Source organism: Staurois parvus, unplaced genomic scaffold (genome assembly GCF_062004578.1).
Source record: "Staurois parvus isolate SC_StPar_1 unplaced genomic scaffold, SC_StPar_1.0 ptg000056l, whole genome shotgun sequence".
NCBI lineage: Eukaryota > Metazoa > Chordata > Amphibia > Anura > Ranidae > Staurois > Staurois parvus.
In genome coordinates, this window is record NW_028317852.1 from 4127473 (window position 1) to 4271651 (window position 144179).

Genomic DNA, 144179 nt, shown 5'->3' on the forward strand with positions numbered 1-144179 from the left:
AAAAAGAAAACTAATGTAGACACCACATCTAAGGATTAATAACCAATACATTAAATTGTAGTTTTTGGTTTTAATATCACTTTAACTGAGGGAGTAAAAAGGTCTGCCTAAAAATGTGAGCACTGTTATTGGGAGCCAGTTCCATTTGTTCCCAATCGTTAGTACAGGCAGACAGCTCTCTTTGACGGCTCAGTGTTGGGAGCAGAACAGAAACCTCTGTTGGCCATAGACACATATCTGCTGTATGTAGGCATTAAAGCTCACCCTATTTTCTGCAGCACATTGCGTTACGTGGCTGGAAAGAGGTCAAGATACGCACTAACCTTTCTACCTTCCACATCTGCTAAATCCATAGGTCCCAACTACCCTTCCTTTTGTGGGACAGTCAGTCTTTTCAGATGAAATCACTCTGTCCCTCTTTCCTCCTCAGTTGTCTGTCTTTTGGGTATAAATTTTGTTAACAATGTATTATTTAAATATCAAAACTATTCTACTATGCCAAACCTTTCATCCATGCTCTAAATTCTTACATTTGTTTTTTTTCAACAAACAATGATAAAGGAGAATTAGTGGTGAAAAGGGCTTGTGGGTTTACCAAATCATTTTCTGGGAATTCATTCTTTATGGTCTGTGTCAAGGATATCAAATAATTGGAGAAAGTGCAGAGAAGGGCACCCAAACTGATAAGAGGCATAGAGGAGATCAGCTATGAGGAAAGATTAGAGGAACTGAATTTATTCTCTCTTGAGAAGAGGAGATTAAGGGGGAATATGATCAACTTGTATAAATAAAAGGGGTCCATATAGTGAACTTGGTGTAGAGTTATACACTTTAACCACTTGACCTCCAGAGGATTTACCACCCTTAATGACCAGGCCTGTTTTTGCTACTCGGCGCTGCACTAATTCAACTGATAATTGCGCGGTCATGTAATGCTGCTTCCAAACGAAATTTACGTCCTTTTTTTTTACACAATTTGAGCTTTCTTTTGGTGGTATTTGATCACCTGTGCGCTTTTTATTTTTCACGCTATAAACAAAAAAAGACCAAAAATTTTGAAGGAAAACAATATTTTTTACTTTCAGCTATAAAAAATATATAGTAAACTCAAAGTTAGTTATAAATTTAGGCCAAAATGTATTCTGCTACATGTTTTTAGTAAAAAAAATCCCAATAAGTGTATATTGATTGCTTTGTGTGAAAGTTATAGCGTCTACAAACTATGGTATAGATACTGCAATTTACGCCATTTGTTTGCTTTACAGCGCTGCACTAGTTTAACAGACAATTGCGCGGTCATGCAATACGGTACATAAATGAAATTTACATCCTTTTTTTTCCCACAAATTGAGCTTTCTTTCGGAGGTATTTGATCACCTGTGCGTTTTTTATTTTTTGCGCTATAAAAAAAAAGGCTGACAATTTTGAGGAAAAAAAAACAATATTTTGGACTTTTTGCTATAAAACATGTCCAGTAAAAAAAAAATTTAAAAATCAAATTTAGTCATAAATTTCTGCCGAAATGCATTCTGCGACATGTCTTTGCTACAAAAAACCCCAATACGTGTAAATGAATTGGTTTACATGAAAGTTATAGCATTTACAAATGGCGGGAAAGATACTGGGATTTTAAATTTTTTTTTATACTAATAATGGCGGCGATCAGCGATTTATGGCAGCGATCAGTGACTTATGGCGGCGATCAGCGACTTATGGTGGGACTGCGGCGGACATTCTGACACTGGGGGGGAACTGACTTGGTGTCACTGACATCCCCAGTGACACCAATACAGTGATCAGTCCAAAAAAAAACACTCACACTGTACTAATGGCACTGGGGAGGAAGGGGTTAACTTTAATCGGGTTAGCCGTTAATCGCCGGGACATAGCCGGTAACGACCGGCTGTGACCCGGCGACTGACATCCGCAGCCGTGATCGGCGGGACAGGTAGGGCGAATCAAAATCGAAATTTAATTCAAAAACAAATTTGAAATGTAAACATATTGCTGACTATTGCTGATTTCCTTCAAAGACTGTGGGCAGGGCCGATGCTTCCACTAGGCAAACTAGGCAGCTGCCTAGGGTGCACTGCCACCTAGGGGCACCTGAGCGCAGCACAGACCAGCACTCTTTCTGTGTGATTATTGTGACTAAACATTTTACTGACTACTGCTAATTTTCTTCAAAGACTGTGGGGGTTTGTTTTACTAAACCTGAAGAGTGCAAAATTTGGTGCATAGAAACCAATCAGCTTCCAGGTTTTATTGCCAAAGCTTCATTGAACAGGCTGAAGTTAGAAACTTATTGGCTACCATGCACTGCTGCACCAGATTTTGAGTGCACCAGTTTTAGTAAATCAACCCCAAGAATTTTGAAGGGTATTCAAATATTGATTTAGATTTTTCTTCTGTTTGTTCACTTTGCATTTTTTTTAAATTAATTTAAAAAAACATAAAATAAACAAGTACATAGAGACATCAAAATGATGAAGTCAGATATTGCTTTTATAACTTAGAACACATCACACATTCTGAATAAACCTTATTAATAATGCAAAGAAGATTAACATATCAAAAATCAAACAGGTAATTTTTCTGATGAATGAATGATTTAGCATCATTTTTGTCCAGATCATCATATATGCCTTTTAACCTAGGCCCCTTAATTTTTTTTATGTTACTTTCAATCTTGTTTTCTGCAACCATGGCTTGCTGGAAAGAAAATTGCTCAATTTCCCCATCAACACAGGCAGTGTTTCTAGGGGAATCCCTTCTGTCTAGGGGGGGTTGTCATCACATCCTGTTACAGCTTAGCTATAGCCGCTGGTAATAATCAAATGAAAAATCTGACATGCTGGTTGTACCCAAGTCGATCTATCCCCTCCAACCTTATTCTGGCAGAAGTGGATGGTGTGCACAAGTGAAAGCATAACATGCTTTTAATGATTATCCAATCAGATAAAATGAGTGCTGGATAAACATATAAAAAGGAGCAGCTAGCATGAAAAGGTAAAAACCTCAAACCCTCTCATTAATAATAAAATATAACTCATGCAGCGCTAAAAGTATGATAAAACACATAAAATCGTAAATTATAAATTATATGATACCAACATAACAAAATTAAAAATTATGAAAGTGACCAAGTTCAATGACCTTATTTGTTATAGTGACATAAATAGAGAATAATATAAGATGACAAGCTATAATATCCACAAAGGTTTAAAAATATGAAAGTGACCAAGTTCAATGACCTTCTCTATTATAGTGACATAAATAGATGACAAGATATAATATCTGCAAAAATGTAAGGTGCCAGAAATCAATACACGCACTATGGCGTATGGTGAAGTGCAAATATACGCACTATAAACATATGGTGAAGTATAGATGTGATAAGAACGTTCCCAATTGGCGTTTCCAGGTGCATATATGATTAGTCTCTGATTAGTGTAGATCCGTGATGGTGAAAGATAAAATAAATGGCCGTAGATTGCACTCACCAGAGAGCGCAAATGAATGCGCATTTGAGTATTAAGGACCAACTCCTGGTCATCAGCATCAGGTTACTTAAAACTTAAAATTCCGTATATGTGTTATTATCATTAAGGATCTCGTATACTTGGGATAGATAATCCTTCTTGTCGAGGATAACTACCCCACCCCCTTTATCAGCGGGGCAGATTACTAGCTCTTTCTCTTTCAGGAGATTATTAGTAATTGTCTCTACTTGTCTAGAGTTGTGGTGATTTACATTTTTTACTCTCAATCCCTTTAAATCTTTAATCACCATGTTTTTAAAAATATTGATGTGAGAATGGGCAGGAGGGTTGAAGACCGAGGCATTCCATAGGTTAGAGGTTTTTACACTCAATGCTCCTTGATTAGTTACTTCCCGAATGACGGGATTATTAATAAAATGTCTTTTTAAGGATAATCGCCGAGTAAATTTATGAATATCGATAAATGTATCGAATTTATAAAATTTTGCTGTTGGGGCATATTTTAAGCCTTTATTGAGAAGTGAAAGTTCTTCTTTGGTCAGGGGTTGTTTACTAAGGTTAAATATGCCATCTTTGTTTATGTTCTTCTCCTTTTGTCCGTTGCACCGCTTTCCTCGTCTTCCTCTGGTCTTAAATTTCTTTTTAATATTGGGCCTCTCCCTAAAAAACGGTTATGGTGTTGTCTTGAATGGTATTGGGGTCCATTTTGATAATCGCCATTAGTCCGTTCCGGATGTTTATGGGTATAGAGGTTATTCTAATTTGAGTAATAGGACTTGTTATACTGAGGGTCAACTCTACTTCTAGGTGGACCTCATCATAATTGTTATGCATGTGTGTCTTAAAGTGTTACTAAACCCAGGACCCTGCATTCACTATATCTGGTCTCCCACAGTACACATAACATGGAAATGCAATTATTTTAGTAAATATAAACTGATAAATACCTTTTCGTATCAGCACTTAGAGTAGTCTTGAGACTTCTATCAGTGTCCAGCTGAGTTAAAGCTAGTTAATGCTTGTAGGAGGCGTTTTCATCCTCCTCTAACTGTCCTATGAGGCTGCAGGACCCCTGTCCCTCTGTCTGGACAGCACCAATTGGCCCTGTGCTGATCACATGCACTCTCCCAAAGAAAAAAAAACTTTTAAGCAATAGACACTAAACTGAGCATGTGCAGAGTGACTTCTAGAGCTCTTTACTATCAGCAGATGGATTGGGGACAGTATAAGAAGGGGAGGATCAGAAAATACAGGATCAAGCAGCCTCTTTACACAATATGGAGGATTAACCCATTAGGTTCCACAATGAGTACAACAATTATGCTTTACTGCATAAACAGATTGATTTTACTGTTGTAGGTTTAGTAACACTTTAAGGTATACAAAAAGATAGTATCTTTCATCATGTGAGCTTCATGTTAGTAATAGACTAGTAATTCAATTTTTGCACAGTGCATAAAGTTGCTGTTATAATTTCCAGTAGTCTTATTTAGTGGTAAATTTCATAAATTCATAAATAGCATCAAGGTATTTGAGGTCCAGCATATGTTGATACTCTTGTATTTCTACAATTTATATATGTGATAATAATGATAGCTTACCTATAATTTCAAGTAATATATTCTGTGAGGCCCATAATGGAGGCTTTCATGTTGTGAAAACTTCTTTTCTATCTGATAAAATCACAAATATATAAACAAGTAGTACCTAACTTAATTTAGGATATTCAATTTGAATTCAAATTAATTCGATGTTTTCAAATTCTTCAAAAAATTTTACTCTATTCGAAAATGATTAAATGAAATGAAACTAAAAACATTACAAAAACAAATCCTCTGAATTTAATGAATACGAATTTATGAATACAAAATTTTCGAATCCATCTGAAACAAAACAAAACTCATTTTTTTCGTTCTGCACATGTCTAATCAATACAGTGCCAATAGTGCATACAAATAAATATAAATCTGTACATGTAAGAAATACTTAATTTACTTCTAAAGTGGCAAAAAAGTGCATATAAAATCCAAGTTCTCCATCGTATTTAACCTATCAATAGATCCATAAATATTAGGGACTTTATATCTCATGTGTGCATGAAGTGAAGTGCATATTGATACTGTAAACACACTGCGCTGAGTGTATCTCAATGTTCACGCACAAATATGTCCACTGTGGTCACTGTATGTGTGTGCAGAATTTAAAATAGACCCTGTCACCAACTGAAAAAGTATTTGAAATTCTTACTTGCAGTGTTTTTCCTTCCCATAGATTATTATTGTTATTTTTTTTTTTTGGCTTGAAATGTGCCTTTGAATTTGATAGAAAAATTGACTACTCCAGAAGAGTAATTTCTCTAGCATTCCCCCTCCCTCCTTGCACATCAAATCTTATGGGAAGATTTTGTTGGAAAAGGCACATGCTGCTTTTTTGCTCCAACAATATGGTGTACGGCTTTTTTAAACTGCTGTTTTGCCAGATGCACAAGCACTTCATGAACAGAAATCAAAATTAGCATTATTTCAATGTTCAACCTACATAGCAAACAAGTGTATGCTGTGGCCATCAGACAATGTGAATCTCATGCATTAGTTAGGCATGTTCAGGTTTTATATTCAGAAAAAGAATTCCAGTCATTCAATAGCCACCATCTCAGCATATATTTAGAACAAGGAAATGGGTAGTTCTCAGAGTAGCATTCAGGCATGCACTACATAGAGTGTAGAGTTCTGAATGAGCTTATTCTCTTGAATAGATTGCATTTGGTGGTGGTACTGACCACCAAACTCAGTATGGGATATACACTATTGCCAAAGTATTTGTGACACCCCTCCAAATCATTGGATTCAGGTGTTCCAATCACCTCCATGGCCACAGGTGTATAAAATCAAGCACCTAGGCATGCAGACTGGTTCTACAAACATTTGTGAAAGAATGAGTCGCTGTCAGGAGCTCAGTGAATCCAAGCATGGTACTGTGATAGGTTGCCACCTGTGCAATACGTTCATCCACAAAATTTCCTTGCTACTAAATATTCCACGGTCAACTGTTAATGGTATTATAACAAAGTGGAAGCAACTGGGAACAACAGCCACTAAGCCACAAAGTGGTAGGCCATGTAAAATGACAGTGGGGGGTCAGTGCATGCTGAAGCGCACAGTGCGCAGAAGTTGCCAACTGTCTGCAGAGTTAATAGCTAAAGACCTCCAAATTTTGTGTGGCCTTCAGATTAGCACAACGACAGTGCATAGAGAGCTTCATGGAATGGGTTTCCATGGCCGAGCAGCTGCATTCAAGTCTTGCATCACCAAGTGCAATGCAAAGCGTCATATGCAGTGGTGTAAAGCATGCCGTCACTGGACCCTAGAGTAGTGGAGATGTGTTCTCTGGAGTGATGAATCACACTTCTCTATCTGACAATCTGATGGACGTGTCTGCCTTTGGTGGTTGCCAGGAGAACGTTACTTGCCTGACTGCATTCTGCCAAAAGTAAAGTTTAGTAGAGGGGAGATTATGGTGTGGGGTTGTTTTTCAGGGGTTGGGCTTGGCCCCTTAGTTCCAGTGAAGGGAACTCTTAAGGTGTCAGCTTACCGAGACATTTTGGACAATTTCATGCTCCCAACTTTGTGGGAACAGTTTGGGGATGGCCCCTTCCTGTTGCAACATGATTGCGCACCAGAGCACAAAGCATGGCCCAAAAAGACATGAATGAGCGAGTTTGGGGTGGAGGAACTTGACTGGCCTGCATAGAGTTCTGACTTCAATCCCATAGAATACCTTTGGGATAAATTAGAGTGGAGACTGCGAGCCAGGCCTTCTCGTCCAACATCAGTGCCTGACCTCACAAATGAGTTTCTGGAAGAATGGTCAAACATTCCCATAGACACACTCCTAAACCTTGTGGACAGTCTTCCCAGAAGAGTTGAAGCTGTTATAGATGCAAAGGGTGGGCCAACTCAACATTGAACCCTTCGGACTAAAACTGGAATGCCATTAAAGTTCATGTGCGTGTAAAGGCATGCGTCCCAATACTTTTGGCAATACAGTGTAATTTACATTAACATGGGGAGGGAGAGATAGTACAGATGGAAAGTTCACGTTACTTTTACGGCTCTTGCGCACAGGTGGCTGAGCCCATTCAGTGTAATTGCAGTTGAATCTCCTCTGTCCAGGCAGCCCAGGGGTTGTGCTCAGCCCGTCACTGACTTGAATAGTTTTACACTCTGTACTCTGTACTATGATTTGATAGCACCACTGTATAGAGAAATACAGCAGCATACAGCAATTCATGTCAATAACTGGCTGTACACTGCACCTAGGCTGCAATTACAGTGAATAGGCTCAGGCAGTTGGTGCGCAAGAGCCCTGGTCTATTTCTAGAGTATGAGAAACAGAGAGTTGTATTATGACAACAGCAATGTTTATGGTTAAGATAATGCAAGCAGAGGGAGGGATGAAGGGATACAGGGAAGGATGGAGGGAGGGAGGGAGTGATGGTTGAATGGATGGATGGAGGGGAGGGACACAGGGATTGATGATTGGATGGAGGGAGGGATAGTTGGATGGATGGATGGATGGAGCGAGGGATGGATGGATGGATGGAAAGAACACACAGACATCCTGTCCTCTGGAACTACTCTTCTAACTTTCTGTATCCCATACTGTAGAAACAAGCCTGCCCTCTCCATGCTGGCAGAAGCTGTTTCTTTCCTTTTAGATCAAGTGTAGGAAAACAACTCCCATCACTGCAGGCTGGAGAATCTGTCTGCCTGTTGTAGTCCATCCCCCATTGTGTTCTCTCAACTCTTCTCCTCTCCCTCTCCCATCCAGCTGAGTGCACCTCCTCCTGTTACAGCTTAGCTTAGTCAAATCAGGCGGGCTGGGGAAGGGGCGGGTACAGTGCTTTCTCATTGACTGAGGAGGCAGAAGAGAGGCTGAATATCAATCCGCCTCTGAAACCAGCCTGCCAGGCCTAACTAAAGGTTATCGGCTTATGCAGCAGGTGCAGCTGTATCCCTCCACAGGAAAAAAAAAGAGTCCCCAGTCTTCTGACATCAATAGAGGATTTGCAGGTACAATAAAATAAAACGAAAAAAAATTGTGACATATTCAAGTAGTGGCATCTAAATTTTGGGGGTGCTATGAAGGTGCTTAAAGAACTTTTTGGGGGTGATTAGGCACCCCAAGCACCCAGCTGGCACCACCCCTGGTTGTGTCCTAGCTAAACAAGAAAACTGAAAGCTATACCCTGGCTGAACAAGGAAGTAAGTATTTTTGCCCTGGTTAAAATAAAATGTTTATTGGAGGAACATCATAAAACATCATCCTTCTCTCCAGTAATAAAAAGTTAAAATCAAGACCTTTGTGGGCTCTCAAATGGTCAATCAATGATTCTCTATCTATAGATTGAACTCCTGAGCTGGCTCAGGGCGAATTCTCACATAGTTTGGTGACAGGTGTTTTACGGCATTGTAAAACATTCGTCACCACAAGGACTGCCAGAAAACATTTTTTGTGTCCCATCCACACTGCAACGTTTCTGTAAAATAAATGAATAAAAGGGAGCTGTGTGTAATGTGCTGAATCATGCACCACACTGCCCCCTACCGCAGTTGGGAATGGACAGCTGCCGGAAAGGTAAAGCCCTCCGGTAGCTGTCTGTTTTTGTGTGAATTCACCCTAAGTCTCTGGCAATCTATATTCAAGATTCCAGCAACATCATTTTCCTTCCAGGTTATCAGCTTTGCCACTACCTCCATGAAGTTTCACTTCTATTACTAAAAATAAGAAAAATTAATAATAGCGCCTATGGTCAAAATTATATAACTTACTAATAGTGTACCAGCTGCAAAAAATCACCATATATAAAGTGTACCAATAAATAAATAATTTGCGCTAGTAAATGTGTATAAATATATAAATATATATAAAGAAATCATCAAATCATAAGTCCAGAAAAAAATATATATATGCCAATACCACAAAAAAAATATATATAAAAAAACTTTTAAGTGCAAAAAACTTTTGTGCAAAAAAAGTGTCTAAATATGAAAAATTTCACCAAAAAACCTTGATAATATAATGGCAGATCATCCATAAATATATCTTCAGAAACGGAAACTCTGCAACACACCGATCCTCATCGATCGAAATAACAGGATGAAAAACTTTGTAGTTAATCGAAAATCCACTTCTCCAATAGATAAAGGACCACCTTCAAACTTATCCATGGGGGGAAATGCCAAGCACTCGAGAGAAACAGAAAGACTTCATGGTGCAATATTATAAAAACCAATTCCTTTATTAGGTACTCATTGCACTTACTCAAGAGGTGTCCCAGCCGACACCAGCATCAACAGCATAACAGCAATCACATAAACGAGCCTGGCCACTCAGCACATGCGCAGTAGCTGGCAGCCAAAAACGTAATGACGTCACATCAATCAAGCTCCGCCCTACGCGTTTCGTCATCGACGTCCTCACGGAGTGGATGAGCATCCGCTCCGTGAGGACGTCGATGACGAAACGCGTAGGGCGGAGCTTGATTGATGTGACGTCATTACGTTTTTGGCTGCCAGCTACTGCGCATGTGCTGAGTAGCCAGGCTCGTTTATGTGATTGCTGTTATGCTGTTGATGCTGGTGTCGGCTGGGACACCTCTTGAGTAAGTGCAATGAGTACCTAATAAAGGAATTGGTTTTTATAATATTGCACCATGAAGTCTTTCTGTTTCTCTCGAGTGCTTGGCATTTCCCCCCATGGATAAGTTTGAAGGTGGTCCTTTATCTATTGGAGAAGTGGATTTTCGATTAACTACAAAGTTTTTCATCCTGTTATTTCGATCGATGAGGATCGGTGTGTTGCAGAGTTTCCGTTTCTGAAGATATATTTATGGATGATCTGCCATTATATTATCAAGGTTTTTTGGTGAAATTTTTCATATTTAGACACTTTTTTTGCACAAAAGTTTTTTGCACTTAAAAGTTTTTTTATATATATTTTTTTTGTGGTATTGGCATATATATATTTTTTTCTGGACTTATGATTTGATGATTTCTTTATATATATTTATATATTTATACACATTTACTAGCGCAAATTATTTATTTATTGGTTCACTTCTATTACTGCTATCTTTGCTGTCAAATGAAAAGTCTGATAAATATATAGAAAGTGGAATAAAATTGGAATTAAAGGCCTACAAAAATGCTCTAAGCTGCTTAATACATGATTTATTGAAAATACCAAAACAAGAAAAACTTTTAGGTATATAGATTTGGCTATTTTTTCAGTTCTGTGGCAGTTAACACAATGTACTTTATTTACTCATAGATACTCAGCAAGTACAATGGGGGGAGGATCTTCTAAATCTACACGTAAGTACCAAAAGTGGATCTAAGCCCAATCACTAGATTCTCATATAACCTAAACATATTAATACAACATCAAAATAGTTTTTCAATGCTTTTAAATCTTCATCTTACAGTAAAAAATAACTTTTGATCTAGCAATGAGGGTTTTCGGTTAGGAATTTCCTGTTATGGAGTGACAACTGATGTGTCCCAGTTGTACAACCTAAGTTGTCAATCTGTGAATTTAAGAGGCTACTAGGGATGTGTGAACCAGGCAAGAAAAAAGACAAAGGTAGTTGGGATCTGGTATGGAGGTGTTCTATCTAGTTGAGGTCATGACTCTGTTCACGCCATTCAAGTTCCTCCACCCCAAACTCACTCATCCTTGTCTTTATGGACCTTGCTTTGTGCACTGGTGCGCAGCCATGTTGGGACAGGAAGGGGGTGTAAGGGCAGGTGTCCCAATACTTTTGGTAATGTAGTATATATGTGGAGTCCAGGAAATTGACTTTATTCCTGGCATATATCTGTTCCTGTGTTTGTGCTAGGAGCATGCTCGATCACACATTCCCAGCCCTGAGACCAAGCTGTCAGTGATGATCGGTAACCAAAAGAACTGATTGGCTATCACAGTGATCATTCACTCTACAGCTTATCACTGTGTTGTGAAGAGGAAAAGGTACATTGTAGCTTTTCCTCCTCACTAAAGAAGTCTGTACAAAACAAAGGTCTGTTGGAAAAAAAATTTAAATTAACTAGGTTAGGACTTGATCTAGTTTACTGAGTGTTAAAGTCAGTGTAAGCGTTAGTGGCAGTCTAAGTGTGTGTTGGTGTCAGTGCCAGTTAGTGGCAGTGTTGGAGTCAATTAGTGGCAGTTTTGGGATCACTGTGTTTTAGGAGATATTTAGTGTTAGTGTGAGTATTAGTGTCAGTGTCATTGTGTTTAGGTAGGACAAACTCCCCCCCCCCCCCAAAAGACCAAAATGCATACTATTGATTCTTGGCCCAACTATAGGCATGAAGATAAATAATGCACACATATGTGGTATCGCCATGATTGTCAGAAGTAGGAAAATATATTTAGCAGGCTTTTTTGGTGGGTGGGTCAAGGAAATAGCAGAAAAAAAAGAGCTAAAGTTTTTTGGGCCAGTTTTCCTTTTTATAATAAAGCACAATCAGGAGATATCCATTAACATTTACCATGTAATGAAAGCCAAATCTGTGCTGAAAAAGCAAGCTATAATTCAATTGGATACACAAAGTAGTTGCAGTGATATGTACAGTTACACTGACACATACCAAAATCGGGTTCGGGTGTTAAGGTTTGCTTCTATGCGTTTACTTTTTTTTGGGGGACAAGTAACAAGCAATGTACTCCATTTGCATTCTCTAAAGGGGGGGGGGTGGAAGATTTCTACTTTCCAAAAAGGGGTCATTTTGGGGGTACTTGAACTGTCCAAGCATTTTAGGACCTCAGGAAATTAGATAGGCTGTCAGTACTTCAGGATTGATCAATTTTCATATACACTCACTGGCCTCTTTATTAGGTACACCAGTTCAATTGCTTGGTAACACAAATTCATAATCAGCCAATCACATGGCAGCAACTCGATGCATTTAGTCATCTAGACATGGTGAAGATGACTTGCTGAAGCTCAAACCAAGCTTAAGAATGGGGAAGAAAGGGGATTTAAGTGACTTTGAATGTGGCATGGTTGTTGGTGCCGGGCGAGCTGGTCTGAGTATTTCAAAAACTGCTGATCTAATTGGATTTTCACGCACAACCTCTCTGGGGTTTACAGAGAATGGTCCGAAAAAGAGAAAATATCCAGAGAGTGGCAGTTGTGTGGATGAAAATGCCTTTTTGATGTCAGAGGTCAGAGGAGAATGGGCAGACTGGTTTGAGATGACAGAAAGGAAACAGTAACTCAAATAATCACTCGTTACAACCAAGGTATGCAGAATACCATCTCTGAATGCACCTTGATCCTTAAAGCAGATGGGCTACAGCAGCAGAAGACCACACTGGTGCCACTCCTGTCAGCTAAGAACAGGAAACAGAAGCTACAATTCGCACAGGCTCACCAAAATTGGACAATAGAAGATTGGAAAAAGGTTGCCTGGTCTGATGAGTCTCGATTTCAGCTGTGACAATCAGATGGTAGGGTCAGAATTTGGCGTAGATAACATGAAAGCATGGATCCATCCTGCCTCGTATCAACAGTTCAGGTTGGTGGTGATGGTATAATAATGTGGGGGATATTTTCTTGGCACACTTTGGGTCCCTTAGCAATTGACCATCGTTTAAATGCCACAGTCTACCTGAGTATTGTTGCTGACCATGTCAATCCATTTATGGCTACTTTCAGCAGGATAATGCACCATGTCACAAAGCTCAAATCATCTTAAACTGGTTTCTTGAACATGACAATGACTTCACTGTACTCCAATGGCCTCTACAGTCACCAGACCTCAATCCAATAGAGATGGTATGTGGTGGAACACGAAATAAGAGGCATGGGGAATTTTTTCCCACATTTCTTTGCAAAATTTAAAAAAAAATTTTTCCAAAAAATTGTAATTTTAACAACTAATTTATCACATATGGCATATGCATACTTGCAATTGCACCCCCAAACACATTCTGCTACTACTCCCAAGTAAGGGGTTACCACATGTGTGTGATTTTTTTTTTCACAGCCTAGCCACATAGAGGGGCCAAAAATCCAAGAAGCACCTTTGGGCTTTCAAGGAGCATACATTATGCATACATTTTGCATCTAATTTCCTGACTACCTATCACACTTTTAAAGGGCCCTGGACCGCCATTACAGTGGAAACACCCACAAAATTACCACATTTTGGAAAGCCAACACCCCGATTTATAGTTATAGTAAAGTTGTTAATGTATAGGATATTTCTAACACACAGCATGGACATTCACCCCAAAATACATTCTGCTACTCTCCTGAGTAGCAGAGTAGTTTATTAACTTTTTTTCTTACATACACAGTTGATCCTTTTAGATATAGACTTTGTGCTCTTATGTCAAGTTGGCTTACTTATTATGCATTATTACTGATGACTCTATGCTATTTTTATTTATATATTCATATGTACATACAGTACAGTATACATTTATTTAATATACACAAGATGTGCAGCATTGATTGCTTACAGCCCATGTCTTTTTTACTTAAAGAGTATCTTTTTTTAATGTTCTGGAAAAAGTAGGAAATGGTAAAAAACCCAATGGTGTTTTTTTTGTTTTTGTTTTGTTTTGCTGTAGCAGAGACATAGCAGGAATTATGAGAAGGTTTCTCCAGAGCAAGGGAATTTTAACACAACAGGTTTACCAACTGTAACATTTCCTATTTCTTATATGTGGTGGCTGCAATAGTTTTTCATTTATTTCAGGTTTTTTCACTTTTTTTAATCTGTTAATCCTGCCAGTAATACATTTCTACTGCTAGGGCAAGAAGCTCACTCACTATTCTGTGTATATTAAGGAACAGTATTGTCTTTTTCTGTAATTTTGTGTACAAATAGAGTGACAACTGATATTGCGACTTAGGCCACCCATCACATTTAACCTTTATTTTACTCAAGTCCTAAAACTTAACATAACTACTGAAATGTACCCTTAACACTTAACTTCCCCTCTGATAACACTGTTCAACAGGTAAAAAGTTTTGGGCATAAAATTAGCTAATCTTACATAATTTTGGGGTGCTGAAAACGAAAATGACCCTAAAAAATGTTGATTGGCTCTAGTTTCCATGATATATTCACCCATCTAATGACGTAAGCCATTCAAAATTATGATGCAACTTCAGCTGCATATTGCGCAATTGATACTGGTGACCAATAGAAAATTGCATGTATACTGAGATGATGCAATATTAGCCTTTAATTGCATCACTTCACTGCATAAAAGCTGCAGTATCTGTAGCTAATTGTAGTTCGACAGCGTCTTTACATTTCGTTTTATGCTTATATAGGCTACTCAGTAATGCCTCGAACTTGTGTGAATAAAGCAGATAATTTCTGCTATATCTGCGGTGAAATAACTTTTATCTCACAAAAAAGGAGGATAACAGGAATGATTAAGAAAGCCTACAACTTGTATTTTGGCTGCAAGATAGGAGACCAGGACAAGAGCTGGGCACCACATATATGCTGCAATTCTTGTGGGATGGCACTGGAGCAATGGTTGAATGGAAAAAAGGCATCTATGCCTTTCGCTGTGCCAATGATTTGGAGAGAGCCAACAGATCATGTTAGTAATTGTTACTTTTGTATGGTGCCTCCAATTGTAAAAGGGCTAAATAAGAAGAAAAAGTTATCTGTGCACTATCCAAATATTCCATCGGCAATACGTCCAGTTCCTCATGGAGAGGGGCTACCAATTCCTAAAGCACCAGAATCCTTCGTGGTCGAGTCAAGTGAGGAAGAACCTGAAGCGTGTAGTCACGTGCAGTTGTAAGAGATAGCCCTTTCCTTGAATACAAGAGAAAAGCCAAGAGAAGCAAAACCGACACAAACTGAAGACAAAACTAGTGAGAATCCTAAGTATTAAAATGATTCAACTTAGCTTATGGCTATAATTTTTCTTGGTAATCCTATGCAATATATTATGCCATTTAGGCTTTGTTATGTAGTCAATATCACTTGCTTTATATTTGTGGAAAGACATCTATCTATATAATTATTGTGCATTATGTAGTCATTACGCCTATAGTAGAAAACTTTCCGTTTACAGAAAAACTAGAGCCAATTGACAAATTTCATTGTTATATTTGAACTCAGAATGTGAAATTCATTAAGAAATGGATCCTTTTGTTTCCAAAACTGGCAAAAAATAAAAATTTGTTGAACAGTGTAATTTACAGTTAACCCACATTTTACTTTAATTCTTAACCATAACTATGACTTGCATCCTAAAACCAAAAGCTGGCCATACATGGTGTGAAATTTCATTAGTAGGTGGCCCTTGAAAAAATGGAAGGAGGTGCGCATAAACTCGTTATCCTGACGGCAGCTTTATCCAATCTGATACAACTGTTGTTGGAGTATTTTGACAGGTGGCAGAGCTAGATAAAGTGATCTATTTCAGAGGGGCTGAAAATCTATATGTTTATGGCCAGCTTTGCATCTAAAAGTACAAGCAGATATTAAAACACCAATAAACGCAGGTATGAATTTATTTTTTAAAAAACATTAAATATATGTTAAATGCAAATAGAAAAAATACCTGAATTTGACTTAATGCAGTCTTTTGTAATCCTTAGAGGGGGCAGCACTTAAGGCAAATCAGTTGTCCTATATTAACTGAAACATTCTGACAAAACTAGAAAGAAGATAGATGACCTCATTGGTCTGTTTCTACTCCTCCACTATCCAATCACAGACTGGGGTGGAGACGTAACTGTGTGTCGTAACGTAATGTGTCACGTAACTACAATACAAAACAAAAAGTCAGATCACCAGCCTGGCTGTGATGTGTGGCAGAGCTGTGTAAATCCCAGGACTATACATAACAAATGTCACAATTTAGCCTACAGTTTTCTTGTCTGCAATTCTTACCCCCTTGCTGCAGTACTTCTCCTAGACCTGTATCCCATTCACATGTGATGTTTGGCATCTGTGCTCACCTATGGGCACTGCCTGCTATTCTGTGGGTTTATATTACTTGTCCCTTCCATAACTTCCTGGTCTGCCTCAAAATTTGCCTGTAGCCCATGTTGTCTGAGCAACTTCCCAGTTCTCTGAGCTTCCAGTTGCCTAGTATTACATGTATTCAATATTTGACTTCCTGTGTACTGACTACCGTGTACCATCTTTGCTTGGCTGCCACCACCCCTGACCTTGGCTTATTTCCTGGATTTTCTGCTGTCTCATGCCATTTGTACTCTGCACACTTGAGTGGTCTCTGCATCCACAGATGGGAATACCTGGGGGCTGTGACCTGGTTCCTGCAAGTCCATCCCCACCACCAGGGGCCCTGGTGAAGAAGCCGACTCCACGCCCTGGGGAACCCTGATTTAGCGATCCACAAGGGCTATCACAGACACCTAAAACAATGATAATGAACTTTAAACATTTTTTGTGACATCACTTATTCCTCCCTAGCGTTATCAAAGAAATTGGTATACATAAATAATCAAACTAATAAACAATTATGTATATCAAATGCTTTTTACAATGTGCTCAGATTAGTGAAATTAATAATGCAGATCAATTGTGCTTACTTCAATTAACTATTTAATTCATACAAAACTCTGTGCAAAAGTCCATGTATATAGCCACACAGTCACAAAGTATCCAGTGCTCCAATCTCTTGACAATTTTGCTCCCAACTTTTTCCACAAAAATATTCTTCCAAAGCTTATCAGTGATAGTCTGTGCAGTAAACGTCTCTGTACTCCCCCACCTAGCCACACAGTTTACTCACCAGAGCCTTTGGCCCTATTGCAATTGGGTCTTACATTACTTTCATGCTGTTTAAAATCTCTTTCTCAAGGCAGTTCAAATCCATATGGCCATAAAATGAAAAAAATCTCAGATAGCACAGCTATTGAAAAACTTTAAAATCAATCAGTTTGCATGTACATTAGATTGTGCCAAACTTCGCATTGAGGAATTACAGCATATACATGTATGAAGCATCCGCTCCAACAGTGTTATCTACCAGCCAGGAGCAGACCCTCTGTGTGATATCACGTCACATATCCCAGCTATGTCATACGCATTTCCTCAGTAAGACGTCGTCCGAGAACCGTAGATCAAAAATGATCGATAAATTGTCACCACGGCCGATCAACTTGCCAACAAAAAATTAATTGAAAGCATACTCAATCGACGTAATAGAGAGTCTGTAAGTTACAATTCTTATTCAATTTTATTAGCGAATAATCATATTGATATATGTGTGGCCACTTTGACACCTCCAAGTATTTATTACCTCTCACAGAGATAACAGTATTGCCCAGATCTGCTCTAAATGTATGGAACAATCTTTGTTCAGGCAAAAACCCAGAGTCACCATCTACTTCTTGGACTGAGATGCCAACTCAGAGTAATAATGTTTACTAATGTACATCTGTGTATTACTCCCCTGGTATCTTGGAGGCCAAATATTATTAGGTAGGATTTCAAGATTCTTAAGGGTCATCAAAATCCTCAAAATCTTTTTTGGAGGAAAGCCTGAGAAACAATTCCCATCTGAGCATGGTTTGCCACCCCCAAGCCCCCCCTCACAATGTTGAAAGACATGTGGCCTGGTATGGTTACAGGAAGGAGAGGGCATTAACACTCACTGCCCTCCCTTTCCTGGCAACCCAGGCTGCATACCTCAATTACGGTCTGTTTTGTAATTATTCTTATTATTATCACTTTTAAGCACTACACCATACTGTTCCATAATAGCACATTAGACGTTTAGGCATCCCAGAAACGTGTTATCTAAAGGATTTGTGTAGTTCCAATGTTTCCCTTTAAGCCACATGATAAGACTCTTCTGCTATACAGTATTTATTTATTTTTTAATTTTATGTATTGGCATATGTGCCCCATTGTAGTGCTCAGCTACTGTCAGGAAAGGCCTGCCCATAGTGCAGGTGATGTTCCGCGGCGCACAAATATGTGCATGCGCAGAGTCCTTACTAGCCAAACAGATGTGTAGGCGCGCACACGTGCGTGTACGCATGCGCACTCGTGCATACGGGCGCGCGCCTGTCACTAATGCTGGCGCCAAAAGGGCTATTTAAACTGGCTTCAGTAGTTGTCCCATTGCCGTATGGCCTTTTCCCTTCTCGTGTTCCCTGATTCCTGTGATTGTTTCCTGATACCGAACCAGCCTATTCCTGATCTCTGCTTGATTGTTTCCTGCCATGACCTCTGGCTTGTCTTGGATTATTCTTCTGCCTCCTCTCCTGTCTGATTGATCTTCCGTTGCTGACCTAGCCTGTGACTTGACTACTCTTCCTCCTGCCGCTGTAAGCCTGATCTGCCTGACCGATACCGAACCCAGCATCGCAGCTCTCGAGTATCCATCTATCCAGCAGGGCTACATCAGAACCCTGCTCCCTGCCTACAACTCATCAGCTGTTACTGGACTGATCACAGGCACTCATACCCCACCGTGCCCCTGCGACCGCTGTCTCACCATCAGCAGTCCTTGAGCCAGAGTTATACAGGAGGCCTGCCTCTTCACGTCATGCTCACTATCCAGGTACATGACAGTACCATACAGCCATGTCTGAGCCTGCAAGAGGACCTTCGCTTCTGGATGAAATATGTCAACACCTGACAACACTGATCCAAGCAGTAAAAACTCTGCAGGAAGGATATGTGCACCTGGAGGAACGCATGCAGACCCTGGCTACACCTGCTCCTGTGTCTGCGTCTCCCTCTGTCCCAGCCACAACCGGGGCTTCCACGGAATCGCTCGCTAATGCTGTTGGCATGATACCACCTAGTGAACACCGTGTACCCCCTCCTGACTGGTTCACTGGAGACCGAAGCAAGTTTAGAGCATTGTCAACTTTACTTCAACCTCCAGCCGAGAACTTTCTCCACAGAAACTGTTAAAGTGGGGTTCATTATCTCTCTGCTTCAAGGTGAACCACAAGCTTGGGCCCATCGTCTGCTAGAAAGTCATCACTCACATTTGATCACTATGTCCACCTTCTTTGACTCGATGGCCCAGCTGTATGATGACCCACAGCGGACCGCCACAGCAGAAGCAGCATTACATGCACTCCAACAGGGTCGCCGAGCGGCCGAGGACTATGTCACAGACTTTAGACATTGGAGTGCAGACACTAATTGGAATGACGCTGCCCTGCGTCATCAGTTCCATTTGGGTCTTGCTGAAGGCCTCAAAGATGAACTTGCCCGAGTTGGCATACCAAATTCTCTGGGGGACTTAATCACCTTATCCATTCAAATTGATCGCCGCCTACGAGAACGCAGTTTAGAGAGGTCCATCCAAGTTCCTAGGCCTACATGGGTGCTACCCAAGATTCCGGTTCAGCCTGGTCCTCTATCTAGAAATTTGGATCCTGAGACATCAGGCGCACCCGAACCCATGCAGCTTGGTCTGATTCGTCCATCACTAACTCCTGAGGAAAGCCAACTCCTCCGAGTACACAACCTCTGTCTGTACTGTGGAGAAACTGGCCATTATGTGCGTTCCTGCCAAGCTAAGCTGCGTAAGTGCATCTCCTTTTCTTCAGCTAATCACTCATCATTACCCACCAGCTCAACTCACACGGCTGTTCCTATTTCCTTCCAGCTTCTCGGAAGAATCGTATCAGTGACCGCAATTATTAATTTTGGGGCTTGTAGCTGCTTCATTGATTTATTCTTTGCAGCCCAGCAACACATTCCTCTGCAGCTCAAGGAACAGGGGCTTAATATATTTCTAGCTGACGGGTCTTGCATCAAATCCGGACTGGTAAATAAAGAGACCCCGCCACTTCTGACTACCATAACCACTCACCATCAGGAACTATTACGCCTAGACGCAATTGCTTCTCCCTTGTTTCCTGTCATTCTGGGCCTACCATGGCTACAGGCTCACAACCCACAGATTGACTGGAAGACCGAGAAAATTCAATTTTCATCCCCATACTGCAAGAAATATTGCCTACCCATAGCACCTCCACCCGACTCCATGTTACTTTGCATGGACTCTGATACCGACTTTGCCCAAGTAATCCCACAAGCCTACCATGGATACTTGGATGTCTTCAGCAAACGAGGAGCAGATACCCTTCCTCCTCACCGACCCTACGATTGCCCGATCGATCTACTTCCAGAATCCAAAATTTCCTTTGGGCGCATTTTTCCCTTATCTGAATGGGAATTAGGGGTATTGCAGGAATACATTTAGGAAAACCTTCAAAAAGGATTCATTCACCCCTCTACATCTCCGGCAGGGGTGGGAATATTCTTTGTGGAAAAGAAAGACCAATCCTTATGGCCTTGTGTGGATTACCGGGAATTAAATTAAATTACGGTAAAAATTCCCTTGGTTCCTGAGCTTTTTCAAAGACTGAAGTCTGCAGTGATTTTCACAAAACTAGACTTAAGAGGAGCCTATAACTTGGTCCGTATCCAGGAAGGGGACGAATGGAAGACTGCTTTTCGTACCCAATTTGGCCACTTCGAATATTTGGTCATGCCATTTGGATTATGCAATGCACCTGCTACCTTCCAACACTTCATCAATGACATTTTCTGAGATTACCTTGATATCTTTGTTCTAGTCTATCTGGATGACATCTTAATATTTTCCACATCCTTGAAGATCCATGAGGACATGTTAAAAATGTCTTAGGACGACTTCGTCAGCACGGATTATACGCCAAGGCCAAAAAATGCAATTTCGAGCAAGAAAGTATTCCATTTCTCAGACTGATCATTTCCACAGCTGGAATCAAAATGGATCCACAGAAAGTCTCAGCAATCCTGGACTGGCCAGTTCCCTCAGATAAAAAAGGTATCCAACGGTTTGTAGGCTTCGCCAACTTTTACCGAAAATTTATCAAGAACTTCTCGGCCCTCATCTCACTCATTACCCAGCTCACTAAACTAGGGGTCCGTTTCTGCTGGACCTCTAAAGCACAGGCCGCCTTCGAAACCCTGAAGGAACTATTCACAGCTGCCCCTATTTTGAGCCATCCATACTCCACATTGCCTTATATCCTAGAGGTAGACGCATCAGAAAATGCAGTTGGGGCAGTTCTTTCCCAACAGAAAGGACTCGAAGAATGAATGCATCCAGTAGCATTCTTTTCACGGAAAATCTCTTCGGCTGAAAGGAACTACGGGACCGGGAACTTCTGGCAATTAAAGTAGCCCTGGAAGAGTGGAGACACTTGCTAGGAGTCACACACCCCATTCTAATTTACACTGACCACAAGAATCTTGAGTATCTAAGGACTGCTAAATGCCTTAAACCACGTCAGGCCCGATGGGCACTTTTTTTTTCAAGATTTACTTTCCACATTACTTATAAGCCTGGGTCCAAGAACACCAAACCCGATGCACTTTCACGCATGTTCGAGGATCCAAAAGATACCCCAATGCCAGACACCATTTTGCCAGCAGGGAACTTTCTACAGACCAGCCTTTTATCCCAACTACAACAGGCATCGGCAGGAGCATCCAGCCCACCCGGAGTTGCAGTACAAAGTAAGAATTGGCTTCTATGGATAGGAGAACAAATTTTGGTACCTGAAGAAATGCAGACCCTTGTCCTTGGGTATTGCCATGACCACCCATTAACGGGTCACTTCGGGGTCTCCAAAACAGTAGAGTTAGCGTAACGCACATTCTGGTGGTCAGATATGGTAAAAGACTGTAAAGCCTATGTAAGGGTGTGCACCATCTATACCTGAAATAAAAGCACCTGAAATAAAGCCTGGGGGTTGCTCAGACCTCTGCCTGTACCTGGAGCCAATTGGGCATCCGGAGGCTGCCCATAGGGAGGGGGCAATGTCAGGAAAGGCCTGCCCATAGTGCAGGTGAAGTTCCACGGCGCACAAATATGCGCATGCACAGAGTCCTTACTAGCCAAACAGATGTGTAGGCGCGCACATGTGCGTGCACGCATGCGCACTCGTGCATACTGGCGCACACCTGTCACTAATGCTGACGCCAAAAGGGCTACTTAAACTGGCTTCAGTAGTTGTCCCATTGCCGTATGGTCGTTTCCCTGCTCGTGTTCCCTGATTCCTGTGATTGTCTCCTGATCCTGATTATTCTTCTGCCTCCTCTCCTGTCTGTCTGATTTTGTGGCCTGTGACCTGACTACTCTTTCTCCTGCCGCTGTAAGCCTGATCTGCCTGACCATAACCGAACCCAGCTCGTCTGACCCTGCATCCTCAGCACGCAGCCCTCGAGTATCCATCCATCCAGCATGGTTACATCAGAACCCTACTCCCTGCCTACAACTCATCAGCTGTTACTGGACTGATCACAGGCACTCATACCCCACTGTGCCCCTGCGACCGCTGTCTCACCATTAGCGGTCCTTGAGCCAGAGTTGTACGGGAGGCCTGCTTCTTCACGTCAGGCTCACTATCCAGGTACGTGACAACTACTCATGTCCTTATTTTAAGCAATAGCTTGCATATTAGCCGTTTATAATTGAATAGGGTTTAGTGGTGGTTTTGGGTTCACATTCAGTAAACTCAGCTCCGACAAAACTGACCAGTATTGCACATTCCTGGTGAGAACTGACTAAGAAGGGAACTCTCCTCATTTCGGTAAGGGTAACTCTTGCTTTCTGCTGCATCTCCAAGACATCAACTAAAGTGTGATCTCCCCAACAGTGGGTTTACCCCTTCGCTACTCTATTTCAAAACTAAAAAAAGGTTTTGGCTATACAATTTAACCCCTTGAAATCCACGCTAACTTTTTGTATACCTGATATCAGAAAATATCACATGACAGAAACATCCGTCAAAAACAAGCCTGGCCAGATTGTCAGGGCTAAAAGTTACATATGCACTATTTCATTCTTTGCTTCTTGAAGAACATACTTTCAGTTTGCAGAACTCTCTGGAAGCTAGTTTTTGTTTGTGGTTTACTGTTTATTAAACTTTATGGTTTGCTAATACAATTTACTTCACATTTTACGGTTTCACATCCTGTCTATAACAGAATCCTTTGGAAACCAGAAAGTGTCTATACTGGGAAAAATTCCAAGTATGATGAAACAGTAGTATGTGTTACAGTAGTATGTGTACAGTAATAGTCACAACCTATAAAATTCTCAAACTAAAAAAATGAATGTGTTATTTATGCAACTAAACTTTAGTGTAGGTATTTAATTAACTAATAAATGCTAGTACGGTAATTTAAAAAAATGCTACTATTTATTTCTCATATTTTGCTTTGGCATGCTTCATTAGATTTTGTCTGAGGCAGATATACTGTATATACAATATGTAAATTCCTTTATAAAAACAAATAATGTACTGAAATGTTCTTGTATGCCACTTTTGAAAGTATGTACACCATCTTTTTAGTGCAATTTTTCATGTGGATTGCATAGGTTACTGGCATACTAAAAAATGGTTAACTAGTCTATAACATTTTTAAAGAAAAGTTCTCTATATTGAGGAAAAAGTGCAGTATTTTTACATACCCATTGAAAAAGAATAAATTTACCATACTTAGACGACGAGGGAGAGACTATATTACAAGTCATTATGTTTGACCTCATCAGAGTGCCATGCCAACCATGCAGGGCATTCACTTCTTAAAAATGGGATGTATATAAATAAAGTACAGCAAAATGCCTCAATTGATTGGACTCAGGAGAAATTGCAAAATTCCAGGTGGACAAACCTACTGAAATAAATTAAATGTAAAAAAAAAATCTAACCAAAAACAGAGGCAAATACAGCTATTCGACCCATTAGAAATAGTCTTTGTTGTGTGTGTGTGTGTATATATAGTTTGCAAACCCGTGGAGAATTGGTAATACAGTATATACCATTTTTAAAGCAAACATGAGTGAGCAGGCAAAACACATTTTATTTTCTTTCTTGGGGATTCATATTCAACTGTATGTCATAACAGAATGTCTCAGTGAACAAATGAAATGACCCCTGTTCAAAAGTCTGCATACCCTTAGTTCTTAATACTGTGTATTGATCTCCCCAGAGTGAGTCGATGATACTAAGGTCAAGAGACTGTGATGGCTACTCTAGAACCTTCACCTTTTTCTGCTGTAAGCATTGGAAGGTCAACTTAGCCTTGTGCTTAGGGTAATTGTTGTGCTGGAAAGTTCAAAAGTGTCCCATGCGCAGTTTTCGTGCAGAAGAATGAAGATTGTCTACCAGTATTTTCTGATAACATGCCACATTCATCTTGCCATCAATTTGTACAAGATTCTTCATGACTATAGAGCTCACACCCCCCCAAAACATCAGTGAGCTACTTCACAGTGGGAATGGTATTCTTGTCACTATAGACCTTGTTGACCCCTCTGCAAACATAGTGCTTATGGCTGTGCCCATTAAGCTCTATTTTGGTCCCATCACTCCAGGTTACAGTGTGCCAGAAGCTGTAAGGCGAGTCAGGGTGTTGTCAGGGATATTGTAACCGGGTGTTTTTGTGGCACTGGTACAGTAAAGGATTCTTTCTGGCAACTCGACTGTCCAGCTCACATTTTGTTCAAGTATCGCCGTATTGTGCTCCTTTAAACAACCACATAGTCTTTTTTTCCAAAGCAGCCTGCGTTTCTCCTGAGGTTACCTGTGGGTTTTTCTTTGTATCCCGAATAATTCTCCTGGCATTTGTGGCTGCAATTGCTCTCGGTCTACCTCACCTTGGCTTGGTGTCAAGAAATTCTTAATAAGTGATTGAATAGTACTGACCGTCATATTCAAGGCTTTGGATATCTTTTTATATTCTTTTCCATCACTATAAAGTTCCATTACCTTGTTATGCAGGTCTTTTGACAGTTATTTTCTGCTCCCCATGGCTCAGTATCTAGCCTGCTCAGTACATGCACTTGAAAGATAACAAACTCACTATTTATACACAGACACTAATTGCAATCTTTAATTTTCATTTTAACCTGTGTGTGTCACCTTGTGTGTCTGTACCAAGGCCACATATTCCAGTGTATGTAAACATTTGATCATGGTCATTTAGGTGATTTCTGTTATCATTATGATTTTAAAGGGATCCAAACAACTATGTGATAATACATGGCTTCATATGATCACTATCCTTAAATAAAAGACATTTTTTGGCATGATCAGTCATATTTTCAATATCAATGCCAAAATTTCAAGATTTCTGCCAGTGTATGCAAATCTGAACACAACTGTATATACAGTATATTTATACATCTGCTAATGTATTAAAATCTCAAAAAATTACTTTTATAGCTATCTAGATATTGCAATGTTGTGGAATTCTTTTGAATTTAATATGAGAAGCTATTTTACTTTTTATAGAATCAAGCACCACGACAACTGTCACTTACACAACCATTCGAACTACAGCAATTGGATCTGATCCCACTGAAAGCCTTCTGGGAAACTGCAGGTACATGTAGCAGTGAAAAACCTGCACAAACAGGTTAATTTAATATAGCAAATGCAGAAGAAATACATTGTCAGTAATAAACGAAACTCTGTGTATGGGGTATGATTGCTTCTAAAGTTCTCTCCAGTCCATATAGTGTTTCAGCTCTTCTCCTAAAGACTTGGAGCATTACCAAAGCCAGGCAAAGCTCATTTGTCATAAATCTAGGTCTGCTGTATGCTATTGTTGGATTTTCTTCATCCACTCTGGAGAAGCATGAGTATTTAGAAGCAGAGTCCTTATAATCTGTGTGATCTGGACAAGATTTCTAACAAGTGATAGTGCCTCCACTAAATTGGGGCTTGTGGATAACAAGTGAAATCCCAACTGAGAAATGTATTGTCCACATAGACAGTAATCCACACAGCATTGTATATGAAAGTCCATTTATTGAAGAAATAACGTTCAGTAAAAAATCCAACATAAAGCATCTTCCAAACAGGAACATTAAAGCATTAACAGTCTTTTTTGCATGTCTCAGTGAGGGGAGGCTGCAACACTTACAGTCTGAGCTCTCTCTCTGCCAGAAATCTACATACCTCTCTTTTTCCACAAGTCCTCGCTCTGATTACGTCATCCTCAGAGCCCAGAGAGCATAGCAGCCATATTGGAAAAGGGCAAAACAAACACTGCATAACAGAAGTATACACTGGAAAATGGGCAAAGAAATTATCACATCACTACATTTACTTGGCCTAAAACAAGAAAATGTGATTAATTTACATGAAAACATGCATTTCTTTTGCAGGTGTGTAGTGGTGTCATCAATTTTTAATAAAAAAAAATTAGTTGAAAAGTTACAAACTACCATGCATTTTGGTGTGGCTTGTTTAAATTTGCAGTTACTTTGCATAGGGCAGCCCATTAAAATGAATGGGCTGCCCTAAATGCAATGTACATAGATGCCACACCTGCATTCCTCCTGCATAGGTTTGAATGGAGCCTAAAACCTTGTACACACAATGAGAATATTGAATGAATGATTGTCCATTTTTATTTTTCCACGCTAGTCTCATATCAAAAATAGTGAGGCTACTAAAATTAAGAAAATTCTCGTACGATATAATACAATTTTGGAAGTGATGTAATGTATTGTAATGTATTCTTTCATTTTCTAGCATGTACAGTCTTGGTGACCTGGACGAATACTGTCCTGATTAAATGAAAATCATTCTTTCTAATTGTCCCTAATTTCACATGAACTGTCGTGATCAGCTCTTGAAAGCTGTGTACTAATGATAAAATTATCTGACGATAGCTCTGAAAGTGGTAATTTTCATCCGTTTTTTTCAACATGTGTACTACGATTGTGAAGCATAATTTCTTCTCTACTTTTTACATCATTCCCCCCTACAGTGTACCTCGAAATACTATTCCTTTACATCTCCCTGTTGCTATAATAGCACATCTAATGAAAAGTCCTAATTTTTTTCTCTTCTTTCAAGCTTTCAAGCACTGCTTAATGAATTAATTTCAAAAGAAAAAAATCTATTGATCTGTTTAGTATCTGTCTACCATCCTGGTCTAGTGTCTAGTGTCTAATCATCTAATCTGCTTTCTTACTGACAGTTGTCTGATAAAACTCCTTCCATCTGGGTTCCATTTCCTCACTATTGTGCAGAAATAGAATTAATCTTCTGACTCCTAAATGTGCTCTTTTATTCCTACGTATTGATATGTCTGCTGTCTTTGACATTGCTGAGCCATCCCTTATCCAAGTGCTATCATGGTACACATCTCATTAGTCTGATGATACTAAACCACAAAGTAGGTGGCCAAACTATTTTTCTTTCATTGCTCCTTAGAGGGTTGGGTTTCAAGAAAGTCTTTTCTGAGACATCCTTTGTTTTTTCTTTATATACTTCTTCCCTTGGTTGCATAACCAGTGAAAATAAATCTCCCTTGTATTGAATAATACTATTGAAAGTCTTTCTGACATGTCTCTAATGTCTTCTATATACAAGTGGCGCTGTGGACAAAATAGAAAATTACATACAGTTGTGTTCAAAATAATAGCAGTCAGACATCACTAACCTGATCAATCACTGTTTTTGGTAGAAATTATATTTCTACATGGCAAATAATTTACTAGCAGCTGTAGAAGAGTAATAGAAATCCAACAGACCCAACAGTCATGACATGCATGCTGCTGATTCTGTGTAATTGAATCACTAATTGAAAGGGGCATGTTCAAAATAATAGCAGTGTGGAGTTCTATTAGTGAGGTCATTCATTCTTTGAAAAACAGGTGGCAATTATTGCCCTTATTTAAGGAAGGAAGGCAGCAAATATTGTACATGCTGGTTACAGTGCATTTCTTTCTGAAATTCTGAGGAAAATGGGTCGTTCCAGACATTGTTCAGAAGAACAGCGTACCTTGATTAAAAAGTTGATTGGAGAGGGGAAAACAGCTAAAATGATCGCAATTGCTTTGGCAAAAAAATGGCAAGGACTCAGCCAACAATCAGCTCCAGGAAGATCAAAGAAGGTTTAAAGTTACCTGTGAGTACTGTTACAATTAGAAGACGCCTATGTGAAGCCAAGCTATCTGCAAGAAGCCCCCGCAAAGTCCCACTGTTGAAAAAGACATGTGCTGAAGAGGTTAAAATTAGCCAAAGAACACGTTGACTGGCATAAAGAGAAATGGCGTAACATTTTGTGGACTGATGAAAGTAAGATTGTTCTTTTTGGGTCTAGTGGCCGGAGACAGTTTGTCAGACGACCCCCAAACACTAAATTCAAGCCACAGCACACTGTGAAGACAGTGATGCATGGTTGCGCAAGCATCATGATATGGGGATGTTTCTCATACTATGGTGTTGGGTCTATTTATCGCATACCAGGGATCATGGATCAGTTTGAATACATCAGAATACTTGAAGAGGTCATGCCTCCTTATGCTGAAGATGAAATGCACTTGAAATGGGTGTTCCAATAAGACAACGACCCCAAACACACCAGTAAACGTGCAACATCTTGGTTCCAGACCAACAAGATTGATGTTATGGAGTGGCCAGCCCAATCCCCGGATCTTAATCCAATAGAAAACTTGTGGAGTGACATCAGAAATGCAGTTTCTGAGGCAAAACCAAGAAATAGAGAAGAACTGTGGAATGTAGTTCAATCATCCTGGGCTGGAACACTTGTTCACAGGTGCCAGAAGTTGGTTGACTCCATGCAACACAGATGTACAGCAGTTCTCAGAAACAGTGCTTATACAACTAAATATTAATTAAGTGATTCAAAGGAAAGCAAAATCTTCAAACATTTTTTAGTTTATATTGTGAACATTTGAGTTTCTAAAGAAGAATACAAACACTGCTATTTTTTTGAACAGTCTAATATTCACGTTTCTTCAGTTTTATTTAGACAACACAAATTTGATATATTTTTCTTCATGTTTTGATTTGGAATAGAATGTGTAGTGTTCCCAATGCATTTGTGTATATGGAAATAAAAGCTATTCGAAGGATTTTGAGCTTTATTCACTTTTTTCAACACACTACTATTATTTTGAACACAACTGTATATGATCCACTGTCATTTTTCTGTGTCCTCCCTGTAACATAGTTTACATAGTGTTGCCTGTTTATCCTGCCAGTAGATTCACTAATTACCCACTTTCTTTAACAGACCAAACTGTCCAGCAAAAATGGCAGAAAAAAACATTTAAAATTGACAATTTTCATAAGGTGGTACCTTTTTTCCAAATGAAAAAAAGGTATTGGCTGGAATTGGCTTTAATTTGTTTGTCACTTAAATTCTATTTAAAAGGTACCACCCCATCTAAGACTACTTTATACTACCACAATGTTGTCACTAGAGATGAGCGAATCGAACATGACGAAGTGGAATTCGTTCCGAAGATTTGGAAAAATTCTATTCGCGACGAATCCGAAGATTAGCAAACTTCGGATGCACGAATCAAATTTTCCCAAAAATGGCGGCGACATGTGTGGCGACAGGAGAAAATGGACAGAGAAGATGGGGCGGGGATCTCTGGGAAGGCGCGCAGACAAGGCGCGCTGACCCATAATGCATTCATGAGTCATGAATCATGACATGTGATCGCATTAGCCAATCAGCAGCCAGCCAGCACTGTGTAATGGTGGAGCTATAAATCGCGGCCATCTTAGAATTCTCCATTAGCCTCCGGTCATTCAAGAGAGACAGACCTGTCTGTATTAAGGGACAGAGTTAGGGCCACAGAGACTTTAGGGCCACAGAATCGTTACTCAGGGACACAGAATCGTTACTCAGGGACACAGAATTGTTACTCAGGGACACAGAATTGTTACTCAGGGACACAGAATCGTTACTCAGGGACACAGAATCGTTATTCAGGGACACAGAATCGTTACTCAGGGACACAGAATCGTTACTCAGGGCCACAGCTATCAAAGAATCAAAAATTTAAAGTGACATACACCCTTTTTTTTTTTGGTGGCTGTCGTGCACAGTTGGTGCTGCAGTTTGCCGATTGTGCAAAATAAACTGACTTTCTGCTTCACAACCACTATTGTACGTTCAAAGAGTTAAATCCATTTACACGCCGGCTGGCGGTAATATTTTTTGGGTGATTAGTGCATTCCAGTGACACAAACGTACAGTTTCCAGCCAACGGCAAGCTGCAATTGACCGATTGTGTACAATAAACTGACTTTCTGCTTCACAACCACTATTGTACGTTCAAAGAGTTAGATCCATTTACACGCCGGGTGGCGGTAATATTTTTTGGGTGATTAGTGCATTCCAGTGACATAAACGTACAGTTTACAGCCAACGGCAAGCTGCAATTGAACGATTGTGCTAAATAAACTGACTTTCTGCTTCACAACCACTATTGTACGTTCAAAGAGTTAGATCCATTTACACGCCGGGTGGCGGTAATATTTTTTGGGTGATTAGTGCATTCCAGTGACATAAACGTACAGTTTCCAGCCAACGGCAAGCTGCAATTGACCGATTGTGCTAAATAAACTGACTTTCTGCTTCACAACCACTATTGTACGTTCAAAGAGTTAAATCCATATACACGCCGGGTGGCGGTAATATTTTTTGGGTGATTAGTGCATTCCAGTGACCTAAACGTACAGTTTCCAGCCAACGGCAAGCTGCAATTGACCGATTGTGCTAAATAAACTGACTTTCTGCTTCACAACCACTATTGTACGTTCAAAGAGTTAGATCCATTTACACGCCGGGTGGCGGTAATATTTTTTGGGTGATTAGTGCATTCCAGTGACCTAAACGTACAGTTTCCAGCCAACGGCAAGCTGCAATTGACCGATTGTGCTAAATAAACTGACTTTCTGCTTCACAACCACTATTGTACGTTCAAAGAGTTAAATCCATATACACGCCGGGTGGCGGTAATATTTTTTGGGTGATTAGTGCATTCCAGTGACCTAAACGTACAGTTTCCAGCCAACGGCAAGCTGCAATTGACCGATTGTGTACAATAAACTGACTTTCTGCTTCACAACCACTATTGTACGTTCAAAGAGTTAGATCCATTTACACGCCGGGTGGCGGTAATATTTTTGGGGGGATTAGTGCATTCCAGTGACATAAACGTACAGTTTCCAGTCAACGGCAAGCTGCAATTGACCGATTGTGCTAAATAAACTGACTTTCTGCTTCACAACCACTATTGTACGTTCAAAGAGTTAGATCCATTTACACGCCGGGTGGCGGTAATATTTTTGGGGGGATTAGTGCATTCCAGTGACATAAACGTACAGTTTCCAGCCAACGGCAAGCTGCAATTGACCGATTGTGCTAAATAAACTGACTTTCTGCTTCACAACCACTATTGTACGTTCAAAGAGTTAAATCCATATACACGCCGGGTGGCGGTAATATTTTTTGGGTGATTAGTGCATTCCAGTGACATAAACGTACAGTTTACAGCCAACGGCAAGCTGCAATTGACCGATTGTGCTAAATAAACTGACTTTCTGCTTCACAACCACTATTGTACGTTCAAAGAGTTAGATCCATTTACACGCCGGGTGGCGGTAATATTTTTGGGGGGATTAGTGCATTCCAGTGACATAAACGTACAGTTTCCAGCCAACGGCAAGCTGCAATTGACCGATTGTGTACAATAAACTGACTTTCTGCTTCACAACCACTATTGTACGTTCAAAGAGTTAAATCCATATACACGCCAGGTGGCGGTAATATTTTTTGGGTGATTAGTGCATTCCAGTGACCTAAACGTACAGTTTCCAGCCAACGGCAAGCTGCAATTGACCGATTGTGCTAAATAAACTGACTTTCTGCTTCACAACCACTATTGTATGTTCAAAGAGTTAGATCCATTTACACGCCGGGTGGCGGTAATATTTTTGGGGGGATTAGTGCATTCCAGTGACATAAACGTACAGTTTCCAGCCAACGGCAAGCTGCAATTGACCGATTGTGCTAAATAAACTGACTTTCTGCTTCACAACCACTATTGTACGTTCAAAGAGTTAGATCCATTTACATGCCGGGTGGCGGTAATATTTTTGGGGGGATTAGTGCATTCCAGTGACATAAACGTACAGTTTCCAGCCAACGGCAAGCTGCAATTGACCGATTGTGCTAAATAAACTGACTTTCTGCTTCACAACCACTATTGTACGTTCAAAGAGTTAAATCCATATACACGCCGCGTGGCGGTAATATTTTTTGGGTGATTAGTGCATTCCAGTGACATAAACGTACAGTTTACAGCCAACGGCAAGCTGCAATTGACCGATTGTGTACAATAAACTGACTTTCTGCTTCACAACCACTATTGTACGTTCAAAGAGTTAGATCCATTTACACGCCGAGTGGCGGTAATATTTTTGGGGGGATAAGTGCATTCCAGTGACCTAAACGAACAGTTTCCAGCCAACGGCAAGCTGCAATTGACCGATTGTGCTAAATAAACTGACTTTCTGCTTCACAATCACTATTGTACGTTCAAAGAGTTAAATCCATATACACGCCGGGTGGCGGTAATATTTTTTGGGTGATTAGTGCATTCCAGTGACATAAACGTACAGTTTACAGCCAACGGCAAGCTGCAATTGACCGATTGTGCTAAATAAACTGACTTTCTGCTTCACAACCACTATTGTACGTTCAAAGAGTTAAATCCGGTTTTATTTTTGGGGTGCTTATTGAATTAAAGAGTATGTCAGACAACACGCAGAGGAGTGGCAGAGGAGGCAATGTTTCAGGAGCGAGCAGACGTGGCAGCAGAGGAAGGGGTCGAGGCAGCACTAGTCGCAGCCAGAGGCCAGTGCTCCCGGTGTCATCCAGCGGTCGTGTCTCCACCGACAACCCTGCCGTCATCGATTGGTTGACTCGGTCGTCTTCCTCTTCCCAGGTCACCTCTGACACCTACAGCCAACGGTCGGTGGGTACGTCAGACACAACCGTTAGTTGGCATGGCCCGGGAGCAAGCCCACTGAAATCACGTGTCCTCGACCTGCCCCTGTCCTTTGCTGTTCCCTCACCAAGCGAAGTATCGCATGCTGTGGGCTCAGCCCCACTGTACAGTGAGGAAGAGCTAACAGAGGGCGGTCAGGAACGGGGGGAGACATCCGCCTCTTCAGCAGCCAGGCGAAGAAGTACTGGCGAGGAGAGTGGCTCGGTAGCCGGTCTAGAGACAGGTCTGTCTCCTGACCCACACTTAGCCGAGGGGGCTAGTAGTGATGCGGAGACCCTAATTGATGATGATGAGGCTGATCGCACTTGGCAGCCTCGTCGTCATCAGGCTATTGCTTCCGCATCATCAGGAGAAGAGGGTGCCAGCTTGCCAGCGAGCAAAACAGTCGGTGGGTTGCCCAGGAGGCAGCAGGGTCGCAGCAGTGTCAGTGGAGCCAAACGGCCACGGAGTAGAGCACCAGCTCCACTGCAGCCAGAAAGTCAAATGTGGCCAGGGGGCCAATGTTGGGACTACAGCGTTGCGTCAGCATATGCAGCGTCGCCATTTGGTGGCCTGGGAAAACCGTGATAAAGATACGGCGGTTCTGCCTGCCCCAGCCCCCGCTCCATCACCCGCTCCGTTACTTGCTCCGTCACCCGATGTCAATCGCCCTCTATCAGCCAGTCAAGGCTCCAACACCTCTGCTGAGGGGAGTTGTCGCTCGTTGGCATCTTCCGCTCGTTCAGATGCTCCTTCTCCTGCTACTCCTCTTCACGGATTCCGTCAGCAGTCTTTCTTGGAATCCGTTTCCAAGAGACAACAGTTTGCGAGCACGCACCCGACGGTGCAGAAGCTGAACGTCCTCCTGTCCAAGTTGCTGGTGCTGCAGTCCCTCCCTTTCCAAGTGGTGGACTCAGCACCTTTCCGAGAAATGATGGCTTGTGCCGAGCCGCGGTGGAGAGTGCCAAGCCGGCATTTCTTCGCCAAAAAGGCAGTGCCAGCCCTGCATTCACATGTAGAAGAGATGGTGGGCCAGTCTTTGAGCATGTCGGTCTCTGCCAAAGTGCACGGCAGCGCCGACGTGTGGAGCTGTAACTACGGTCAGGGACAGTACATGTCATTTACGGCCCACTGGGTGAACGTGGTGCCGGCACAGCCGCACCAGCAACTTGGACAGGTCACGCCGCTTTTGCCTCCACGTTTGCACGTCCTTGGTCCAGCAAAGATGTCCGCCTCTACCACCTCTTCTTCCGCCGTGTCCTCAGCCGCCACCCCCGTGCCAAGTCCCATTACCCGACCGGCATATCACATGTGCAGGGCGCAACGGTGTCACGCTGTGCTGCACCTGGTATGCCTTGGCGAACGTAGTCACACAGGGGAGGAACTTCTGAGTGTAATGAACAGAGAAATCGACAGATGGCTGTCTCCGCGCAAACTGAAAATCGGAACCATGTTGACCGACAACGGAAAGAACATGGTGTCTGCTCTGCGTCAAGGAAGGTTGTGCCATGCGCCATGCATGGCTCACGTGTTCAATCTGGTTGTCAAGCGGTTCCTAAAATCCACCATCCCACTGCAAGACATCCTTAAAATGTCACGTAAACTTTGCATGCATTTCAGCCATTCCTACACCGCAAAGCACACCCTCCTTGAGCTGCAGCGGCAGAACGGAATTCCACAGCATCGCCTGATCTGCGATGTTGCAACAAGGTGGAATTCAACCCTACATATGTTAGACCGCCTTTATGAACAGCGAAAGGCCATCACCGATTTCCTGATGTTACAAGCGGATAAAGGTACTCCCCTGTGTAACTTAGATGTCAGCCATTGGCAGCTCATGCGTGACACCTGCCGCTTGCTCAGGCCCTTTGAGGAGGCCATGCTATTCGTGAGTCGGCAGGACTATGGGATGAACGACGTCATTCCTCTGTTGCACGTCCTGGAACAAATGCTGTTAACAATGGCTGGTCAGGGTGCGGTAGACGTGGCGCACAGATCTCAACGCCACATGACCCCTGTGGGGGCAGGACAGGAAGAAGAGGAGGAGGTAGAGGAGGACATTGGTGCTCAGGAATTATTGAGTGAAATGGGTGGTTTTTCCACTCAGCGGACAGGAGTGGAGGAGCAGGAGCATCTGGTAGAGGAGGAGGAGGAGACAGAGGACCCAGACGCACCGTGGCAGTATGCTGTGGAGATGGAGGCAGGGAGTCCCTCGCATTCCTTGGCACAAATGGCCCATAGCATGCTCGGTTGCTTGCGTAGCGACAGCCGAATAATAACCATCAGACAGAGGGATGACTTTTGGCTGTCCACCTTGTTGGACCCTCGCTACCGTTCAAAAATGGTGGCCTTTTTCACACCTGCTGAGAGGGAGGCCAAAATAAAGTACTATAAAAACCACCTATGTAGTCAGTTGGTCTCTGCCTTTCTGCGCCAACGTCCATCCTCAGACACTGTGGGCCCTGTGCGCTCGCGTTCCGCTGCCATGGCAGCAGGGGAGGGGTGGGGTGGTAGGAGCAGTGGCAGCTCCAACAGCAGCGGCTGCCTCAGTCTGCAGTCGATGATGAGTAGCTTTCTTCACCAGCGCAGTGAGGAAACTACTAACCAGCCGCAGCAGCAGCAGCATCAGGTGGACCTGGAGCAGGACCTCAAACAACAGGCTTGGGCCTACTTGGACAGCACCCTGCCATCCGAGGTAGACAATCCCCTTGACTACTGGGCAACGAAACTTGACCTTTGGCCCCAACTAGCTGAATTTGCCCTTGAAAGGCTGTCATGCCCGGCCAGTAGCATGGCATCGGAGCGCGTGTTTAGTGCGGCAGGAGGTATTGTAACTCCGCGGAGGACACGACTGTCCACCCAAAGTGTGGAGAGACTCACGTTTGTGAAAATGAATCAGGCGTGGATTAGTCTGGATTTCAAACCACCAGTTCCTGACACAACTGACCTAATAACCTAGCCGTTCAGGCCGCTCCCTGAACACCTCGGGAATTGCTTTGTATATCTGTCGCCTTAGAGGCCGCTGTCTGAACAGCTCATGAATTGCTTTCTATATGTGTCGCCTTTGAGGCCGCTGGCTGGACAGCTGATGAATTGATTTGTATATATGTACTTATTGTCCGCTGTCCGGACAGCTCATGAATTACTTTTTGTATATAGCCTTCCAAACCACTCTCAGAATAAGTCATGATATTCATGCTGTGTATAGCCTTATAGGCCAATGGTCAATCAAGTCATGATTGTTATAGTGTGTATAGCCTTATAGGCCGCTGTCTTTACAACTTTATAATTCCATGCAGTATATAGCCCTATCAGCCACTTTCTGGCATCCAGTTGCTGTAGCCCCCATCACCACACTGTGCCACGGGCCCCTGTACCGCCTTCTCATACTGCTGCCAAATCCATCCTCTGCCATGTGCGTCTTTGTCGTCTGCTCACGCTGCTGGGTTCCAGTTTTAAACCTAGGCCTGTGTATGGCTTCCGAATACTGCTGCCTCCACCGCCACCCTGCGCCATGTGCCTCTGTCGTCTGCTCACGCTGCTGACGGCTTCCGCTTTTTAACCTAGGCCTGTGTATGGCTTCCGAATACTGCTGCCTCCACCGCCACCCTGCGCCATGTGCCTCTGTCGTCTGCTCACGCTGCTGACGGCTTCCGCTTTTTAAACTAGTCCTGTGTATGTCTTCCGAATACTGCTGCCTCCACCGCCACCCTGCGCCATGTGCCACTTTCAGGTCTCCTTACACTGTTGGTGGGTTCCATTTTGTGATAGGGTGCTGTATGGCCTTCCATTGCTGCTGCCTCCACCGCCACCCTGCGCCATGTGCCTCTGTCGTCTGCTCACGCTGCTGACGGCTTCCGCTTTTTAACCGAGGCCTGTGTTTGGCTTCCGAATACTGCTGCATCCACCGCCACCCTGCACCATGTGTCTCTGTCGTCTGCTCACGCTGCTGACGGCTTCCGCTTTTTAACCGTGGCCTGTGTTTGGCTTCCGAATACTGCTGCCTCCACCGCCACCCTGCGCCATGTGCCTCTGTCATCTGCTCACGCTGCTGACGGCTTCCGCTTTTTAACCGAGGCCTGTGTTTGGCTTCCGAATACTGCTGCATCCACCGCCACCCTGCGCCATGTGTCTCTGTCGTCTGCTCACGCTGCTGACGGCTTCCGCTTTTTAACCGAGGCCTGTGTTTGGCTTCCGAATACTGCTGCATCCACCGCCACCCTGCGCCATGTGTCTCTGTCGTCTGCTCACGCTGCTGACGGCTTCCGCTTTTTAACCGAGGCCTGTGTTTGGCTTCCGAATACTGCTGCATCCACCGCCACCCTGCGCCATGTGCCTCTGTCGTCTGCTCATGCTGCTGACGGCTTCCGCTTTTTAACCGAGGCCTGTGTTTGGCTTCCGAATACTGCTGCATCCACCACCACCCTGCGCCATGTGTCTCTGTCGTCTGCTCACGCTGCTGACGGCTTCCGCTTTTTAACCTAGGCCTGTGTATGGCTTCCGAATACTGCTGCCTCCACCGCCACCCTGCGCCATGTGCCTCTGTCGTCTGCTCACGCTGCTGACGGCTTCCGCTTTTTAAACTAGTCCTGTGTATGTCTTCCGAATACTGCTGCCTCCACCGCCACCCTGCGCCATGTGCCACTTTCAGGTCTCCTTACACTGTTGGTGGGTTCCATTTTGTGATAGGGTGCTGTATGGCCTTCCATTGCTGCTGCCTCCACCGCCACCCTGCGCCATGTGCCTCTGTCGTCTGCTCACGCTGCTGACGGCTTCCGCTTTTTAACCGAGGCCTGTGTTTGGCTTCCGAATACTGCTGCATCCACCGCCACCCTGCGCCATGTGTCTCTGTCGTCTGCTCACGCTGCTGACGGCTTCCGCTTTTTAACCTAGGCCTGTGTATGGCTTCCGAATACTGCTGCCTCCATCGCCACCCTGCGCCATGTGCCTCTGTCGTCTGCTCACGCTGCTGACGGCTTCCGCTTTTTAAACTAGTCCTGTGTATGTCTTCCGAATACTGCTGCCTCCACCGCCACCCTGCGCCATGTGCCACTTTCAGGTCTCCTTACACTGTTGGTGGGTTCCATTTTGTGATAGGGTGCTGTATGGCCTTCCATTGCTGCTGCATCCACCGCCACCCTGCGCCATGTGTCTCTGTCGTCTGCTCACGCTGCTGACGGCTTCCGCTTTTTAACCGAGGCCTGTGTATGGCCTTCAATTGAAGCTGCTTCTGCTCCGCCACTCTGCCATTGGACTCTTGATAGTCGTCTCCCCACGCTGCTGCTGGGGGGACTTTTTAATATAGGCCTCTGTATGGCCTTCAATTTTAGCTGCTTATGCTCCGCCACTCTGCCATGGGCCCCTGTACCGCCTCCTCATGCTGCTGCCAGGCCCGTAATCTGCCATGGCCCCGTACCGACTCCTCATGCTGCTGCCAGGCCCGTAATCTGTCATGGGCCCCTGTACCGCCTCCTCATGCTGCTGCCAGGTCCAGAGTGTGTCATGGGTCCCTGTAAGGCCTCCCATTGCTGCTGTCTCCATCGCCACACTCTGCCATGTGCCACTTTCAGGTCTCCTCACACTGCTGGTGGGTTCCATTTTGTCATAGGGTGCTGTATGGCCTCCCATTGCTGCTGCCTCCACCGCCACACTGTGGCTCCACACTCTGATTTGGCCCCGTGACTGCCCAAATGAGTGAAGTGTGCGGTGATTCTAAGATCGACGGCACTCATCTGCATGTCATACTGACTGACAGTATTATTTCTCTTCCCCAGCAGACTCCAAGGGCATTTAAATTAAAGGTACAGTGTTCTGCACTAATATAAAGGCTCTCTGAAGCCTAGAAACACCCTTTTTATAAGTTAAATTCGCAGTGAATATATTCGGCACGAAGCGAATTTAATCGGCGAATTCGGCGAATCAGCCGAACCGAATTTTTTAATAATTCGCTCATCTCTAGTTGTCACCCTGTTAAGAAAGGGGAAAAATAATGGATATACAGGCAGGATCAATATGTAATAAAACTATGGTACTCAGAAAAAACAAAACTGTCTTGGTAATGTGACGATGACAGGATGCATCATGTATGTATTTTTTTTACATAATGCTCTCTGTAATTCTCTAATGCACATTTCTAACTCATTTTTCCCTAGAAGAACCTTTGAAATTATTTTCAGAGCTTAGGGAACCCCTACTACAATTAATGAATTGGAGGTCATTGGGAATATTGCCCCTTACATTGGTGGTCCTTGGGAAGAATGCCCCCTCTTCTATTGCTGGTCATTGGGAATTATGTCTGACTAACAGTGGTAGGCAGAATGCTCCCCTTACCATGGTGGTCAGTGGGAAGAATGACCCCCTTACAATAGTGGTTAGTGGGAAGAATGCTCCCTTACAGTGGTGGATAGTGGGAAGAATGCCCCCTCACATTGGTAGTCAGAATGCCACTCTTACAGACAGTAAAAAAGATAATTGGTGTCATGCCACTGGCTCTGCCAATTGGAGTTGGACTCAGAATGTTGGAGGCAAAATCAGATGGGAGATCAATCAGCCACAGCTCAAGGAACCCGTATCAAACTGTTGAAGAATCATAGGGTTTCACAAAACCTTGGTTGAGAACGACTGACCTAACATAACTTCAGTTTGTGGTATAGTGATGTTTGTAGCCCCTCCCTATAACTTCTGTAAATAAGGCTTCTGTAATGTGGTTATATGTAGTTAACTTCTACCTCTCCCTTATAGCACATATTCAGACCATTGGAAAAACCTGTCACTACCACTTCAAATAAATTTCTCATATCTGTCCTCTACTCCTCTCCTGTGTGTTGTCAGTACCAAAACTCATCCATTTGTGTTATTTCCCTTCATGACTACTCTAACACCTTTAGTAAATAATGTTCCACTTGGCTCAGTAAATCCATCCTGACTCTGATGCTCTTTAATATCAACTACTGATTTTGTACAAAATACAATTCAAAATCACAACCTTTACTCACCTAATGCAATTCTATCCTACATATGTTCACTTGTTGCAACCCACTTTAAAACTGTGCCTTTCCACTTTCAACCTCGTTTGTATCAATAACACCCTATATCAATCAGTATATTCCCTCCTGCCAGTGCTTTTACTAACATTTATACACAACTGAAATTCGTTATTACAGAAATTAGTTCGTTGATTGGCTCATGGATAAATCAATTACTAAAATGTTTTATAATTAGGCATGGCGTCATGTACCTGTATGGGAAGGCAGAGATGTTTTAGGTGGCCTTTTCCTGCCCGAACACCCTGGAAGTTGAGACAATGAAAGGGCACAAGTGCCAGGGGGCTGAAAATGAAAACAGGTATTTGGGAGTGCTAACATCAGACAAGCAAAAATACAGTGGGTAGGGCACCGAGGATACACCAAGTTAGTTCAGTTATGAGCAGAGTCAGGTCACAAGCTGAGCAGGCAGGCATCAAATCATAGACAGAATCAAGGTCAAGATCAAACAGAGGTTGGCAATGTGCAGGCTGTGAAGTACAGAATTGTTAAGCAAAAGCTTGATCAGAAGTCCAGACCGAGGTCAGCAATAAACATGTGCAGATTAATTTCGTTATGAATCGAAATTCGGACTACATTTTTGTTATTCAGAGATTTGGATGTATCTGAATATGCAAATAACAATGGCAATGAATTTCAACGAACCCAAAATAAATTATAACAAAACAACAAAATTAATTTGTTTTATTCAGATGTTTGAAGCATCCATTATAACAAATGATTCAAATTGATTATGACTCCCCGCTGACAGCAGAGTATAAACATAAGAAGAGACAAAAAGTGCAAAATAACTGGTTGATAAGGAGCAGGCAGCCGACACATCGTTAACAGCTATGACTCATCTGCTGTCATCAGGGTTCCTTGCTGACAGCAGAATGTAAACAAAACAAGTGCTGACATTTAAAAAAAAAAAAAAATGGTGGTGTAATCCTCTCCAAAATACCAGACCTAAGTATGCAGCCCGGCAGGCCAGGAAAGGGGAGGGACAAAACACCTTGTCCCCATGTTGATAAGGACAAGGGCCTCTTCCCCACAACCCTGGCCCGGTGGTTGTGGGGGTGTGGGGGGTGACTTATCAGAATCTGTAAGCCACCTTAAACAAGGGGGCCCCCAGATCCCAGCTCCCCCATGTGAATGAGCATGGGGTATATAGTACCCCTACTCATTCACCAAACAAATGTCAGAAGTACTGTACATAAAAATACAGAGACAGTTTTTTACTAGTCGTTTATTAAAAAAAAAAAAACATGTCCCCCGATGTCAATCCAGCATCAGTCATCATGAATGTTGGCTGCTGACCTGCAGGAAAAAAGAAATTCTGCCGAACACAACTTAGGGACACCCCCAGCGCATGAAGTCATGGGAGAGTTGGTGATGTTACCTAGTGACATTGCCCCCATGTTTACTTACTGGCAGGAGAGAAGCAGCTATCATTTGGCAAGTGTCTCTCAGCAGGACAGGATGTATTTGGCGGGCAGCTGGAGTTTATTTTTTGTGTGGGTCGGCGTTCATCGTGATTGATGCTGGATTTCCATCAGGGGACATGTTTATTTTTATTTATTTAATTAATAAAGGACTTATCAAAAACTGTCTTTGTGTTTTGCTTACTTCTGGCATTTTTTTTCATACCCCTTTGTACCCCTACTCATTGACATGGGGGGCCTTGATCTGGAGGCCCCCTTGTTAAAGGTGGTTTCCAGATTCTGATAAACTACCCCTGCACCCCCACCACCACTGGGCCAGGATTGTGGGGAAGAGGACCTTGTCCTCATCTTTGGGAGGGGGACTTTCTTCAAAGCGACCCCCCTCCAGTTGGGGGTATGTGGTATGGTTCAGGAGGGGGGCAGAGCTGAGTGAGCAGCCTGCCAAGCTGCCTTGTAGGCATTTTTACAAAAAGCGGGGGGGGGGGGGGGGTAGTGGAGCAGCCATGGCGTACTGCATTGGAAGCTATTGTGGGCAAAGGATAGGAAAGGCTGTCCAACTGCATAGGGAGGGATGAGGAAAAGCTTGGAGATTGTACTTCAATCCTAATTGCTAGGGCTACAACCACCTTTCTGCCTTACTGAGACCTTTTTTATTTTTTATTTCGGTAATTTGATCTCAGAAGTCACTTTTAACATGCTGTCCCATTCAGAATATTTTTTTTTTCAGAAGTGCAGTATTTCGGAGTTTTCATTTTTTGGGTGGGGTATGGTAGTTTGTATTTGATAGTTTTAAGGTAAACTTTTTTCATTAAGGCTTTCCTTTAAAAAGGAGGCTCTTGTTTCATGGGATATTATTTTAGGCTTCTCATTTATTTTGGGCAGGGCTTTTTTTCAGCCGGAACTTGGCAGAACGGAGTTCCACCACCTCTGGCACTGGCCCTGTGCTTGCAGCTCACTGTTATCACTTGTAAACACAGAAACTTAGCTTCTGTGTTTGCAAGTGACAGCAATCCTCTCCCGACACCATTGATGGCTCCACGGAATCTTGATGCCCTCCCTTCCCCCTCCATCTCCCCCTTAGAGCACTGCAGCGCTCTCACTCAATTTCCCTAGTACATGCTACATAAAGAGCTCTGAGGAGGGGGTGGAACATGTCTACGGTGAAACTGCAGGCTGGAAGGGAGCTCACTACCCATGCTTGGAAATACCACCAAAAAGGATGTAGCCTCCACTAGCTTGTTCCAGGATGTGCAGTATGTTTATGGGGACATAAGCTGTATGTTGTGGGATGTCAGAAAGATGTTAAGGCGGCAGGCAAGCTGGTAAGGTGGCAGTGTGGCAAGGTGTGTGCAATCAGTTGTAAGAACCCAGTGTTGTTTCCCATTATTAGCTGCAGGTAGGCAGCCCCATTGAAAGCAATAGGAAGCTACCAGTTCTTGCTACCAATCACACCCACACACATGTAATTACGCAAGCAGTGATCACTTGCGATTAATTGGCCTTGGACGCAGACTGCTTGCCTCTAGGGCCAGTAACTCGCATGTGATCACTGCATAAGCGATTACATGTGTGTGGGCGTGATTAACAGCAAGAACTGGCAGGTTCCCATTTCTTTCAATGGGGCTGCCTACCTGCAGCTAATCATGGGAACCACTACTGGGTCTCCCAACTGCTAGCACACAGGATGCATTCACAAGTATGAATGCACCCTAAGCCTAGGTTCACACTACAGCGGTGCATTCCTGTACAAATCACATGCGATTTGTATGCGGTGCAATTAGAGCCATACATTTTGTATGGCTCTATTCACACCGCACCCACACCAAAAACCTATGCAATCCGATTCTGCACATGGCACCACGTTTTGCCGACCGATGTCAGGGTATTGTTAACTTAACATACACACCCGCATCGGTTCGTATGAATGGGGTGCGATTGTGATGTGGTGCGAATTCCGCACCGGATCAGTGTAAACCAGGGCTTAAGGTGTCAAGGAAGCACAGAATGGGGGTGAATTGTGGTAGGCACTAGTGCTGTGTGTATAGCCAGCTAGCAATATTTGCTGCATTTATGCATGTCACTACCCAGTGACTGTTGCAGTGATGGAGCACTGAATTAGGGCTTGTTCACACCATGTAACTTCTTACTATCTGAACTCTTTTCCCTGCACATACTACCCATAATCATACATTCCACACTCTTTCCTGTACATACTGCCTGCCACCATACACTATATACTCCTCTCCTGAACTTACTACCATGCAATGCATACACACCATACTCCTCTCCTGTACATTGTACCTGCCATCATACACTTCGCACTCCTCTCTTGCACATACTACCTGTCATCATATACTCTATACTCCTCTCCTGTACATACTGTCTGACCTCATACAGTCCATACTCCTCTCCTGAACATACTACCCATCATCATACACTCTGCACTTCTGTCCTGCATATACTACCCACCGTCATACCCTCTGCATTCTTTTCCTGCACACACTGTGAAACACTCCACACTTCTTTCCGGCACACACCGTCATACACACTGCACTCCTTTTCTGAACATTCTGTCTCACACTTCATTCCTAAATGAGTGTCCCTCACATTTTACAACGCCTTGCTGAACACACAACTAAAGAAGGTGTCCCTGGAACTTCATTTGATATCTTGGCAACTCTGCACTTTGTACATAACACTCTCCTGAACTCTGCACTCTGTACATAACACTCTCCTGAACTCTGCACTCTGTACATAACACTCTCCTGAACTCTGCACTCTGTACATAACACTCTCCTGAACTCTGCACTCTGTACATAACACTCTCCTGAACTCTGCACTCTGTACATAAAATTCTCCTGAACGCTGCACTCTGTAAATAACACTCCCCTGAATTCTGCACTCTGTAAATAACACTCCCCTGAATTCTGCACTTTGTACATAACACTCTCCTGAACTCTGCACTTTGTACATAACACTCTCCTGAACTCTGCACTTTGTACATAACACTCTTCTCAACTCTGCACTTTGTACATAACACTCTCCTGAACTCTGCACTCTGTACATAACACTCACCTGAACTCTGCACTTTGTACATAACACTCTCCTGAACTCTCCACTCTGTACATAACACTCTCCTGAAGTCTGCACTCTGCACATAACACTGTCTTGAACTCTGCACTCTGCACATAACACTCTCCTGAACTCGGCACATAACACTCTCCTGCACTCTGCACTCTGTACATAACACTCTCCTGAACTCTGCATTCTGTACATAACACTCTCCTGAACTCTGCACTATGCACATAACACTCTCCTGAACTCTGCACATAACACTCTCCTGCACTCTGCACTCTGTACATAACACTCTCCTGAACTCTGCATTCTGTACATAACACTCTCCTGAACTCTGCACTATGCACATAACACTCTCCTGAACTCTGTCCATAACACTCTCCTGAACTCTGTCCATAACACGCTCCTGAACTCTGCACTCTGTACATAACACTCTCCTGAACTCTGTACTTTGTACATAAGACCCCGCTCACACCAGGTGCAAGTCAAGTCATACCCTATTGTCTGCAATTACAGCGGTCATATTGGTGTGATTTTGACTTGGTCGGAGCTGCACCAATTTCTTAAGAAGTGCATACATGATTTCAGGTGCGACTTGCATAGACATCTGTGTCTTGCAAGCCACACCTCAAGTCAGAATACCATCTGACTTTGAAACTGTGCAACTTCACTGGAGGTCGCACGATTTCAAAGTCGGGTGTAACACTCTCCTGAACTCTGCACTCTGTATGTAGCGCACTCCTGAACTATGCACTCTGTACATAAAGCTCTCCTGCAAATTTAACAATGCCCCTTTAAAACCCTCCCACTGTTGGTGCATCCATAGAGCAAAATGCTCTTGTTTCTTATCATCTGTTCCTGGAGCTGAAAGAAAAATAAAACTAAGTGGAAGAACAGTGTGCACCTATCTCATAATATATCAGTCACATTCAACGCACCTCCTATGCTAGAAATAAAATAAAAATTAGGCATACAGGCATTAGTTAGGGCTCTTATTGCTGATTAAAACTGTCCTTGAAAATTACCTTTGAGTGTTGAATGTTCTACTGTAATGTGGTGATTGAAATTTTTATTTTTGTTCCTATTTCATAGCACTGGTGCTTTATTTTTCAATTGTTACCTATAAAAATATACAATGTACTGTAGAGTGTAAGTACCTAAACAAATCATTTTCTTTGCAGCAGCAATGCGGTTATATTAGCATTTTTCTCAGGAGTACTAGTGACACTGCTCATCCTTGCATTGATCTTCTGTGCTATTAAGGTCAAACAAAAAGGTAAAAATAGAACTTTTTGAAGACTGCTTTTTTTCTTAATTTTTTAAAGCTTTGCCTTTAATTTATAGTAATATTATATGTATTCTCTTTCTGTCATTATTTTTGAGGCTCAGGGCTAAACACAGTTGTATAGGTACCTGAAATAAATAAATAATATATATTATTAATGTTTTTGTTACATAAATAACATTTGTACATATATATACACTATACTGCCAAAAGTATTGGGATGCCTGTCTCTTCAACCACATAAACTTTAATGGCATCCCAGTCTTAGTCCGTAGGGTTCAATACTGAGCTGGCCTACCGTTTGCTGCTATAACAGCTTCAACTCTTCTGGGAAGGCTGTCCACAAGGTTTAGGAGTGTGTCTATGGGAATGTTTGATCATTTTTCCAGAAGCACATTTGTGAGGTCAGGAACTGATGTCAGATGAGAAGGCCTGGATCACAGTCTCCACTCTAATTCATCCCAAAGGTGTTCTATCGGTGTGAGGTCAGGCCAGTCAAGTTCCTCCACCCCAAACTCGCTCATCCATGTCTTTATGGACCTTGCTTTGTGCACTGGTGTGCAGTCATGTTGGAACAGGAAGAGGCTATCCCCAAACTGTTCCCACAATGTTGCGAGCATGAAATTGTCCAAAATTTTTTGGTATGCTGACCCCTTCACTGGAACTAAGGGGCCAAGCCCAACTCCTGGAAAACAACCCCACATAATAATCCCCCCCCCCCACCAAACTTTACACTTGGCACAATGTAGTCAGGCAAGTACTGTTCTGGCAACCACCAAATCCAGACACATCCATCGAATTGCCAGACAGAGAAGCGTGATTCATCACTCCACAGAACACGTCTCTACTGCTCTAGAGTCCAGTGGCGGCATGCTTTACACTACTACATCTGATGGTTTGCATTGCACTTGGTGATGTAAGGCGTGGATGAAGATGCTCAGCCATGGAAACACATTCCATGAAGCTCTCTATGCACTGTTGTTGTGCTAATCTGAAGCCCACACAAAGTTTGGAGGTTTTTAGCTATTGACAATGCAGCATGCGCTGACTCTGCTCTGTCATTTTACGTGGCCTACCACTTCATGGCTGAGTTGCTGTTGTTCCCAGTTGCTTCCACTTTGTTATAATACCACTAACAGTTGACTGTGGAATATTTAGTAGCAAGGAAATTTCATGGATGGACTTATTGCACAGGTGGCTGCGACGATCGTGGCGTCAGACCCCAGCCCTTCTCACCAAACTCGTGACCGAAGGACTAGCCAATCTGTAAACCGCGCTGTCACGTGCGTAACAATGCCACGCCCAGCTGCACCCTGCACAAAGATTTTACAGCTAATGGACCACAATCGATGTAGCGGCAGCCTGAGCGCGATTGTTACTGGGTCAGGTTAATTACGCAATTAACCCTTCACACTGCCACCACCTCCTTTTTGTACAGAGAAAGAGGAAACTTGGCAATATTAGCAATAACACTATGATGTTTGAATTATCGTCAGTATACCACTGTCACCGCAGGCAGAGATACACCAGAAGTTAAACAGAAGTTAAACACACACAGTAGCGCTCTTCAGCGGCAGGAATTCGTAATTTGCATTAAAGAGCTTTAGAAACAGTACAACACTTTCAGAAAGTAAGATTTATTACTAAAAGGTCAGAAGGGTGCAATAAAAATATTTAGAGAAAAAGATGTAGCCAATATATATATATAAATATACAGAGAACAATAGCACAGCAAAGAGATAACAGAAATGAATTTAGATAGATAAAGTACTTGCCAGTCAGCCTTGGTTTAAGCAGCTTCCAGTTTCATAGCAAAAGGATTTATCTCTCACTGTCAGTTTCGATGTTAAAGCAGGTGAATCTTCTTCTCTCACACACCGCTCAACTCAGCCTAGCTTAGCTTTTCTAGTAAATCCACAGGGTGTCTCCCTGGAGCAGTAAACCAATCATCTTCTTTGGGGAGGGAGGTGTAGGTGGAGCCCTAAGTTATGACCAGAAGCTCTCATAGCTTCTATTATGATTCATAACTTATTCTCGGGGCATTTAGCAGCCTGGCAACTAGTAGATTAATACTCAGCCACAGCTGCGGAATGGTTAGAGATGAAACATGTCATATCCACTTGAATGGTTCAGGAGATATAATTTCCTGCTCTCCTATATATGCCAGCTAGGGGGTGTAAAATATCAGGAAACTGTATCAAAGTGATCAATCTGAATATATGCCTGATTTTTATGCAAGTCTCTCATATTCCAAGATATGAAATCAAAGGGGAAAATGGATGTTGAATGTGGTGTCTAGTTTATGACTTCTCTGGAATGTCTTTGAACTCAGTGAAGGACTTGGTTTACGCTTTTATGATCTCTTTCCAAGCAAGAGTTTCTTAGACAGGGGGGCACCTAGCTAGTGAGGTTTTATAGCCAGGACACCCTCCCACTGAGTTTGTTGCCTGTGATCTCTGCAAACACACACCGACCTCATGGCACTCAACAGTAAGGGAGGGGGGATGATTGGAGGAGGAAGCCTGCTTTGGGAGTGAGAGATGGTACAAAATGGAAGATTCTTAACAAAATGGAGGACCGCGTCCATCTCTGAGTGCACGATTGCTACAGTGGCAACCTATCACGGTACCACGCTTGAATTCACTGAGCTCCTGAGAGCGACCCATTCTTTCACAAATGCTTGTAGAAGCAGTCTGCATGCCTAGGTGCTTTGTTTTATACACCTGTGGCCATGAAAGTGATTGGAACACCTGAATCCAATGATTTAGAGGGGTGTTCCAATACTTTTGGAGAGTTTGGAATCTGATTGTTTTATTGCTCCTGTGGACAGGTGTCTTTTATACAGGTAACAAAATGAGATTAACAACACTCCCTTTAAGAGACTGCTTCTAATCTCAGCTTGTTACCTGTATGAAAGACTCCTGGTAGCCAGAAATCCTGCTGAATGATAGGGGATCAAATACTTATTTCCCTCATGAACATGCAAATCAGTGCATCATTTGATAGACATGCATTTCTGTTGAAATTGTTGCTATTCTGTCTCTCAGTGTTACAATACACCTACCATTCGATTTTTAGACTGATCATTTCTTTGTGAGTGGGCAAACATTCAAAATCAGCAGGGGATCAAATACTTATTTCCTTCACTCTAATATATATATATATATATATATATATATATATATATATATATATATATATAAAATACGGTTTAGACCAGGGGTAAGCAACCCTAAAGAGGTGTAGATTTATCTGAACAACATGGGAGAAGTCAAAGATCACCGGGCACAGTGTCGCCTCCTCACACCTGATTTAAACCTCTAATTGCCGTATTACCATGCCGAAATCACGTGCATTGCATGACAATAATGAGTTTAAATCAGGCGTTGAGGAGGCAACATTGCCTGCTCACCATCTGTCAAACACACTTGGATTGCTTTTCAGAGGAGCATCAGTGCCTGCTACACTTCAGAATGAGCCCTTATTTGCATTCGGCAATGGAATCTTTAGGGGAGTGGTAAAACCCTGCTGTTGAGTTGGGGTTTTACAGCCCCTATTCCCTATCCCCTTTAGCTGCTAAGGCATCAGCCAAAGGTGTACACATGCAGCAGCAGGAATTAAACCCCCTCTTGCTTTTGGTGGGTGCTACTGCCTGCCAATCGCAACCCATTCAAGTAAATGGGGCCACTCTGCAAGTGCCCTGCAACTGCATGCTTCGGGTTAAAGCAGGTGGTGAGAAAGCGACATAATGCTACCTGTTTTAACCAATTGTTTGCTGTACTATTCAAGGTTGCAGGGCACTTGCAGAGTGGCCTCATTCACTTGAATGAGTCATGCTTGGAAAGTGCTACACCTACCAACCATGACAGGGTGTATAACTCCTGCTGCGGATGTGACATATGTACACCCCTGCCCACTGCAGCTAAAGGGGTTGGGGCGGGTGGTAAAAACATGTCTTTAGTTGGGATAAGAGGTGGAGTATAGTTGGTATCACTCCGCATGGGACAGGAGCCAGCACTACAGAGGAGGCATCGGCGTACAGTATGTGGCTCTTGCTCCTTACTACAGCTCCAACTTTACAAGTACATTGCACTCTGTTTGATGGTCTAGGATGGCGGGTCAGCAATCAGTCACCTGGCCACGATCAACTGGTAGAACGTGATCTCCTGGTTGCTGATCCCTGGTTTAGACCCCTGGTACCTATAGTCTTTGACAATCTCCTGCACCTTGTCTGCAGGATTTGACTATCTTTTTTAATCATGCCCACAGTCTCTGACCATCTCTTGTGTCTATGGTTATCTCTTGTATCATGTATACAGTTTCTGAATATCTCTTGTATCAAGTCCACGGCCTCTGACCATCTCTTCCATCATGCCCATTCTTTCATAGTCTCTTGCAACTTGTCTGCAGTTTGTGACCATCTCTTGTATCATGCACATAGTCTCAAACCATCTCTTGTGTCATGCCTGCAATCTATCTAGTTATCTTTTGTAACATGTATACAATATGTGTCCACAGTCTCTGACTGTCTCTTGTATCATACCCATAGCCGTTGAATATTTGAAAATATGTTGCATGTCTGCTGTCTCTGAGAATGAATATTTACTTAATTTTATGTCCCTTGTTGTCTGGGGCCACACGTAGGCAACTCATATTCGGAACGTTGACCACCACTTGTTTAGACGATCTGTGTATGTCCCACCACATCAAAAGCTGCCCATCTTCTCCAAGCTCTGTTCTCTGTTTGAGCACAACAGACCAACAGGGGGAGGGGCAATTTATCAATTCTCTGTTCGGTTCTCTGTGTAAATTGAATCTTGAGCTTTTGAACTCTATAAATACAGGATTTATTTCTTCAGCAAACTAAATACAATTAGTCTTTTAACATGGTAAACTAGCTTAGTGTTCTACCTGCAGGCTCTAAATCATGATTATGGCATACAAATAAGTTGAAAGAAAGGGCTGCACACTGATGGTGCCCTGGAACTCCAGTCAAGTTTATTGAGTAGACAAAAGTAACATACAGCACGCACTACACAACAGCCGACTCTCTTAACGCATGTCCCTCTCTTCATGGCTGAGTCATAGAGATGACTAAGCCCTGCAGAGATTATTTACTTAAAAAACTTGCTAAAAAAAACAGCTCTCATTTGTAGAGCTCAATAGCTCAAGCTTCAAATTACACAGAGAACAGAAAAGAAGACTGACTAATTTCTCCTTCTTCATTCCATCAGCCTGTTGTGCTTAAACAGAGCTATAGGGAGCTTCAATCTGTTTGAAAAAAAAATCTCTTGCTTTGTTTCCTCTTTAAAAAAAAAATAATGATCTATAAATTCCATGTCACTTTAAAACCATGCCCACATTAGAATCACACAGGAATGCACTGTATGTTCCTGTGCGATTCAACCCACATGCAAAATGCACCGCTTTTGCGATCTGCAGCAGGTGTCAATAAAATGTTAAAGACATCTGAAACCCAGGTTGCAAACGCAATGTGTTTGCCCACGCCTGCCAGCACCGGAACATTTGTACCATGCAATCTGGTTACAATGCATTTTAAAAAGTAGTGCACAGAGTACTCTGCACAGAGCCGCATGTGAATCGCACAGGAACAATTCAGCTCCAGCCCTAAGACAAGTATTTATTTAACAAGTGTATCTTAACTTTATTTTTTGGATAAGGCTGTCCTAGCTTTGACCATCTTTCATATTTTTATTGCAGTCTGTGTGGCTGTTGGGGAGATTTGCCCCTTAATTTGTACTAGTGACCATTGTCAGCAGTACATAAAGTGAGGGGAAACAAGAAATGAGAGAAATCTTCTAATGGAGACACCTGTTTTAGGGACAACTGTTTAAGTATGGAATTCCCTACTATTTGGGGGAGTTTGTTCTTCCTGCAGCATCTGTGGGGCAGGGAGTAAATAGAATTCACCTCAATGGTGCACAGACAGAAAAAAGTAACCTGCTCAGGGTTTTAATATTTTATTGATGATCATTTCATATAATCTGGTAATAATTGATTTTTCTTTTTGTAAGTGAAACGTGATCCTACAGTGTCACCAGAGAGAAGAAAAGAGTTTTCACCTCCAACTGCTCTCCACATGGTAAATAATCAGTTTATATCTAATAAACCAACAATCACAATTGGTCTTTGTGGGAATAAATAACAATGTTGCATAACTAATATTCTCTATAATTTCAAATGCTTAATTTCCATAGTAAATGTCTAACATTTAGGTTCTCCTTTAAGTTTTAAAAGCTCTTCTTCATATCACTTTTCTGATTAAAAGAAACCCTGTCACCAGAACATTATTTCAACAAAAATTTTACCATACGATTATGTGTATAGGAAGGTTGCTTGGCTAATGGGTCTGAGAGGGGATGCTTATATTTATTAACTAATGCTATGCATGAATGTTGTAAGACAAATCGGTAATCTTTAAACAGCAATCAGGCCAACAAGAGCCAGAAATAATAGGGAGATTGATATATATATCTACTGTATGTGTGTATATATATATATATATATATACTGTATATACAGTGTTCAGCATAAATGAGTACACCCTGTTTGAAAAGTAAGATTTTAATCAATATCTCAATGAACACAAGAACAATTTCCGAAATTTTGACAAAACTGAATTTTATAGAACTTTTGTTTACCTTGTTACATGAGAGTAAGGTTAATATTATAATTTAGATTACAAAATCTTCAGTTTTACTCAAATCAGTTGATGCAAAAATGAATACACCCCACAACAAAAACGACTACATCTAGTATTTTGTATGACCTTCATGATTTGTAAGGACAGCACCAAGTCTTCAAGGCATGGAATGAACAACTTATTGCAACATCTATCATTTTCCATTCTTCAAGAACGACCTTTTTAGATGTATATTTTGGATCATTGTCATGTTGGAAAAGTGCACGACGACCAAGGCCACAGAGTGATGGTAGCATCTTCTCTTTCAATATTGAGCAGTACATCTGTGATTTCATGATACCATCACTGAAATGTTGCTCTCTGACACCAGCAGCACTCATGCAGTTCCACAGAAGGACACTTCCACCACTATGTTTCACTGTATTATCCATGCATTTTTCTTTGTACTCCTCACATTTGCAACACCATACAGTTTTGAAGCCATCAGATCCAAAAACATTGATCTTCGTCTCATCACTCCAGAGTACAGAGTCCCAGTAGTCTTCTTCTTTTTTCAGCATGGGCCCTGGCAAATTCTAGGTGGTCTTTTTTGTGCATGGGCTTTAGGAGAGGCTTCCTTCATGGATGACACCCATGCATGCCATTCCTCTGCACTGTATGCTGTATTGTGTCATGGGAAACGATCATCCCTGTTTGGCTTTCTGTTTCTTTAGCTATCTGCAGTTAACTTGCATGGCGATTTTCTTCTGCCATTCTCATCACAAGACGCTGTTGTTGAGGTGTTAACTTATGTAGATAGCCGGGACGTCTCTGTGAGATGGTTGCAGTTTCATATTTGTTAAATTTTTGTATCACTTTTGCTGCAGTATTTTGCTACTTCCTGCCCAGGTATAGGTTTTTATATAGGTTTATATAGATTTTATAGGTTTCAGCGCTCTCACATTTTGAATGACGATTGCGCGGTCATATAACACTGTACCCAAACTAAAATTTTATAATTTTCTTCACACAACTAGAGCTTTCTTTTGGTGGTATTTAATAACCACTGGGGTTTTATTTTTTGCTAAATTAACAAAAAAAGACCAAAAATTTTGTAAAAAAAACCACATTTTCTTTGTTTCTGTTATAAAAGTTTACAAATAAATAATTGTTCTTCATACATTTAGGCCGAGATGTATTCTGCTACATGTCTTTGGTGAAAATAACCCAAATTAGGAAGTATTTTTTAGTTTGTAGGAAAGTTATAGAGTTCACAAACTATGGTATAGATCTGAATATTGATCAATCCTGAAGTACTGACAGCCAATCTAATTTCTTGAGGTGACATTCTCCAAGAATGTCAGAATAGTACAGATATCCCCACATGACCCCTTTTTGCAGAGTAGACAGTCCGACGTACTTCATAAGAGGCATGGCAAGTTTTTTGAAGTTGTATTTTTTTGTCATAATTTTTCGGAAAATTAAAAAATTAAAAAAATTATTTTCACTATTTTTTTTTTACATACTGTCACCAGTGCAGTACAGCGTCATCATATAACTGGCATGGCGGTGAACAGGGACACTGACTGGTGACAGTATGAAAAAAAAATATATATATATATATATTTTTTAATTTTTTTATTATATTTAATTTTTTATTACATTTTTTTTTAAGATTTTGTTTCATATTTTACTATGACCAAAGTAGTACAATGTTACCATAGTAACATTGTACTACTTTGGGGAAGTGATCAGTATTTTTTTTTTTTTTTTACACAATTTGCTTATAGCAAAGAATTACTTTGCTATAAGCAAGCATTTACCTGAATGAAATCGATTCATTCAGCTTTTTTTTTTTCTTTTTTTTTTGTGCTTAGCTGTGATTTGGTCACAGCTAATCACATGACATGTGCATGTGATTAGCTGTGACCATTCACAGCTAGGCACTAGTATACAATGGATGGCATCATGAATGAAGCCATCCATTGTATACAACTGTCATGTGACCTGCTGTGATTGGTCACAGCAGGTCACATGGTACCAGCAACGGAAGCCGGTACTCGGATCTGTCATCGGCCGTGTCCGAGGTGCACGGCTGGTGACAGATCGCACTGCTGCGCCGCTCTGCATTAGCGCAATCTGTGCATGTGCGGGAGCACGCCAAATGGCGTGCACCCGGAGTGCAGAGACACTTTTGAAGCCGCCAAACGGCCATTGGCCGGGCGGCTAATGGTTAATAACAATTGATTATTTGTATACTGAATATGGCTGCTGTGTCGGACAATAACTGAAAGCATCAGATCAGTTCTATGGCTTCTGGTTGTAAAATTAGCTATAAAAAATAGTATTCTTTTATAGATGTGTTCCTAATTTGTCCGGACGGACAAAAACTCATAGTTAGGATCTGAATAGGCTTGTAGATCTGAATTAACACTTAAAGCAGAACTTCAGGCTAAAACATTTTTATATGTTCTTGTTGCTGACTTCCTACCTTCACCAAATATGTCTATCTTTCAGTTCACTGAGTAGTTGCTTTGAAATATCCTATTAATTTTCAAATCAAACTGGTAATTCTCTTTGGTTTCCTGTTTTTAAGACCAGTGGCTGATATTCCTCTTATTCCCCCAACCACTGGTCTTCGCACATCCCTTCTGTAGTTCTTTCTCCAGGAAGCAGTGATGTAATTCAGCCCCACTTGCAATGGTGTTCAGAATGAGACTCTCAGACTCATTCAACAAGTACAGGCCTAGTGTACCCGCCCACATTCTTTACAATTCTCTGTGGCTGATGAGAACTGTAGGTTACAGAAAATATAAAAAATACAAGAAGACACACAATTGGCTATTGACTATAAAATGGAATAAAACAGAAATAAAACTTTTACCAAGATTTATCCTGCAACTGGAGCAAGTCAGAGAAAGTCTGAGATCCGTCAGTCAATAGGACGGGCTCCATACGAATCACAACGTCCATACCTCAAGTCCTCCATTTATGAGAATATGGACGTAGGCTGGACATTAGTCCTTGGCCAGTCAACTCTGGGGGGTGTTCCTGTACCAGCCCACAGGACATTCTGGGTGCTGAAATGCCCAAAGTCGATTGGACCAGGAACAGTTTGAATCACCAAGTCAGGGATTGAATTTCCAAAACCAGCGCATCAGTCCGATTGCGACAGTACCAAACACTGTTCAGCTGTCGCCATCAGGTGCAGTATAACCATTTTCTGCCTTTCTCTGGGACCCCACATAGGCCACAAATATGGTTTTACATGCAGATGTAGCCTACAGAGTGTCCAATCAGAAGGAAGTATTTTCATCTCTCTGCAACTAATATTTTAGCTTTTATGAGAGATGAAATCTATTCCTTTGATCTGTGTATATACTTTAAAGCTCCCCAGACAGATCAGAGCCCCCCTGGTGTCATGAAGCCGAAACGTCTGCGTTCCTCTTTTAAACTTCAGGAAGGTGGCAAAGTCTGATTTTATATATATATATATATATATATATATATATTGGCACCCAGGTGTCACTTCCAGCCTGGAAGCTGCTCTGTCTTTTCAGATGCTAATGGGTGGGCACATGTCTCTGAATATCTATGACTGAATATTTCTTTAACAACAGGGAATGAAACTAAATTTACAATTACATATTGCTACTGATCACATCTCAGTCCAATCACTTGAATCCCTATATATATATACAGTGGGGATCGAAAGTTTGGGCACCCAAGCTAAAAATTTGTATTAATGTGCATAAAGAAGCCAAGGAAAGATGGAAAAATCTCCAAAAGGCATCAAATTACAGATTAGACATTCTTATAATATGTCAACAAAAGTTAGATTTTATTTCCATCATTTACACTTTCAAAATAACAGAAAACAAAAAAATGGCGTCTGCAAAAGTTTGGGCACCCTGCAGAGTTAATATCTTGTACTGCCCCCTTTGGCAAGTGTCACAGCTTGTAAACGCTTTTTGTAGCCAGCCAAGAGTCTTTCAATTCTTGTTTGAGGTATCTTTGCCCATTCTTCCTTACAAAAGTCTTCCAGTTCTTTGAGATTTCTGGGCTGTCCAACTACGCCTTTCCCTTTAACCCGGGAGGGTATGCTGGTACAAAGATCTCCACCACCTTCAGCACTTCTAAGCTCCAAAACGCTCCACAGATAAATGAAAAAAATGCTCCATATAGTGAAGTATTGCCAAATGTATTAAACTTTATAAAAATATTGATCAAAAGGCACTCACATTTGTAAGTGTCCACCTGGGACACTACAGGATTAAGGACTCACTATACAGCAGAGTGATTACACAAATTAACTTGGAGCACAGCGGTCTTAAAGGGACAGTTCACCAGCATTCTGATACCATAACATTGGGACACTTGATGGTATTTGGTACACGATGCACAGGAGATATATCGCATAAGCACATGTGAAGATTTTGGAGTGTTAAAGGGACAGTTCACTATTTTATACAATTCATTTGGTATTTGTATACACTATTGCTAGGGGAGGGGATATTTAACCTGAGTAGCATCCTGCTCAATAAGGTAGAACTGCAGATTTTAGATAAAGGTTTGAAGTATACCCCAGTGAAAAACCTCAAGAAATTTGAGACATACATTAATATTCAGAAATACATTCGGAATCTTAATATAAAGAAGTATATGTTGATGAATCCCCAGACGAATAAAATAGCTCAAACAGATAAGATAGTTCATACAGGGCTAAAGAACAGATCCACGTTTAACCCCCAAATTGCAAATAATAAATATGTGGATGTCTTTAAAAGGATGGTATTGGAGGATTTGAATAAACTGAATATTAAGCATTATAACAACCCGGATAACATAAGGAGGGGAATTAAGAAATTGAAAAAAGAAATAAGGTGGTGATACGTCTAGCAGATAAAGGAGGGGACATAGTGATTTTATCTAAAGAGAAATACAAAGCTGGTATGGAAAGATTGGTGAAGGATGAAAACATGTACTCCATCCTACCATGAAATCCAACATTGGGCTATAGAAAAGAGTTGACAAAAATAGTTAAAAAAGGGCGGGAAAAAAGGTATATTAAATTTGAAAGAAGAAAAATACCTAGTTCCAACAGCATGCAGAATTCCTATCCTATACTCGACCCTGAAGATGCATAAAGACAAGGAAAATCTTCCAGAAATAGTCAACGGCATTGGCTTGGTCACGGAAAGATTGGGAGAGTATATGGATGCCTTTTTGCAACCAAAAGTTCAGAACACTAAGGCCTATCTAAAGGACACGAAGCATGTCCTACAATTATTGGAACAAATCAAAAACACTGAAGGTCTAATATTTGTGACAGCTGATGTGGGATCCCTTTATACGATTATCGACCACAGGAAGGCAATGGAAGCGGTCAAATGGGCCCTTGATAGGAATAAGAAAATGGAGGATAAACAGAAGAAATACATAAGAAGATGCTTGGAATTTTGTCTGAGACACACATACTTCTGGTATGATGGTAGATATTATAAACAGGAAATGGGAGTTTCAATGGGATCCAAATTTACCCCAAGTGTTGCAAATTTGTTTATGTCAAAATGGGAGGAAGAGATAATATACAACCACATGCCACAGGAGCTCATTTTAAACCGCAGATTTATCGACGACATTTTGGTTATCTGGAAGGGTAATACCAGCTCCCTAAATAATTTTATGACAAAAATGAATAATAACCATAAAAACATTGTATTAACTTGGGAGGTTAGTAAAGAATCCATAGATTTCTTGGATTTGGTAACATCAACAGGGCAAAATAAGATCATCACCCATACATATTTTAAACCGACGGACAGAAATAGTTATATCACGATGGACATTTATCATCATATTACATGGTTAATGAACATCCCAAAAGGGCATACGGTTTAAAACCATAAGGTTTAAGTTGGAAGACAGATTGGTAAATCCTGAAGTGAGATTTCTGTTTCTGAAGGGAAAACTACAAGAAATAGATTGCACATTAGCAAATATGTATTGTCAATATCGAACCATGCTCCTGTCACAATGCAATTATTATGGGGAAAGGAGCTGAATAGGGGAAAAGTATGGAGGTTAAATGAAACACTTCTCCAGGATCAAGAGACAGATCAAAAAATTAAAAAAGAAATAGAGCAATTTTTTTAAGAAAATGATTCAGGGGGAGTGGCAACGGTGTGGGAGGCTCATAAGGCCTACATTAGAGGAATCCTGATAGCGATTGGAGCTAGGAAGAAGAGGGAAAGAAGAGAAGAGGTATTATAAAAAATATAAAGAACTATTAGTCTCTAAACTGAGGATATATATGAATGCATTGGGTGGAAAGATGGAAATGAGGAGGGAATCCCTATAAGCACATGTAGTTCTCATACATAAAGATTGGAAAGATGATACTCATTGCTCAAGTTATAGACCGATTTCCTTATTAAACACAGATACTAAATTATATGAAAAAGTTCTGGCAAACAGGTTGAAAGACCTTATGCCTGAATGGATACACATAGACCAAGTAGGCTTTGTCCCAGGGAGAGAGGGTAGAGACAATAGATTGAGATCTTTGTTTCTCATACAAAAAAGTAGAAAAGAGCAAATCCCTGCAGTGGTACTCTCGATTGACGCTGAAAAGGCATTCGATAGAGTAGATTGGGGCTATATGAAGGATACATTGGAAGTATTGGGGATGGGACTTAGAATGAGAGAATGGATAAGGAAATTATATAGTCATCCCTCTGCAGCAATTATGGTTAACGGGGAACTATCAGAGTATTTCGGGATGCAAAATGGAAAAAGACAGGGATGCCCTCTGTCTCCACTTCTGTATGTTTTGTCATTAGAATCTCTATTGGCTACAATAAGGAATAATATAGATATAAAGGGAATCTGGATAGGAGACACAGAGCATAAGGTGGCAGCTTATGCAGATGATATGCTGTTTTATGTGGGAAACCCAAGGATAACATTGCCATACTTAATGAAATCACTGAAATAGTGTGGGGAGATATCAAATTTAAAAATTAATCTAACAAAAACTGAGATTTTAAATATAAATCTTTCAAATAGAGAGAAAAATAGGTTACAGGAGGAATTTCCCTTTGTTTGGAGAGAAAAAGAATTAAAATATCTAGGAATAAAATTAACTGTATCCTCCAAGAACTTATATAAATTAAATTATATCCCATTGTTAAATGAGATCAAGGGTGAACTAAGGAAATTGGGAGGGGGAATAGGTTGTATAAATTTGATAAAAATGGTGATTGTTTCAAAAATTCTATATTAATTTCAAATTATACAAATTAAACTACCAGAAGTATATTTCAGAACAATTAAAAAAATGTTAACAAGATTTATCTGGAGGAATAAAAAACCGAGAATAAGCCATGAAATTTTATGTAGAATTAAAAAGAAAGGCGGACTGGGAGTAACAGACTTGAAAAGATATTATAACTTGGTAATAATGGCGAGAATTTTTGACTGGACATATAATGCAAAAGGGAAAAGCTGGGTTAAAATAGAAAATATACTACGTAATACCAATTTAAGTAGAATTGTATGGTTACCTCCACAATACCAAGGATTAGCAGATAGCACAAGTTTGTTCACATTAAATGTTTTAAGAGTTTGGGATGTTTTACACAAACTGATGGGATGAGAATTTAATTCATTGTTAATGCCCTTAGGGTCCACAGAGTTTTTCCCCCCAGGTAAAGAAGGTATCACAGGGAAGTGGAATAAGAAGGAAGATGCACAAATAAGGGATATAATGGTGGGGGAGGAAATGGGTTCACATAAGGAATTGAAAAAAAAGGGAGAAATTTTCATGAGAATGGATGAGTGGAGTTATTTTCAATTGAAACACTTTATAGGGAAGCTTCCAAAGCCTTTAAGAACAAGAGAGGATTGGAACCCCTTTCAGTGTTTATTAGATACATGGGAAAATGGGAAACACGGAACTTCCAAAATATATAAGATTCTCACTGAAACAAACACAGATATAAGGCCTCCATTTATAGAAAAATGGGAAAGGGACATAAGAGTAACAATAGATGCAGAAAAACAGAGGAAAATGTATAGATTAATTCATGAAAATGTAAAAATGCAGGAGGTAGAAATTAATTATAAATGTTTGGCAAGATGGTATATTACACCGAGTGTGGCACATAGAATTAAGTGGAGATAATTCACCTTTATGTTGGCGTGGATGTGGAGGTAGAGGCACAATGTATCACATATGGTGGTAATGTCGTAAAATCCAAGAGTATTGGGGGAAAATAGTAAGCTTGATTCAGAAAATTACAGGGGTTGATATCCTAATAGACCCAGAGATTTGCCTTTTTCATAGTACCAAACTTTCAGTCAATAAATATAAAAAAATCTGGTTTATTGTATTATTTGAATGCAACAAAGGGATTGATACCCAAGTTCTGGAGGAGACAGGAGGCGCCGAAAATAAAAGATTGGGTGGACAGGGTGGATCAAATATGAAAATTGGAGGAACTTTACCATATGAATGAAGATAAGATGGAGAGTCACCATATATGATGGAACAAATGGCAGGAATTTAAAAAGTAAAAGTCAATTATAGAGTTTATGGGGGACTAACATAGAATAATATGGTTTTGCATTTTTTCTTCTTTTGTTGGGATCAGGATCTCCAGAAATGAATAGGAAAATGCAAAGCAGAGGGGGTGAAGGGTTAGATGGGGGGGGAGATGGGTGGTACATAAGTAGGGGGGTGGGGTTGGGGGGGGATGAAATTATAAATGTTTTGATACTGTGTTAATGTTTTTTTTAAAGGGTATGTTTGTACAACTTGTTTATCTTAAAAATTAATAAATATTTAAATAAAAAAAAAAAATAAGGTGCCCAATCTGAGAAGCAGGCTAGTCAAGAGCATCATAGATCCGTCCAAAGTTAACAAGACCACATTTTTTGATGAAAAAGGTTTTATTTCTTGTGGCCGATGTTCTGGGTGTAAAAACACCAGACTACCCAGAAGGAGAAATGCATTTACATCACATTCCACGGGCATAAAATATGAAATAGAAGACTGCATCACATGTAGAATGGAAGGAGTGGTGTATTGCATTCAGTGTCAATGTGGATTACAATATGTAGGTCACACAAAACGCATGCTGGCCAAGAGAATACAAGAACATGTCAGCAATACTAAAAAAGGATGTAGCATACATGATTTGTCAAAACATTTTGCAGTACACCATAACAAGAACCCGGTAGGATTACAATTTTGGGGCATCGAAAAATATAAACCCCACTGGAGAGACAGTAATAAAATTAGAACTTTAAGCCAAAAGGAATCAAAATGGATCTTCCAATTACAAACAATGGTGCCGCAAGGGTTAAACGTGGATATTGACCTTAATTGCTTCATAGAAGATTTTTAAATATTACCATATATAAATAGGCATACTATCATTTAATAGATGTTTGTATATAGGAAATCTTGGGCATTACTTTGCACATCACCTCCTCAGCAATATAATGATAGCATATGATATGCATACGCATGTAATAGTGAATGGTTTTATGTAGTCATTGGTATTGTGTCATCATGGACATCAGATCAATTCCACACACTTTACATATTGCATACCTAGTACCTCATTTACATTTAGTTGGTATGTATACCGAGAGCATACAGTATGTATATATTTTTAGCAGATAGAGCTTCGGGAGTACATAATTTTAATATATTCATTGATATGTATTTATGGGTATGCTTATAATGTATACACATACCCTTTTATTTGATTGTATTATTTATTTGTGGATTGTGCCTTTGTATGGTGTACGCTGTTAGGTGTATGCTGTTAGGGTGAGTTTAGGGTGTTAGTACTATTCACACTGGGAGATGGCTATAGGAATATGCATTTATTCCCATTTTGGGATACCATGTATGCACACATTTAGTACATGTCTTATAGAGCATATGTAGCATTTACATTTATAACCTATTTTCTTTTTTTTTTCTTTTTTTTTCAGTATACAGACATGTCAGATTTATTTATCACATATTTATTTATATAACACATCTATCTATGATACATCATCATTTTTTGTTTAATATAGTTTACATGTGAAATGTCGATATACTGTACTTGTTTTAATATGGAGTTTTCTTGGTCCCCATTGTTTATATAAATGTTATCCAGTAGAGGGCAATAGTAAGCATATTTTATTAGCTTTTAACAGTAATGGTTTTTGCCCACTGTTTTATATTTTTAATACCACTTAATATATGAGTATTCATGCTCATATTTTCTATACATTTAACTCAAGTTTCAGGGAAGCACAGGAGGTTATCCATGTGGACAGGATCCTCCCTGTGCTCGTCACCTCGGGCTTACTTAGATTGGCATATATGTTAGTACAGATCCACAAGAAAATGGTGTCCGAGACCATGTGACGGTCTCCGACAAAATTGTGCTGACACAGTTGTTGTACATTGCAATTAGCTAGCACAGGTCCATAAGGAAATGGCGCCCAAGACCATGTGATGGTCTCTGCCAAAATGGCGCTGACACAGTTGTTGTACATTGCAATTAGTGAATGGGTATATATGGAAGGCTTGACATCCAATCAGCTACTCCTGGTGAAGTCACGTGACGTGACATAACACGTATGGTACGCCGATGACGTCAAGCTGTAAACCGAAAGTGCACCTACCGCCATTTTGAATAAGGGATCCTTGTACTTTCATTCAAGAAAGACACTGTATAGTGAGTCCTTAATCCTGTAGTGTCCCAGGTGGACACTTACAAATATGAGTGCATTTTGATCAATATTTTAATAAAGTTGAATACATTTGCCTATACTTCACTATATGGAGCATTTTGTTAATTTATCTGTGGAGCGTTTTGGAGCTTAGAAGTGCTGAAGGTAGTGGAGATCTTTGTACCAGCATACCCTCCCGGGTTAAAGGGAAAGGCGTAGTTGGACCTGAGTATTCAGGTCAAACCTGAAGGTGAGCGCAATAGTGTGTCAGAGGTGGATAAGCACTGAGGGGTGACACAGGAGCACCATATATGTATACGCAGTAGAGTGATTATACAAATTAACTTGGAGCACAGCGGGATGGTGTGAGCACATTTGTTTGAAGAATTTTGGAGCACGTTTCTTTATTGAGCACAATTTATATATACAGACACTCCTCGCTTAACGACCTACCTGTTTAGCGACCGCTCGCACTTACGACCATTACGACCGTACTTTGCTAACTTTATGTTCTGTAATACAACATTCCAGTACTGTGTGTAAATTACACAACCTATGCAAATTAAGACAAGTGGAAGTTTTCAGTTTGATCTTTCTTGTTATTTTACTTATACAGTATACTGTATTGCCAAATACTATGCATATATTGTACTACTGTATACAGTACATGCAGTTCCTCACTTAACGACCAATTCGCTTAACGACCAAGTCGTTGAAACGGAACTCGGTCGTTAAGCGAGGAGTACCTGTGTATATATATATATATATATATATATATATATATATGTAATAGAGATGAGCGAATCGAACATGGCGAAGTGGAATTCGTTTTGAAGATCAGGAAAAATTCGATTCGCGCCGAATCCGAAAATTAGCAAACTTCGGATGCACGAATCGAATTTTCCCAAAAATGGCGGCGACATGTGTGGCGACGGAGCGGGGATCTCTGGGAAGGCGCGCAGACAAGGCGCGCTGACCCATAATGCATTCATTCATGACATGTGATCGCATTAGCCAATCAGCAGCAAGCCAGCCAGCACTGTGTAATGGTGGAGCTATAAATTGCGGCCATCTTACAATTCTCCATTAGCCTCTGGTCATTCAAGAGAGACAGACCTGTCTGTATTAGGGACAGAGTTAGGGCCAGAGAGACTTTAGGGCCACAGAATCGTTACTTAGGGACACAGAATCATTACTCAGGGACACAGAATTGTTACTCAGGGACACAGAATTGTTACTCAGGGACAGACACAGAATTGTTACTCAGGGACACAGAATTGTTACTCGGGGACACAGAATTGTTACTGAGGGACACAGAATCGTTACTGAGGGACACAGAATTGTTACTCAGGGACACAGAATTGTTACTCAGGGACAGACACAGAATTGTTACTCAGGGACACAGAATTGTTACTCAGGGACACAGAATTGTTACTCAGGGACACAGAATTGTTACTGAGGGACACAGAATTGTTACTCAGGGACACAGAATTGTTACTCAGGGACACAGAATTGTTACTCAGGGACAGACACAGAATTGTTACTCAGGGACACAGAATTGTTACTCAGGGACACAGAATTGTTACTGAGGGACACAGAATCGTTACTCAGGGACACAGAATCGTTACTCAGGGACACAGAATCGTTACTCAGGGACACAGAATTGTTACTGAGGGACACAGAATCGTTACTCAGGGACACAGAATCGTTACTCAGGGACACAGAATCGTTACTCAGGGACACAGAATTGTTACTCAGGGACACAGAATTGTTACTGAGGGACACAGAATCGTTACTCAGGGACACAGAATCGTTACTCAGGGACACAGAATTGTTACTCAGGGACAGACACAGAATTGTTACTCAGGGACACAGAATTGTTACTCAGGGACACAGAATTGTTACTGAGGGACACAGAATCGTTACTCAGGGACACAGAATTGTTACTCAGGGACACAGAATTGTTACTCAGGGACAGACACAGAATTGTTACTCAGGGACACAGAATTGTTACTCAGGGACACAGAATTGTTACTCAGGGACACAGAATCGTTACTGAGGGACACAGAATCGTTACTCAGGGACACAGAATCGTTACTCAGGGACACAGAATCGTTACTCAGGGACACAGAATCGTTACTGAGGGACACAGAATCGTTACTGAGGGACACAGAATCGTTACTCAGGGACACAGAATCGTTACTCAGGGACACAGAATTGTTACTCAGGGACACAGAATTGTTACTCAGGGACAGACACAGAATTGTTACTCAGGGACACAGAATTGTTACTCAGGGACACAGAATCGTTACTGAGGGACACAGAATCGTTACTCAGGGACACAGAATCGTTACTCAGGGACACAGAATTGTTACTCAGGGACACAGAATTGTTACTGAGGGACACAGAATCGTTACTGAGGGACACAGAATCGTTACTCAGGGACACAGAATTGTTACTCAGGGACACAGAATCGTTACTCAGGGACACAGAATCGTTACTGAGGGACACAGAATCGTTACTGAGGGACACAGAATTGTTACTCAGGGACACAGAATTGTTACTCAGGGACACAGAATTGTTACTCAGGGACAGACACAGAATTGTTACTCAGGGACACAGAATCGTTACTCAGGGACACAGAATCGTTACTCAGGGACACAGAATTGTTACTCAGGGACACAGAATCGTTACTGAGGGACACAGAATCGTTACTCAGGGACACAGAATTGTTACTGAGGGACACAGAATCGTTACTGAGGGACACAGAATCGTTACTGAGGGACACAGAATCGTTACTCAGGGACAGACACAGAATTGTTACTCAGGGACACAGAATCGTTACTCAGGGACACAGAATCATTACTCAGGGACACAGAATTGTTACTCAGGGACACAGAATCGTTACTCAGGGACACAGAATCGTTGAATTAAAGAGTATGTCAGACAACACGCAGAGGAGTGGCAGAGGAGGCAATGTTTCAGGAGCGAGCAGACGTGGCAGCAGAGGAAGGGGTCGAGGCAGCACTAGTCACATCCAGAGGCCAGTGCTCCCAGTGTCATCCAGCGGTCGTGTCTCCACCGACAACCCTGCCGTCATCGATTGGTTGGCTCGGTCGTCTTCCTCTTCCCAGGTCACCTCTGACACCTACAGCCAACGGTCAGTGGGTACGTCAGACACAACCGTTAGTTGGCATGGCCCGGGAGCAAGCCCACTGAAATCACGTGTCCTCTACCTGCCCCTGTCCTTTGGTGTTCCCTCACCAAGCGAAGTATCGCATGCTGTGGGCTCAGCCCCACTGTACAGTGAGGAAAAGCTAACAGAGGGCGGTCAGGAACGGGGGGAGACATCCGCCTCTTCAGCAGCCAGGCAAAGAAGTACTGGCGAGGAGAGTGGCTCGGTAGCCGGTCTAGAGACAGGTCTGTCTCCTGACCCACACGCAGCCGAGGGGGCTAGTAGTGAGGCGGAGACCCTAATTGATGATGATGAGGCTGATTGCACTTGGCAGCCTCGTCGTCATCTGCCAGGCCCGTAATCTGCCATGGGCCCCCGTACCGACTCCTCATGCTGCTGCCAGGCCCGAAATCTGTCATGGGCCCCTGTACCACCTCCTCATGCTGCTGCCAGGTCCAGAGTGTGTCATGGGTCCCTGTACGGCCTCCCATTGCTGCTGTCTCCATCGCCACACTCTGCCATGTGCCACTTTCAGGTCTCCTCACACTGCTGGTGGGTTCCATTTTGTCATAGGGTGCTGGCAGATTACGGGCCTCCCATTGCTGCTGCCAGGCCCGTAATCTGCCATGGGCCTCCGTACCGACTCCTCATGCTGCTGCCAGGCCCGTAATCTGTCATGGGCCCCTGTACCGCCTCCTCATGCTGCTGCCAGGTCCAGAGTGTGTCATGGGTCCCTGTACGGCCTCCCATTGCTGCTGTCTCCATCGCCACACTCTGCCATGTGCCACTTTCAGGTCTCCTCACACTGCTGGTGGGTTCCAATTTGTCATAGGGTGCTGGCAGATTATGGGCCTCCCATTGCTGCTGCCAGGCCCGTAATCTGTCATGGGCCCCTGTACCGCCTCCTCATGCTGCTGCCAGGTCCAGAGTGTGTCATGGGTCCCTGTACGGCCTCCCATTGCTGCTGTCTCCATCGCCACACTCTGCCATGTGCCACTTTCAGGTCTCCTCACACTGCTGGTGGGTTCCATTTTGTCATAGGGTGCTGGCAGATTACGGGCCTCCCATTGCTGCTGCCAGGCCCGTAATCTGCCATGGGCCCCCGTACCGACTCCTCATGCTGCTGCCAGGCCCGTAATCTGTCATGGGCCCCTGTACCACCTCCTCATGCTGCTGCCAGGTCCAGAGTGTGTCATGGGTCCCTGTACGGCCTCCCATTGCTGCTGTCTCGATCGCCACACTCTGCCATGTGCCACTTTCAGGTCTCCTCACACTGCTGGTGGGTTCCATTTTGTCATAGGGTGCTGGCAGATTACGGGCCTCCCATTGCTGCTGCCAGGCCCGTAATCTGCCATGGGCCCCCGTACCGACTCCTCATGCTGCTGCCAGGCCAGTAATCTGTCATGGGCCCCTGTACCGCCTCCTCATGCTGCTGCCAGGTCCAGAGTGTGTCATGGGTCCCTGTACGGCCTCCCATTGCTGCTGTCTCCATCGCCACACTCTGCCATGTGCCACTTTCAGGTCTCCTCACACTGCTGGTGGGTTCCATTTTGTCATAGGGTGCTGGCAGATTACGGGCCTCCCATTGCTGCTGCCAGGCCCGTAATCTGCCATGGGCCCCCGTACCAACTCCTCATGCTGTGACGTTGCAACAAGGTGGAATTCAACCCTACATATGTTAGACCGCCTTTACGAACAGCGAAAGGCCATCACCGATTTCCTGATGTTACAAGCGGATAAAGGTACTCCCCTGTGTAACTTACATGTCAGCCATTGGCAGCTCATGCGTGACACCTGCCGCTTGCTCAGGCCCTTTGAGGAGGCCACGCTATTCGTGAGTCGGCAGGACTATGGGATGAACGACGTCATTCCTCTGTTGCACGTCCTGGAACAAATGCTGTTAACAATGGCTGGTCAGGGTGCGGTAGACGTGGCGCACAGATCTCAACGCCACATGACCCCTGTGGGGGCAGGACAGGAAGAAGAGGAGGAGGTAGAGGAGGACATTGGTGCTCAGGAATTATTGAGTGAAATGGGTGGTTTTTCCACTCAGCGGACAGGAGTGGAGGAGCAGGAGCATCTGGTAGAGGAGGAGGAGGAGGAGACAGAGGACCCAGACGCACCGTGGCAGTATGCTGTGGAGATGGAGGCAGGGAGTCCCTCGCATTCCTTGGCACAAATGGCCCATAGCATGCTCGGTTGCTTGCGTAGCGACAGCCGAATAATAACCATCAGACAGAGGGATGACTTTTGGCTGTCCACCTTGTTGGACCCTCGCTACCGTTCAAAAATGGTGGCCTTTTTCACACCTGCTGAGAGGGAGGCCAAAATAACGTACTATAAAAACCACCTATGTAGTCAGTTGGTCTCTGCCTTTCTGCGCCAACGTCCATCCTCAGACACTGTGGGCCCTGTGCGCTCGCGTTCCGCTGCCATGGCAGCAGGGGAGGGGTGGGGTGGTAGGAGCAGTGGCAGCTCCAACAGCAGCGGCTGCCTCAGTCTGCAGTCGATGATGAGTAGCTTTCTTCACCAGCGCAGTGAGGAAACTACTAACCAGCCGCAGCAGCAGCAGCATCAGGTGGACCTGGAGCAGGACCTCAAACAACAGGCTTGGGCCTACTTGGACAGCACCCTGCCAACCGAGGTAGACAATCCCCTTGACTACTGGGCAACGAAACTTGACCTTTGGCCCCAACTAGCTGAATTTGCCCTTGAAAGGCTGTCATGCCCGGCCAGTAGCGTGGCATCGGAGCGCGTGTTTAGTGCGGCAGGAGGTATTGTAACTCCGCGGAGGACGCGACTGTCCACCCAAAGTGTGGAGAGACTCACGTTTGTGAAAATGAATCAGGCGTGGATTAGTCTGGATTTCAAACCACCAGTTCCTGACACAACTGACTAAATCCGCCATGAATCATGCCCCAAACATGTTATTATTTTTAACATAGGCCTCTGTATGGCCTTCAATTTAAGCTGCTTACGCTTCGCCACTCTGCCATGGGCCCCTGTACCGCCTCCTGTTGCTGCTGCCAGGTCCAGAGTGTGTCATGGGTCCCTGTACGGCCTCCCATTGCTGCTGTCTCCATCGCCACACTCTGCCATGTGCCACTTTCAGGTCTCCTCACACTGCTGGTGGGTTCCATTTTGTCATAGGGTGCTGTATGGCCTCCCATTGCTGCTGCCAGGCCCGTAATCTGCCATGGGCCCCCGTACCGACTCCTCATGCTGCTGCCAGGCCCGTAATCTGTCATGGGCCCCTGTACCGCCTCCTCATGCTGCTGCCAGGTCCAGAGTGTGTCATGGGTCCCTGTACGGCCTCCCATTGCTGCTGTCTCCATCGCCACACTCTGCCATGTGCCACTTTCAGGTCTCCTCACACTGCTGGTGGGTTCCATTTTGTCATAGGGTGCTGGCAGATTACGGGCCTCCCATTGCTGCTGCCAGGCCCGTAATCTGCCATGGGCCCCCGTACCGACTCCGCATGCTGCCGCCAGGCCCGTAATCTGTCATGGGCCCCTGTACCGCCTCCTCATGCTGCTGCCAGGTCCAGAGTGTGTCATGGGTCCCTGTATGGCCTCCCATTGCTGCTGCCAGGCCCGTAATCTGCCATGGGCCCCCGTACCAACTCCTCATGCTGCTGCCAGGCCCGTAATCTGTCATGGGCCCCTGTACCGCCTCCTCATGCTGCTGCCAGGTCCAGAGTGTGTCATGGGTCCCTGTACGGCCTCCCATTGCTGCTGTCTCCATCGCCACACTCTGCCATGTGCCACTTTCAGGTCTCCTCACACTGCTGGTGGGTTCCATTTTTTCATAGGGTGCTGTATGGCCTCCCATTGCTTCTGCCTCCACCGCCACACTGTGGCTCCACACTCTGGTTTTGGCCCCATGACTGCCCAAATGAGTGAAGTGTGCGGTGATTCTAAGATCGACGGCACTCATCTGCATGTCATACTGACTGACAGTATTATTTCTCTTCCCCAGCAGACTCCAAGGGCATTTAAATTAAAGGTACAGTGTTCTGCACTCATATAAAGGCTCTCTGAAGCCTAGAAACACCCTTTTTATAAGTTAAATTCGCAGCGAATATATTCGACTCGAATCGAATTTATTCCGCGAATTCGCCGAATCAGCCAAATCGAATTTTTGAATAATTCGCTCATCTCTAATATGTAACGTAGATGTGGGATTCAAGTGATTGGACTGAGATGTGATCAGTAGCAATATGTAATTGTAAATTTAGTTTCCTTCCTTGTTGTTAAAGAAATATTCAGTCATGGGTATTCAGAGACATGTGCTTACCCATTAGCATCTGAAAAGACAGAGCAGCTTCCAGGCTGGAAGTGACACCTGGGTGCACAGCAGTCTTAAAGGGATAGCTCACCAGCATTCTGATACCATAACATTGGGACACTTGTTGATGGTATTTGGTACAAGATGCACAGGAGATATATCGCATAAGCACATGTGAAGATTTTGGAGTGTTAAAGGGACAGTTCACCATTTTATACGATTCATTTGGTATTTGTATACACAAATTCATTTAGCACTGGTATATGCAGTTTTATTTATATATATGTGTTGATATTCATTTTGATGTAGCACATATTATTGTAACGTAGTACAATTGTATGTTTCACTATCCACATATGCACATTGGATTTATTTAGCACCGTATTTGAGTTTATAGTTCTACACTGCATTTTTTTGATTGTTGGTCAGGGTTAAGATTTCGGACCCCAGCACATGATCCCAATCGCAATGAGTCCAGTCACATGACCACCATCTGCAGGCCCCATAAAACCATTTTGTTGTTCCCTAGAGTGTCCTATAAGGCCAGAAGATACTAGTTTGCATCCATATGGAGCTCACAGTGCATACTACCAGTAGGGATAATTTTAATCTCTATGTGACTAATATTTTGGATTTTATTAGAGATGAACTTATTCCTTCTGATATGAAGAAAATATGTGGTGGTTCCCAGACAATATAGAGTCCTCATTTTCCCTGGTGAGTTTTAGTTGCATGGTCTGTGTGGATTCTTTGTTAGTTTTTGAGGTGAAAGTTGATTAATTTTATCTACCCCACAAAACCTGTCAGAAACTCATTGGCAGCTAGGTGTTGATACAAGTCTGCAAGCCTATTCAGGTCCTAAACTATGAGCATCTATCAATTTGGATGAATTAGGTACGTACTGTATCTGTAATATCATCCCCTTTTTCCTCATGTTACACTGGGTCCTACATTTTGTAGATGATTCTGAGAAGATTTATATAATTCTGTATTACATTAGTGTGCTTTACAAGGCATCATAGCTTTTTCTGAGCTTGTGTATGCAATTAACCCAATATACCTTTATCACTTTATCACCAGGCGTTAGATGAAGGAATCACATATACTACTTTAAGGTTTGATGAAAGAATATCCACGGTTCAAGACAGCAAGCAAGCAAGACCCTTCTCTTCCCAAATAGGATTGTTTTCTCAACCCTCTGCTTGAAATGTCATCCCATTCTATATCAATACATATGAAATATGCTCACACTGATAAATGTTGTTTTTTTATTTTTTACAGTCATGTGGAATATTAAGTATACCCTATGGAAATTAACTTTTTTACATATTCGAATGAACAGATATTAGATCTTTATTGAAAAAGTTCCTGCATATATGGGTGATATATTTGAAAAAAATGCAAGGAAAATTATTAATGTATTAAAAAAATCAATAGCTATAATGGTGTACTGTGGAAAAAGTAAGTATGCCCATGGCATAAGAAGCTGGTATTAACCCCATTAGCACAAACAACTGCTTGCAGGCATTTAGTGTAACCGCCCACCAGCCTCTGACATTTGTAGCGCTACCACCACAAGAGCTACTAATAGTGTTGGGTCCTCTGTTTTCACCTTGCTCTATAGCAGACTTCAACCCCTTTCACACCTCAGGTTATATCAGTTTTGGCAGCTTGGATTTGCGAACTTTGCAGTACCTTAAGGTCACCCTGTAATAAAGCCCTGAGACTATACAGTAGGTAACAGCATATATTATCTCTTGAGAAGTAGGTGTACAGAGTATACCAGTATAGCATGCAGTAACATGTGCATTTCACAGACAATGTGAACCAACAATAAAAAGTGAATCTTTACACATGAAGCATAAACTGTAACTTCCCCACAGTGTACAACAACAGACAACAGATGATTAATGTAGCAAGAGTATAGAGCTAAGCTGTCTGGGCGTACCAATAATGGGTGGGGTAGGCCTAGGCTCTCTCTCTCTGCAAATTGGAAGGTGTAAAATGGTAAAAAATTAATTCATGAACTACAGTATATACAGTCCTCAGCATAGATCCTCCACCAGCTGCATTGGGGACCTTGTATTGTTGGCGTGCTTGACGAAAGCTGGCCACCCCTGCACAGTGTGCTGGTAGTGAGCTATACACTGTTAATCGAGGGCAATGGACTGAACAGATGTTAAGTCAGTATGGACACTTCAGACTAGCCATGCAGGAGGAAGGATAACTGAGTGGAATATGACTCTCGTAGGGAGATACCTCTAAATTAGGTCAATGATCACTCTCCAGCTCCATGACTTGAGTTGGCAGATCACGGTGGTGGAAGGGCTCCTCTGAGGCCTCTGGTGTGCTGATCTCCCCATAGCAGCTTGGTGGCTGGCAGAATAGGCTGGTGCAATGCACGAGACATGAGATGTTCAGCAGTCAAGGTGTGGTGTGCCGGCTCCTCCCCCCTTTGGTGTCTGATGGGCAAAAGTGAACAAAGTGTGGTCAATGGTGCTATCTTCAGACTGACCCAGGAGGCTGGACCGCACCTGGGAATTCAGCCAGGCTCTCTCTCTCCCTTTCCTTACAGATTGGATTGGTACCCTTCCTGTCAGGCTAATGATAGACTGGAGAGGATGGGATCAGGCCAGTAGTGTGGTGTGCAGGCCAGCTCTGAGGGCTGAGTGACAGTTGGGGATGCGGTTGTGCCTCCCTCTTTCTCCCTGACAGACAGGAGCGATCCTTTTCCCCTTAGGTGGCTGACAGACCAGGAACAGGTAGGATCAGATCTCCTCAGAACTCTAGCATTCTGTCTGCTCTCAAGCAGTTCAGGGAGGTCAGTGTGCTCATCACCCCGATCTTGTTGTAAAAAAAGGGACTCTCGCATTACATGTCCTGCAAATGTTAAAGAGATTCTAAAGCCTAAACTTTTTTTTACCTTACTGCATTTCTTATATTGATTGAAAAAATGTTTAGGCATCAATATTGGCCCCTTACCGCCTCCCATCAGGTGCGGACTGACAACCCATGGGGCCTCTGGGCAATAGGGGATCAAGGGGCCCCTGTGTCCTTGCCCAAACTCAAAAAAGCCTATGAAAAAGGTACCAGAGGCATCCCATGGGGCCCCCTACTGACCCTGGGCCCTCGGGCAGTGCCCGAGTTTCCAAATGGTCGGTCCGCCCCTACCCCCCATACTAATTTTTTGACCATTTCTCCATGCAAACTTCTTTCAGCTGCAAAATATTTGTGTATATTATTAGACCTCCAAGTGTAAGTTACTTATTTACAGTTCTGCATACTTTCAATTTTCACCATATGTAGAAAGGCACAATTTAAAATTTGCAAAGATTTGTTGTTTATTAACTGAATATAGCTTTATGGTTTAGATTCAGTAGGAATTTTGTAAGTTATATCGTGTTTGAGTGCTAATCATACTTTAGTGTATTTATATCGAAAATATTTTTTGATAAACATTTGTGTGACTGTTGCCAGATGTAAAAATCAGCAGCAGCATCTTTATTCTACAGGTCCTGTTGCCTTGTGTTAACGCACGTTTAGACGCATTTATATGCCTCAATGAGTTTTTTCTGCCAAAATGCTGCTGCTCCTGGACACACCTCTAAATGCCTAGGTGTGCATGGACACATGGGCTAACATGGAGAGGAGTTTAGAGGCAGGAAAAAAAAATGCTAAACGCCCCTAAAAGCAAGACTTTTAACACTCAGTGTGCATGAGGCATAAGTGCCCAGTTATACTGGTGCGATTTCAGGTACGATTTTGGGAATTGAAATTGCGCCTGAAATCGCATCTAATGAATGTGACTATCGGTGTCTTAACATTTAGAATTTTCTGCATCGCAATTTCTAAAGTAGTTCTTTTCTTGCATTACTTTTTCTGCAGTTTTGTTGTGATTTCACATACATAGAATATAATGTAAATTGCACTGCAAATTGCAAGAAATTGTTGAAAATATTCACAAGTAGCAATAAAGTCTTCAGAAATCGCACCTGAAATCATGTTGAAATTGCACACAAATCGCAGCAGTGTGATCGATGATTTACCCCTAGTTCACATCTATACGGGTGATGCTGCTGCGGATCTGCACAAAAATCTCCAGCACAGAGGAATGTGGACCCGCGGGCAGGTACCATTAATTCTAATGGCACACCACCCTCACTGGAAACACAACCATACTAGGAACCGAGGTTCCTGTGTGGGCTCCATTTTCCGAAGAAGTGCAGGGACTTCTTCCCTGCGTGTCCCGGGGCACGGGAGTCCATTCAAATAAATGGGCTCTCGTGCCCGTGCAAAACGCGGAGGTGTGAACCTAGCCTTTGAGTGGAAAGCAGGGCCCAGCAATGAAAGGGTTAAATAAGACAAGTTCCACCTGCATACTCTGTAAAGTGGTTCTAGTCATTGGCAACGTATCTGGAACACCTGGTCCTAATTTAATGGATTCAGTTGGGAGTGTAGAAGTATACTCACATTTTTCCATGAGACTGTTCTGGTTTTTTGTTCATTTAGATTATGAGAATGAATACACCATGTAAATTGTATGTGTTATTTGTTTTAGTATAGCTCCTTTACCTGTAGGCACTGTCTAATGCATGTATGCCTGTTCAAATACAATAGTCAACACTTTCCATTGGGTTTACTTACTTTTTCACATGACTGTATATTAAATAAATTTCAATACAACTGATTGTTCTTCTATTCTGAAAATTGATTCATAGAAAGAAAGTACATTTTCAAAGGATTGTCTGGTTATTTCGATCTTGTATATGTATATATATATATGTATATTAAAATATTTGACTACCATATCAGTTATGTATTAGAATGAAATTTTAACTAAAATGTGTTCGTATTAGAAAAATCAAGAAGAGCAAAAAATTTTCTCAGGTTTAAATTGCTGCTCATGAGTTCAGGGAAATATCTTCTGAAGTTCTGCTTTACTGTGAATAAACAGGAAAAAAAAGTATATTAGCATCTAGTTTTCAACTTATTTTTTTTGCACACCCTGAGATTTTGTTTGCTTCTTTAGTTGCAGTTTTAAGCTGGCATTGATTAGTGCTTAAGTTACTGTATATGCGGGGAATATACTGTACTACACATTGTTTGTAAGAAGAGGAGATAACTTTGAATTATTTTAGCAGTGAATGAAGATTTGTCAATTTTAGAAGTTATTCTCCCCCATTATGTCCAAAATGACAAAAAATGGCTGGAGTTAGGCTCTAAAAATATAAATACATGCAGTGGTGTTTATGGATAACAGTTAATCAGATATTATAAATGTAATCAGGCCAGCTACACAAAATATTCAAAATGAGTAAAAATGCATACATAAGAAGGCATAAACAGAAGTTATAATAGCAAACACACTATACGTAAATTCATGTAGAGAAGCCAAGCACAAAATAGAATTACAAGCAGTGAAGGGTAATGAGACCCACCAATGTTTTGTGGGTAGCCTATTTTATTATGGAAAGCCTAATCACAATACTAGAAGAAGTATTATTTATTAAAGTGATTTCACGTTCCCCTGTAGTTGGTTGTACAACAATAATGCCATGTCACGTTTGCTGACATTGAGGCCCAAGAGATATCTAGGGAAGAAGCAGTCAAACTGGTGAGGGTGGGTGTTTGTCATGGCTCTGATGTAGCTGGCGTCACGGTCGAAACCGGTCAAGCTATTCACTACTGCCTGAACGCCCCTCTTTCTACCCTGGATGACGTCACAGGACTGGGCACAGCCAAAGATGAGGAACATAGGGACTAGTAACACCCCTAACACCCCTCTTACTGAGCTTTTATTTATTGGACTATATAGTTGATGTCTCTGCTTCTGTGGTACATCTATGTTAAGTTGTTTCACGATTGCTTTGTGTACCATCTATGTGGGATTCATGCAGATGGACTCTTATGGCCACATGAGAGGTGCTGCAGTGCCCTTGAGTGGATGACCATGGTTACACTATACAATTGCTACGTGGACTTTGGCCATATCAGAAAAGCATGTACGTGTAGCAACATGCTTCTCTCTTTATTAGAGTCTTCCGGTGCAATGCCCCTAATGGATACTTTTCTTGAATGTGTTATAAGAGGTGATGACTAGCCTTTTTATGAAGTCTTGTGTTCAAAGTGACAACTTTCCATTCATATTCATGTTGTTGTGATTGCTGTTAATCTTCTTTAATCTTTTCAAATCCCAATTTAGCTTCCACACCTGGGCACAGGATAATATTAACAGAGGATTTTAACCCAAGAAGACTGTGTTCATTTCAAATGGAGCAATCCTAACTGGAGGATGGGGACACTGTCGGCAGTGTCTTTTTGGATTTCCATTAACATAAGTTGCAATTTTTAGTCCCTTTTTGGTCCCTTATCAATTTTTTCTGTGTTATGTAAGGGTGGTATAGAGGGGACCAGCTGCAACTGCTGTTTGTTTTTAATAATTGGTCGATTATGTTTTTAATAATTCATAGGTGCATGCCTTTGGTTATATTATATTGTATTGTCAGATTAATGGATTCATATTTTATTTATTAGAGGTATAGCGCAACCAATTTACGCAGCACTTTACATACATATTGCAGATTCACATCAGTCCCTGCCCTCAAGGAGCTTAAAATCCAAGGTCCTTAATTCACATTCACACATACTATGGCCAATTTAAACAGGAGCCAATTAACCTACCAGTATGTCTTTGGAGTGTGGGAGGAAAGTGGAGTACCCGGAGGAATCTCCAAGCAGGTACAGCCGTCGCTGGGAATCAGACCGATGAGTGCTGCTAGGCAGAAGTGCTAACCACTTAGCCACTATAATTGGTATTAATCAGTTGACGTGATCTCAGTTATCTTTTAGAAGTCCCAAAGTCCCATCTACATAGAAAAAATTGTTTGTAATGTATAGCAGAGAGAAGTAGAACCTTAACCAGGCTTTTATACATTTTTTAATTTACATTATATTAACACTGTGGTCCCCCTCCTTAATGGTGATACTGGGAGATTAGATGACTGTTATAAGTTGGGTTTTGTTTCTCATGATACACAGGAGCTATAGTAGTGGTTAAAGTGGTAAACAATGGCTACGAAATGGTAACTAAGGCAGACAAATGCAACCAATAGTCCACAATGCAAAAATAAGGAACACAAATTCTAGCATAAATATAAAGAAACTTCTCAATATACTGACAGAAACAGGTTAGGAATTATTAATTCTGACACACTAACTGTAAGGCTTCAGTTAGATAGGTCTTGACACCTGTTCTATGTGCATGTGGTGTTTGTTTTTGCATTTGCATCTGCCCAGAGTTGCGCGCAATGGCTGCACAGACATAGCCACATGTCAAAATTTTACATGCATGCAAGAGCTGGTGCACAGATGTGAAAGTACACTGTCTGCATTCAGAACCATACTCCTGCACCCATGTCAGATTTTGATATGTGGTTATGTCCTTGTATCAGGAGAAATGCTGCTCTCCTGCCAGGACAATGCTACAATAGCAGCTCTGTACACCCCTCTCTTCTGGTGTATATTCACAGAAGGTTTTGTACTTTGTGAATGGGTTCATAGAACTCTGCAGCTGCAGGAGCTGGGAACCGATGGTTCAGCATTGAAGCACTGGAGGTATAGTGATAACTATGTTCCCGGTACTCAGTGAAAATGTAAATGGTCAATTACAGAGATAAGTCCATACGGTGACATACACCTCGTTGGACATAATACATAGTAATCCAGCACATTTTAAAAAGTGCTTGAGTACAGCTTTAAGCAACATTTGCTTGACAAAGACAATTTGCTGTTAAGAAAACCTTCAAATGTTCCTTAATAAACAGTCAGTGAATGGCTTAAAGTTGGGTACACATGGACAGTTTTTTTACATTCAGCCAGTTGGTTGGACAAAAAAAAATTACAGATCCCTACATCCATACAAGTGATGTGGATGCAGGGATCTCCCCCACTGTGTTATTGTATTCTGACAGATGGGACTCCACCACCCCCTGTCAGATTACACGGAACAGAACTGCAGTCATTGGCTGCAAGCACTGATCAAATACTGACTTTCCAGCATGACCTATTTGACAGAAGCCGATCAAAGGGCTCGTTCATACTTGACTTTATTTCTAACTCTTGCCAAACTCCCCTATTGCTTTAGACAGGCGTTTGGGAAGCGTTTTTAACGCTCCTCAAACGCTCCCCAAACGCCCTATGCGCGGTTTTGAGGAGTTTGATAGGTGTTTGCCAAGCGTTAAAACTGCACCACAAACGCCTATAATGAAGTTAAATGGTATTAACGCTCTGCAAACGCCTTGCAACCGCCTTGCAACAGCGTCACAAACACCTGCCAGGTGTTTGAGGAGCGGCACCATAGATTTGAATGGGACTTCAACTCCTGACTACACATGAGGCATCAGTTTTGCAGCGACGCTAACGCTTCAGTGTGAACAGCACTGTGTGCTGCCATGTGCAGAATTTTCATAGGCGTTTGAGAAGCGTTACAAACACTTCCCAAATGCCAGTCTGATGCCTGCTAACAAAGCTAGTGTGAACATAGCCTAACAACTAGCTTCTGTTGAACAGAGATGGATATACACTGTGACAGGAAGCCAGAAAGAACTAGGGGATGTGTCCAGGATGGGAGATATATTTGTCCCAGATTCATGCTCTACACTGACTGTTTTCCCTTTTGTGCTGTGTAGTGAGCCTGTTTGGCTCACTGATGGGTTAATTAGCCACCCAAGGTGGCAAGTCTTTATTTTCTGTTTGTGGTTGTGGTTTTTTTGTTTTTTTTTTTTGCTGTTTTGGATATCTGCACTTGGTGATCACTGACCTTCTAAATAAAACACAACTTGTTTCACCAAGATCCTGCTGTCATGCTGTGCCTCTTTCACCATGCTCTGACTCATCCAGGGGGTCAAGCACAACCCGCTGCTGAACTAATTCCTCACAACACACACTGAAATTCAGTTCCTATACAATATACAGTCTTGTGATTTAAGATTTTGGAAACTAAGTACAGTGTGACAGTGTTACTGCCGGACAGCCCCTCTGGGTCGAGAGCAGCATTGTGGATGGTGGTAATGTTAGGTCTCGGCAGTAGTATGCAGGGGGTATAAGCAATAGGACACCCTTTCCTCACCTTGATAATTTAATCTTCTCTGGGATGAGTAGGGAGGTATGTGTTAGGGCGCGTTCACACTTGACTAATTTCTAACTCTTGCCAAACACCCTTATAGCGTTTGACAGGCGTTTGGGAAGCGTTAACGCTCCTCAAACATTCCCCAAACACCCTAAGCGCGTTTTTGAGGCGTTTGATAGGCGTTTGCCAAACGTTAAACCCGCACCACCTATAATGAAGTTTAATGGCATTAACGCTCCACAAATGCCTCGCAAATGCCAGAAAATGTCTGCCAGGTGTTTGAGGAGTGTCACCATAGACGTGAATGGGAGGCTTCAACTCCTGACTGGACATGAGGTGTCAATTTTGCCGTGACGCTAACGCTTCAGTATGAACAGCACTGTGTGCTGCCATGTGTAAAATTTTTGTTTGAGGAGCATTAAAAACACCTAACACCTGCTAACAAAGCTAGTGTGAACTTAGCCTTAGAGAGAGCCTGTAGGTAAAAGCAGACCCATATGGACTCACAACTGCCCAGGAAGCTGAATGTTGTTTGGTGCATCATTTAGTGGATCAGGGTGATAAAAACTCTTGTGAAAACTCCTATGATTTGTGTTTGATGCAACGGTAAAAAAAAATCCAGGAAGAAAGCTGTTCACCCAGGTGGGCATGCAATATTTGTAAAAGCAGCAGCACACAGCCCCAAGACAGTTATTCCAATTAAAGCTTGGGCAGTAGTGGAGTGGGTGACAGCAGGGGTGGACTGACAATTTGAGCACTCGGACACTGCCCGAGGGTCCAGGGTCAGTAGGGGGCCCCATGAAATGCCCCTGGTACCTTTTATAGGCTTTTTTGGGTGTGCTTTGAGTGTGGGCAAGGACACAGGGGCCCCATGATCCCCTATTGCCCGGGGGCCCCATGAGTTGTCAGTCTGCCCCTGGGTGACAGTTGTACACAGCAATCAACAGTCCACTTATGCTCTGGTAGCGCAGACAAACAGAACAGGTACTATTGCCCTTTGAGAAGGCACCCAAAATCCTTAGCTCACAACAAACCTGTATTAATTACTTGCTATTCCTGCTAAACTGGACCTTTTCTGCTCAAGAGGACAGAGAGAGAGTAAGCGAGGTGTGGATATTGTGGATGGGTGTAGTATTGGGTAGATGCAGCATGGTGTGGCAGACAAGAAGCACACAGAGTCTTGATTTGCCAAATACAATGTATTATAAATGTAAATCAACAGTAAAACCATGCTCAGTGGGGAGGATCACCCGAATGGGAACATATACAACAGTGCAGTGTAGAGACAGTGGTACGTTGACTCAGTATTGCTGACAGCATCTGCTACAAGAAGCAGTGCAACCCGGCCAGCCCAACCCAAAGGAGAAGCATCCTGAGAAGATACTGTAGGTGTAGTCCCTGCTCTCTGCCTACTCAACTGGAAGCTTTTCCTATTGCCAGTCATGTCACTGATAGTTGGGGAACTGGCCCCTACACTAGCCACTCACATAAATTGCACCAAAACCTTGGGTCCTCTCCTGAACATAGTACCTGCCATCATACACTCCTTTTAAACACATACTACCTGTCATCATACAGTCCATATTCCTCTCTGTACATACTGTCTGACATCATACAGTCCATACTCCTCTCCTGAACATACTATCCATGATCATACACTCCTGTCCTGCTTAAACTACCCACCGTCATACCCTCTGCACTCCTTTCCTGCACACACTGTAAAAACACTCCACACTCTTTTCCTGCACACACCATCATACGCACTGCACTCCTTTTTGGCACATGCCATCATACACTCCATACTTAAATGAGCGTCCCTCACATAAAGTACATTTTACAATGGCTTGCTGAACATACAACTAAAGAAGGTGTCCCTGGAACTCCATTTGAAATCTTGGCAAATCTGCACTTTGTACATAACACTCTCCTGAACTCTGCACTTTTGCACATAACACTCTTCTGAACTCTGCACTCTGTACATAACACTCTCCTGAACTCTGCACTCTGCACATAACACTCTCCTGAACTCTGCACTCTGCACATAACACTCTCCTGAACTCTGCACTCTGCACATAACACTCACCTGAACTCTGCACTTTGTACATAACACTCTCCTGAACTCTGCACATAACACTCTCTTGAACTCTGCACTCTGTACATAACACTCTCTTGAACTCTGCACTCTACACATAACACTCTCCTGAACTCTGCACATAACACTCTCCTGAATCTGCACTTTGTACATAACACTCTCCTGAACTCTGCACTGTGTACATAACACTCCCCTGAACTCTGCACATAACACTCTCCTGAACTCTGCACTGTGTACATAACACTCTCCTGAACTCTGCACTGTGTACATAACACTCTCCTGAACTCTTCACTCTGTACATAACACTCTCCTGAACTCTTCACTCTGTACATAACACTCTCCTGAACTCTGCACTTTGTACATTACACTCTCCTGAACTCTGCACTTTGTACATAACACTCTCCTGAACTCTGCACTCTGTACATAACACTCTCCTGAACTCTGCACTCTGCACATAACACTCTCCTGAACTCTGCATGAAACACTCTCCTGAACTCTGCACTCTGTACACAACACTCTCCTGAATTCTGCTCACTGCACATAACACTCTTCTGAACTCTGCACTCTGCACATAACACTCACCTGAACTCTGCACTTTGTACATAACACTCTCCTGAACTCTGCACATAACACTCTCTTGAACTCTGCACTCTGTACATAACACTCTCTTGAACTCTGCACTCTACACATAACACTCTCCTGAACTCTGCACATAACACTCTCCTGAATCTGCACTTTGTACATAACACTCTCCTGAACTCTGCACTGTGTACATAACACTCCCCTGAACTCTGCACATAACACTCTCCTGAACTCTGCACTGTGTACATAACACTCTCCTGAACTCTGCACTGTGTACATAACACTCTCCTGAACTCTTCACTCTGTACATAACACTCTCCTGAACTCTTCACTCTGTACATAACACTCTCCTGAACTCTGCACTTTGTACATTACACTCTCCTGAACTCTGCACTTTGTACATAACACTCTCCTGAACTCTGCACTCTGTACATAACACTCTCTTGAACTCTGCACTCTGCACATAACACTCTCCTGAACTCTGCATGAAACACTCTCCTGAACTCTGCACTCTGTACACAACACTCTCCTGAATTCTGCTCACTGCACATAACACTCTTCTGAACTCTGCACTCTGCACATAACACTCTCCTGAACTCTGCAAGTAACACTCTCCTGAACTCTGCACTCTGTACACAACACTCTCCTGAATTCTGCTCACTGCACATAACACTCTCCTGAACTCTGCACATAACACTCTCCTGAACTCTGAACTCTGCACACTGTATGTAGCACACTCCTTGTATTTAACAATGCCCTTTTTTTAACCCTTCCACTGTTGGCACTAATAGGCCACACCCACCATTTACGGCAGTGCAATCTCCACCTGCAACGAGAGGGAGGGGTGTGTGGTTGAGTTCTTGCACCTATTATTTGAGAAAAAAAGCCCTGGGTTTCCGATACAACAATTTTCTTTTGCTTATTGGATTGAAACATTTAAAGCAGTGTTCCAGCTGAAAAAAAAAGTCAGCATCTACAAACGCTGTAGCTGCTGACTTTTAAAATACAGCTGCTTAATGGTCCAGCGGTGTCCTCACCACCGCTGTCTTCACCGGCTGTCTTCTCTCCCTGGCGCTGGCATCTTTATTGGAGAACAAACCTTGCGCATTACCTCAGTAAACAGTTAGTAAATTTATTGATTTAGGAGAGATACTCACAAGAGTAGTAATAAATCAGGCATATAAAATGCAAAAGCGCATCCTATGATAAGGAGAGCTCTGATGAAGAAGGGACCCCCCATTCGAAATGTGTCAGTGTCATTCTGAGAATTTCCCCTTCAGATGGGATTCGCATGTGTCTCATCGTAGGATGCACTTTTGGATTTTATATGCCTGTTTTATTACTACTCTTGTGAGTATACTGTATCTCCTAAATCAATAAATTTACTAACTGTTTACTGAGGTAATGCGCAAGGTTTGTGCCCTCTGTTTTTGTTCTCCACTACAGTTTGTATTGAGCTTCCCCAGTTTTGTATTGGAGCTGCACAGCCTTTGATCAGTCTGGGACGAACTTCCATACATCTTTATACTCTTTATAATATTGATCCATCAGCTCGTTGCTGATCTGGGTCCCTGAGTGCAGGAGGTGTTGTAATTGTTTTTACTCACCAGCATCATTAGTGTGGGCACCCGGCTGTGACAGCTTGTGGCTTCACAGATGGGTGCCCACTGCGCATGCGTGAGAAGCACTGAGCATTGTGAATGGCCCCGTAGTCTTCTGGGACCTGTGATATGTCCCTGAAGACTATGGGGGGGGGGGGGACAACTTCCACTCCCAATCACTTAGGCCTAAAAAATGCCGATGCCCTTGACAGAAAAAAATCCTAATTTTGAGCTTTTTGTACTAGCCTTTAGGTGCATTTAGCGTTCTTTTCTGCCAGTAAACTGCTCTCAAAAATGCAAAACAGAAGGGTTTTTTTTCTCTAAACACTGAGCTTAAAATAAGCCTCTAAATATCCTAATGCACTGAGCAGGATACACTGAGCAGCCTAGATACTAAGCCACGGAGAGCAGAAAAGGACTGTAACAAAACCTGCATAACAAAGTATTGGAACTTTATAAAGATGGATAAAGAAGGATATAAAAAGTAATCCAAAGCTTTGAATATGCCAGTCAGTACTATTCAATCACTTATCAAGAATCTCTTGATACTAAGCCAATGTCAGGTAGACCAAGAAAGATTACAGCCACAACTGCCAGAAGAATTGTTCGGGATACAAATTCCATAGGTAACCTCAGGAGAAATACAGATTGCTCTGGAAAAAGACAGTGTGGTTGTTTCAAGAAGCACAATAAAACAATACTTGAACACTTGGGGTGGATATCACAGTCTCCTAACCTAATATCATCAAGCCACCAAAAAAGAGCTACATGGTCAAGTTGCCAGAAAGAAGCTTTTACTGCGCCAATGCCACAAAACTGCCCAGTTACAATATGCCTGACAAAACCTTGACACTCCTCACAGCTTCTGAAAGACAGATGAAACCAAAACAGAGCTTAATGGTCACAACCATAAGTACCATGTGTGGAGAGGGGTCAACAGCAACAAGAATACTATTCCCACTGTGAAGCATGGTGGTAGCTCACTGATGTTTTGGGGGGGGGGTGAACTCTAAAGGCACTGAAAACTGATGGGAAGATGAATGCATCATGTTTTCAAAATATGCTGGAAGACAATATGCATTCTTCTTCATGAAAGCTGTGCATGGGACTCTCTTGGACTTTCCAGCACGACAATGACCCTAAGCACAAGGCCAGTTGACCCTCCAGTAGTTACAGCAGGAAAAGGTGAAGGTTCTGGAGTTGCCATCACAGTCTCCTGATCTTATTTTCATCAAGCCACTCTGGGGACATCTCAAATGTGCAGTTCATGCAAGACAACCAAAGACTTTGCATGACCTGAAGGCATTTTGCCAAGACAAATGGGTAGCTATATCACCTACAGGAATTCTAGACCTCATTGACAATTATTACAAAAGACTGCACACTGTCATTGATGCTAAAGGGTTCAATACACAGTACTAAGAACAAGGGTATGCAGACTTTTGAATAGGGGTCATTTCATTTGTTTTCTGGTTGCCATGTTTTGTTTTATGATTGTGCCATTCTATTATGACCTACAGTTGAATATGAATCCCATAAGAAGAAAAGATATATGTTTTGCCTGCTCACTCATATTTTCTTTAAAAATAGTACTGTAAAATACCAATTCTCCAAGGGTATGGAAACTTTTGAGTAAAACTGTATGTAGGGGTCAGCAGAAGGAACTAAAGAGGTTCTGATCTGATAACATATCCTGTAATTGGGATGTATATTAACTCTTGTCTGATAATAATATCATTCCTTTTTTCCAGGTTTTTTATTCCTTCTGATATATACCTGGGGGTTGGCCTGTTTCCATGGAACAATGGTTTTCAAATCTTTTAATAATACATTTTTAAATACTTCTAAACATTGATTTCCATTGTTTTGTGGCTTGAATGTGGATCTATTCCTTAATCCACTATCAACTGTTAATAATTTCATATTCTGAGTATTAGAGATTGCATTGCTGAGAAAATATTTCTTTAAATTTAATTGCCTTACATATTTATGTATATCCACATATCCACTAAATTTATCTATGGGTTTCTTAGGGGCACATTTCAGACCTAAATTCAATATATTTAGTTCATTAGGGGATAAAATTGTTTGACTGATGTTATAGATACCTGTAGTGTCTAGTCTCTTCTCTTTTTGTTTACCTTTGGTAATACACGATTGGAGCAAATTATTTCTCTATGTAACTATGGAGAAGAATATATATTATGATCCTGGCTACCATTCTTATCATGGGTGATTATTGGAGGAACCTCCCGGTCTTAACAATTTAGAGTCTGTATAAAGTGGAAAAAAGACTGTGTTCTGATGACCCTGATTTCTGGAATTTATGGAATAAGGCTCATTAAAGGCTATGTTCTGGTGAGTGAACACCTAAGAGGGGGTGTATGAAAAGCACAGCACGTGATTTATTTATTTCTGCACTGGGAGTCACAAAGGATTCACATTGTGGAAGATTTTTTGGACGATTTTTTTTTTGTAATTTATTATTGATTACACTGGACTTATATTTTACGGTGTTTTTTGGGTACTATTATAACATATATAATTTGTTTGTTTATTTTGTCACATATAATTTTATGTCACATATAGTTTATGCCACTTAATATTTGTGTAAATAGGTTTGCACATAGAGACCATCAAAAGGAATTAGTGTGACACATATATAGATAATGCGCCGCTACTTATCACTAATATTAGGAGTAGTATTTTTTGGAATAATTTTTACATAGTAATTTAAAGTGGCAGCTGATTGGATACAATATTGAATATTTAAAAGCATTAATTGGCACAGTTTAGTGATTAACCTACTTTAAGAATCACTCTATAAAATAATTTTCTTCAATAGACCATGCATAACTGAAAACGCAGAACATTGCCATCTTGTGTTTAATTAACATCCTGCAACTAGTATTAAAAGAGCAGTATGGGTTTCGCTTTTTATGCTTAAAGTGTTACTAAACCCACAACAGTAAAATCAGTCTGTATATGCAGGAAAGCAAGCTTGTTATACTCACTGTGGAACCTAGGGGGTTAATCCTCTGTATTGTGTAAAAAGGCTGTTTGATCCTGACTTCTCTGATCCTCCACTTGTTCAAATGTCCACCTGATAAGACAGACTGAACCTGTAGCCACATGCACATGCTCAGTTTGGTGTATATTGAAAGAGAGGTTTTTTTTTTCTTGGGAGAGTGCATGTGATCAGCACTGACCAGACAGGGGTCAGGGGTTCTGCATCCTCCTAGAGCAGAAATAAGACTCCTCCTACAAGCTTTAACCAGTGCTCTGCCGAAGTTAGAAGACTCTAACTGTTGATGAGAAAATGTATTTAGCAGTTTATATTTAGTAAAATAATTGTATTTCCATGTTGTGTGTACTGTGGGAGACCAGATATAGTGAATGCAGGGTCCGGAATTTAGTAACACTTTAATGTCAATCCTTATGAGCTACTAGTACCTAAAAATCTTTCCTGCCCTCTAAGAAGTGCACTCATTCAGTTAAAATAGGGTAACTACCTGTGAGAGGGGCTACAGACTTTCCTGAATTCTTATGGCACATTCAGATTGGGATCCACCCCCCTTCCTTCTCTCTGTGATTGATGTTGGATGGAGACTCTTTGCTTGCTTCCAAGATGTCAAACAGCACAGCTCCTCTATCCTGAGCACACAGACATGCCTTCGGTAATAACAGGAGCAGCTCAGTGACTGTAAAAGAGAAGTCACTGAAGTGCTATTTATACATATTTATTCTTCATTCCTGTTAAAAATATAATGCACAATAGATGCTTGTAAACTAAAATACAGCACTGGCTTTGATCAGCAGTCCAGCATTGCCTGCATTTACTGTTACAGTAAAACAAGGCATAATAACATCAGAGCTATAATTGTGAATGGATCATTTTAATGACCATTCAGATTGTTATGTAAAAATTATGAGTGCAGCGCTGCACTCATAATTTTTGCACTGTTTATTCACTTATTTCGGGTATAAGCTTAGTGTCAGCAGCTTATGGTTATAGGGTAGGAGTCCTTGTGAGCGCAGGAGGTTTTTTGTAATTATCAGATTGTTATGTGTGATCAAGGTAATGAAACCTTTCATACACATCTGCTTAGGCTGGTTTCACACTGCTGCACTGGGTTGATTGCAGCTTGGGTGTACCTGTGATTTTCATGTGGTTAAGCTGCGATTTCCCATAGACTATTAGGTTTCACGTTTATGGTGAGTTTTTGGCGCATTTTCTGAAAAAGCACTAAACATGAAGCATGCAGAACTCTGCACCACTTACTACTGATCTTTGAACTCTCCACCACATACTACTGATCTTTGAACTCTCCACCACGTACCACTGATCTTTGAACGCTGCACCACGTACTACTGAACTCTGCACCACGTACTACTGATCTCTGCACCATGTACTACTGATCTCTGCACCACGTACTACTGATCTCTGCACCACATACTACTGATCACCACGTACCACTGATCTCTGAATCATGTACTACTGATTCCTGAAATCTGCACCATGTACTACTGAACTTTGAACTCTGCACCACGTACTACTGATCCCTGAGCTGTGAACACCTTGCACCAATGGATGAGATGTATCAGGAGCAAAGTAGTGCAGGATCGGTGCAGCGGTGGCGGCAGTGACCAGCACCGATCTCCCTGTATGACTTTCAATGAAGCAGCTTCTCCTCCTTTCCCTCCTGTGGCTTCCAGATGCTTCAATGAAAGCCATACAGGGAGATCGGTGCTTCTTACTGCCTCCACCGCTGCACCGATCATCCCCTGCCATCCATCGGATTTCTCTTTGTGGGCCCTCCAGTGTGCTCCTCAGTGCCCAATGCTTCATTCCTCCATCCCCCTTCTTCCTTCCTCTGTCCATTCCTTCCCTCCCGTCATCCCCTTTCTTCTCTCCTCCACCCCCTTCCTTCCTTCCTCCATACCCTTCTTTTCCTTCCTTCCTCTATCCCCTTCCTTCCTTCCTTCCTTCCTTCCTTCATACCCTTTTCCTTCCTTCATCCCCTTCTTTCTCTTCCTCCTTTGCTTCCTTTCCTCCATCAATTCTTTCCCTCTCTCCATTCCTTCCTTCCCTCCTCCATCCCCTTCCTTCCTTTCTTCCTTCTTCCATACCCTTCTTTCCTTTCCTCCTTCTTCCTTCATCCATCCATTTCCTTCCTTCCTTCCTGCATTTCTTTCTGTCCATCCATCTGTCCATCCTTCCTTCCTTCCCCCAAATCCCTCTCCCTCCTCTCCTCCTTTTTCCTATTTTGTCCTCCAGCAATAGCATTCATGAATGCAGCCTAAGAAGTTTAGTTTTGTGTCATCAGCCTATGGTAGTAGTTGGTCCCATGTGGGGACATCTGATGTAAGGGGGACTGTGATAGGGATGTGTGATATAGGTGGGTACAGGTTCTGTTTATTCATCCCAATCTAATGACAGCCCAATATATACTAGTGCTCCCTGTTAACTCCATACTGACACTGTCCACTACTCCCACAAAATCATTGTGAAAAAAATAATGCAAAAATAAATTGTAAAAATAATAAAAGAATGAAATAAAAATAAAAAAAATCTGGCACCCACGCCATTGCTCTACTAGCACCATCCACTGGCCACCCAAAAGCATTTTGAAAAAAATGATAAAATAATAAAACATTAAATTGTAAAAAAAAAAAAAAAGAAGAAAAATGAAAGAACTACTGACACCATCCTGCACACACTACTCACAGCCATACACTCCGCACTCCTCTCCCTGTACATACTACCCACCACCATACACTCCGCACTGTACATTCCCTATTTAACATTACCACATTCTGCACTATGTAAGTCATCTCAGACACTATTTAACAACACACCTTTTAAGCCACACCCATTTTTAACCACAATTTAAACTTTGCATGCTGCGTTTTTTATCTTTATTCTTTATCACTGCCTAGGGCCCACTTTTGATCTTGCACACGGGCCTATTGATTTCATGATACACCCCTGTGTCTGCATGGGATATGTTGAGATCATCCAGGGATCACTGGAGATTATAATGTGTTGTTCCTGTGCCGACCCCACCTCACCCTCCTGTCAAGCTCCTGTGTTGGAAGCGGCTGAAGGGAAGGCATGGAATGTGAGTGATGGGAAGGGGGGACTGAGGACGCAGAGGGAGGTCAAAGTCCAGGAAGTACCAGAGAAGGTGGTAGAGAGGGGACGCGGACTGCTGCTGAACATGCAGGCCAGAACACACAGGAGAGCTGCTGTAGGAGGTGAAAACAGTGCACACTTCTCACACTGCCTCCACTTCCTGCTTTTAATGTAATGACAGGTTGCCATGGAAATGGAGGCATGTGAGAAGCGTGCATGTTCTGGCTTGCTGCCAATGTGTGTGCTTGTTTGTCATGCATGGCCACATGTCAAAGTAGGAGGGACATATAGAGGAGGTGGATTGATAGAGTTGTATACACCCCCTCTAAACTTTCAAACGCAAAGAAGACTGGTAATGGGTGTTTCCTAAGACTTCAGAAGTCTGTAACGTATATATTAAAGCACTGAGGAAAGAAAAGGCATAGAAACACAAGGGCAATATGCACTATTTAATTTGCCTTTCCTATACCTCTCCTTTAATTCAAGGTGTTACAAGAAGATGGAGGAATCTGTTCTTTTTCTTTTACATCTCTATATCAAAGTCATGTTGTGATCTGTGCACGACTGCAACAACCCTTAGCGGTGCCAGTTCCCATGAGGGACAATCTTTTTCCCAACTGAAGCAGTTTGTTCGCCAAATTAACCTCTTCGCACCGGTGCCTCCTGGCCCTTTAAGAGTTTCAGAAGCAGGGGGGTGGGGTTTTAGGATCATGTGACCACCGTGATTCTCTGTCACATGATCGGAAAAGGTCCCGATCAAAAGGGGAGATCGGGACCTTTCCGGGAGTCGCGGACATATGTGCTGGGAGCTCGCAGGGTGCGCACTCTCAGCACTTATTTTCTAATTGCACGCAAATATGCGGCCGCTCGGCGTCAAGGCCCAGACGCCGAAAGGCTGCATATTTGCGTGCATAAGTGTCAAGGGGTTAAGTTTATACAGAACAAATGAAACCAAGGACAACTCTCAGAGCATGAACAATGGGAAAGTTGACTGCACCAACAAACTAAACCAGTGAAAATAAGAAAATTATACTAATCACTAAAAGTTGGAGTTCACAGCGGAACCAAAATCAACATCCTTGGACGTATCAGACAATACAGTGGGAAAAGTATTCCAATGTTATTAGTGCAAGTTAATTCAAACATCATGGATTATATTATGAATGCTAACTCTAAAAATGTGGACACTTTTCAATATATGCATAGGAATACATAGAAGACTCAATCATGATTATTAGTATGTTTATCTATAATAGCAACCTCTACAGTAAGAAAGACTTGCAGTTCGTCATCTGACAAGATGAACCTATTTACACTCTTGAAGCTCATTTAGTTTTGGGTAAAATTTACAAAAAGGAACATCACTGTTTCTATATATATACAGTTGTGTTCAAAATAATAGCAGTCAGACATCACTAACCTGATCAATCACTGTTTTTGGTAGAAATGATATTTCTACATGGCAAATAATTTACTAGCAGGTGTAGTAGAGTAATAAAAATCCAACAGAAATCCAACAGACCCAACAGTCATGACATGCATGCTGCTGATTCTGTGTCATTGAATTACTAATTGAAAGGGGCATGTTCAAAATAATAGCAGTGTGGAGTTCTATTAGTGAGTTCATTCATGCTTTGAAAAACAGGTGGCAATTATTGCCCTTATTTAAGGAAGGAAGGCAGCAAATGTTGTACATGCTGGTTACAGTGCATTTCTCTCTGAAATTTTGAGGAAAATGGGTTGTTCCAGACATTGTTCAGAAGAACAGCGTACGTTGATTAAAAAGTGATTGGAGAGCGGAAAACATATAAAGAAGTGCAGAAAATGATAGGCTGCTCAGCTAAAATGATCGCAAATGCTTTAAAATGGCAACCAAAACCTGAAAGACGTGGCAGAAATTGAAAAACTACCATTCGAATGGATAGAATAGCCAAAATGGCACGGACTCAGCCAACAATCAGCTCCAGAAAGATCAAAGAAGGTCTAAAGTTACCTGTGAGTTCTGTTACAATTAGAAGTTGCCTATGTGAAGCCAAGCTATCTGCAAGAAGCCCCCGCAAAGTCCCACTGTTGAAAAAAAGACGTGCTGAAGAGGTTACAATTTGCCAAAGAGCACATTGACTGGCCTAAAGAGAAATGGCGCAACATTTTGTGGACTGATGAAAGTAAGATTGTTCTTTTTGGGCCTAGTGGCCGGAGACAGTTTGTCAGACGACCCCCAAACACTGAATTCAAGCCACACTGTGAAGACAGTGAAGCATGGTTGCGCAAGCATCATGATATGGGGGATGTTTCTCATACTACGGTGTTGGGCCTATATATCGCATACCAGGAATCATGGATCAGTTTGAATACATCAGAATACTTGAAGAGGTCATGCTGCCTTATGCTGAAGAGGAAATGCCCTTGAAATGGGTGTTCCAACAAGACAACGACCCCAAACACACCAGTAAACGTGCAACATCTTGATTCCAGACCAACAAGATTGACGTTATGGAGTGGCCAGCCCAATCCCCGGATCTTAATCCAATAGAAAACTAGTGGGGTGACATCAAAAATGCAGTTTCTGAGGAAAAACCAAGAAATAGAGAAGAACTGTGGAATGTAGTCCAATCATCCTGGGCTGGAATACCTGTTCACAGGTGGCAGAAGTTGGTTGACTCCATGCAACACAGATGTACAGCAGTTCTCAGAAACAGTGCTTATACAACTAAATATTCATTAAGTGATTCAAAGGAAAGCAAAATCTTCAAACATTTTTCAGTTTGTATAGTTTGTTTGAGAATGTTTGAGTTTGTAAAGAAGAATACAAACACTGCTATTTTTTTGAACAGTCTAATATTCACTTTTCTTCCATTTTTTTTAGAGGAACAACACAAATTTGATATATTTTTCTTCATGTTTTGATTTGGAATAGAATGTGTAGTGTTCCCAATGCATTTGTGTGTATGGAAATAAAAGCTATTAGAAGGATTTTGAGGTTTATTCACTTTTTTCAACACACTGCTATTATTTTGAACACAACTGTATATATATATATATTTATATTGTGGCAGTGCGGTATCCTGCCACAGTCTAAAGCAAGGTTATAACCCAGTATTCTCAACTATACAGGTTGAGGGGCTCCAGGCAGTTTTCTTAATGCAGAGGAAACTGGTTTGTCAGTTTCCTCTTTGGTTTGTAAAGCCGTTTTGGGATCTGGGGCCTGGAGAATTCTAAGTGATTTGGGAGGGATAAAATCTCCAATCCTGGGTCAATGTTTTGTGAACAGCCAGCACACTGATTGCACAGGTGTGTGCAGGCATTTTTGTAGAGGCCTAACCATGCTTCTGGGCTTCACCCCGGCAGACAGGAGGTCATTGCCCAGGAGTCAGAAGGGCTCCACCTAGGAGAGCAAGGGGCTGTATACCTGAGAGCCAGGAGGTTGAATATTTGTTTTGATGGTGGATACCCCTGCATGGGAAACATATGGTATGGAACTTTCCTTTAAATAAAATTGGGTTAAAAAGGCCCATAAAAAAAAGAAGAAAGCGAGTGGCTGTGTGCTGTAAAAGCTCTACCCTTTATGCTAGTTATCACTATAACATTATATATACAGTATATACATACACACTATATTGCCAAAAGTATTGGAATGCCTGCCTTTAGTTCAATATTTTTTATTGAAAGATTTTTAGTACAAAACAAGGTACGTTAATATGGTTTACAGTTAAGTACAGCAATACATTTTGAATAAAATAAATTCCCCACCATTTGGCTGGGGACAGTATAAACGTGAGTCGGATTGACCTGGGAGGTATGCTCGGTTTGGTGTGAACCATATATGGGTGAAAATGTATAAAGAGGGTAAGAAACAGGGATGGGAGGGGAAGGTGGGGAGGGGGGGGGACAAAGGAGGGGGGGGGTGACAAAAGCACCAGTCTAGGGCATAGGGTCTAAGTGTTATATATTTAAATTATCAGCATTTTATGGAACAGTTTGGGTTCTGTATCTATGGAGACCATTGGTATTTGAACTTGTGGTAAGAGGAATTGTTGAGGACTGATCTTCTTTCCATATCACATTGGAAGTTAAGATCTGTTATAAGGGAAGAGAGGGATTTTTGGAAGATTTCCATAGTTTAGTAAGGTTGGTCTTGGTAGCTGCTAATGCGTGGATAATGATGGTGCGAGAGTCTTTAGGGAATTTGTCAATTCCAATGTGGAGGAGTGCAAGAGCAGAGTTTGGTGTTACTGGGGTTTCAGTGATTGTTGAGATCAATTGGAAAGCGCTGTTCCAATAAGATGTGAGAGATTTGCATGTCCAAGGTATATGTAGAGTTGATCCTGTTTCTCCGCATTGTCTCCAGCAAGCGGATGAGTGTTGAGGGTAATATAAAGAGAGTTTAACGGGTGTTAAATACCATTGGTGTAAAATTTTCATGTATGATTCCCAATGGGAGCTACATCTAGACACTTTGTGGGTGATGTTGAAGGTTTTTTCCCATGTGTGCGGTAGTATTGGTTGCGGGAGAAGTTTCTCCCAGTTGGATAGAGAGGTAGTTTGTAGGGTAAATTGTGAGCTGGTTATGAATGTGTAGAAAGTCGAAATCCCTTTTCCTGGGTATTGTATTTTGTTAAGGAATTGATGCGCAGTGGTAGGAATTTTCAAAAGATGTGGAACGTTTATCTTTTGTAGGGAGTGAGCTATTCTCAGGTAGGTGAAATTCTCATTGTCTGGGAGGTTACATTTTTCCTGAAGAGTCGAGAAGGAGTCTAATTTATTATTTGTAGAGGTCTTGTATAAGAGATATGCCTCGGTTTTGCCACTGTAGCAGGTTTGAAGAAGGGATAATGAAGTGTAGTGTGGTGATTGGGGTAGGTATAAGTTTGGTATCTGTCGAGTTAGAGGTTAGGAGATCATACCAGGCTTGTAGGGAGGCTTGAATGCATGGATGTTTGGGTAGAATTTTGGACTGAGGTGTTTGTGGCAAGAACAGTATGTTACATGGTGTAAGTGGGAGATGTGAGAGTGTTTCTATGGTAGACCATGATTTTTCATTAGTTGGGTGCCACCAAAAATAAAGTTGGTCTAGAAGTGTGGCGTTATAGTATGATTTTAAATGTGGGAGACCTGCTCCTCCTCTGGATGTTGGGCGTATTAGGAGATTTGTAGTACATCTGGGTTTTTTTTAATTCCAGAGGAATTTGGCAAGTACCGCTTGTAATTTGGAGAAGAAGGTATTGAGGATGGGAATGGGGAGTGTGCGGAATATATAAAGGATTTTGGGTAGTATGTACATTTTCAGGGTTGCTACTCTTCCCAGTTTTGACAGTGTTGACGCGCGAAGATTGTTAAGTTCTCGTGGGATGGATTTGAGTAATAATTTGTGGTTTGAAGTTTATAGTTGATCTGTCATGGTGGTGAGTTTAATTCCTAGGTAAGGGATGCTGTGATGGAATGCCTGCCTTTAAACGTCCATGAACTTTAATGGTATCCCAGTTTTAGTCTGTAGGGTTCAATATTGAGTTGGCCCACCCTTTGCATCTATAACAGCTTCAACTCTTCTGGAAAGGCTGTCCACAAGGTTTAGGAGTGTGTCTATGGGAATGTTTGACCATTCTTCCAGAAGCGCATTTGTGAGGTCAGGCACTGATGTCAGACGAGAAGGCCTGGCTTGTGTTCTCCGCTCTAATTCATCCCAAAGGTGTTCTATCAGGTTGATGTCAGGACTTGATGTGCAGGCCAGTCAAGTTCTTCCACCCCAAACTAGCTCATCTATGTGTTTATGGACCTTGCTTTGTGCACTGGTGCACAGTCCTCTTGGAACAGGAAGGGGCCTTCCGCAACTGTTCCCACAAAGTTGGGAACATGAAATTGTCCAAAATGTCTTGGTATGCTGATGCCTTATGAGTTCCCTTTACTGGAACTAAGGGGCCAAGCCCAGCCCCTGAAAAACAACCCCACATCATAATCCCCCCTCCGCCAAATTTTACACTTGGTGCAATGCAGTCAGGCAAGTACCGTTCTTCTGGTAACTGCCAAACCCACACATGTCCATCGGATTGCCAGAGAGAGAAGCGTGATTCGTCACTCCAGAAAACACGTCTCTACTGCTCTAGAGTCCAGTGGCGGCGTGCTTTACACCACTGCATCCGACGCTTTGCATTGCACTTGGTGATGTAAGGCTTGGATGCAGATGCTCAGCCATGGAAACCCATTCCATCAAGCTCTGTACACACTATTGTGCTAATCTGAAGGCCACATGAAGTGTGGAGACCTTTAACTATTGACTCTGCAGACAGTCAGCGACTGCTGTGCACTGTGCGCCTGAACATGCGCTGACCCCGATTTGTCATTTTACGTGGCCTACCATTTCTTGGGTGTGTTGCTGTTCCCAGTTGCTTTCACTTTGTTATAATATCACTAACAGTTGACCGTGGAATATTTAGTAGCAAGGAAATTTCATGGATGGACTTCTTGCACAGGTGGCAACCTATCACGGTACCAGGCTTGAATTTACGGAGCTCCTGAGAGCAACCCATTATTTCAAAAATGTTTAAAGAAGCAGTCTGCATGCCTAGATGCTTGATTTAATACATCTGTGGCCATGGAGGTGATTGAAACACCTGAATGCAATGATTTGGAGGGGTGTCTCAATACTTTGTACATAAGTATTCACTGTCACAAGTTAGCTTGCAACCTCTTGTGTGTATACTCTTACCTCCTTGGTGCTCTTGATTCATTCACATGTGTGTTTGTCTGTGCTAACTTGTGGGCGTCGTCTGCTATTCCCTGGGTTTTATGTCCTTCCCTTTCATCACTTCCTGGGCCGCCTCCTAGCTGGCTTGTCTATTTAAGACATACTCAGCCTGTCCCACCTTGCCTGAGCAACTTCGTGTTGTTGGAGCTCCCGTGTGTTTCCTCTGTGAATTCTGTGTTGTCTGTGTACCGACCCCGGCTTTGTTCCTGACCCTGCTTGTTTTCTGCCTGTCCTGATCTCGGCTTGCCCATTGGATTCCTTGTGTCTTCTCCCGTTGTACCCTGCTCCCGCTAGCGGTCTCCTCCACCTCAGCTGGGTGTACCTGGGGGCTGTGACCTGGTCCACCCCCACCATCAGGGGCCCTGGTGAACAAGCAGGTTGGGGCTTAGACTCCACGCCCTCGGGAACCCCAAGCTGTGGACCAATAGAGCTCACTATCATAGGCTTGACATTCACAGCCTTTGGCATGACACTCAAAGTTGAGCTCTGGTGCATCCTGTTCCCACTGATCATCCTTGAGATGTTTCCACAACTTGATTAGAGTTCACCTGTGGGAAATTCAGTAGGACATGATTAGGAAAGGCATACACCTGTCTATATAAGGTCCCACAGTTAACAGTGCATGTCAGAGCACAAACCAAGCCATGAAGTCCAAGGAATTGTCCATAGACCTCTGAGAAAGGATTGTATCAAGGCACAGATCTGGGGAAGGGTACAGAAAAATGTCTGCAGCATTGAAGGTCCAAATGAGCACAGTGGCCTCCATCATCCATAAATGGAAGAAGTTTGGAACCACCAGGAATCTTCCTAGAGTGGGCCGCCCGGCCACAATGCGCGATCAAGGGAGAAGGGTCTTAGCCAGGGAGGTAACCAAGCGCCCGTTGGTCACTCTGAAAGGGCTTCAGCGTTCCTTTGTGGAGAGAGGAGAACCTTCCAGAAGAACAACTATCTCTGCAGCACTCCACCAATCAGGGCTGTATGGTAGAGTGGCCAGACGGAAGCCACTCCTCAGTAAAAGGCAAATGGCAATGTCCTGGAGTTTGCCAAAAGGCACCTGAGGGACTCTCAGGCCATGAAAAAGAAAACTCTCTGGTCAGATGAAACAAAGATTGAACTATTTGGCCTGAATTCCAAGCGTCATGTCTGGAGGAAACCAGGCAACACTCACCACCTGGCCAATACCATCTTTACAGTGAAGCATGGTGGTGGCAGCATCATGCTGTGGGGATGTTTTTCAGCGGCAGGAACTGGGAGACTAGTCAGGATCAAAGGAGAGATGAATGCAGCAATGTACAGAGACATCCTTGATGAAAGCCTGTTCCAGAGAACTCTGGACCTTAGACTGGGGCGACTGTTCATCTTTCAACAGGACACGACCCTAAGTACACAGCCCACATAACAAAGGAGTGGCTATGGGCCAACTCTGTGAATGTTCTGGAGTGGCCCAGCCAGAGCCCAGACTTGAACCCGATTGAACATCTCTGGAGAGATCTGAAAAGTGCACCGACACTCCCCATCCAACCTGATGGAGCTTGAGTGGTACTGCAAAGAAAAAATAGGTGTGCCAAGCTTGTAGAATCATACCCAAAATGACTTGAGGCTGTAATTGGTGCTAAAGGTGCTTCAACAAAGTATTGAGCAAAGGATGTGAATACTTATGTACATGTGTTTTTTTTTCGTTTTTTATTTTTAATAAATTGCAAAGATTTAAAAAGGAACTTCTTTCGCATTGTCATTATGGGGTATTGTTTGTAGAATGTTGAAGAAAAAAATTAATTTAATCCATTTTGGAATAAGGCTGTAACAACATGTGGCAAAAGTTAAGTGCTGTGAATATTTTCTGGATGCACTGTTTATATATTACTATACAAAAAGATGAGATTAGGATAAACTATCACATTAGGCTTACTTTAGTAATGTTTGTTCGGAAACATTATTTTATATATGTGTGGGTTACAGTGTTGCCATAATCAGCTAGTAGGTTAAATAATGCAAATTTCTGGTCCTAGAGTGCTACCCTTGGCCCAGGGAGATATTGCCTAGGTAAATACATAATTGAACATTAACCTGACCCACCAACCATAGAGAAGGTTACATCTTCTGGTCCAGGTTTCATCATAGTGATCATAGTTTTAGGAGTGTATTTTCTGCCACTCAATAAGATAGCAAGTCAGGTAGGCAGGAGAAAAACGGACACACATTCATCATCTTTAGATCGCATCATCTGGGAGATTTCAATTTCAGAACACATGCTATCATCTGACACTTCACTGAAACTAGGACACACAGGTCCAGCATAAGCTTGATGCCATTTTAGGGGAGACAAACTCCTCCCATTAATCGGCAGCCATCTTTGAGTCTGGTCATCAGTCACCTAAAAGCCTACCTGGTATACTTGGAGGGTAAATGTAATATATTATTTTCTTGCTGATTTTGTGTTTGCTTAAATTAATAGGCCAATTACAATGATCCTTGCTATAACAGTCTTTCTCCCATGATAGCATAAACATTAGAGTCAGGTCATTTTTGTATTTATTTATTTTTGTATTATTGTTCTTTAATTGGGTCATATTGGTGTCCACTCTTACATATTTTGACTCTTATTCTTTTTGCAGGAGAATAACAGTCGAATTCTGTTAAACGCATATTATTATCTGTTATGAAGTTATCATTGGTTATGTCGTCTATGAGGGGAAATTAATTATTACATTTAATTCACTGTATATTCTCTGCTGTTACAGGCAATATTAGAACTGTTAGGCAAATATCTTAGTGTCTATGCATATCCCAATCTGACTATTATTTAGAGTGTTTGATTTATTGTAAATAAATATACATTCATTTTTGATATCCTCAGTCTATACTTACATCGATGTTTTTTTTAAGATTTCTGCTTGGCAAAATAACTCATAATAATTAAGTCCATTAAATTCTTTTTATACATTATTTTTGTATAGGAGGCACTGTGGTTCATTTGATTTAGCTGACTAAATTAATTGTTCAGACATTCCCTGACAGTTGGAAGAAGAAGAAAGCAGAAAAAACACAAAGGTAAAAAACAGATGGAAAGGCAGGAAAGAGAACAACCCATTACAGACTGATAATAAACAATTGTTTTATTATGTTTTAAAATATATATTTGACATGCCATAGACAGCCAGCATGTCAGTGAGCAATGTGTAGACCTAAAGGCCACCACAATTTCTGCACCCTTAGACCTCTGACACACTGAAATTACTGCATTTTTAGACCTCTAATCAGCCCCAATTCCTGCACCTTTGGACCTCAGATCATCCCAATTTCTGCACCATGAAGCATAAGGGCTTTATGGTCATACTTGCTGCAACTAGCAGTTCCACTCGCAGGAGGAAGAGGGTAGGTGGATGCGGTTATTCATCTAACTAGGCTAAAATCCCCAGGTTGGCCTACACTGGTATTAGGAGGAAAGCTTGCATCTGAACACCAGTAGCATCAGGTTGGTCTCTATTTAAAGCCATGAAGGTGGAAGGGCCAATGTCATATAGGGACATGCCATGCTTTGTAATTGACAGTTTAGTGAGTTGTCAATCACAGCTTATGGCAGGGACCCTGTATTTTTAAGAAGCAGGGGCCCACCAGAGGATGCTCTGGTCCACCGAATGTCCAGTCCATGCCTGCATGCATCCTTGTGTTCTTTAGGTTGCCTATCTCTCCAATGGAAAGTTTTGGTACTCATCCTTTTCTTAGTACCTGTCAAAAGAAGTAAAAAAAAAAATGAAACTGTTTTAAAGCCGTGCACATAGTATAAAGGAAGTATTGGTTTCCTTGGTTGGGCAGATCTTTAAATAGAAAGTGGGAGTTATTGAAGAACAAGCACAGTATAAGTATACCCGACCTTACTCCAAATTTATATTCTTCAAAGAGGTAGCTAGAATAGAGCCACCTAATTATGACTAACCAAACATCAGTGACAGATAGCCTCATCATTGCATACATGGCAGCTGAAGCAGTCATTGGAATATTTGCTATCATGGGGAACGTTTTAGTGATCTGGGCAGTGAAAATGAATCCAGCTCTGCAGGATACAACTTTTTACTTCATTGTCTCTCTGGCAGTAGCTGACTTGGCAGTTGGAGCTTTAGCTATACCTCTGGCCATAATCCTGACCTTGGAGATACAAATGTACTTTCATGCCTGCCTGTTTATTTGTTGTGTGATCATCATAATGACAAATGCATCTATTTTATCTCTATTGGCCATAGCTCTTGACAGATACATGAGAATTAAGGTACCAAACAGGTAAGATGTCATACATTTTTCTTTTTTGAATTACATTTTCAAGATAATGACAAATTTTCAAGCCTTTAATGTTTCTTTAATAGTTTTCCAGGATTTACAAAACATACTGTAATTATTGCACATTGCACTCATTGCCTAAAATAAGGAAAAAAAATACTGAACTTAATGCACACAAAGCTTGCACTCACTGATTAAATTAAAAAAATATAAATTTAATGTTAATCTATATTTATATCTAAAAAAGCAATTACCTCATATATTAAAAAGAAGACAGATAAATACACTGTATATACAGTTGTTATTGCCAATGGATGTGCACAATGACACTTTTACATAAAATATAAATACAGTATAAATATTTGCTATCAACAAATATGGAGGTGAACTTGATTTATAGACAGAATTGACATGCAAACCTGACATGTTTTAACATAGGAAAAGGTTGTGGTACAGAATGACTCCAGAGCCCCAAAACTGTCTACAAACACTAATACAAACACAAAACCTATATCTGTTCCAAAGGAAAAAGCCAATATGGCGCTGAACTAATGGTTGTCAGGATTGGGTTAGAGAATACTCCCGCTCAGCACAATATGAGGAGGAAAATGCCCTTTTCATTTCAGATAAGTTTGTCCAATGGCACTTGTCAAAAAATGGATGTTTAAAGATATCTGAAACCAATATCTTTGCAAGCTCAGTGGTGAGGCAGGGAAGGGAGCCTTTCCTAAAGGTGTGATGCATAAAGGCATGGAATGACAGCAGTGGTAGGTGTGCATTTTGTTTGTGAGAGGGGGGTACAGGCACAGTGCTGAAAGGGGTCCAGTCAAGTAAGTAAGAAGGGGGAAGTAAGGGATTGCAAGTGCAGTGTTGAGAAGGAAGGGGGTCCTTTTTGCAGGTATGGGGTGAGAGATTGCAAGTTGATGGAAGCGGTGGTGTAATTATGTTAGTGAAAGTGGGGAGAAGTATGCACAGGGGCACTGGTGAGAAGAAAGATAATGGCACAGTGGTGAGGGGAGGGGTGGGTGAGGACATACAAGTGCCATGTTGGGGGACGCAACATGGAGGACGCCTGCTCTGTGCAGGCATGGGGTGGGAGTGGAGAGAAGTGTGCACACATGCATTTGGGGAGCAGGACACAGTAGGGGGAAGCATGGTGGTAAACTGGTGAAGGGGGAAAGCATGCACATGCAGTGTTGAGATCCTGGGGTGAGATGGATGTGGGAGCAGGGGCATAATTGCCACGAGGCAAACAAGGCGTTTGCCTAGGGAGGCACTTTTTAGGGGGGCGGCACAGTGCCGCCCCCCCCTTCCAACAGAAGGAACACTAAGTACAGGAGCAGGCAGGGGGCTGCTGTGTCTTACCTGGCTCCGTGTCCCAGTCCCACGACGATCCAGTCCAGGAAGCGCTGCTGCTCCTTCATTCACTCTGGCCGCTCCCTCACTCGATGTTCGCGCTGCCGCTCGGCTCCACCTCCTCACTGGTGATTGGGCGCCAGAGCTGTAGCTCAGGAAAGCTCAGCTGAGCGGCCCCACGAACATCGAGTGAGGGAGCGGTCGGAGTGAATGAAGGAGGACAGCTGACCACCCGGTAAGTGTGCCGAACTGGCTGCACCAGCACCTAGGCTGGAGCAGGGGTCAGCAAGTTAAGTGTCATTGGTGTCAGTAGGAGGAATAGTGTCCCATCATTGATGTCACTGATACGAATGATGGGGCATTATTCCTCCCACTGACACCAACAATGGGGCACTATTCCTCCCCCCACTGACACCAACGATGGGGCACTATTCCTCCCCCGACTGACACCAACGATGGAACACTATTCCTTCCCCCCGACACCAATGATGGGGTACTATCCCCCCCACTGACAACAATGACGGGGCACTACCCCCCTACTGACACCAATGACGGGGCACTATTTCTCCCACTGACACCAATGATGGGGCACTATTCCTCCCCCCACTGACACCAATGATGGGGCACTATTCCTCCCCCCACTGACACCAATGATGGGGCACTATTCCTCCCCCCACTGACACCAATGATGGGACACTATTTCTCCCACTGACACCAATGATGGGACACTATTTCTATCAACTGACACCAATGATGGGACACTTATCACAATGGTGCCGCGCTCCTAATTGTTATTAAATATCATAAAAAATGTTTTAAATTAAATCCATATAATAGTGTAAACACAACATATATATAAAAAATGAAGTGCACCCATAAAGTGATAATACACTGAAAATTTCAGTCAATATTCAATGTGCACAAAAAATATAAACATGATTGATGATAAATGAGTGATAAATAAATCAGTCTCTGGTGATACTCGTAAAAAATCCCAGGTGATGTAAACTCCAATTCCCAGTGACTTGAATAATGATCTTATTATGCGCTCACCTCATATAAAGCCTATAAATAGGCTAAAAACGCTTGTGTTCCCCAAATGGGACTATATCCTTGAATTGCACTGTAGCAGTAATGGTGGTTACTCCTTCAATTGTGGCTCTCCTCTCCTGCCACTATCCCCACAAAGATCTCTCACTCTCTTAATACACTGGAGCACTCCTCCTTGGTATATCCCTCAGTGTGAGAAGAAATAAAGACATAGTGTCTTATTCTTTTAAAAAATAACTACCTTTAATATGCGCCCATTACACTCACATGTAAAGACAATATTAAGTGCTTTGTTAAAAACAATTGCCAGCAGATGATACAAGTGCTCAGTCCAATTCCCAGTGACTTGAATAATGATCTTATTATGCGCTCACCTCATACAAAGCCTATGAATAGGCTAAAAACGCTTGTGTTCCCCAAATGGGACTATATCCTTGAGTTGCACCGTAGCAGTAATGGTGGTTACTCCTTAACAGCGTAGCAGTAATGTTGGTTACTCCTTCAAAGCGTAGCAGTAATGGTGGTTACTCCTTCAATCGTGGCTCTCCTCTCCTGCCACTATCCCCACAAAGATCTCTCACTCTCTTAATACACTGGAGCACTCCTCCTTGGTATATCCCTCAGTATGAGAAGAAATAAAGACATAGTGTCTTATCCTTTTAAAAATAACTACCTTTAATATGCGCCCATTGCACTCACATGTAAAAACAATATTAACGCTTTGTTAAAAACAATTGCCAGCAGATGATACAAGTGCACCTCTCGCAATCATTATTCAAGTCACTGGGAATAGGAGTTCACATCACCTGGGATTTTCTACGAGTATCACCAGAGACTGATTTATTTATCACTCATTTGTCATCAATCATGTTTATATTTTTTGTGCATATTGAATATTGACTGATATTTTCAGTGTATTATCACTTTATGGGTGCACTTAATTTTTTATATATACCGTATTTGCCGGCGTATAAGACGACTTTTTGACCCTTGAAAATCTTCTCAAAAGTCGGGGGTCGTCTTATACGCCGGTACACATGTTAGGGGGGCTGCGGCATTAAGTACAGGGGTTTGCAGGGGCTGATGTCTCTTACCTGGATCCAGTCCCACGACGATCCGGTCCAGGAAGCGCGGCGTCTCCTTCAGTTCGGCCACTGGATGTTCGTGCGGCTGCTCGGCTCCGCCTCCTCACCGGTGATTGGCCGCCAGAACTGTAGCTCAGGAAAGGCACACAGGCGGCCAATCGAAAATTGAGTGCCGGAGCAGCAGGTAAGTGTTCTGTGTAGAGGTGCTGCTGCAACCACATATGCTGGCTGCAGCAGCACCATACGAGAACAGGGTCAGCAAGTCTCAGTGGGAGGAATAGTGCCCCATCATTGGTGTCACTGATACCAATGATGGGGCACTATTCCTCCCACTGATACCAACGATGGGGCACTATTCCTCCCACTGACACCAACGATGGGGCACTATTCCTCTTACTGATACCAACGATGGGGCACTATTCCCCCCCCCACTGACACCAACGATGGGGCACTATTCCACCCCCCACTGACACCAATGATGGGGCACTATTCCACCCCTCACTGACACCAATGATGGGACACCATTCCTCCCACTGACATCAATGATGGGGCACTATTCCTCCCACTGACACCAATGATGGGGCACTATTCCTGCCACTGATACCAATGATGGGGCACCATTCCTGCCACTGATACCAATGATGGGGCACCTATTCCCCCCACTGATACCAATGATGGGGCACTATTCCTCCCACTGATACCAATGTTGGGGCACTATTCCTGCCACTGATACCAATGATGGGGCACTATTCCTCCCACTGATACCAATGATGGGGCACTATTCCTGCCACTGATACCAATGATGGGGCACTATTCCTCCCACTGACACCAATGATGGAGCACTATTCCTCCACTGATACTAATGATAGGGCACTATTCCTGCCACTAATGCCAATGATGGGGCACTATTCCTGCCACTAATACCAATGATGGGGCACTATTCCTCCCACTGACATCAATGATGGGGCACTATTCCTCCCACTGGTGTGCATTGGAAGAGGGGTAGTCTTATACGGCGAGTATAGCCCAAACACTACATTTTAGCAGGAAAAGTAGGGGGGTCGTCTTATACGCCCAGTCGTCTTATACGCCGGCAAATACGGTATATTGTGTTTACACTATTATATGGATTTAATTTAAAACAATTTTTATGATATTTAATTAATAACAATTAGGAGAGCAGCACCATTGTGATATTTGTTGAATTTTTATGAACATTGGATGAGTATGTGTTTGGTGCTGACGAACCTATCTTATAATTAATTGCTGGCTCACAAGATTTCTATTTCATTTCAATGATGGGACACTATTCCTCCCACTGACACCAATGATGGGACACTATTTCTCCCACTGACACCAATGATGGGACACTATTTCTCCCACTCACACCAATGATGGGGCACTATTCCTCCCCCCACTGACACCAATGATGGGGCACTATTCCTCCCCCCACTGACACCAATGATGGGGCACTATTCCTCCCCCCACTGACACCAATGATGGGGCACTATTCCTCCCCCCACTGACACCAATGATGGGGCACTATTCCTCCCACTGACACCAATGATGGGGCACGTTTCTTCCCACTGACACCAATGACGGGGCATGATTCTTCCCACTGACACCAATGACGGGGCACGATTCCTCCCACTGACACCAATGATGGGACACTATTTCTCTCACTGACACGAATGATGGGACACTATTCCTCCCACTCACACCAATGATGGGGCACTATTCCTCCCCCCACTGACACCAATGATGGGGCACTATTCCTCCCCCCACTGACACCAATGATGGAGCACTATTCCTCCCACTGACACCAATGATGGGGCACGATTCTTCCCACTGACACCAATGACGGGGCACGATTCCTCCCACTGACACCAATGATGGGGCACGATTCTTCCCACTGACACTAATGATGGGGCACTATTTCTCAATTTTCATATATACTGTATGTCTTTAAAAATACATTTAATCTACATTTTTGGAATGCATTTACAAATATATGTAAAAATATGTTAAAATGACTTTTTTATATGTTAAAAAAATCCAAAGAATAGATTTAAAAAATATATATTTGTAAAAATATTTTTCATATATTTTGTAATATATAAAAAATGCATTTCAACATACAGTGTGTGTGTGTATATATATATATATATATATATATATATATATATTTATTTATTTATTTATTTATTTATTTTTATATATATATATATATATTGAATACGGCCAAAATTGGAGTATTTCAAATATATGTCAATGTATTTGGGAATAATATTTTTGAAATATATTTAAAATATATTTTTCCTCCATGTGGGCTTTAAGTGCTGATATGTGTACTAAAGAATATTTGATTCTCAGGTTTCATTTAGGCCTGGTTCACACCTATGCAGGTTGCAATCTGCTGTGAGAAAAAGTGTCCCTGACCCTATTCAAAAACACAGCGGCTGAAAATGCTTAGATGTGAACGTGTCCCATAGGAAACCATGTTAAATGAACTGTAGTGAGTTTCTGCAAAAAGCAGTGAAAATGCATTGGTGTGAACCAGGCCTAAAGGAAACCTGTACTGAGAGGAATACAGGGCCCATCTCTGGCTTCAATACTTTGATTTTCTAATTTTGCAGGCTTGTTCTAAATAAGTGAATCACAGAGTCAAATTAGAAATTTTGATCTGCACGTGTGCCAGGTCTGCATTTTACATATTATTAAAGAAAGAAATTACTAAAAGGCATTGAATTGGCGACTTAATATTAGGACCTGCTCACCTGTACCCACATGGCTGTCAAATTGCGAAGAGCAACTGTGTCCATGCAACCTCTTTGTCCCCATAGACTTGAATAGGCTGCCTGTACGCAGTACCTCATAGCTCAAACTGCATAAACACACTGCCTATTCACGGATTGCGGGTCTCGGTGCTTCTGCGCATGAGATAGGGTTTCCACCTCATCCCTTTAAACCCAAACACATATTAATTATACAGGTTCTGAGGGTAATTTAATGAAGATAAGTGACTAAGTGACTTTAATTACCACCTTAATCAGCCAAAGAACCTATGTAAATAATGTGTTTGGTTTTAAATTGATGAGGTTGCAACCCTAGCATTAGACCTACAAGAAGAGGATAGATCATCAGTCACCTGCTCAAAAAGAGAAAGCAGCAGGGACCAGTCTTTATTACAGAAAACTACTGCAAAGAGGCAAAGTGCTTGAGTTGTTTCATTCCCAAAAAACACAGGTCTAGAAGAAATACACAAAGGTAGCCATGATTCAAATAAGAATCCACATGGTTCTTGAATGTAGACAATTTTTGTTTAGCCTTTTATTTTAGTTTTATGGCTAATACAGAACTGACATAGACTATGTAAGCGAACACGTCTATTTTGAAACTTCATGACTCATTTCTCATCTTACCACAATTCTCCACATAGAGGATTACACATCCTATTGTAAATGATAAGATCTCAACCTAAAGTGTACATACACCTACAAGCACATCAAATAAACTCCAAATGCAGAAAAGCATAATTTCTCGAAGATACCAAAATAATAAAAGTAACAACATCATTGATGCAGCTCAACCAACCCTAATCATAATCATAGTTATATATCATTGCTAAAGGAAAGCATGCTTTTTAAATAACAAACACACAATGCAAGGTCAAACTTGGACAAAAACAAATATGTATATGTATACAAATAGCACCAAAACTGATTAACATAAATCACAACTACAATGTAGTTATAGCAATATAAATTAATTAGAAAGCTATCATGCTGTTGTGGGAATAAAATGAAAAAGCATAACACAGAAACAAATTAAAAGAAAAAAATAAAATAACCAATTACAAACATAACCTGGAATAACCTCATTTTCTCATAGAAACAATTACCCAGTCCCACAATCTATTAACAGAAGTGGAAAGTGCATCATAAAATTTGCAATTTGCCCATGTAGACAAAGCAGCAAGTTCACTTAACTTCACCTCTCCCAGTCAGCACTCTCTCGCCTTACTTTTTTCCACTTTGTTCTGCTGCTAGGAGTGAAGAGAATTATAGCTGGTACTTTTACATATGGGGGATTGCATGGACTCATTTCCTCTCCCCCACATGTATAAATACATAGAAGACAAATATTCTTTAAAACATGGGTATTCCATAATATGCAAAATAATAGTATATCTCCAGGTACCCATTTAAAGAAAACAATGAGCAATACAATAGTGATATCACCAAATCTCACTCCAAATCTCCTAAGTCCTCATGCACACTGGACTGGACTGCCGCTGTTTTTGGCTTTTGACGTGTTTTTCTACAGCCAGTAAACTCCCCAGCATGTTCTCCTATGTGTCCATGCACACATAAACTGTAATCAACATTTTTTGTCAGGGAAGTTTTTTGGCTGGAAAAAAAACCCAGAACTAGTTATTTTCCAGAGGAGTTTAGCTGTAAAAATGCTCTAACACTCAAAAATGTGGCAAATCAGCAGGATCTACCGCTGTTAGAATAAACTAATCATTGGCTGCATCCCCTGATAGACAAACTTTTTCCAGCATGTCCCTTTGACAGAAGTCTATCAAGAGATCAACTTCTTTCTAGCAGTGACACACACAGATAGAAATTTGGTTGGTCCCTGCTGAACCAGCTAATTTTCAATCAGTGCCTTAGATCTTACATTGCAGATATACTACTATGAGTCTATATATTTTGTCTTGGTGTACTTTGATATCATATTTTATAAAAACCTGCCTCACTTTAAAAATTTGGTGCACACTACCTATTATGACCAATATTGATGGTTCCTTTTTATTGGACAGGTCTCCTTTTAAAGTTCAGAAGTAGCCAAAACTTTTTTGTCGCGTCTTGTCCTGTTGAAAACCACTTACTCTCAGTTCTGCATTCCTGAAGTATTTACTTTTTTGTTTTTAATATTATTATAAGAAGAGTTTGGTCTTAACAGTGCTGCTGATTTCAATATGGGTGACAAAGCAGGGTGTGACCAAAAAAGGTATATGAAATGGGCTTATCAAGTTTAAATTATATAAGTGGTTGAAAAAAAAGTTTAAACTTGTTTTTGAATCATGAGTGCACCAAAGATTCACGGTTTTAAAAACCTAGATAAACCAGTATTGCTGCCTTTTAATTAAAGGAACACTTTGAAAACACATCAGATCTCAATGAGGAAAATATTATGCTGCATATCTATACTGATATGGACTGGGTAATGTGTTAGGAATGTAAGGATGTCCCATCGTTTGATGGAAATGAAAAGTATCAACCTGCAGAGGACTGAATTCAAAAATGATGCAGCAGGCTAGTCCATTTTGCTGAAATTTCATTGCAGCAACTCAGAATGGTACTCAGTAGTTTGCATGGCCCCCATGTGCTTGTATTCATGCCTGACAATGTCGGGGCATGCTCCTAATGAGACGATGGATGGTGTCCTGGAGTATTTCCTCCCAGATCTGGAACAGGACATCACTGAGCTCCTGGACAGTGCAACCTGGTGGTGTCAGACGCACCAAAACATGATATCCCAATGGTGTTCTATTGAAATTAAGTTAAGGCCAGCTTGGGGGCCATTCATTCATGCATACTCTCGCTACATGAGGCCAGGCATTGTCGTGCACCAGGAGGAACCCAGGACCCACCAGCACCAGCATAGGGTCTAACATTGGGTCCGAGAATTTCATCCCAATACCTAATGGCAGTCAGGGTGCCATTGTCTAGCCTTTAGAGGTCTGTACGTCCCTCCATGGATATGCCTTCATAGACCATCACTGGCCCACCACCAAAACAGGTTATGCTGAATGTTATTACAGGCAGCATAATGTTCTCCACGGCTTCTCCAGTCCCTTTCAGGTTTGTCACATGTGCTCAGGGTGAACCTGCTCTCATCTGTGAAAAGCACAGGGCGCCAGTGGTGGACCTGCCAATTCTGGTGTTTAATGACCTATGCCAATTGAGCACTGTGGTGCCAGGCAGTGAGCACAGGGCCCACTAGAGGATGTTGGGCTCTCAGGCCACCCTCATGAATTCAGTTTCTGAATGTTTGGTCAAAGACATTCACACCAGTGGCCTGCTGGAGGTCATTTTGTACGGCTCTGGCATCCTGCTCCTCCTTGCATAAAGGAGCAGACACCGGTCCTGCTGATGGGTTAAGGACCTTTTACAACCCTGTCTAGCTCTCCTAGAGTAACTGCCTGTTTCCTGGAATCTCCTCCATGCTCCAGAGACTGTGCTGAGAGACGCAGCAAACCTTCTGACAATGGCACGTATTGATGTGCCAACCTGCCTGTGCAACCTGTGCTTGCGCAATCTCTATAGGGTGCAGGTATCGTCTCATACATCCAGTAGTGACACTGACCCTAGAAAAATGCAAAACCAGTGAAAAACAGTCAGAAAAGGTGAGTAGGGAAAAAAGTGGCCTCCACCTGTAAAACCATTCCTGTTTTGGGGGTCCTCTCATTGTTGCCGCTCTAGTGCATCTAGTGCACCTGTTAATTTCATTAACACCAAAGCAGCTATATATATATATATATATATATATATATATATATATGTGTGTGTGTGTGTATTATATAAAAGTATTGAGTGAACTAAAAATGAATAATCTGCATAATTAATTGATTTCTCTTATAGGTACAGAAGTGTGGTCACCAAAAAGAGGACCTGTGTGTGTATTTTCTTGTCCTGGACTTTGTCAGCAGCTGGGGCACTAGTGCCGATGTTTGGATGGAACAACAGGTCTAGAGTTAAAGAAGAAGAAAATAGTACCTTTAAATGTATGTTTTCCAGTGTCATGAGATTTGACTTCCTTGTTTACTTTTACTTTTTTGGTTGGGTTATTTTCCCCTTATTCACAATGACAGGTTTATATATAAGAATCTTTCAGCTTATAAAAAAGCACATGAAACAAAATATCTCCAGCTTCCAGGACAAAACATTTGCTTATGGAAAAGAACATAAAACAACAACTTTCCTATTCTTGATAATGGGCCTGTTTGCAATCTGCTGGTTGCCGATATCCATCCTAAACTGTGTAACCTATTTCTATCCTCCTGTTGTACAATCTGGTGCTTTCCAGCCTATTCTGTTCCTCAGCATTCTGCTGTCCCACTTCAATTCAGTTTTGAACCCTATTATCTATACTCTGAAAATTAGGAAATTCAAGTATACAATCAGGAACATTATTAACAGACATATCTTTTGTAGGGATGAAGCAATTGAGGCTTCCAGTGTAGAAAACACTCAAGAAAAGATAGTACAAGGATAACTTACTTGGTTCAACCACCTACAAATAAGCTACTTAAAAGAATGGAGTTTATATTGCTCAAGGCAGATGGCATTCCTATTGTTTTATTATTATTATACAGGATTTATATAGCGCCAACAGTTTGCTCGGCACTTTACAATATAAAGGGAGACAATACAGCAACTATACTGTTCAATACAAGAGGGTTAGGAGGGCCCTGCTCCTTGGAGCTTACAATCTAAGAGGCAGGGGCTTCTAGTACAAAAGTTAATAACTGTGGGGGATGGGCTATTAGGAGAAAAAGAAGATTCCTTAATACTTGCAAAAATATAATATTGTATATGCATACATTTATTCAGACAGCATCTTGCAAGGATTTTGTTTGTACAGCAAGGAGCAAAAAAATCAAATGATTCAAATGTTGGTTAGCTTACCTAAAGAACACAATTTTATTGAATAAAGGAATGAAAAATAAACCTATACGGGTGTAAAAATTGCATCGGTTTACAGAAGTTTATAGATAAATGTTTATGTATTGCTTTTTGTAACTGTACTTAGAACACATCTACAGTACTACCAACAGTCCCCCTGCTCACTGTAATAAGGAATACTGAAAAGAGTCCATATACCATGTTAAATTATTCATTAATTTATTACATATCCTACAAAATCCTTTGCTATGGTACAAAAGTCTATGTAATGTAATGTAAGTCTCTGTATGTAAGTATACCATCTTAATTACTATTGCTTGGACATCTACAGTGAATTCATGAAGTATTCAGACCCCCTTCACTCGTTTCAATTTTGGTATGTTGAAGCTGGATACCGTTGTTTAAATTCATTTTTTTCCCCTCACTAATCGACACTCAGTAACCCGTAATGACAAAGTTAAAACAGAATTTTAGAAATGTCTTTGAATTTATTAAAAATACAAAAAATGAAATATCACATTGTCATAAGTATTCAGACCCTATGCAACAACACTTGCAATTTAGTTCTGGTGCCTTCCATTTCTCTAGATCGTTGCTGAGATGTTTCTTTGCCTTGATTGGACCTGTGGTACAAAAACTGAAGATTCAACAGGAAGAGAGGATATCTTTCCAATCTGAGCCCCTCTTAGGCTAGGTTCACATCTCCACGTTCCTGTGGGCCGTGTTTTGCGTGGACACGAGAGCCCGTTCATTTGAATGGACTCCTGTGCCCTGGGATACGCAGGGAAGAAGACCCTGCACGTCTTTGGAACACGCAGCCCGCACGGGAACCTCGGTTCCCACTATGCTTGCGATTTCCAGTGCGGGCGGCAAGCCATTAGAATGAATGGCACCCACCCGTGGGTCCGCATTCCTCTGTGTGGGTGGTGTGGCTGCACAGATTTTTGTGTGGATCCGCAATGGCACCACCCGCACAGATGTGAACCAGGGGTCAGATGGAAAAATGAGAACCTGCAAAGAAAATGGGGCTGAAGCCAAAGGAATCCAGAAAGAGTTACAGTCATTTACTAAGGTGTAAGATCTAGCTGATTGGAGCCTTAATGATGAATATGACAAAAACTTGCGAATAAAGGTGAAATGTGTACCAAGATGAAAGTATGTCAGAATTAATACCATCTGAGAGAAAGGAAGAAATACTTTATACCTTCATGCTGTCTGAAGTAAATTATATGTAATTTTAAAAAGACTCAGTTGCACTTTGAAACATTTCACCGAGATTAACTACTGTTTTCCTCTAATTTCATCCAATCAGTATGAAGCAGGGATTGTCATAACTAAATCATAACCATCAATAAGAGCTTGTTCACATGTACAGCTATACTGTTGCCCCTCTTTTCAGAAGGGATTTGACAGGCACCAAGGCAGGCAATATGGCTTTAAACTTCAAAATGCCAACCCACCAGGGGCGGACTGACCATTTAGAAACTCGGGCACTGCCCAAGGGCCTGGGGTCAGTAGTGGGCCCCATGAGATGCACCTGGTACCTTTTTCATAGGCTTTTTTGAGTTTGGGCAAGGACACAAGGGCCCCATGATCCCCTATTGCCCAGGGGCCCCATGAGTTGTCAGTCTGCCCCTGCAAACCACCATGCAGCAATGCTAACGTCACGGCTCAACTTCCTACTTTTACAGCCCCCCCCCCTGACCTTCCATGCAAACAAGCCCAAAGAGAAAGCAGGCATTTGGTTTTAAAACATTCTATAGGCGATAGGGGATACCAATCCAAGTAATTTCAGCTCTAGTGCTACAATCAGTTTGGGAGACATTAGTGAAAACTTTTTTTCTTTGCTCAGTGACAATAAAGCTCTGCAGATGCCTGAAGCAGCCAGTAAAGAGATACAATTTAAGGAAACACAGTCAGTTTACAGGAATAGGCTTCTAAGATACTGCATTGCGCACAACAACATTGTTGAAGTATCTCAATATTTTAGCTGATTTGCTTTTCTACATTGTTGTTTATACTCAATAGAATAATTTTCTTATTTGTCATCACTTTAACCACTTGCCCTCCAGAGGATTTACCCCCCTTCCCGACCAAGCAATTTTTTGCGATGCAGCACTGCGTTATTTTAACTGACAATTGCGCAGTCATGCAATGCAGTACATAAATGAAATTTATGTCCTTTTTTCCCCCACAAATAGAGCTTTCTTTTGGTGGTATTTGATCACCTCTGCGTTTTTTATTTTGTGCACTATAAACAAAAAAAGACTGACAATTTTGGGAAAAAAAACAATATTTGACTTTTTGCTTTAAAACATCCAGTAAAAAATTTTTAAAAATCTAATTTCTTCATAAATTTAGGCCACAATGTGTTCTGCTACATGTCTTTGCTAACCCCCCCCCCCCCAATACATGTATATTAATTTGTTTATGTGAAAGTTATAGCGTCTACAAATGGCAGTATATATACTGGAATTTTTATTTTTGTATACTAGTAATGGCGGCAATCAGTGACTTACAGCAGTACTGTGGCAGGCATTCTGACACTGGGTGGGAACTGATTAACTGCCACTGACATTCCAATGACACATTAATAAAATAATATAAATAATAAGGCACTGACACTGTACTAATGACACTGGGCAGGAAGGGGTTAACATCTGGGGCAATCCAAGGGTTAACTGTGTGCTGTTTTACATGATGAACTGTGTGTTTTTTACTTGCTACTGTGGTTTACACACAGGTCGCTCCTTTGTCAGTTTTACATGGTGATCGCCGGGTGCCGGCTGACAATCTCTGGCTGGGACCTGGTGATTGACATACCTAGCCACCAATGATGAAGCAAATCATGGAAATGCAAATCACGTATATATATGTGATTTTGCGCAGCCCTGCTGCCCTGTAGCAGTAGATCTACTATAGGGCAGCGGGAAGGCAGTTAAAGGATAAATAATAAGGGATCCTCCTGCGCTCATGGGAATAATTGACAAAATACAGCTGCTGTCACTTAGCTGATACCAATAAGTGCAAAATAAAATTAAAAATTAGTGAAGCGCTTGTATCACATGAATACAATCATGTATCTCCATATAGTGTAATTATAAATCAAAGTGACCACTATATATAATAAATGTGTGTTGACTCCCTCTAGTGAAAAGAAAAAATAGTGTCAACCAAAATAGCTAAATAACACACATTAGGAAACTAAATATATAGTGCATAAATCAAATATAACGAACAGAATATATATATACGTGAAAACAGAATATTGGCCACATACAATGGTGTCTAAATTAGTTAAAGGATAAGTTCACTTTTCCACAAAAAATAATAAATGCACATTTTTTGCAGGTGAAAAAATTTTAATTTATTATTTTTTGTGTTAGTAGCCTCTAAAGCATTGCACCAGCAATCAGCAGATTGCTGATGCCTTGCAGGTCTCCTGCAGATTTATCAATGTGTCTGCTTGCTCCTACATCCCATCGGGAACTGTAGTTCATTCATTCACAGAACACTGAATGAATGATGCGGCCATGTCATGAATGACAGAGCCCCAAACAGGCAAAAGTAACAGCTAGTATGGTGAACTTCTCCCCATACTTCTGTCATAGGGGGAAGGGGGTAGCAGACGGGAGCTGCAAGATCGGAAACATATTACATGTTCCACCCTAAAAACGTGTGGAATATGTAACTTTTTCCCAATGGTGAACTTATCCTTTAAACATGCAGGTTGATAATAAAATTACAATGGTAATACTACTGTCTATTACAGCAAATACACAAAGGTCAGTCCAGGTATTGGTGTTGGTTTCAGTTCTTTTTTTTTATTCTCTCACAAGATTGTCGTAGATGTATTTCCTTCTGCACAGCTGCATCCAGAAAGACAAAAGATGCAGGCTTGAACACAATCTGGGTTAAGAAGCCTCAGAACCTGTGTAATTATTTTGTGTTTGGATTTAAAGGGATGAGGTTGCAACCCTACAGTAGATGGAAACTGAAGAACAGATTTCTCTTGTTCAAACATTTTATTGGTTTTGAAACAAATGGGTAAAGACATTGACAGTTGGCATTAGACATTGTATTGGCTGCGAAATATAGGGGAAAATATATACAGTAGAATGTCTTTAAACAGAGGGGGAGAGAAAGTGTTAAACAAACAATGTAACAAAGCTAATGGCTCTAGGTATACAGAAGATATTTTAGCAAAAGTTAATAATATGCCAAAAAGAATTTGTTCAATGGGGATAAAGACTCTGCAGAGCTACGTGAGGAGTTAGGGAGAGGCCGAGGGAGACCAAGGAAGAGGGGGGGGAGGGAAGGGGGAGGCAGGGATGACTCCATGACTAGTGAGAAGGAATATAGGTAATTGTGAGACCGATTAGAAGTGGTACCAGTACTGCGCACAAAATATTTAATTTGAATATCAGGGAAGAAGGAGGGATTCGTCAAAATTTTGGGGAAGGAAACTCTCGACCCAGGGAGTCCAGACATTCAAGAACTTAGGGATTGTATCAAGAATTGTGGCTTCAACCTTTGCGTGTATCATAGCTTGCGTTACTCTAGTTTTACCAGCAGCAATGCTTAAGGCAGAGATTTTCCAAGATTTTGCTATGACCTGTTTGGCTGCTGTGGTAACTTGCATGATGAGTTTGAATTGTGAATTGTTACATTGGGAGGGCGCAGATTGAGAAGAGCTGTTGTCGGGGTGGGTTGGAGCACATTTGCACTAAGTCTGGATATCATAGTGAAGACAACCGTCCAAAAAGTTTTGGCTACCGGACAATCCCACCAGATGTGATAGTATGTTTCCGGGTCTACACAGCCTCTGAAGCAGTTGGGGGAGTAGTTAGGGATATATTTTGCAATTCTTGCTGGAACCATGTACCAACGGGTCAGAACTTTATAGTTGGTTTCCAAGGCTACAACATTCTGTGAAGATGATTTTGTATGGCCCATATGTGGTCCCAGTCAGATTGATCTAATTGCCTATTCAGGTCCGTTTCCCATTTATGGGTATATGAAGGGGAGGATGAGGAGGCCGAAGTTGCAATAAGGGAGTATAGGCATGAAATGAGGCCGCGCCTATGAGGATCTTTAAAGCAAGCTCGTTCAAAGGGAGACATGGTGTTAGTTTGGTTGGGTATTTTAGTGTAGGGTCCGTAAAAGTGTTGTAGTTGTAAATATCTTAATATTTTGGAGGCTGGGAGGCTATACGCCTCCTGTAGTGAAGCGAAGGATTTGAATTTGTTCCTCTGTAGGAAGTGATGGGTGTGGAGTAGGTTAGCAGAGGTCCATAATTTGAATGAGAGTGGCGACGACCAAGCCGGGGGAAAAGCTGGATTCTTGAGATGTGAGAGTAAGGGATTATGTGATGATTGGAGAAGGTAGCGAGTCTTAAATTTGTCCCATAATGATAAAAAGTGAGATGTGATGGGGTTTGTTATCGAGCGGTGGTCACTTGGTCTAAGCCAAAGTAAGTTAGCCATGGAAAGGGGGTCACAATCTATAGATTCAAGAACAACCCATTGAGGTATTTCATGGGTCGAATGGTATTTTGGCAACTTAGCCAGGAGCACCGCCTGATAATATTTATCGATATTGGGAAGACCAAGAGCTCCGTTGAGTTTGGAGCGGAAGAGGGTGGAGCGGGGTACGCGGGGGCGGATAGAGCCCCATACATAGAGCTAGAAAGGTACTGGGTTTATTTGCTTTTGTATAGTATTTGTGTCAGGATCTACGAAGTGAGAGCTGGTCCGTGAGAAATAGATCAAAAGCTAATCGAGCTCGCTCAAGAGCTTCACGGTTGGCTGGTGTAGGGGTTGCTTGGAAGGCTTGAGGGGATTGGTTGTATGTTCGCTCGAGGGAGAGACATCTTTGTCATTTCGCTTTATTTAAATAGGACGCTTTACTAATGCAGAATCCCCGTTTATGTGCTTCCCAGAGGAGGAGAGGAGAAATATCGGGTGTTTGGTTTAGAGATAAATAATGTTTGAGAGCAGCCTCAATTTCTAGGCAGTGAGTTGGATTCGCTAGTAAATTGTCATTAATGATCCAGGAGGGGTCAGAAGGGGATGGAGCTAGGGAGGCCATGGAAATGAATACGGCACTATGGTCTGACCAGGGAATTGGAAGTATTTCAGAAGCCAGGAGCCGGGAGGAGGAGCTGGCGGTGATGAAAATGTGATCTATCCTGGAGAAGGACTTATGAGGGTGTGAATAAAAAGTGTATTGACGCTTAGTTGGATTAAGTTCCCTCCAGGTATCTATCATGGAGTGACGTTGTAACACGGCTTGGAAGGTTTGCTTGGGTGTAGGGAGGGGGGAAGGTTGAGGAGATTTGTCAAGAAAGGGATATAAAGTGCAGTTAGAGTCTCCGCAGACAAACAAAGTACCTTGCGCATGGTGGTCTATAACTGATAGTAAGTGGGAAAGGAATGGTAAGGGACCTTGATTCGGGGCATAATATGTAGCTATGGTAACGTCCACATCTAGGAGTTGCCCTGTTAGCAGGAGGTAACGACCCTCAGGATCCTTGACTTCATTACATAATGTAAAGGGTGATGTGCGGTGGAAGGCGATGAGTACTCCTCTGCACTTTGCTGAGGCTGTGTAGACCTGCTGGTAACGAGGGCCAAAAAACTTGGGGGTGGAGTTAGGGGTGTAATGCATTTCTTGTAGGCAGACTACATGGGCTTTAAGTGACGCAAAAGAGCGGAAGGCTTTGTTGCCCTTCTGTGGTGTGTTGAGGCCCTGAACGTTCAGGGTGAGAATATTTAATGGGCCCATAAGGAAGGTGTATGATGCATCAGATGATAGAGTGTTGCTAGCCATGAGTGGGGCTGGTAGCCACTATGTAAGATAGTCTGAATGTATAGGAAACTGGGTGAGGTCATGGAGCCATATGAAGGGAAGAGTAAGGGGATATGAATAGGGAAATATATCAGGGAGAGGTGGTGTGGGGCCATGCTAGGCCCAAGAAGCGGTCCCCAGGGCCACCTAAAGTCAGGCTGGTTCGGGGAGCTGTGGTAGCTCAAGCACTATTAAATAAGCAATAGCGCAGGGGCTAGAGGAGAGTGCACAGGTACGCGGGCCGTGGGGATGACAGAGGTTTTTTCCCGTAAAGGAATAAGCAGATCAGTACTCAAACAACTTAAGAGGTCCTGAGCTCAGGCGGCTCCTGGCGTGAAAACTGACCAACAGGAATGAGGAGAAGTAGCATCCTATGCCGCCAGAGCTGAGGCCCCCACAAACAATCTAAGACACGACTGAGAAGTAGCGATGTCAACAATAGCATACAATGAGCAACATGCTCTAAGGGATACATGAGAGACAGAGACATATCGACCATCAACATACGAGGAAAGCCCAAATAAGGTTTTTTTTAAAAAACAAAAGCAAACATTGAAAAGGGAGGAACTAGGGGGCCAAACAAGCCCCGGTGACTAGCATGAGGTTACATAACGCCTGCGTCAAAGCGTGAAGCAGGGAAAGTGGGTACCATAGGTGGTAACCTCGCCGCTGATCAAGTGATGGCTAGTCCAAAGTGTGTGGTATGAAAAGAGGTGAAGGACGCGGTTCAGTCCATGGTGTCTTGTGGAGGTGGGCCCGGTGATGAGAAGCGCTCACGTTTGTGGACACTGAGTTGACCGCCGGCTGAGCGTGGAGGATAGGATTTCCGTGATGAGCAGGATGTAGATCTGCGTTTGGTACCCTCTGACTGGCTGGAAGGGGAGTGTAGCTGAAGGTTTGTTCTAGGTCCGTCGTGCGTTGTCCCAATTCGCTGATTTCTCTGGACAGTGTAGCGGTTATACAGTCAGAGGTTTGTTTCAGGGCTTTATCCAGTATCTTCTCAAATCATGCTAGGAGATCGGGGGGCGTAAGGTCAGGTGTCGGGGCATGTGTGGGGGTGTCTGGATCAACATTGGACTCACCCTCAGATGCGCTGGGGTGGCTGGGTAGTGCGTCCCTTAGCACTGCATAGGATTCTGTAGCCTGCTTGCTGCTTTGTAGTGTAGCTGTGGCCATTTTGGATGAGGCCTTCGATAGTGCCTCCTTTATGGGCTTCTGTTGTGGCGGAGCCTGGTGGCGGGGTGTCCCTTTCACCATGTTGCTATCTGTCAGGTGGGGTTGCCCCTCAGAGTGGAGCCCCCCTGATCCGTTTATGGCAGTATTAGATGCAGACCTGTGAGAGGTGGGCAGGCTCCTGTGCGGCCTACAGGGGAGACGGAGCTGCGGCTTTTTATGCCTGTCCCGCCGACCGCCGCCGTTTACCGAGCTGGATCGGATCTGGGGGGTGTCACTGTGGAGGTATGTACCTCTCAAGGTGTCGTGCCGGCCAGGAACCGTGGGCGGACTTCCTTGTCACCCGACACGGAGACGGAGCTCTAGCTCTCCATGTCCGTCCCACCAGCCGCGCATGCGCACTCCTTCTGAAGAACAGATTTTACTTGCAGAGATGTCAGTGTACATCAGTTTTCATGTGCGCTTCAATGAGTTTTTTACACGTTACAGATTACTGCGCAGAAAAAAAATCTGCATGTGATGCTAGTGTTAGGATTGTCGTCTCTGCACCATGGTGTGAATGAGCCCTTAATCAAACCTGGGGAGCAGGATCTTGGGGGCAGAATCAAAGTGTAGAGCAGTGCACAACAATGTTGGAGTGTAAGACCTCTGATGTCCCCAAAAACTGAGTCTAAATTGCTGGAGTTTCTGGAAACTGGATTACAAGTACTAAAGTTTCAAGGTTCTGATAAACCAATGCAGAAGCCTCTGGATCCATGAAATCTCCCTTTCCTCCTCATCTTCAGATATAGTAAAGTCCAGACAAAACAACTATCAAAGGCAAAGGGGAGTCCAGATGAAGCTTGGAAGTCATGAACTACAGTGACATGGTGTTTCAGGCTGCAACAGGTTTTGCCATGACCGGTGGTTGTGGGGGTCTGTGGAAGGGGGGCCCATCCCAGTCCCATCCATGTCCATTGGAAAGCAGAGGCTGCAAGGACAGATCTGAAATCTATGCAGGTGTAAGAGCATTGTCCCAAATGCAGACAGTGTGAGGGAGATTTACTAAAACTGGATCACTGAGAATCTGGTGCAGCTCTGCGTGATAGCCAATCAGCTTCTAACTTCAGCTTGTTCAATTAAACTTTGACAATAAAACCTGGACACTGATTTCTATGTTTCTATGTACAGCTGCACTAGATCTTGCGCACTTCAGTTTTAGTAAATCCCCCCCTGTGAGTTCATGGACATGCACCCACATGAATGCCAAGTTGGGAGTGTTTTGGTGGTTTTGCTACCGCACTTATTCACTTGGTTTATCTAAGATTATAAATATAATAAGTGATTACAACCTTTTGTCTGTTCATGAATTTAGCCAATCCTGATGTGGCTAATACCAATAATGTTAATAGCAAAGGATGACAACTGTGCAAAAAATAAAGATCTAATTTACACAGAAAAAGAAGCTTGCGATTAATAGTATATAACAAAATATATTGTAGCCGGTATAACTTTAAAAGTAGTAATATTACTATGCAAATACAGAATGTTACCAATAGAAACAAAGATGACTATAGGAAAGAATGTTACAGAAAAGAAACAGAATAATACATTATGCAGACATCCTGATGACTGGTCTTCCAAAGAGGCAAGGGACAAAGACAGTGCGAGTCTCGTTTTGGTGTTATATATTCTTTGGAAAAGACCACCCCTTGACTCACCCACCCAAGTAAATTCACACCTTTCCACATATCTTAACCTCCAATGCGTGGGCTCAGAACACTGGTCAGTTTAGTTAAAGAAAAACAGGAATTCCCTTACCTCAACTGAGTCTTTTTAAGTGGCCTTCCCCACAGTTCAAAAGTTCACAATAACCTTCATGAAGGTGAAAATTATTATAGGCCCAAGAAGGTGAAAATTATTATTGGCCCAAAATATCCATCAAAGGAGCAGTAGCGTTGTCCATAAGTCCCAATTGACATGAATGGGACTGCCTGCATGTGGATGCATGGAACTTGCAGTTAGAGGGGGGGTGGGGGGCAAAAATGTGCTGTTGAGATGCATTTCTGCCACCCACCAACCGTCCTCCCTTAAGGTGCAATAGGCAACGGACAGGGTTGTTTACATGCTTCGGCTGCAATGCTTCACTTTGTTCCTGCAGCAAATGCCCCACAATCATGTGTAATACACTTAGTTGCGGCACATTTGTTGGCAAAAATGGGGTTAAGCTTAGGCAGTGAGAAAGCAGTGCTTTGCTTCTTGCTGCCTGTCAGTAGCCTCTGAAGCATGAACCAAATGTGGATCAGGCTTCAAAAGCAAGGGAGATTTAGATACATATCTAAATTCTACCCTTAGGCCCCTTCCAAATGGGGTGGACTACATCAGGAGTCTGCTTGCTCAGTGGGGAATCTGTCTGCTGATCTCTGCTCCGCAAACAGATGGCTGATTCGTGTTTGCTCCTCTTAAGCAGAGCGAACACAAACCTAGGCCACTGTCCTCTATGGGCTATCAGATGTAAACGGACTACCTGCCCATTTACATCTGACTGCCATCCGATCCATTATATGGATGGGAACGGATCCCCACCCATCTGTTTTTAGCGGATCTGATTGGATGTAGGCAGGTGTAAATGGTCCATTTACATCCACTGCTCCATAGAAAATAGAGGGTCCGAGCGAGTCCACCTAAAAATTTGACAGACGAACCAGACTGGGCGTTATTTAAAAAAAAATTATTTATTTGTTTTTTTAACAGGCAAAATTTGATTTTATATTAATTTTTCCGTGTTTTTATTTTTGCTTGGCCCAAACGAACTATGTCCCTCACTAACCTGTGAGGTCACTGGAGGTGAAGTATAAACTGTATGTAGCTGCGGCTACATATATCATACCGCACTGTGTTCTGAGTGTGTTCCAAGACTTCCAGTCTCATACCCAGAACTGTCAGGGATCCTGTCACCATGCAGCCGTGCGACGGAGATGGATCCCTTCAAGCCACAGTGGTGAGAGTGCGCAGGCGTGGGAGCATGCGGCTGCGTATGCGCAGTAGCGTGGAAACTCGCGCATGCGCAGTAAGCGCACACGCCACGACAGGTGGGCTATTTAAACCTGCAGAATAGTAAAATCAATGCCTTCTGATCTATTATTATTATTATTATTATACAGTATTTATAAAGCGCCAATGGTTCGCTCAGCGCTGTACATTACAAAGGGGGACAGAACATGTGCCGGAAAATAACAATACAATGCAAAACATGAGGGGATTGAGGGCCCTGCTCTTTCGAGCTTACACTCTAGGAGGGAGGGGATGGTGGCACAGGAGGAGATAGCTGTGGGGGATGGAGTGCTGGGAAGAGTGGAGGAGGTTGGCAAGTTAGCAGGGGATGGGGTAGGCTTCCCTAAAGAGATGGGTTTTCAGGGTGCGCCTAAAGGAGAGGAGAGTAGGTGATAATCTGATGGGTTGGGGCAGGGAGTTCCAGAGGATGGGTGACACCCTGGAGAAGTCCTGGAGGCGGGCATGGGAGGAGGAGACCAGGGAACTAGAGAGAAGGAGGTCTTGTGAGGAGCAGAGTGTGCGTGCTGGGCAGTACTTGGATATTAGGTCAGTGATGTAGTACGGGGCAGTATGGTGGACAGCTTTGTGTGTCAGTGTTAAGATTTTGAATTTGATCCGTTGCACAATCAGAAGCCAGTGGAGGGATTGGCAGAGGGGGGTGGCGGAAATGGAGCGGTTGGAAAGGTGAATGAGTCTGGCAGCCGTATTCAGGATGGACTGAAGCGGGGATAGCCAGCGGCGAGGCAGGCCAGTAAGGAGGGAGTTGCAGTAGTCGAGTCGTGATATGATGAGGGAGTGGATGAGTTGTTTAGTGGTTTCTGGGTTTAGGAACGTGTGCATTTTGGCGATGTTGCGGAGGTGGAGTCTGCACGAGTTTGTTAAAGATTGGACTTGGGGTTGGAAGGATAGGTTGGAGTCCAGAATGACACCAAGTACTCTGGCCTGCGGGGCGGGTTTGATGGTGGCATTGTTTGATGTGACGGAGAAGTCAATGGGGGGTGGTGTCCGGGCTGGGGGGAAGGCAAGAAACTCGGTTTTGGAGAGGTTCAGTTTAAGGAAGTGGAGCGACATTCAGTCTGATATGTCGCTCAGTAGTTGTGTGATTTGGGCGGAGACCGAGGGGGTGAGGCAGGGGGTTGAGAGATAGATTTGTGTGTCGTCGGCATAGAGGTGGTAGTTGAAGCCGTGAGAGTGTATGAGTTGGCCAAGGGAGGAGTTGTAGATGGAGAAGAGAAGGGGCCCGAGGACAGAGCCTTGAGGGACCCCAACAGAGAGGGGGAGTGACGCTGGGTAACGCTGAAAGAGCGTTGTGACAGGTAGGATGAGAGCCAGGAGAGAGCAGAACCTCTGAGGCCAAGGGAGTGTAGTTTTTTGAGGAGGAGGGGGTGGTCGACTGTGTTGAAGGCCGCAGAGAGGTCAAGGAGTAGGAGCACTGAATAGTGGCCATTAGCTTTGGCGGTTAGCAGGTCGTTGGAGAGTTTGAGTAAGGCAGTTTCAGTGGAGTGTAGGGGATGGAAGCCGGACTGTAGGGGATCGAGGAGGTTGTTGTCATTGAGGTGAGAGCTTAGACGGGTGTAGACTAGGCGCTCGAGGAGTTTAGATGTAAATGGGAGCAGGGAGATGGGTCTGAGGTTGTTTGGGTCATTGGGGTCCTGCACATATTCCTGATCCTGTTACCTGTATTCTGATTTACCTGACTAAGAAAGAACTCCGCCTGCACCGACCTCGGCTATCCCTGACCATCTGCTTGCTTGCTCCCTTGTACTTGATCTGCCTGCTTGATACTGACCCGGCCTGTCTGATTCTGCTACATTTACCTACCTGCACCTGGCTTGCATCCTGTCGGCTGATATACTTACCTGCCGCTGCACCCACAATCCTGCACCTGGCCTGCATCCTGGTCACCGCCATACCTGCCTGCTACTGCATCCACGCTTCGGTGTCTGGTCCCAATCTGCATCCTGATTGCCGCCATACCTGCCTGCTGCTGCACCTACGTTCCTGCACCCACACCTGGCCTGCATCCGGATCTCCTGGGTTCCCATCTACCTGCTGCCAGCTCCAGATCCACCCGGTACTCGTGCCACTCCTGGCTCTGCTCCCTCTGTTCCCACTATCAGTGGCTCCAAGAGGGAGTTGTAAGAGGACGCCCTCTCTCCACATCAGGCTCCCCAACCAGGTACATGACAAGAACACAGTAGAATCTATCACAGCGGTGCTTAGCCATTCAGAGAAAGCGATGTATTCTATCAGTGAATACAAAGTTTCCTCTGACTGGATGAGTCAGAGTTCTGACAGAATCAGCCCACCTCTCTTGAAGCTTTGTAATCATTGGCTGATGTAAAGTATATCAAAAGGTAGAGATCTTTAAGGGCAAGTTTACTAATGCATGTGTTTATATACTTTGAGGCACATTGTGTTAGATAGCCCATTCATTTTGAATGTGCCCATAGCTTAAAGTGCACTGTTTTTTACAAAAAGATAATTTGCATAGATAATTTGGAGGGGTGCAATGCATGAATTGCAATTCGCTGCAGTACATTTCTAATGGACAGTTTAAATGGATTTTTAAGACCAAAATACTGTCTTCCAAGAAGCCTGCTGGCCATATGAAGTTAGGTTTTGGACTAGATTTACACTATTCCATGTGCAGTGCAGCACATTTGGCAATGCACATGTATTGATGTGACTGGATCCTTTTAATTCCCATTTCAAATTAAACTACGGAACATACATGTGTACCAGCTACAGGGGAAAGAATAGTATTTCTACTTGAAATGCATTTTCATACTGCAAATTTATTGAAAACGGACAAGTGTAAATAGGTATCAACTAGATCTGGCTTTTTAAATCAAGGGATGTAACACTGTGTCACACAAATCAATGAGTCAGAATCTCAAGGCTGAAATGAATTAGAATAATTTTCACTGATGTATATTCTTGTTGAATATACAATATATTAAGAAAATGTCAAATGTGAGATAGATCAGCCCAACTAAGACTAAGGCTCTGAGCTGAGTGCAAGTACTGATGCACATTGTGGTCTGTATAGTTAGTAACCAGCCGCCTTGTAGTCTGCAAAAAGAACACCACAACTTCAGGTCAGTAGTTCCCATTCTTCATTAGTACATTTTTAATTTCTGTTGGTGTAATCAGTTTAAATGAATAAAACCTATCTGAATGAAGTTTCCTCAATGTTAACCATTTCAATACCGGGCACTTTTACCCCCTTCCTGCCCAGGCCATTTTTCAGGTTTTAGCGCTCTCACACTTTGAATGACAATTGCGCGGTCATACAACATTGTACACAAACTAAATTTTTTTAAATTTTCTTCACACAACTAGAGCTTTCTTTTGGTGGTATTTAATCACCTCTGGGGTTTTTATTTTTTGCTAAATTAACAAAAAAAAAAAAAAAATTTTGAAAAAAAACCCCACATTTTTCTTTGTTTCTGTTATAAAAGTTTGCAAATAAATAATTGTTCTTCATAAATTTAGGCCGAGATGTATTCTGCTACATGTCTTTGGTGAAAATAACCCAAATTAGGATGTATTTTTTAGTTTGTAGGAAAGTTATAGAATTCACAAACTATGGTATAGATCTGAATATTGATCAATCCTGAAGTACTGACAGAAAAAATCTAATTTCTTGAGGTCCAAGAATGTCAGAACAGTACAGATATCCTCCAAATGACCCCTTTTTGCAGAGTAGACAGTCCGACGTATTTCATAAGAGGCATGGCAAGTTTTTTGAAGTTGTATTTTTTTTGTCATAATTTTTCTGAAAATTAAAAAATTAAAAACATTATTTTCACTATTTTTTTTTTTACATACTGTCACTAGTGCAGTACAGCATCATTATATAACTGGCATGGCGGTGATCAGGGACACTGACTGGTGACAGTATGAAAAAAATATATATATAATTGTTTTTTTTTATTATTATTTAAAATTTTTATTACATTTTTTTTCTTTTTTTAAGTTTTTTTTTCATATTTCACTATGACCAAAGTAGTACAATGTTACCATAGTAACATTGTACTACTTTGGGGAAGTGATCAGTATTTTTTTTTTTACACAATTTGCTTATAGCAAAGAATTATTTTGCTATAAGCAAGCATTTACCTGAATGACATCGATTCATTCAGGGTTTTTTTTTTTTTGTGCTTAGCTGTGATTTGGATACGGCTAATCACATGACACAGCTGGGCTGTGATTGGCCCAGCTTGTGCATGTGATCGCTGTGACCATTCACAGCTAGACACTAGTATACAATGGATGGCATGAATGTGACCTGCTGTGATTGGTCACAGCAGGTCACATGGTACCGGCAACGGGGCAGATCGGTGACAGATCGCAGACGCGCCCACCCAGAACGCTGAAGGATTTTGCCGGCTCGGCGGCTTATGGTTAATCAGCAGCACCCACATCAGAATCCACTTTGAGGAAATGGGGACATTGGATATAGTCAGTGCAGAAGTGGGTCACAAACTTCTTTCTATTCCGCAAAGACACTACAAAGCACTTAATATTTAAAAAATGAGTGTGCTGTACACTAAAAAAACATAAACAATCATAAATCAAATAAATACCGCTGCATAAAAAATGTGCATAAATTAATTGATATGATATAAGTCCACATCCATATATTAAATAATATATTAAAAGTCTCAAAATTCAATAACACAGTGCTGTGTGCTAAAGAAATCCTTCAACGGAAAGTGCATAGGTGTCCAAAAATTATTGACACAGAAGAAAAAATCAGCCTCTTACCAGACACTTTGATCTCCAATCAAGAGATCAAACGAGCGGATGGTGTTCAGATCCCACACTGACACCCTAGTTAGCCGTATCAAGGAGATGAATAGGAGATGTATGGACAACTGCAGGTTCACTTGAACGAATCCATCACATCAGACAGCCCTCCACATCATGCAAGAAAAGGTTTAAAACAGAAGAAGAAAATTTCATAGTGCAACCCAATAAACCAGCAAAAAAATTATTAAAGTATTGCACTTACATAGATAAGGCGCATAAAGGCAGTGTAAACAGTTAGAATTCCCGCGGTGTCAGACCACCGGCCAGAACAAGGTGATGTCACAGAAAGCTCCGCCCCCATGCACATTTCTCCAAAAATGGCATCCTCTGGGATTGGACAACAGTTGTGCGATGTCAGCTGTCACCATATTTCTAGGAAAGCGGAGCTTTGGAACAATTTAGCATGCTAGCAAAAACACCTGATGTGAATCAGTATTGCTGATATCGCCATCTTGTGGATACACCAGGACCCTACAAATGTATAAAATAAACAAATTCACTGAACATAAAAAATAATAATAAATTAAAAGAGATGAACTGCATTACCACAAAAACATAAATACATATATACAGTGTACATCAGAAATGTACTAAAAACATTAAAAATAATTAAATGATGCAAAAGTATTGATATTAAAAATATACCAAAATGATACAAATAAAAATGAAAATAAAATTTAAATTAACTCATGAAACATATTGGGTAGTATAACTATACACAATATGGGAAATAACTCAGCATTCAAATCAATATACACAATAAGTACATTTTCACAACTTAATTATTGCAAAAAAATAATTAATATCCCATTCAACTTCAAGGCCTAGGGGTTGATAGGACTTCAGGTAAAAAATCCAGCATGAAATAGGTCTTTTCATGTTACTCCCCCTCCAATGGGGAGTGTATTTTTCTATACCTATGGTCTCAAGGGTAGATGGATCCCTACCATGATATAGATCAAAATGTTTGGACAAGCTGTGAGAAGGAAACCCCTTCCTAATGTTGGCTAAATGTTCCCCAATACGAACACTAAGAGGACGAATGGTCCTCCCAATGTACTGGAGACCACAGTTACAACTCAGGAGATATATAACCCCCTTAGTACTACATGTGATGAAATCCTGAATATTATAGTTAACATTCGTGATGTTAGACGTAAAAGTGGATGTGCGGATGGTATGTGCACTCCTACATACATTACACCTTTTACAAGGGTAAAACCCATGAAGGTTTTCAAACATTTGTTGTCTATGGGGTTGATCAATCATATTGGGTGCCACAATGTCCCTCAGAGCCCTCGATTTTTTGTAAATAACCAATGGGTCTACTGGAAGAGATGGTCCTAATATAGGATCCTCCCTCAAGATGTTCCAATATTTTCTCAAGGTGTTTTTAATCCAATAGTGCTGGGAAGAATAGGTGGTAGGGAAGGCCCACTCATATGTATTCTGATATTCCTGTTATCTCTGAGATGACTAAAGGGATTCCCTGTCAAGAAGGGAAACCACCTGTATCTCCTGAGTCAACAGTTCAGAAGAATATCCTTTCTCCAAGAAACGATTATGAAGGATTCCCACCTGGGTAAAGAAATCCTCCCGCATGGAACAATTTCGATGGATCCATCAAAACTGTCCTTTCGGGATACCCTTAAGCCACGTGGGGTGATGACAGCTTTCAATCGGGATAAAACCATTACGATCGGTGGATTTAAAATACGTTTTGGTGAGAAAAGAATGATTCTCACAATAGATGGTCAAATCTAGAAAATGAATACTTGTGTCACTCCATTCATAGGTGAAACGAACCACAGGAAAAAGGCATCGTCGATGTAGTGACGCCAAAAAATTAGATGGTCACGTCTCACCATATGAACAGTCTCAACCTCCCAAAAAGCCATAAAGAGGTTTGCGAGGCTGGGAGCGAATTTGGCTCCCATTGCCACACCCGTTCGTTGTAAAAAGAACTGTTCGCCATAATAAAAATAATTCTGCTCCATCCCAAATTTTAACAGATCCAAAACAAAAAGGTTCTGTTTCTTAGACAGCTGATCATCCAATCTGAGCACAGCCATCCCGATCAGTGTGTTTACAGTGAAGCACACTCATTCCCGGACCCTAGTAAAACACTCCCATCACACAGTTAAGAAAGTGCAGCGCTAAAAAAAAAAAAAATATTGCGGAATGGTAAAGTGCAACACATAATAGTGCAAAAAACATTAGTAAATGCGAAATCTAGAACTCAAACAATATGGTAAAGTGCATCATAAATGTAATGAGATGAGTGAAACAGTATATTGCATCAAGTAAAAATATGAAAATATCAGCTAAACAGCTAAAAAAGCAAATGCCAAACAATAAAGTGTATCACGGGCAGAATCTAAATACAATAATGTCCGTGGTGATCCATGAAGTAAAGTGCAGTAGTAAAATAATGTTACAATAAACATATACAATCTGAGATATATAAATAGGATAAAATAAAAGCAATTGTTCGTGAAACCATAAGGCGCAGTATAATTAAGGTGCAGAGTGCAAACGTGCTGATGATCACACAAAATAATCCACCACCTCTCTCGGATGTACACTCACCAGATGAAAACTGGTAACAGGCAATCAAGCATTAAACATCTGAAAATGGAAGGCGATCAAAGGGTTAAACGGGACCAAATTCGTCCTGGGCACTCGGATGGGAAGTCAGCCCTAGAGGGAATAGCTCACCACAGGAGCCAATAAAGTTGCATATACAGTAGTGTAGTATTTATTAGAACATGAAAAAGTATCCACGTGGAGACAGAAATCAAAGAGCATAAAAAGTGTACCAAGATGGCCTCTGCTCCGACCATTGGCAGCAGTAGTGTGACATCAACAAATTGCGGCTCCACACATTTAAATTTTTTTTACTGGACATATTTTATAGCAAAAAGTCCAAAATATTGTTTTTGTCTCAAAATTTTTGGTCCTTTTTTTTTATAGAGCAAAAAATAAAAAATGCACAGGCGATCAAATACCACAGAAAGAAAGCTCAATTTGTGTGAAAAAAGGACGTAAATTTCATTTGGATGCAGCGTTGCATGACCACGCAATTTTAATTTAAAGTAACGCAATGCTGTAACACAAACTGCTTCTGTAACCACTTCCTGACTGCCCTATAGCAGAAATTTACGCTCCCATGGTTTTCACGCCCCTCCCAGATAGTGTCAGATTGCCTGTCAGTACACCAGTAATCACATGAAGGCCAGCTTCATAAGGTAGTGTCCTCCAGCAGATATCTTTCAGGCCTTCAGTCAAGCACCTGTTGAGGCCTTATAGCAACAGATCTTCAGTAGCACAGGCTGCCTCACATGGGCTTTGGCCCCAGGAGAAGAGAGCTCTGAACAAGCCTTCCTATACATTTATCTTTTCCCCAGCCACTTTCTGGGCACCCCCTCCCAGGGATTGGCTGAAGACAGATAAATATTCATCACCCAGTGGCTGACCCCCCTACTGTATTTTGTAAACTTCTTTTAGAGGTAGGCAGGAGCGATCAACCACCAGGCTAAAGGATAGACCTGAAAAATAAATTGCTTCTCCACTGAGTACAGCAAAGCCAAAAACTAAATTTATCCAGCCTAGGGCAGGGTGCTACATCAGCTTTCAGTTCAATCAGAAAAGTTTTCATACCTCTAGTGTTTTACTTTGTGTCCAAAACTAGTATCTTTCAAACATACTTTCTTTTTTTGTAGAAGAGAAATTAATTTTGATTACTAAATAAACTTTGAATGGAATAGGTAATGGGACGGATGATCAGAGAGGAAGTAACTTGAAGTTTATTAAACTGGTGCAAAGTTAGCAGCAATGTTTTGCTTTTTGTCACTCTTCATTCAAAGCAAGGAAGCAGAAAAACCTCTGTAGTGTGTTAATGTGCTTTAGTAAATAGAAATGTACATATAACTATTTACAATTATAGGAAAACAATACAAGACATACAAAGTATTACAGATAAACATACATCACATGCTATCTAAACTTCCTAGTGAATGATCATGAATAATAATGTATTGTAGAAGTTACATAGCTCAGGTTATAGTGGCTTCACAATGTCTGTAGGCAGCCAAGATCCCAGGCTCTACTCAACAAATGTAAGCTAAACCAGAATTCCAGCACCGGAAGACCAGTGCAGATCTATAGTTAGGCTCATGCAATGTTAGATGTGGTGTTCCAGCTCGAGCATGTGCATACACATACCAATTAGTGTGTGCGCTTGTCCCCCAGTGGACTATTTAAACTGACATGTTACTGTGAGTAGTTGCTGAATGGTCTTCGGCTTGTTTCCGTGTTCCAGAGACCTGATCCTCTGTACCTGCTTACCTGTATATGACCAGGCTTGCATTTGGACTTTGCTTCTGCTGCTGCTTTGACTCTGTTCACCTGATTACTCTGCCCTTGACCTGTTTACTGGACTCATCTTTGCCTGCTAATCCTATACTGTTTTGCCCAGCTGTTACTGACCTTGGCCTGCCTCTTGGAATTGCTCTTCCTGCTGATTCGGTCCCTCACTACCAGGCTGTTGCTGACTGCTGACTACTGCCTGTCTCCTGGTCCTACTCTGTCTTCTGCTCTAGTGCCAAGCTGCTTCTGTATCCTGTTCTGAGGACTGCTATTACCAGCTCTACCCACTCATGCCACTCCTTGCCTTCAAACCCTCTGTCTTCTGGGCTTCTTATGAGTGTTGGGCAGGAGGTGCAAGGAAGGCCTCCACAACATTCCAGTCTTCACCAGATACGTGATAACAAGTTATAGCAACAAATTGGATGCTAGTGTCTTTCTCAAGTTTCTTCCGGCACAGACTTTCCTTGTTGTTATGACATTATGGATCCCTCCTGTCTGCTTACGCTGCTGATCATTTATTTGGAAATTTTACCCACATTCCCACATGGACATATCCTTTTCTGCATTAGTCAGTAGAAGTGAACATTTCCTAACTCCTCTTGTAGATGGTACTGTTGTATCATAAATGCTATAGGTCAATCTGGTGAACAAAACTGTGGAACATGCTTTTATAAATAGGGCAAAAGCCTAATAAAGCAAAAGTTCACAAAAGCTAGCAAAGTAAAGCGCATGGCAATTCAGTACATTATAGATAGCTTCCTACATATTAACAGGGTTGACATGGTTGACATTTTTCATAAAGCAAAATACCGGATATAAACAAATAATATTATTGGGTGAGTGTGTCAATAACCTATAGTATTACGAGGGGTCTTGAAAACAAAAATGTGACAAACTAAACGGCAATGTCAGCTGGTTTGTCAGACAAACTAATCACCTGACACTCTCAGACACGACCAATTACTACTCCTCCTGACCTAACCATTTCAAATGAAAATATAAAAGTGCGGAAACATTTTAAAAAACGTACTATAGGTTATTGGCACCCGCTAAAACTATTTGTCATCCTAAAGTCTTTGTTCAAACAGCATTTTTTATCTGCTATTTTTCAAAACACGTGGTTATTTGATTTTAAGGTATCGGAGAGGGTTACACCACTGTATAAAAAAATCCCAACACTGTGTTAAATAAATATAAATGAAATCCCCAATATATATTTCTTTCAAATTATAACCGTGTCCCTAAATACTATAAACTCATCAAAATATGCATCACTTTTGTATTTATATTCGTGTTCCAAATACCACTCTGCCACTTTAAATTGTTAAACGGGCAAAAAAAATTTACAGAAAAAAATATTTCAGTGGCGCATGCATCAATTATCTATATAACATTCCCAAAACAATGATATCAATAATCTATATAAAAAAGTCCAAATAATTCAGTCCATCTAATGATCACCAAGTGAAAAAATCATAAATAATTCATGAAGATAAATCATTCAGTTCACCCAATAATCAACACGTTAATACTTGTGCACAAAATGAATATAAATCTGTGTAGTGCTCCCCTCTCAGGTGTGCACTCACCAAACAGTGTTGCCTCCAACTCTCATGGTTGGCACACTGAACTTTGGTAAATAATCCTCCAAGGGCCAGATCAAGTAATTCTCCCTTCATCCTGTAGTACTGGACTCCTAGGATAACCGTTCCCGATCTCCAAGGCCAATAAATCTTCCTTCCAATACTCCACTCATAATATTTTGTGAAGATCACAACACAGTTCCAAAGGGCGCAGGGAACCAAGAACATGTAGAAAGAGATGGCCATCGAACGAGCAGCATTCACCACATGAAAGGAGATTTTCTCAATGAATGTAAAGTGTTCTCTGAATGGTTGAGGTGGCAGTGACATCACGATCTCCCCATTCCCATGATCCCCAAACTTACCTTTCATCTGGCAGATGCCAGATATTTCAGACAAAACCAGAATCAGTACATGGGTAGTCAGTCACAGGATACACAAGTAGAAAACAAAAGGGAGCTCAGAGATCTGTGATGTTGTTCAGGCAATGTTGGTTAGACTGAGCATGTCTTATATAGGCAAGCAAACTGGGAGACAGGCCAAGAAGTGATGGAAGGGAAGGGAATAAAACACACAGAATAGCAGGCAATGCCCATAAGTGAGCACAGCCAAACCACTCATGTGAAAGGAATTAGGGTAGGAAAAGTAAGAGTACACAGGCAAGAAACTGCAGACTAACTTGTGGAAGTGCCCTCCCCTATTATGAGGTCTCCCCACTAGTTTAGGGCCAGGCTTAAAAGAAAACTTCTGATGAAAAAGTTTCACCAAACATCAGTAGAAGGAATGCAACACCTCTCCTCAGGGCCATATCCCTACCAGTCAATTAGAGAGTCTGGAATCCAAGATTTGCTTGATTTCATACTGTTCTGTGGTACTGACTGTTGGAGAAGTATGACAAAGAAGACAGGAGAACCTATTGATGATGTACTGTCTCAGGAGAGAAACATGGAAAACATTAGGGATCCTAAGATGTGAAGGGAGATGGAGTTTGAAAGAAACAGGATTAATCCTGCATAGGATGGTAAAGGGACCAATGAAACGAGCAGCAAACTTCAGAGAGGGTACTTGGAGGGTAGAGAGCAAAACCTTGTGCCAGTGAGAAATTTGGGACTCACACGGCGATGACGATCTGCAGCTACTTTGTACTTGGAAGCTGTCAGATGTAAATTCTTGGAAACTTCTGCCCAGATAGAAATGAAAGATCATTGCATCTCTACAGCTGCAGGCATCGCAGAATAGATGAGAAATGGTGAAAAAGGATGATGACCATAAACTGTGAAAAGGGGAGACTCACCAGTGCTGGCATTAGGTTGGTTATAAAGGGCAAACTCTGCCCAGGGTAGAAGGTCTACCCAATCATCTTGATGAAATAAAAGGCACGAAGATACCGTTGAACATTCCGGCTGACCCTTTTATTTTGACCATTTAACTGCAGATGAAAGACTGAGTCCAACTTGTTTTCAAAGGATGTGGCCAGAGCCGTGCAGAAGCGAGCTGTAAATTTAACTCCTCTATCAGAGACGATGTGTGATGAAAAGCAAGGCTTTAAACCCTAAAAAGTCAAGGAGAAAGGTGATTAAGGGCCACTTCCGGTTTTGAGGACACCCCAGGATGCCACTTCCAGTTTTGGGAAATTATTATACAGGATTTATATAGTGCCACCAGTTTGCTCATTGCTTTACAAAATAAAGGGAGACAATACAGAAACAATACAGTTCAATACAAGAGGCTTAGGAGGGCCCTGCTCCTTGGAGCTTACAATCTAAGAGTAAATCAGGATACAATGTGGAGATCTCTCCAAGAGATGTCACCATTCTTGCAGTGTCAGCTTTATAACCAGCAGTTCCTGATCCCCAATGGTGTCATTTCTTTTGGCATCTGAAAACTTCTTAGAGAAGAAGATATGAGGACAGAGCTTATCATCATGCATTTGGAAAAGGATGACCCCCACTTCCAAAGATGAAGCATCTACCTCCAAGAAAAGTTGGAGAATGTCCAGGCATACAAAAATAGAAATGAGAGAAAGGCTGATTTGAGTGTGTGGAAAGCCTCGACTGCCTCAGGAGGCCAGGTTCTGGCACTAGCACCCTTCCGGGTCAAAGAAGTGATCGGGGCCACCAGCAAGGAATAATCAGGAATTAACTGGCGATAGTAATTGGAGAATCCCAAGAATCGCTGTGTGGCTTTTAGACCAGAGGGCTGAGGCCAGTTGGAGAGACCAGTTTTGCATACAGGCGCTGCCCCAAAGATGTAGAAGAACCATACATACATGTTGACGATGAGCGTTCAAATCTGGAGAAAAGATGAGCTAGACAGTGACACAAACGTATAGGAGATGAGAAAAAATGTAATCAACAAAGTTCTGAAAGATGGCTGAGACATTACACAAGCCAAAGGGCATTACAAGATACTCATGCCCGTCTCTGGTTTTGAAAGCCGTTTTCCACTCATCACCCACTCAGATCCTAATCAGATTGTATGCTCCACAACTTTGTCTAACTTTGTGAAAATTTGACCATCCCGAAGGCTGTCTTAAAGTTTAGAAATCAAAGGCAGTAGATACCAATTCTTAATGGCGATAGCATTGAGACCTCTTAATTGGTAAGGAGGCAAACTGTCAGCAGCTCTTTTACAAAAAACATCTTGGAAGGCCTGATAATGTGGAGGGAGCACTGGAGAGTTGGTGACCTCTCCTTCAGGTACACAGAGAGGTGGGAACACCTTAGTGAGACAAGACTGATGGCATGGTGACCCCCATGACAATACTTGGCCAGAGTTCTAGTTTACATAGGATGAGTGGTTCTGCAACCACGGAAGTCCAAGAATGGTTGGACTAGAAGACTTAGGAAGGATCAGGAAGGAGATTTCCTCACAATGAAGAACCCTAACATACAGTACATTGTTATGGCAGTAGTTTGGAACCGTGGCGTCCTAAGGCCAAGGTAGCCAAGGTAGAGCCATCAACAATTGGTTAGGAGCATCTCCAATGGAAAGAGGGGAATGCCCAATTCAGCAGCCAAGGACTGCTCGATGAAATTCCCGGCTGCCCGAGAGGCTACATATGCAGAAACTTTATATGAGCACAGGACCCAATGAATAAAGACAGGTATGATAAATGGAGGGAAGGTCGCGGAATTCAGGTTCTGGTCTAGATCACTTCCCTCTGAGTGACCTAGATCCAAGAGTTTCCTGGACGGATAGAGCAGGACTTTATTATATGACCATCAGCCCTGCAGGAAAGGCCTAGGCCAAGTCTCAGGTGCCGCGCTCGCTCTTGTGGTGTGAGGCATGTCTGGCCTAACCGCATAGGCTCTTCAGATGCTGGTATAGTTGCAGAGGTGGGTTGTTCAGGAAATTTCTGGAAAACATGAGCTAAACAACGCACTGGGGGTGACATGGACCAACTCTTTCCAGTTCTCGCTCCTGGCAGCGGACATCGATTTGGATGCTAAGGGCAATCAATTAATCTAGGGTGGTGGGTATGGTTCTGCCAGCTAGTTCAGCCTTAATATGATTTGCTAGATCCTGCCAAAAGGTTTCAGTAAGGGCCTCATTATTCCATGTCAGTTTTGAAGCTAAGGTGCGAAACTGAACTGCATAGTAATGCTAACTCAACAGTAATGCTTCCTTGATAAAGCCAAAGAAGAGCTCCTGCAGTGGATGAAGCTCTGCCAAGAACATCAAAGGTTTTACAGAAAGCTTGCTGCCAGGAAGAGAAACTGGAAATAGTAGGGTATTTATGCTTCCACATGGGCAGCTAGCTCAAAGTGAATTGAGCATTGATTGATGAAGCCCCAACAAGCTTCAGGATTATCGGAAAAGTGAGGCAGTGTAGGCAGCTAGAGTTTAGAAGGATTGTCCCTCACTGGAAGAACAGTGGGAGCTGGGCGCAGCAGGAACCAGAACAGGAGCCATAACGGAGGTGAGAAAGTGGACACAACCTGCAGCTGATCCAATTGGGAGGAAAGATACTGTAGACACTGCATAATCCACTCTTGATAGGTCTGCTGGAGATCAACTCTATTCACCAAACAATGAAGTTGTTCCATAAGAGGTATTGAGCCCTTGTAGATCACCAACCTGGGGTTACCCAGGGCATGGAGTCTAAGCCCCAACCTGCTTCTTCACCTGGGCCCCTAATGGTGGGGATGGACTTGCAGCAAGCTGGAACCAGGTTGAGGCCCCTAGGTACGCCCAGTTGAGGATGTGGAGACTGATTGCGTGAGCAGAGTACAACAACAGGAGACAACAGGAAATCCAGTAGACAAGCCGAGGTCAGGACAGATGGCAAACAACCATAGACAGTGTACAAAGCCAGGATCAGTATATGGGTAGTTAGGCACAGGATACACAAGTAGCAAATAAACAGGAGCTCAGAGAACAGTGAAGTTGCTCAGGCAATTTCTTGTATAGGCAAACATGTCTTATATAGGCAAGCAAACTGGCAGAAGGCCAGGAAGTGATGGAAGGGAAGGAAATAAAACCCACAGAATAGCAGGTGACACCCATAGGTGAGCACAGCCAAGCCACACATGTGAAAGAAATCAGGGCAGGAAAAGCACTCCAGCAAGGAAGTAAGAATACACAAACTAGAAAGTGCAGGGTAACTTGTGACACTTGGATGGCTTAAATCAGGTTTGGTCTCCACCCAAAGACTGGCCAGATCATTCACCTTGCAGGTGGACAGATAGGGAGAATGTATCACAACTAAAACCAGGATGCTGGAAGGAGACCAGCAGCTGTGATGGAGCAGGAGCGCTACACACTCCTGATACTTTGGAGGTCACGTGACTTGCTCATGCTGGTATCACATGGGGTAGTTAGCTCTCGTGGTAGATGCGTTTATACAGTGAGTCCACAGCAAACAGGAAGTATTTTAAAGGGTCTGGAAGCTCACTTTTATTAAAACAGATCCACAAAATTGCCCACGTAGAGGTTTCAGTTGCACACAGCATAAACAGGTAGCACAAATAACCAAGCCACCTGGCTCTCTACAGCAGTAATTCTGCTTTTTACAGTGATCACTCAGACCACAGATTCTACAATGCACACAGCTGATCTAGCCTTAGTCCTCAGACCCTTATTTGTCTCTTGTAGACCCACAGCTTGTAGCACACAGCTAACACCTCCTAAGGTGAAGCCCTGTCTCCAAACTGGGAGCACACCTCTCTTCTGACTGGAGCCCTCTGACCCCTCGAGGAGACCTCTGTCTCGTGGCTTCTCGCTGAGGGCCCCCTGACTCCAGGTGAGACTTTCCATCTTCCACACAGGGAACGGTCTCCAAACTGTAAGCTCTGAGCTATCCTCCGACATGAGTATATAACAACCCTGCACAACTGTGTATTCAGCCAGGTTGCAGAAATCTAGCAAAACCTGGACACAGGATTGAATGTTCCCATCCAGAACTACAGAAGCCAGAGAATGCTAAATACACAGCCTTTTTTGTCCAGAAACACATTTGATGTCACATTTTCCTATAATTTCACAGTGATAGAGCCTCTCTCTCAGTGGATCATGGTGATCCCTTGACTGGCTTATACCATATTGGTGACACAGAACACACCCTGTGTCTAGTTCATGGTGGTAATATAGTCAGCTCCTGGCTGTCAAATCGTGCTCTTGTGACGACCAATGCAGGTCACCTGACTGGATCATGGCAATTGCAAGAGTAGATAATGGAAAACACCTGACTGACTCATATCATATTAGTGTCCCAGAACAAACCCTGTGACTGGCTCATTGTGATCATATGGTTGGCTCATGGCTGTCAAATGACATTCTCATAATTGACACATGGCAGGCATCTAACAGGCTCATGATGGTCACGTGACTGGCTCATGTAGGTTACATGACTGTCTCATGGCAATCACGTGAATGGATCATGCTGGCTGGCTCCTGGAAGACATGTTGTTAGTTCATGGAGTCACGTGACTTTATCAGTACTGGTCAAGTGCCTGGCTCATGAAGGTCACGACTGGGTCATGGCAATCACGTGAATGGCTCATGCTGGCTGGCTCCTGGAAGTCATGTTGTTAGCTGATGGAGGTCACCAGACTTGTTCATACTGGTCACTTGACTAGATTAGGCTGTGACATGACTAGCTCATGGTGGTCACGTGGCTGGCTCATGTCCTGTTAGTGACACAGAAAAATCCTGTGTATGGCTTATGGGAGTCAAAGGGTTGACTCATGACTGTCAAATTTCATTTCTGTGACAGACTTATGGAGATCACCTGACTGGTTTATGCCAGTCATGTGAAAGGCTCATAGGGATCACATGACTATCGCATGTTGGCTACATGAGTGGTTTATGGAGGTTGTGTGTTTAGCTTAGTGGTCTGCAAACTGCAGTCCAGGGGCCAAATGCGGCCCTTTTCTTGCCTTTATCCGGCCCTTGAGGACATTATTCCTGTCACTGACATCAACAATGGGGTACTATTCCTTCCACTGACACCATCAATGGGATGTAATTCCTTCCACTGACACATACAATGGGGCACTATTCCTCCCAATGACACCAATGATGGGGCACTATTCCTCCCACTGATACCAAAGATGGGGCATTGTTTACTCTCATTGGGCACAGTTTAAAATCTAAACAACAGTAAACTGGCTCTTTGCTTAGAAAGTTTGAAGACCCCTGATTTAGTTCACCTTGATCAACATGTATTAAAGCAAAAAAGAAAAATTCAGTTTGAAAGGCAGAAGTGGTTTTAATTGATAGTAATTAAAATGAACTATATCTATAACATAATGTAGCACTACCTCCTTACGGGCCGCTGAGTTTGTTTTGTCTGGATTGTCCTTGTGGTCTTTATTATGTAGGGAGAACCATCCGTACCCTGCGTAAACGGTTTGGCGAACACCACTGCATTATCGAAGACGGCATTGATAAGCACAGTGTTCCCCTTCTTCTCAGAACAACATGGTAAATCCACTAAGGGTCTAAGAGTCTGGGTAATTGAAGCCATGCCCATTGATCTCCTGAGAGCTGAGAGATTCCAATGCTTATGCCGTAGGGAGACCTATTGGATTTACATATTAGACGTACTATCTCCTGGTGGTCTTAATGAGGACCTTGAAATCCATACCATCCTATAGCACCATCAGCTCCTATATAGGTGCCCACATATTCCCCCACCCCTTCCTTTATATTCCTTTTCCTCTTCCTCCATCCCATTGTACATTTTGTTCTGTACTGGGCAATATGCCTGCGTGTGTCAACTCATGTACATGCATGTTCATTTGAGGTTGTGCGTGTGTGTGCATATGCATGCATGTTCATGTGTGGATGTGAGTGTGTATATGCACATACACATACATCGTTTCTTTTCTGCCTGCTGTTACACGCACGCGTTTGTGTAGTCATCCTTTCTTTAGACTGTACTTATGTGTAATGACTATGCTGTGACTTTTCAGCCATGGTTCACATTCCATCAGTGTAACCTCCTGCATTTAATTTTATTATTCTTTATTATCTAATATGCTCAGGTTACCCATATGTATCATTTTCACATTCAGGGGCAGACCGACAACTCATGGGGGAACTCATAAGGGATCATGGGATCCCTGTGTCCTCGTCCACACCCAAAAAAGCCTATGAAAAAGCCAATGAAAGGTACCAGGGGCATCTCATGGGGCCCCCTACTGACCCCAGGCCCTCGGGCTGGTCACATTACAGCAGCAACCCGCCTGCACACTCATTCCCTCCCCTTTCTTTCCCCTCTCCCCCTTTTCCTCTTACCCATCTCCTAATTGTAATTAATATATAATTATATTATTATTATTAATTTCTTCATATATTATTATTTTTATATATCTTCTTACACCCCATTTTTTAACAATTCTTTAATATATTCAACACCCCCACTCAGCCCTTACAAACATAGTCCCGTTTTTGTCTTCTTTTTGTTTCATTTCTGTTTTGTTTTTTATCTTTTGCTTTTCCATCTTCCCCAGTTTCCTATTGTTTCACACCATACAGTCCACTCTGTATCCATATCCAGCTTGGTCTTTGGGAGGTGCGTACCTTCCTTCCCATTGGCCACCTCTTTCCTGCCCCTTTACCCTATTTAACTGGCTCTCCCTAAGCCTCGACATCGGTCTTGAAGAAGGAGCTTTGCGAATGCTCCAAAACGCGTCACCGTTCATGCTCATGTCACTTCTGGTCAGCGTGCACTCCAGTGGTCCGGATAGAGCTGTGACCATCTTTAACACCTCTTCTCAAGCTTCCCCCCCCCCCCCCCGCAGCTGCTGGCTGGCACAGCGGCTCCATCACTTAGAGAACAGAGCCCTGCTATTGACGGATTACATTATAGCCTGTTACTACCACATGGTAAGTGTTTATTGGCTGCCATACTTCCACAGCATCATCCTAATGATGTGCCCTGCTACCCACTTTACTTGTTTTGGGCCCCCCTATGCTCTGCACAAACAGGCAGCACACCTTTTCCACACTTGCAGTCAGTAAACAGACTTTGAGCTGTTTTTGTTGTTTTTATTAAGGGGTTAACAACTTGGATGGGGTCTAGGGGATATATATGGTATGCCCAAGGAAAGATCTTGAGGACAAACTTCTTAGCAAGTGTGTGCAAAAATGTGGACTAGCAAAAAATATAGCATTGTCCCAGGCTCTGTCATACTTGAGGGTTGCCCTGGTCACCATGCCCAGCCTCCTGTTGGAAATTGGCTAAGGTCCATCAAACATGCAGATCTAGGCCTCCTCCATTTCTCTTCCTGAAAGTTCTCCAGTTTATGGAAAGGTGGAAGGACTTCAGAAGTCCTCACCTGTAGAACCTCCCAGCCTGTCCTGAGGTGAACTCCTGCCTCACTCCAAGGCTGGCTCATCCCAGTCTGCTACTCAGCCTCTATCTAAAAAAAATAACAAACCTAGCTAACCTAGAAGGCGTTAGAATAACAATATCTATAACAAACCCTTATTCTAGATATGGATTTGGCACAGATATTAATGGTGGACTGAACACACAGAATGGGGTTCCCCCTAAAAATATATATCAAACCCTTAGCCTTTGATGAGGGTCTGGTTTGGATGTCAAATGATAACCCCACACAAAAAAATTAGAATCTGGTAGCAGTATCTGGCCCTTCAGATACTTGCTCAACACATGAATGAGTACCCCTACTCATTTACACAAAAAAAGTATAGTATGCAGTTGCAGGTTACTCTCTCTTCTGTAGAAGACACTGTGCCATTATGGCAGATGGCGTGGAGTCTGTTAGGGGAACTGCCTCCCTAGGGACCTTATACAATAGGGTACCTGGAGAAGCCAGTAGGTCAGGGACATAGAGGCATAATTGGCTAGGGAAAGTGAATAGCGCAGATAAAGGTTCCTGGCGAGCAGGGTAAGAGCAGGGACTAAACCTGTAAAGAGGAAATATCCCAGTAATCGAAATAGCCATTAGCATCAGTACAGTGGTGTCCCAGTGTGTCACGGACCTGGTTAGGGAGCCTAAAGGGATTCCTGCTTGAAGCCCCTGATAGTGGGGACAAAGGGCGCCGAGCCAGGAGTGGCACAAGTGCCGAGTGGGTCTTGAGATGGTGGT

At 42.4% G+C, this 144179-nt stretch overlaps 1 protein-coding gene across 1 annotated transcript; it reads left to right on the plus strand.

The window, feature by feature from the left end:
• The first annotated feature begins 57989 nt into the window (after nucleotides 1-57989).
• On the plus strand, nucleotides 57990-113059 carry LOC149469979 (adenosine receptor A3-like). Its single transcript, XM_089668353.1, has 2 exons — nucleotides 57990-58333; nucleotides 111749-113059. The coding sequence occupies exons 1-2, from the start codon at nucleotides 57990-57992 to the stop codon at nucleotides 112380-112382; spliced, it is 978 nt and encodes a 325-aa protein (XP_089524479.1). The 3' UTR covers nucleotides 112383-113059.
• The last annotated feature ends 31120 nt before the right edge of the window (nucleotides 113060-144179 follow it).

Excerpts from the sequence above, each read along its gene's own strand:
- LOC149469979 (XM_089668353.1), top strand. The coding sequence starts at position 57,990 with ATGCATAAAGACAAGGAAAATCTTCCAGAAATAGTCAACGGCATTGGC. Across the intron at positions 58,334-111,748 it reads CTGAGACACACATACTTCTG|GTACAGAAGTGTGGTCACCA; the intron begins GTATGATGGTAG and ends TTTCTCTTATAG.